General features: G+C 40.4%; 2 protein-coding genes across 2 annotated transcripts; one reads left to right on the plus strand and one right to left on the minus strand.

Moving 5' to 3' along the window:
• Nucleotides 1-9,863: 9,863 nt before the first annotated feature.
• ANAPC1 (anaphase promoting complex subunit 1) lies at nucleotides 9,864-121,050 on the minus strand. The gene is made up of 43 exons (XM_030921417.1): nucleotides 120,998-121,050; nucleotides 115,090-115,163; nucleotides 111,061-111,206; nucleotides 109,917-110,137; nucleotides 108,593-108,802; nucleotides 103,959-104,054; nucleotides 102,450-102,540; nucleotides 102,266-102,331; nucleotides 95,522-95,656; nucleotides 92,467-92,607; nucleotides 91,573-91,633; nucleotides 87,845-88,032; nucleotides 82,291-82,365; nucleotides 79,192-79,460; nucleotides 77,509-77,600; nucleotides 75,613-75,761; nucleotides 71,059-71,137; nucleotides 70,397-70,433; nucleotides 70,232-70,302; nucleotides 67,053-67,231; nucleotides 63,183-63,409; nucleotides 60,761-60,879; nucleotides 57,347-57,618; nucleotides 50,980-51,214; nucleotides 48,451-48,542; nucleotides 46,346-46,480; nucleotides 46,089-46,171; nucleotides 45,071-45,149; nucleotides 43,360-43,434; nucleotides 37,422-37,498; nucleotides 36,836-36,926; nucleotides 36,678-36,731; nucleotides 35,274-35,467; nucleotides 31,083-31,169; nucleotides 28,198-28,315; nucleotides 27,153-27,230; nucleotides 26,726-26,793; nucleotides 24,888-25,026; nucleotides 22,271-22,357; nucleotides 20,626-20,721; nucleotides 18,816-19,014; nucleotides 14,320-14,454; nucleotides 9,864-11,633 (listed from the first exon to the last, which is right to left on the minus strand). Exons 2-43 carry the CDS (start codon nucleotides 115,145-115,147, stop codon nucleotides 11,518-11,520), a joined length of 5,220 nt encoding a protein of 1,739 aa, XP_030777277.1. The 5' UTR covers nucleotides 115,148-115,163; nucleotides 120,998-121,050; the 3' UTR covers nucleotides 9,864-11,517.
• On the plus strand, nucleotides 112,055-112,710 carry LOC115894302 (40S ribosomal protein S26-like). Its single transcript, XM_030921418.1, has 2 exons — nucleotides 112,055-112,178; nucleotides 112,487-112,710. Exons 1-2 carry the CDS (start codon nucleotides 112,055-112,057, stop codon nucleotides 112,708-112,710), a joined length of 348 nt encoding a protein of 115 aa, XP_030777278.1.
• Nucleotides 121,051-128,213: the final 7,163 nt, after the last annotated feature.

A 128,213-nucleotide genomic window follows, 5' to 3' on the forward strand; every position in this document is an offset into this window, starting at 1 on the left:
ATTATCAACCTTACCTCACAGATTATAAAGATTAAGTTGAGGCAATTCTTAGTGCACAGATCAACATCTAGTGTTTAGTAAGCAATCAATAACGGTTAGTTACTATTATTGCAATTTTTAATTATTATTATGTTTCACAAGAAGCAGGTTAAGCAGAAAGACATGGCCTGGTTGGAATCATGTTGGGTTCCTTACATTTTTTGGTAGCCAGAGAAGACAGGATCTTTGTGCGGTGCACATCAGCTGTTCAGAGACTGCTCCAAGCCCACAAGACCCAGCAAAGAAGGGCTGGAAGAAAGGGCATGCGTGGAAGGCAAGGCAGGTGTGTGCAGTGGTTTGCCCTTAGCTCATGGTCCCCAAATGAATGAAGGACGATGGACCACCATGGCCCCAGCATCATCTCTCCTTCTTCCTTCAACTCTCCTTAGTCAGATTCCACAGGGGAAGCGTGTCAGGGTGAGCCAGGAGGTCACTTTCCTGCTCACTTTTGTAGTTATGGAAGACAGAAGACCAGATAATTCCACATTTGTCTCCATAGAGGAGTCCTCCAGGCAGAAAAAGCCATGGAAAGAGGCAGAGGACAGCAGCTTTTGTCTGGCAGAGAAAGGTAAGTAGGTAACTTGATTCCTACCCTTATGTGTAGATAAATGCAAAGGGGAAGATGGTCATTCCCCTTATCCCTTTACATGTCACGTTCAAAATTCTGAAGGTGAGTGAGAAAGGAGGAGCCCAGCATTGACCACGTGGGTCCCATCCATGATCACATGGGATCCTCTCTCTCTTCAGCTCCTCTGGCTGCCATTTCTGCCTCATCAGTGGCTGTCCCTGAGCAGAGAACCCAGGGAAAGAGGAGCCAGAAGATGAGGAATGTGGGGGATATCAAGGCAGGTGTGTGTCCTCCATCATCCCTCCACTTCCTTGCACCTTCCCTGCACGAAGGGTCAATTACTGGTGTGTGAGCACTTGTCCCCTTGTCCACACGAGGCAGGGGCTGGTCTTCAGGGTGAGCTGTACAGAAGGCCCAGGGGTGCCCGGGTGGGTCACGTCTGTGCTCAATGGAGTCTGTCGTTTCCACAGCTCCCCCTGATGGCAGCCCTCCCGCCTCCAGCTCAGCCTCCCCAGGAGCTGTCACCCAGCTGAAGTTCAGGCGGAGGAGGGACCACAATAGGAACATATGGACTGTCAACTATATTGAGGGAACAAAAGTCAGGATGAACAAGAGGAGAAGACCCAGCTACCGCCCTGAGGACCAAGAAGCCTTCTATCGACTGCTTGGTGTATTCTCCAAGATGGTGGAGCGCCCAGGGCCCTGGGAGCATTCGAAAACCTCCCGGGACTCCGAGAAGCCCAGGAGGCCGGTACACAGAGCCGCCCCTCTTCCAATGCGGTGTGATGGGGGTTTCCTTCCTCCAGGTTCTTGGAGGGAAGGAAAAGAGGCTCATGGCTGAAACACTAAGGGCTGCACCCCCTTCCCACAGAAACGCAGTCAGTGATTCCCCACCGGTCAAGATTTTAGAGATTAGTGAGGAAAGGACAGACGAGATCATGCTCTCTTTGTGCTCAAAGTGGGAGGAGACAAAAAACAAACAGCATATACAAAAATCAGTTGATCTCAGCCAGTGATAAAGGCAGAGAAGGAAATTTATTTCAAGGCCATGACGACTGGAGATGGAGCATGAGTGAGGCCAGAGACATTAATGAAATGGGAAACTCAGAGATGGTCTGTCCGAGAAGGTGGCATCAGGACCAGAGGCGGGATGAGTGTGGCGGAGTTGGGGACAACATGGATGTCATGCCATTCACTACAGCATCATCAGCCACATGTAGCTACTTGTGTTTAATTGTAGATGAGTTAAACACACTTTTAACACTCAGTTTATCAGTTTCGCTTGCCACATTTCAAGAGCTCAACAGCCACGTGGGGCTGGCGGCTGCCGCAGAGGACAGCCCAGGTAGAAAGGCTCTCCATCATCACAGACAGTGCTGCTGGGCAGGGCTCTTCCGAAGGCCAGGCTTACTGGAGAAGAGGCAGCGAGTGGATGACGGTGAGCCACCCACCCTCATGCTGTGCCAGGGTCATCATCCTGGGGTAGGGACAAACGGGACCTGGCATTCTCAGGTCTTCTCTAGGAAATGGCCCCTCCAGGGAGACCTCGAATCAAAGATGGGCCTCCTGCAGAGGAGCAGTGGCCAGGTCACATCTTCCAGAAGGCAGCAAAGTCCAGTGAGCCCAGGGGCCATGAAGTTCCCCACCACAGCCCCAGTGCTCAGTGGGACAGGGAGCTTGACGCAGCCACAGTATGATGCAGTGAGAGGTCGTGGGGTAACAGAGACCCAAGGCCACATCCAAGCTTTTCAGTTGAGGCAAATGTGTTACACTTTGAGACCCAAGTCACATCTCTGCAGTGAACGAATTTATCCCATCCCATTGTGATCCTATTGAGGGTTAAATAACAGTAGCAACATTCACGTCTACAGTTGAAACCGAACCTGTGTGTGTCAATGCAGGGAGTAGCAGTTGTTGCTGAGGCAAAGCCCAGCATTTCCTGGAGGAAAGGCAGCTGGGTCCCCTACCATGACAGAGGAACTCAGAGAAGGTTCAGGTTTTTCTCCTTTCCTCTGAAACATCCCACAGCCACACACTCAGTCCTCCTCGAAGGGCCTCTCCAAGGCCTCATGACTTCTTCCTTCCTTTGCAGAGGATCCCTTTATCCACAGCTTCTTGGAAGCTGACATTTTCCTCAAAGTGTCTGACAAGGTACCAACAGCACTGACGTGATAGGGACAAGGGGTCTGCAGAGTCACCGCCCCATGGGGCACAGGCAGAGAGAGGAGAATTTCCATTTGGGCAGGAGAAGCCCTGGAGAAATGCACCCTCAATGCCAGAAGGAAGAGCACGCTGCCCGTCCCTGCCCTGCCTGGAGTTACTGGGAACTCCTTCCTGCCTTCCCATTGCTCATCTCAATGTGGCACAGATAGGTGAGACCCACAGCAAGTCCCGCCCTGAGCTGTTTTGCACCCTGTCCTTCGGGTGGGGAAGGTCCCATGGCCCATGCCACACACTCTCCCGCTGCTCCTCCTGGCCTCCCTCACCAGCCTCTGTCTCCGGCAGTACCTGCTGTCCATGCTGGCGAAGTGCTTCGGTTGCGTCCGGCTGCCTGGGCACCTCTACAACCGGATCCACTTCTTCCCGGCCCTGTGAGCACCTCCTCAGGGACCTGCTCTGAAACCTTCCCAGATCCCCGAATTCCACGTTTTCCTCAGCCTGTCGGGGCAGCTCAGCCATGCCCATGTGCTTGGGTTGTGCTTCGTTGTTGTTCTTGGTCACAGAGCAGATGAGACCTTCAGAGGCCACGTGAAGGTGGTGGGGAAGGAAAGGCAATGAGTAAGGTCCTAAGATAATGGAAGCAGTGGGGAAAACACCACTTGCTGCCCAGAGACTGAGTTACCTGAAGACAAAAGCCGCTAGGAAATGACCTTGTCAATCCCAGGACCTTGTCTCGGGCTGGGCACAGCACAGGCCCCACAGGCTCGGTGTTGAGGACACCCTGGGGCCCCTATAGATCCGGGTCACCAGGCAGAGAAGGCTCCCCCAGACCCTCTCTCCTCTATGCACTCTGCCTGGGCTCATGGTTCTTCCTATGTGACCTCTCCCTCCTGTCCCACCTGAGGCTGGCAGCCATGACTCAAGGGACAGGTGAGCTTCCCGTCTTTTCCTGTAACAGCTACATCACCTCCCACATGGAAGAGGACAACTCCACGTCCAAGCGGAGCATCTTCTGGTTCCTGCTGGGCAAGGAGCACTGGCCAGACCTCTACAAGGAGTTCCTGCCGCTGAAGATGGAGTTCTTCCATGCAATGGGGCACCGAGCCTGGGTCACCCCAGAGGTGTGTGAGGTGTGTGGGGGATGCTGGCCAGCTGGGGAGGTGGAGGGATGAGAGCAGGGCCGGGTCCCCCATCCAGTGCTCACTCCTCTGCATCTCCCTTTCAGATCCAGGCCCAGAATCCACATCACTGGGTCTGGAGTTGGGTGTGCCAGCACGCCCCCTTGCTTCCCAGGGAACGACCAGCGGGGCATGGACGGGTCTGCAGATGGTCCAGGTGTGTGTGAGCCCTGGCCTGGGGCTGTGCAGAGTCGAGTCAGCTCCTTCCTCTGTACTCCTGAAGGCCCCTCCTGGGCTAGGGAGCATGTGGAGGCCCTCCTGCATCCTATTTTAGAGTTTCTTCATGCATATTAGCACAGAGAGGGCTTTGAGAACTCCTGCGGTAAGAAAGTGTTATATTCTCCAAATGAATTTGATTATAAAATCATGTGCTCTGCAATACCAGGTCTCAACCTGCAGGTCAGTTTTTTAGGGAAAACTCTTGTAAATGCTGTTCTTGGTAATAACCTCTGCAGGGTTTTGATCGGAGGTTAAAATTTTAAACATAAATACATGAAACACACTGAGATTCATCCTTTGTGGGAAAGGGACCATCACCACGGTGGTTCTGGGGAGGAAACAGAAAGATGAATGCTGGCACCCCCTGCTCTGTTGTGTGTGTGCTGCTCCCAGGGAAGCAAGCTACGCTGAGCCAGGCCCTTGAAGGATCTCACTTCTCATGGGCCGAAGGAGCAACCAGGGCTCTCTGGTCTCTGAAAAAATTGGATCACTAGAAACAAAATGGAAAAAAGCACACATACCGAACTGTGAGGATAGACATAAAAGATGAGGCATTTATAGAAATCAATCATCCACTGTCTAGCATCACACCCTTTAGAAGTGATTTCTTTTCTTTTTTTTTTTTTTTTTTTTTTTTTTTCTGAGACAGAGTCTCACTCTGTCACCCAGGCTGGAGTGCAGTGGCGTGATCCTGGCTCACTGCAACCTCCACCTCCTGGGTTCAAGTGATTCTCCTGCCTCAGCCTCCTGAGTAGCTGGGATTACAGGCATGCACCACAACATCCAGCTAATTTTTGTATTTTTAGTAGAGACGGGGTTTCGCCATGTTGGCCAGGCTAGTCTTAAACTCCTGACCTCAATGATCCACCCGCCTCAGCCTCCCATAGTGCTGGGATTACAGGTGTGAGCCACCCGTGCCCACCTGATTTCTTTGGTTTAAATTTAGTTTTTAATCTTTGGATTTACTTGAAGTGGAGGGGAGACCTCTAGTGAAATGCATAAGAAACACTTTGCCTGGGCACACGGTTATATTAGAATAATCCTGTGAACAGCCTGCCACACTGCAGGCTGTGATGGAACCTATTCTGACCCCAGGAGAAAAGAAAGGGGGAGAGAAGAAGGCAGTTAAAGTGTGCTCTGAGATAAACCAAGTTGGGTATAACGTTCAATTCATCCACATGCTTTTCATTTGAGATCTGAAAACTCCAAAGAAAAACAGCAGTTCTTGGCCCCCCATGGGTCTCATTGCTTATAAGAGCAGTGGGGAGAGACAGTTGACCTAAGCTCCCCTCTGACGGGCACTAGGGGATGCCATGCTCAGGAGTCTGCCTTCACTGTGCTCTGGTCTCCTTCTCTCTTTCCTGGTGGCTCCTGCCCTCCCCCACCTCCCCCCTCCCCCGACGAAGAAGCAGCAAACTTAAATCAACAAGCCAAAAAACAACCCCATTAAAAAGTGAGCGAAAGACAGGCACAGGCACTTCTCAAAAGAAGACATACAAGCAGTCAACAAACATACGAAAATATGCTCAATATCACTAATCACTAATCATCCGTGAAATACAAACCAAAACCACAATGAAAGACCATCTCACCCCAGTTAGATTGGCTATTGTTTAAAAAAAAAAAAAAGTCAAACAATGACACATGCTGGGAAGGCTGCAGAGAAAAGGGATCACTTACACACCGCTGGTGGGAAAGTCAATTAGGTCAGCCACTGTGGAAAGCAGTGTGGAGATTTCTCAGAGAACGTAAGAGTACTGCCATTTGACCCAGCAATCCCATTACTGAGTATATCTATCGAACGGAAAAGAAATTGTTCTATCAAAAAGACACATGCACTCATGTGTTCATCCCAGCACTATTCACAACAGCAAAGACATGGAATAAACCCAGGGGCCCACAACTGGTGGATTGTATAAAGAATCACCAGCTTGATAAGCAAAAGGGCAGGTTTTCATTTCCTCGGTCCAGGCTTTCTCTGAACACTTATGTAAGGCTGTACTGAAAGCATAGTGAGACCCACCGCTGCAGCTGTGAGATCGGTGCCACCCAGGTGAGTCTGTGCAGGGATTAGGAAATTGCAAAGAAATTTTGGCATTTTAGAGAGCAACTGAGGATTTGAGAATGGAAAAGTGAACAGCACTGGAAGCTTGGGGGAGGTAACCAGGGGGCTAGAAATTCTAGAAGCAAAGCCTAGTCCCTGGGTGGCAGTGGGTGGTTTTGGTGGGACTCAGGGATGGGGACGAGTTTACATCTGAGTCATTGCATCCCTCAAGGGATCATGTAGTTTGTTCAGAGATCCAAACAGGAAATGAAGGAGGCAGAGGACAGAGAAGCTCCTGTAAACTTCCAGAAACTCAGGAGTGGTGACACCTGCCACAGCTGGTATTAGCTTCCTGCAGCCAGGAGTGTGCCATCTGCCCTGTGTCTGCTGTAGCCAGTGCAGGAGAGTAAAGGCTTCACCTCCTCCTCTATCCTCCAGGCCCTGCACGGGCATCTGCCACTGGAAGACTCTCATCTGGCACTACATGTGAAAAACAGCTGGAAGCTGAGGAGAGACAAAAGGAGGCAGTGAAGACGCCAAGCTGACTGACATCCAGCCCACCCATGGGGCGCAGTGAGATGAGCCACAAATGAGTTAGTGCAACACAGCAGGGAGTGTGGAGGAAAGTGACACTGGAGACACCACCTATGCCCTGCTCTGTGGATGTACAGAAATCTGCACAGAACACGGAGTGAGAAAGGTTTTCAGCTGATGAAACTGCCTTAATTTCTGAACTGGTACAATAAGCAGCACTTACAATATTCTTACTTTTTATTTTTTGAGATGGAGTCTTGCTCTATCGCCTAGGCTGAAGTGCAAAGGCGCGATCTCAGCTCACTGCAACCTCCGCTTCCCTGGTTCAAGATTCTGCTGCCTTAGCCTCCCGAGTAGCTGAGATTACAGGCATGTGCTGCCATACCTGGCTAATTTTTTTTTTTTTTTTTAGTAGGGATGGGGTTTCGCCATGTTGGCCAGGCTGGTCTCAAACTCCTGACCTCAGGTGATCCACCCGCCTTGGCCTTCCAAAGTGCTGGGATTACAGGCGTGAGCCACCATGCCTGGCCTAAAATATTCTTGATACGCACAAAAGTGAACATAAGACAAATGAAAGAAATCCGAGTGACTTCCAACCTCCACCCTATGTTAAGCTCCCCTAAATGATGTAACCATGTGGATCACGAGCTAGTGCGCCTGAGTTCTTAAAGCACATGGCCTACAGCATCACAACGAAGAGTGCCTGAGTGTGACAGATCCCTTAACTACAGAGACAAGGCAAGCACTGAGAATTAAGACTTCCCAGTTATTTATAAATTGTATTGAATTTAGTATAAAATTTTTATTTTAGGCTGGGTGCAGTGGTTCATACCTATAATCCCAGCACTTTGGGAGGCTGAGGCAGGAGAATCACTTGAGGCCAGGAGTCTGAGACCAGACGGCACCATAGCAATACTTCATCTCTACAGAAATTTTAAAAATTTAGCTGGGTGTGGTGGTATGCACCTGCAGTCCCATTCACTCAGGAGGCTGAGGCTGGAGGATTGCTTGAACCCAGAAAGTTGAGCCTGCAGTGAGCTGGAATGAGTGATGGTCATGTCACTGACTCTAGCCTGGGCAACAGAAGGAGACTGTCTCAATCAATCAATAACTTATTTTAAGATTTCATATTATAATAATGTACCATACGAATTAGGAAGAAATATTTTTAGCTATGAGAAAAAAAATTTAAATCAAGGTGCTTGTTATGTGACCAAGAAAGCAACACACAGATTAATTCAGTTAATCAAATTCCAAGACACACAAAGCCTTTGTTTTTCCAAAGGTGTAAAGAAGAGTTAGTATGTCTGCTTTTCAAATGTGTTCATAAACTCTTCCTGGTGCCAAGTCCTTTTAACTTACATTTAATCATTGCTTCCTCCTAAGAGTCTGTTGGACTGGAAATGCAGGCAGTACTGGCCCAGGTTCAGGGTGGGGAATAGGAAGCATGGTTGAAAGCCAGCTTCATTAGGGTTGTGAAGGGTGCTTTGGGGCAGTCAACCTCCCTCCCTGAGCCACAGGGATCTCACTCGAGGAGGGGCAGGACCGGTGCCATCTAAGGGATGTCAGCACTGACATTTGATGCAAGTGTCTGATCAGTGGGTCTCCCTGCCTGAAACCTGAAGGTCCTGACTGCCCTGAACAGCCCCTCCTGCCCACTCCAGCTTCCCTTTCACCCAAAGACATAAGACAGAGGATGTTGGGCAGGCAAGTCCATCCTTATCCACAGGTAAGAGTTAAGGATACAGTTTTAGAGGGTTTTTATTTCAATTTATTTTTCTGCAGCTTGTGATGTAATGAGAAGCAACGAATGTTATTTCAGACAGGGGGGAACCCGGGCAGCCCTTGGAAGCAGGAAAAGGCCACCACTTGGGAAACTTTGTACACTGGCGTGGATATCTGTGGGGTGCTCATGGGCGCTGAGAGGCAGCCAGCCCAGGTACACTGTCCAGAGTGGCCACCTCTCCCACCTCACCTCTGCTTCCTCCCCCTGCTGGCTGGAGGTAGCATGTGCTAAGGATAGAGAGGGGATCAGATCCTGTGTCCTCCCCTACAGCTTAATTGGGATGATCATCACACAGTGAGACATTTCTCCCCAAATTTGGTCAGCATGAGGATGGGGGACCTCAGAAGAGAGGCCTTCAACCCCACATGGGGGAGGCAACAAAGTCTTCCTGGTTTGGACTTTCATATGATCTGGCTTCTACTCCAAATCCTGGCCCACACTCTGACCCATCTGCCCACAGGCACCCTGGCCTCCCACCGAGTGGGTGTGCACAGATCATCAGGCTGAGAGGTGAAAGACCCCCACCTTCTTGCTTCCTCTGGGATGTCAGGGGACCCCCTGAGCTGAGACATGCCCCTCACCATGAGCTGTGGAGTCAGCTAGTTACTAGACAGAGGGTGAGAAAATGGCCTTAGTCAAGGAAGACTGGGCAGCACATGGCAAGATTCTGTAGGGTTTCAACCTGGGTCTCCTGCTAGGTCCTTCAGAAGACCCACAAGGGAGGAGCACAGATGTCAGCATCTACTGGGGAAAGAACAAGCGCCCTGAGTGTATGTGTAAATTGTATGGTTTCTTTAATTTTGTCTATGGAAGCAGTGATACCTATTTCTATCTATCTAAGTAGAAAAGATGGACACAGGGAATTAGTAAGTTCGGAACCGTGCTGTAACTGGCATAACATCCTCACCAGCATCTGCCTCTCCTCCCAGTCCTGGGCACACGAAGTAGAGCAGTGTGACTACTTTTGGCCAACAGGCTTTAACAGGAAATGATTTGTGCTATTTCTGGGCCAAAACACTTAACAGCCAAATGTTTTTCTGCAGCTCTTCCCTTAGAGCCATGGCTCTAAGGAGGCTGCAGGTTCTGGATGGTGAGAGCCATACCCTCAGGATTTTTTGAGGGCCCAGAAATAGCTGAAATTGATTTATCTGATGATCCAGCAGGCCTACTCAAGGGCTGACTTCCCAGCTAATCAGACAGCCTAAAAATGCTGCTTCCAGACCATCTGCAGTCTTTCTGTCCTCTCTCTTTTAAAGCTGATATTTGCTTTTGTCGATAATGTTCTAAAAGCTGTTCTCCCTTAAGTATGAGTTAATATGTGTGCAAACAACTAGATGTCTCTCCGGTCATTCTTTATTCAGGGAAAAGCACACAATCGTAAACAATGGAGAATGAAGACAGTAACAATTGGTTTGATATTGAATTTTTAAAATCTTGATTCAAAAGGAATCTTCATAATCTACCACTTAAAATTTATTTTTAATTAGAATAAAACGATGTAAGTGTGAAGAGAAGCATATTTCAGCCTCTCAGTCAGCCCCTTCGTGCCTCCACTTCACATCCAGGAATAAGCGAGTCCTTGGGGCAGGCACGCAAATGGGAGGACACGGAGAGGCCAGAGAAAACCACTTGGTGTCCAGGTGCATGCCTTCCAAGTCTACTCCGCAGAGACAAATGCCACGTGGGTTTTTGCCAAAATCTCAATGGAAACATTTCTATTTGCTTTAATTTACTTTTAAAGTCAGACAACACAGTTCAGGATGTGGAAGAAATATGAAGTCAGTGGATGAAGATCTTGCTTCTACCAGCTTATGATCCCACTGGCCGTCCAGGAAGCACAGGACACACACCAGCATCTGAACAACAGAGAGCATTCTTCCTCCTGTGTTGGCAACTCGAAGCTAGAGGTGCCTTTATACGAACATTTTTCATCATCCACTAGTCCAGAAATCCCTCCCTTGTACAGACGTACATTCTGTAAATCTTGGGTAAATATGGATTGTTTTGCTTTTAAATACAATTTCTAAAGAGCCCTCTGTAGTAATTTCTTATTTTATCTATTTAGAGCAGGCTTCATGTATTAGTCTGCCTAGGCTGCCACAACAAAATACCACAGACTGGGTGGTTTCAACAGGGGAAATGTATTTCTCACAATTCTGGAGGCTGGAGGTCCACGATCAAGGTGCTAGTCAAGTCTGTTCCTGGTAAGGGCTCTTCTTGGCTTGCAGAATGGCCGACTTCTCACTGCATCTTCATGTGGCAGACAGAGAAAGAAAAATCTCTCTTCCTCTGCTTAGGAGACCACCAATTCTACTGAATTAAGACCCCACCCTTATGATGACCTCACTTAACCTTAGTAATCTCCTAAATGCCCCATTGCCAAATACAGCCACACAGAGATTAGGGCCTCAATATATAATTCTGAGAGGACACAATTCAGTCCATAGTACTTCATGTGGAGCAACTGAGGGCAAAAATCTCCTTCTCCTGTTTAAGGTGATCACATCATGAGAATGTCCGGCATTGTCACCAGAAGTACAAACTTATTTTAGATGGGACAACTGTGACATCTGAGGAAATGCTAACACGCTCTTTTGCCACAGAAAGTAAAACTTTATGATATAGCTTCTTTTAAAACTGCGTTTTTGAACATAGTCACTTCACTTGTACCACCACAGTTCAAAGACTTTAAAAATCAATATTCACTCCAGCACCCACTGCTCTATTCTCTAAGTCCAAAACTAAAGCAATCATCAAGAGTTTTGAAAACAAACCAAAAACTTTATTTACAAAAGTAAATTGTAACTTGCTTTTATGTATCATATAATGTTAATGATGGCAGCAACAGATTTAAAATACACTGAGGTTTGTGCAGCTCACTTCCCCCTAGTTATACCGTAAAACTTTATAAACATTGCTTTAGCTTTGATGTTTGGTCACGTTTTTGTGCAGAAGTCACGTCTCAGGGTAGGTTCACCACCAGACACGGTCACATCACCATTGGCTGTGGATTTCCAAGAAGCAAAGGAGCCAATCTCAGCAAAGCTCGCACTGGCATTTTTAGCTGCTTAAATTTGAAGAGCAGTTCAGCAAAGCTTGTGCTCCCTAAAACAGAAATGGGGTGGGAAGGTCACATCTCTAAATAAATTCAGCCATACCTCTCCTTTCAAGGAAGCTTCAGAAACACAGTCATGTTGAAAACAGGCATTTTTCCCTTCAAAAATGATTATCCAAAGACAATATTTAAAATCATGAAATTCCCTAATACACTGTAATGTAAGTTGAGTATCCCTTTTCCAAAATGCTTGGGAAGAGAGGTGTTTTGGATTCTGGATTTTTTTGGATTTTGGAATATCTGCATTACACCTACCAGCTGAGCATTCTTAATCTGAAAATCCCAAATCCAAAATGCTGGAATGAGCATTTCCTCTGAGCATCATGTTGGCGTTCAAAACGTTTTCGATTTCAAACACTTCAGATTTCAGATTAAGGATACTCAACCTGAATATGATTTGATAGAATTTACCCATTCTAGACTTCAGAAAGTGACCTATAAGTATATGTGAAACTACTAATATTGTTTAAGTGTGTATATATATATGTATATATATATGTTTAAGTGTGTATATCTATATATGTAATTCTTTAAATATAATGAGCAAAAGTGCCTGTCTACCTTCAATTACTATCTAAGTGGTATTTTACTGGTTCTAATGCAGTTGACCACTGAACAACTCTGTCCATCCTGGCCTGAAAAGAAAGTCTATGCTTTAAAATGTCTTCCTTTTACTTTTAGCAGTTTGACTATTATTATGACTAGGTATGGTTTTCTTTGTGTTCATCCTGCTTAGGGTTCACTGTGGGTTAATATTTAACACCATTTTTCAAAATTCTTAACTTCTGTCTCTTCAAATATTGCTTCTAACTCATTTTCTCTCTCCTCTTATTCTCTTATTCCAACTCCAAACATGTTTGATTTTTTTTTCCACGGTTTCCACACATCTCTTGTACTCTTCTCTGTATTTCCTACCCATTCTTCCCTCTGTGCTTCAGTCTGTTTACTTTCTACTCGTCTTCCAGCAGATAAGTGTCTTCCAGTTCACTTCAAATAATCCAATACTGAGATCTTCATTTCAGTTATTACATTTTTCAGTTCTAGACTTTCCATTTAACTCTTTTTTATTGATTCCAGGTTTCTGGTGAAACTCCCTATCCTTCCCTCTATTTTCCTGGAAATATTAGTCATAGTTATTTTAAGTCCCAGTATAACTCCAATATCTGAATCACACATAGGTCTGTTTCTATTATTATCTGTTTTTGTTTTCCTTATTATATCTTGTAATTTTTTATTCAACACTGAATCCTGTAGACCAAAAATTGCAGAGGCTCTGGGTATGTTTTCCTTCTCCTACGAAGGTTACGTTTTCTTCTGCTAGGTAGGGAGAAAGCATGCAGATCACCTCAGTTCTGCTCAAGGCTAATTGTAGGTCTAGTCTGCTTGGAGTGAAACTGAAGCAGACCAGGTCTAAAAATAGGCTAGAGCAGGCTTAGGGCCTGGCCAAGCTATTAATTCACCTGAGGAGCTGGGATGCTGATCAGAGCCACTTCACTCCAACAAGTCTTGAATTCCACCCTTTGTCTCCTCAGTCCTATGCTGCTGCGGATACTTTTGCTTACATTTTTGGCCTTGTGGCTTCTGCTAAATCTCTTGAAGTCTTATCCCATATATATGAAGGCTAAAATGTCGTAAGTAACTCAAGGGAAAGGTACATCCAGATTTTGAGTTATGATTCCTATTGTTTTCTCCTGCCTGAGATTTTGTTCCTCAAGTTCTAGGCTCTTGGGCAATCACAAACCCAACCTCTGGCTCCTCAGCCCTGCAGCACTGCTGCTTTTTGCTGGGACTCTACTTCTTGTGCTATGAACTGGCAAATGCCTTTGGGGGAGAAGCTAGAGTGAATAGAAAGCTCTCCCTGTTGTACTTCCCTTTTCTTACATTTTTTTTTTTTCAGCTTTTATACTTGTTTTGGAGGGCAAGTGAGTCCAATACAAGCAATTCCATCATGGCCATAACTAGAAGTCCCTAGATAGTAAACTTTTATCAGAGGCTTTCTTTTTTTTTTGAGACGGAGTCTCGCTCTGTCGCCCGGGCTGGAGTGCAGTGGCCGGATCTCAGCTCACTGCAAGCTCCGCCTCCCGGGTTTACGCCATTCTCCTGCCTCAGCCTCCCGAGTAGCTGGGACTACAGGCGCCCGCCACCTCACCCGGCTAGTTTTTTGTATTTTTTAGTAGAGACGGGGTTTCACCATGTTAGCCAGGATGGTCTCGATCTTCTGACCTCGTGATCCGCCCGTCTCAGCCTCCCAAAGCGCTGGGATTACAGGCTTGAGCCACCGCGACCGGCCTGGAGGCTTTCAAAACAGCAAAAAACTAGTAATGTAATTAAACTTCAAGTTTAAATAATTAAATGGAACAATCTCTGCCTTTCTCAAAAAAAAATTTTTTGTATATATTTTAGTATATACTAAAAAAAATTTTAGACCAGTGTTTGGGGCTCTGTGAAGAAGAATCCATCCTTTTCTGAATAAAAATGAAAGTTATTCATGTAAAAAGTTGATAATTTTTTTCTTTTTTGCTCCAAAACAGTTCCTAACAATGACACTGCAACATTAATGAAGAGGAAAGTCAAACTAGGGACAATAACTAATTAGAAACTCTTCCTACCAAGAAACTAGAACATAAAGGGGTAGGTAACAGAGGTACTGAAGAGAGGACTCAGATATGCGATTACCTTCTAGTCCTATAGGCGGCAGGTGCCGTGGAGCTGGCACAGAGTGGTAGACGAGGAAGCAGGCCAGCATGCTCAGCTGCGATTCCTCCAAGGGCTGCCCGCTGAGGTAGGCGTGCACACACATATCACCCCCAGCTGTGAGAGAAACAAATGGAATTGAACCAACTAATGACAGAACTGAGAGGCACAAGAAATATCTTCTTTCTATTACTTTTTCATCAAGAATTTATAAGCAGGTTCTACGGCTGGTACTAAGGCTATGGTGATAAGCTAGACTGAGTTCCTGTCATTGTAGAGTTTAGAGTGTTGTTGGGGAAGACAGATATTACACAAATAATGACACAAACAAATGCATAATTACGAACTGTGAGAGTGCTATAAAGGTGCAGTGGTCACTGTGGTTGTCTCCCCAAAATACCCCTTGTCACACCCCACCCTCCACCATGTATTAGAATATTTGATGGGACAGACTTCAGCTCCAGAATTAGATCCTTATTAGTCTTGGCCAGGGGTTCTCAAGCTTTCTTTCCCATGTATTACAGTCCCCTGGAGGGCTTGTTAAATCACAGATGAGTGGGTCCCACTCCCCCCACAGAGCACAGAGTTTCTGATTCAGTAGGTTTGTGGTGGGGCCAGAAAAACTCCATTTCTAACAAGTTCCCAGGCCATGCTGCTCCATGAACCACACTTTGAGAATCACTGGTCTTGGGTGATCAAGGCAATCCCATTCCCCTGATACAGTGTTAGTTCAGAGACAGGTAGACCCAGGCCATTTTTTCAATAAGAGACAGTCTCTGGCACAGGAATAGATTGAGGGTGTGCATGAGATGCAACTCGAGCCAGAAACCTGAAGAGGTACTTAATGACATGCTTGCTGGAGGCTCCAGAGAAAGAAATCTCCTCATTCTCATCACAAAGCTCCTAGAAGCAACTCTTATTCTTCCTCTGGGCATCATGCTGAGCTAGAGGTGAACATGTTATAGCCATCTGATTACCATCCAAAAAAAAAGCACAGAGGATAAAGTCATGGCACAGAATGTAGCTGATGGAACCTCAGAGAAATGGAGTTGAAGACAATGGAATAAGATGACCCTTTACATGCCCTACCTGTGGACTTCTAATAACATAAGCATATTTGTGTCCTTACCATTTAAAGACAGCTTAAGTCAGGTCTTCTGTTACTTGCAAATAAAGGCATTTGGATGCAGAAAAAAAGTTGAGAGCATGAGCGGGCAGGCAAAAGATGGCAGGAAAGCTGCCTGAGGTAGAGTGGTCTTGGAAGGCCTGGGAGGAAAGGTCACTAAAACTGAGGCTGCAAGGATAAATATGAGTTGGACAGGTGAAGAATGAGAGGAAAAGGTTCTAGGGAGGGAAAACAGCATATTCAATGGCCCCACAGTGAAAAGAAGCTCAGTGTTTTTGAGGAAGTGGAAGGGGCCAGGGTGGTGTGAGGAGCAAGTGGTGTAAAAGAGGCTTTGTTGAGGAAAACAGGTGCCTTGCAGGTCACACAGGTCCTGGTGCCACAAAGTAGGGATTTCTTTCATAGCTGAATCAGGAGCCTTTGAAAAGCTTTAAGCAGGAGTGTTAGATCAGTTTATTCCTTAAAAGATTGTTCTGTCAGTTAACTTGAGATGATTACAATGGAGATGAGAAAAAGCAAGGAGGCTATTTAGGCTATAACAGTGGTCCAGGCACAAAATAATCATTCTGTTCTAGGCAGAAGTAGTAAAATGTGGACAAATTCAAGAAATATCTATGATGAGGACTGAAGGCTTCAGCAATGGGTGAGTCATGGCAGAGGAGGGGAGAAGAGAAGGAGGGAAAGGAACAAGGATGACTTCCAAAAGGGTCAACAAAGGAATGACAGTGAAATGGTGACAAATACTGAGAAAGAATTTTAAAACAGGATTATTTTAAAAATCAGGAAAGTGTGCTGTGACGAAGTCACAGGAGGCCCATCTCAAGAAGCAAAATGTAGCTAAAAGCCTCACCGTTATAGAGATGGAGTGAGATGAAAACTGTAGACTCCACTGAACACAGTTGCGAGGATGTCAGTCTACTGGGAGGGGGAAACGTTTAGGTTTGGGGGAGGCAGCAGAGGGAGAAAAATCAAATGAGAACAGATGAGATTCTTCTTTGAGTAGCTCATCATGAAGGAGAGCATCATGGCTCAGCCTCTCTTCAATGACTTTCTCATGCCTACTAGCATTTTGTTTCACTGATTTTCTCTATTGTTTTTGTTTTTGATTTCATTGGTTTCTGCTTTTATTTGCTTGCTTTGGGTTTATTTTGCTTTCCTACTGCACTTGACAAGTCTTAAGGAAAAAAAAAAGGACAATACCAAAAATCGCATTGCATTCCACTGCTGGTGGGAAAGTAAAACGGCACAATTGGGAAAACTGAGTGTGGCAGTGGGTGAAGGTACAGATGATGCAAAAACAGGAGAATGCTGGCAACTACTAAAATTGGTGTTGAGGTTTATTACACTAGTCTACTTACTTTGTATATTCTTTAAATTTCCATAACAAAATATGAAAAAGTTAATAAAACTTTTTAAAGTTTTTAAACTTGAAACCCACTTTCTTTGCCCAAGACTGTAATTTGAGGAGATAAATGCTGTACAAAACATTTATATAGGCCAGGTGCCATGGCTCACGTCTGTAATCCCAGCACTTTGAGAGGCCAAGGCACATGGATCACAAGGTCAGGAGTTTGAGACCAGCCTGACCAACTTGGTGAAGCCCCATCTCTACTAAAAATACAAAAATTAGCCGGGTGTGGTGACAGGCGCCTGTAATACCAGCTACTCAGGAGGCTGAGGCAGGACACTCACTTGAACCCGGGAGGCGGAGCTTACAGTGAGCTGAGATCGCGCCACTGCACTCCACCCTGGCGACAGAGCGAGACTCCATATCAAAACAAAAAACTGACATTTATGTAATATCAATTGGCTGCACTTTCAGATTAGTGTAGTGATTTCATGGGTTATCTCAGATCTAATGAGTTATTAGTGAATGACCCTGAAAGTCCACATATGCATCTGTGATTTTTACTCACACACAAATATGAATGCAATTTCCAATTTTCACTTAATTTACTGTTCTCTACCCCATTGCCAACTGCTAGCGCTTGTAAGAGAGGAGACCATATATTTAAGAGGTTTTTTTAAAAAAATTCTAGTTTTTCACTAGAAAATAAACACATTTTTGATAAATCTGAGTGGCAAGTCAAATTCAATGGAGGCTCACAGCAATACTGGAAACCACCAAATGCACTAAAGAGCAACAAGACGATCAGGGCCCTGTTTTACAGACTGTTCTAGTCACTGCCAAAGTTCCATACATTATATGAAATGTGCAAATCAGGAAATCTGCAAAGATTTAAGGAAGTGTTTTTTATCAATAGCAAAGGTCTGCCATAGGTGATCAAATGTTAAACTGAATAAAAACGAAACACCAAAACCTATGAAATAACATGTTTTTCCCCAAAAATGAGGATAAAAATGACTACCAAAACAATTTTGAAGCTATATGATCTTTGAATCTGAACAGAAAATGACAAATAGAATGCAGCTGTTAAATATAAACATGGAGAGTCTGAAATTAGGCTTTCCAAGTATATCCCTCACAACCTGGTTTATAATTTAATTTTTTTCAGAAATTTATTTCCCAGTGTCACAGGTGGATAAACTGAATTATATTCAAACACTTAGTGTCTACTGATTACTAATAGCTTTCACTAATCAAAGCAAGAATTGTTTCTACTACTATCACTAAGATTAGTATTAACCCAAAGCAAGCAACTGTCAGATATTTACTGGGAGCATTTGGATGAACTAAAAAGAATGAAAAGATCAAGGAGTCTACTCCTGAAAATCAGTTTCAGGTGTATTTAACACATAAGATACATTTCCGTAAATCTAAAGGCCCCATCACTTGCCTCATGTAAGTCAGAATCACTTCTACACTGTTAACGAGTAACTACAATTTCCTTGCGATCACAAATCCTGCTGATAGAAAGCCACCACTGTGACATCACATAGCTGCGCCGTCCCAGGTTTTCAAAACTGAGTTGGTACAACAAGCTCACTCAGCAAGCACACGTCAAGTTCTACATGTACATGGGGTACCAGTACAAAAACGGGATGGCTGCTGGCCTCAGGTAGGCGACAGGCCACACACCTAGGAAATGGGAGACAGATGCACTGGAAAGGAAATGTGATCTGATGCTAGGGAAGAGAGAACAAGGTCCTGAGCACCAAGTGGTATTTAAAATGCTATAAATATTCTCTGCCTGGGTCAGATGTATTTTTCCAAAGAAGCTGAAGCAGATAATCAAAGCCTAATTCATCTAGCGGGAAACATTAAATCTACAGCCATTCTTGCTTATACTCAGATTTATCTTGCTTACCAACAAACAAAAAAGTGACAACAGAAAAGCCTGAACCGAATGTATCTCAAAAGCACAGGAGCGCCGTGCTACAATGCTACTATTACCTTGTAGCCACTGGTCCAGGGTGTTATCGATGGTGCACTTCACAACAGGGAGGAATTCCGAGTTCATAAAGAGACCCCGCTTAGGGTGGTTCTGCAGCCGCTCCTGATGGCTTCGGGAGCTGAAAAACTCTAACACTAACTTTATCTGCCAAAGTTCAGAAGTCTCAGACATTTCTCTTCTCCCAAGTCTTCTTATAGCCTTGAAGAGGAAAGAGGACAACAATCCATTTAATCAAAGAGTGCTCTGCCTCTTCATCAGAGTTGTGGACTGAGTATTCTTTAAATGTGGCTCCTAATTATAAAGGGTGGTGGTGGATCCATTCTGTGTTTTGAGGCGGTCTGCCCACAAAGGAGCCGTCACTGGGTACAGGTGCACGGCTCACCTCCTTCAATATGGCCCTACATGAGCAGCTTGCAGGGAAAAGTAACAAAGGTGAATGAGCTCATTCTTGGCTCAACAGCTCCGAATAACCAAGACCCAAGAGGTCACAGCCAGTCACCTCTGGAAAACGCAAGCCGGGTACAATGACATGGCAGGGATCCAAGGGGGCAGAGGGCAAAGGAACACTACTAATAATAGTGCCCTTGGGATCCATCTGCAAGTCACTACAGCTGCAACCAGAGGAGATATTCATGCATAAAGACCTGCCACCCATGACTGCGAAGGTGTGAGGGTTCAGAGAGTAAAAAGACACATTCTCAGCCAGCAACTTAAAAACACAACTTGTTATTTGGCTGCTGTACAGAGAGGTACTGTGAGAAGCAGTGCCAGCATGGATGCCATATATCCATATTTTCCAACCAAAAAAGGGTGGATTCCAGACAATAATAGCATTCTGGGCCTACTTAGTTATACTGGAACTCGGCTTTTAATTAACAATGTTACTTAACACTGTGTGTTTTCTGGTTTGGGGGAATTATCCTCTGACTAAATATGTTTCTCCATTCAGCTTTCTAGCAAATCATTTTACCATTAAAGGTAATTTCTCTTAGACACTGAGTCTCAGATGCTTAGCTGTGTCCTTATTATATTCACTTAAACAGCTGTTTAAAACTAGATTCTGGATCTCACCCCAGAAATTCTGATTCAATAGATGAGGCATGGAATTAGAGGATCTGTATTTTTAAGATACCAAGGCAAATTTTTGCCAAGTTAGAAAACTACTGGCTTGGCTTAACTGCAAATCTGGGTCTGAAAGATATGATAATAATGAAAAGGCATATGTATTACTAATTTGCCTAAAGTGAATAAATTGGTCTGATCCTTTAAGAACAGTATTAAGCATTACTTTCTGCATTACCCCTTTAGGCTCTTTTAAAACAGCAATAACAAGAGAAATTTAAAAATGAACTCCAACGCCCTAGATAACTACATATATACTCTGTAACCTCTTGCAAACTTCATCACATAGGTCTAATTTCATAGTACTGCCATCGCTAGGGCTCTGTTTGTTCACTAACTGCTCACATGCAGATTTCTACAAAGAAGCAGTGCAAGGAGGAAGGCAAAAATAAAATGGGAGAGAGGGAGGGAGTGCTCTCCTCCTCTCCCAGTCAGGTGAGATAAAAGGGAGGAAGGGGAACCCTTAGAGGAAGACAGCTTCCCAAGGGCCACTCCTGTCAACATAAAGCCCAAGCTTTTTGGATTTTTGAGAGCTTTCAAATTTTATATGGTATCCTGTCTAAAATTTCCAAAAGCAAATGGGAAACTAAAAGGAAGGACACTAGGAACCTTACCACACTATTCAGTGAGTTACTTGAACTACAGAACAAATTTCACCAGAATCGGTATAGGTTTTTGGATCCATACCTGATCCATTGCTATGTATGCAGGCAACATCTCTGGGGTCTCCTGGGTAACACATTCATAGAGTACTGAAGAAAAGAGATCCAGAATTTCCTGTTTCTGCAGAAAATCAGAAACTTTTTGTAGCACAAAGTATATTCCAAAATCAATTCAAAAACCAATTGTATAGTACTACTATGGCCCATTCTTAAGTTCTATAATGAATCACATAAAAGTAACACTACAATCTTTTTAAAAAGCCATAGCACATGTAACATTAAACAATTAAAAAAATTAAGTCCCAAGAGACAGTTAAGGGTAGTAAGTGCTACAGAAGAGAGGAATGGACCAAACTAGGATAAAATGAGTAGATAGGACATCACAGAGCTATGCCTTGGGTTAGGCTGGGAAGAGTAGGATCCAGAAAGGAAACAGAGTAACAAAGCTGCAAGAAAAAAACACTGACCAGAAAAAGTTTAGGGGAGGCAGCAGAGTCAAGTCCAGCTGGGGTTAAGGGCGGGCATGGGCTTTATTAGAGACCCGTGACCTTGAGTGCACAGCCCAGCTCTTACTAGCTGTGTGATCTTGGGCATGTAACATCTCTCAGTGGCAGTTTCCTCATCTGTAAGCCCAGAATGATAAAATACCTATCCTCAGGGTCATAATTAAATGACATTTAAGTATTAGCAGAGTATCCAATATATAGTAAAGATTCAATAAGTAAGAGAGGGGAAGGTTATTTCACTTAATCCTCAAAACAATACTGTAAGGTAGGTTCTATTATAATCACTTTTAGAAATGAAGAAACTACATTTTGGAGAGGTTGAGGAATTTTCTGAAGGCCACATATACTTGTAGACAATAGGCTACCAATCCTAGATATCTAATTCTATATCCAATCTTTCCTTCTCTGTATGGTGGATTAAACCAAAGATCTGGGCCAGGCACAGTGGCTCAAGCCTATAATCCCAGCACTTTGGGAGTCCAAGGTGGGAGGATCATTTGAGCCCAGGAGTTCAAGACCAACCTGGGCAATATAGTGAGACTCCATCTCTACAAAAACTTTTTAAAAAATGAGCCATGGTGGTGGCTACACGCCTGTAGTCCAGCTACTCAGGAGCCTGAGGTGGAAGGATGGCTTCAGTCCGGGAGGTCAAGGATGTAGTGAACCATGATCACGTCACTGCACTCCAGACTGGGCAACAGAAAAAACCGGCCCTATCTCAAAAAACAAAAAACAAAAAAATAAAGAAAAATCTGCTAAGCACCCTTGGAATCTTGAAGGCAACAGGTGTATAAACAAGAAAAAGAAGAGTTATAATATACAGATGAAACAGTTAATGCAATTACATAAAAATAAGAGAAAGGTGGTAAACACTGAAAACATAAAGCAGAATATGAATGGGCATCATTCTTGTAGGTGACAGAAACTATCATCTGTCAAAATTAATGTCTTACAAATGTTAAGTTGTTTCTTCTAAATGTTGCTAAATGTAATAGTTTTAGGCTATGCAAATCTATAAGTGCCAAGCAAAAGTCATCCCATGTGACTCACGTATGTCATCAATCTCAAAGATAGATATAGATAATACAGATGTTTTGGGTGACCCATGCATAGAAATAATAACGAATGCTGGTCCTGGGGTTCAGCAAACCATAGAATATATACCTGACCCATGTTCACAGTTGGCTTGCAGAAATAGTCAGCAAATGACAGAAGTGCTGGATCAGAAGTGAATGCTGAGATTGTTTCTGGCTAAAAAAAAACAAACAACCACAACAGTATAAGATTAAAAAAAGAGTATTTTCCTTACTGCTCAAACTGTAATACATGCAGTTCTAACAACTCTACCTCCCCTTTGTCACACAACATTCCCAAAAAAACCCAGATGGTGCAAACTTGCCTCATCAACCTGTTCTGCTAAAAAGTTACAATAAGCTTTTGCACAAGTTAACATGAGCTACTAATTATCAAAAGGCCAATAACAAACAGGTCTTCTTGTTTACACAACTCATCCACAAAAGGCTTTTCCCTCCTTCACTGACTAACTAAAAAGCCTACCAGAAACTAGAATTGTTACTGAAATGGTAAGGAAAAAAGAATATCACTCAAGCCAGCCACAAAAAGATAAACAGCGTATGAAACCATATATATGAGGTACTTAGTATAATCAAAATCAGAGATATAAAATAGAATGGTGGTTGCCAGGGACTAGGGGAAGTAGAATGAGGGGTTATTGTTACAAGTATAGATTTCAGGTCTGCAAGATGAACAGTTCTAGAGATGGATAGTGGTGATGGTTGCACAACAATGTGAATGCACTTAATATTACTGAACTGTAACTTGCAAAAGGTTAAGACAATAAATTGTGTGCATTTTACCACAATTTTTTTTTTTTTTTTTGAGATGGAGTCTCGCTCTGTCGCCCAGGCTGGAGTGCAGTGGCCGGATCTCAGCTCACTGCGAGCTCCGCCTCCCGGGTTTATGCCATTCTCCTGCCTCAGCCTCCCGAGTAGCTGGGACTACAGGCACCCGCCACCTCGCCCGGCTAGTGTTTTGTATTTTTTAGTAGAGACGGGGTTTCACCATGTTAGCCAGGATGATCTCGATCTCCTGACCTCGTGATCCGCCCGTCTCGGCCTCCCAAAGTGCTGGGATTACAGGCTTGAGCCACCACGCCCGGCGCCACAATTTTTTAAACTTGGGAAAAAACAGTATCATTCAAGGTTCAAGACTGAAAGTGAAATATGAAGGTATTACTGTTTTCCACTGAGGTTTATATTTTATTTCTGAACTTCCAGTAGGCAGGAAATTGAGATCGCTTTTAATTTTTATATATTTTCTTTTTTTTTTTTTTTTTTTTTTGAGACGGAGTCTTGCTCTGCCGCCAGGCTGGAGTGCAGTGGCCAGCTCTCAGCTCACTGCAAGCTCCGCCTCCCGGGTTCATGCCATTCTCCTGTCTCAGCCTCCCCAGTAGCTGGGACTACAGGCGCCCGCCTCGTCGCCCGGCTAGTTTTTTGTATTTTTTAGTAGAGACGGGGTTTCACTATATTAGCCAGGATGGTCTCGATCTCCTGACCTCGTGATCCGCCCGTCTCGGCCTCCCAAAGTGCTGGGATTACAGGCTTGAGCCACCGCGCCCGGCCTAATTTTTATATATTTTCTTCATTCGAACTCAAGTCTAAAGTTACCTATTTTCTTTACAAATTGGGTTAGAGTCTTTGGGATATGCTCTGATTTTTAGAAGAAGCAATACTACAAATTTAAGTTAAACTGTGTCCAAAAATATTTCATAAGCAACTTACTGAATACTGCCAAACAAAATTCACCAATGTCAACCCTGGGAACTATTTATACATTTCAATCCTGGGAACCATTATAAAGGCTCGGTCATAAGTAACTGACCTAAAATGAAATATGAGTTGAATTAAAATAAACTGCTGTCTCCGTACTTGGAAGAACAAAGGATGCTAACTCAGTCCTTTGGCTGCCACTCATCCAGTCCGCCTGCCCCACTTTTGCCATCTAATTATCCTTTAGGGTCCTCACTACTTCAGACTACTCTACTATATATCACCAACAGGGACATATTTGCTCATGGAATTACAGAAAACTGAAGTTAAATTCAGAAGTCTTAATGCCTGATTATGGGACAAATTTCTAGTGTTGGAAACTTACCTGAGTCAAGAATATTGAGCAAAATATGTGCTGACCCCGCCATGGGAATGAGATTGTTTCCTACCCTCATTTATCGTAACTATTTGCTTATTTCAAACACTACTGTACAGGCAGTCAAGTACTGTGCAAATAATAAAGCAAACTAACAAAAGAAGTCTGAATCTGTCATCAGTTTATCCTCACCAAGATGAAGGAAACAAATGGTGGTTTTTAAATGGAGCTAATAATTGCTAGCTTGCAAAACTCCTTTTCTATTTTTGCTATGAAATTAAGTAAATCTTCACCGATTTGAGGATTAATAATAAAATTACTAAAGTATTTGTTGTAGTGTCAGGATATAGTGCGACTGTCCTTGCTGCTGAATGTAAATCTTAACTTAGAGTATTTTACTTTATTATATATATTTATTATTTATTATATAGAGTATTTTGTATTTATATTTTATTATGCCCATCACATAAAAAGCAAACAGAGTCACGGGCAGGCAGTGTTTACAACTGCAACAATGAAAAAGGAAGCAGATCCACCTTTAAAGTTTATAGCAATGGGCAAGGAAGCCCGCAATTTAGAATTATTTCTTTCCGTTTTTACCAATTAATAATACTACCTTGAAAGCCCGGGCTTCAGAGTTCCTGTTAGCAACAGTCTGCGCCAACAAACTTTGCCATCCCATTGGATCTTCTTTGTAGGAGAGCTGACCTGCCCTGAGTTTAACATATAAAACCCCATCCTTGGAAAGGATGGACCTGAAAGAAAAATGAATGAATTTAATATAAGGTATTACTGGCAGTTCTTGGCTGGAAACATAGTGTCTTCTAATACCATGTTCATGGGAGATGAAGCCTTTACCATTTTCCACTAAGGCAAATGATTATTTACTGTGTCTAAGATTAAATCAGTCCCTATGAGAAAGCCTAGAATAAAGTTCATTCATGGAACTTGTTAAATGAGAAGTCACTTTGACTACTGGCTCAATTATGAGTTTCAATGGTAGCATTTTACCTGACATTTCTTTGTATTCCCTATATCCCCTAGCTCTATGTCTGGGGTACATGAGGTACTAAATATCTATTAATTGGTTTGCAGCAAAAAGAAAATAATGCTGCAAATCTAAGGACAGAACAATACAGAAAACAGCTAATATACAGATAGTCTGGAAAAATTCACATTGGGACCAAATTATAGAAACTTTTACATGCTTGTTAAACTTCTTTGAAATTTAAAGACTTAATTGACATGCTACTTTCAGTATAAAATTATCAACACTCTAAAATAATTGCATGTGATTATTTCCACCCAAAATAAACTGGGTGAGTAGTATATATTATCTACAGTAATCTTAAATTTAGGAGAACTTTCTAACAGAAGAATGGTAAAGAGATGCAACAAAAGATGTGGTCTGACAAACACTGATTGATATAATAAAGTTCCTTTTGTGGATGTACAAATCAGCTTTACTTTCTGACCTGGTTAGGCTCTGTGTCCCCACCCAAATCTCATGTCAAACTATAATCCCCACATGTCAGGGGAGGGACCTGGTTGGGGGTGATTGGATCATGGGGGCGGATTTCCCTCATGCTGTTCTCATGATAGTGAGTTTTCACGAGATCTGATGGTGTAAAAGTGTAGCACCTCTCTCACTCTCTCTTGCCGCCATACAAGACATGTCTTGCCTCTCCTTCACCTTCTGCCACGATTGTAAGTTTCCTGAGGCCTCCCCAGCCAGACGAAACTATGAGTCAATTTAACTACTTTTCTTTACAAATTACCCAATCTCAGGTAGTTCTTTATAGCAGTGTGAAAATGGACTAACACACTTTCTTAAACTAAATCTTATGTTAATATACCAAGAGACAAGTCCATTACTGTTACAAGGAAGTCAGTGCAAGTTTCTCAATAAATGAATATAAATATTTAGGGATGGAGTTTAAAATTACAATTTTCATTTTCTTTTTTTTTTTTTTTTTTTTTTTTTTTTCTGAGACGGAGTCTCGCTTTGTCGCCCAGGTTGCAGTGCAGTGGTGCAATATTGGCTCATTGCAAGCTCCGCCTCCCGAGTTCATGCCATTCTCCTGCCTCAGCCTCCCGAGTAGCTGGGACTACAGGTGCCAGTCACAACATCCAACTAATTTTTTGTATTGTTAGTAGAGATGGGGTTTCACCGTGTTAGCCAGCATGGTCTCGATCTCCTGACCTCATGATCCGCCCACCTCGGCTTCCCAAAGTGCTGGGATTACAGGCGTGAGCCACCACACCTGGCCAAAACTTTCATTTTCTAACACAAGTCCCATTTCAAAAATACAGGCTGTTTTACAGAAGACATACCCTACATATTGTCTTGAATGAGATTAAAGGGTGATGAGTCACATTCCAGATAATAATTTATAATTTATACCTTCCTATATACTTCTATTCACTTCCTAAAAGGTACATCGGAGTACTTACTTCAAGTGTTGTGTTCCTTTGCTTAAATCTATGAGCAGTTCCCAGTATCTTGGGCCTTTAACTTTAATCTGCCAAGATAAATGTAAACATAGTCAACCCAAAGCTGAAAAACATATTCATTTGACAAACTGGACCCTGTGTTTCTCAGAGGAAACAGTAACAGCCAGAAAGAGGCATCTAGAGGTTAACAAGCTCCATTTCCAGACAAAAAAATGAACGTAAATCATGTTCTGAGGCCACCTAAGCTATCAGTAAAGATCTCTAAGACAAGACTTGCTCTATTCTTTCTGACTTCTCCTTTTGCTCCAGCTTTCTTATCTGCTACAATACATGAAGAAAGCAGAGGCTTTTATTTAGCTGTCTTTAATGCTATGCTGTTCTACTGAATTGATCCCTTGGACCCATCTCCCAACCATGCCCAACTTACCTGCTTTAAAAGATGGAGTTCTGGAAGCAGGGTAGGAGCCATCAATTCTTCTTTCGTTTGTTCATACCACTGAGTGCCCTTTACAAATGTAAAAGTCCAGCTACAATTCACTAGGTAGTCAGTGGAAACAACAAAGAAGAAACATCTCCACGCTCTACCTCCCTCCAACCCTGCAGTTCATACAGAGACCTTAAAATGCCATAAAATCCTCTCTGGTACTCAAATCTTGAAGGACTGATATCGAAATTTCCCACAGAGTATGTGTCACTTCCCACCACTTCAAGCCTTGCTCCTCACAGGCCAGCAGGACCAAAGGCCATGCTCCAGTGCCACTGGGTTTCTGCATGTTGCCTTCTCCGTTCGGAAGGAGCTCCACTCAGTGGGCCAGGCCTAGCCCAAACACCATCCACTGTGACAGCCCCCTCAACCCCACAGCTAACAGCTAAGCGAGGGTGCTTTGCTGCTTCCCCTGCATTCCACACACATCTCCAATTATCACATTCTATTCTCATTGTATCCATGCCTGGCTCCCCAGGGGATAGAGGTTCCTTAAGGAAAATGACAATGTCATCTCATTTTGTACCCCAGAGCCTAGTACAGTTCTGATTCACAGAAGGTACTTAATAATTTGCTGAATGAAAGGAGGATATAAAACTTGTAATCTATTTGTGCATCTAAATGAAAGCTGTCATCAAATACACAATTTTGGGTTTTCAAGTATTCAGCTAACAAATCTAAGAATGGTTCTAACTCAGTAAGTTTTATAGAACACTACTGTCAGTCATGTAAAGTTAACAGGGATATTTTTAAACTATAAGCTCTAAGGACAAAAGAGTAGCTGATGATCCCTAAAAAGTGATACCCAGAGAATACAAACAAGCATGAATGGCCTGGCAGGATATACAATAACTTTGGAAGCTTCCATTTTTATGAAAGTTCAACTGACTACTTGTCACCTTTTACTGGACAACACATTTGAAATATTATGACCTGCAAAGATGGATAAGTGGTAATAAAATTACAAGTAAATGATAGGGAGAGATACCTTGTAGGTAACTTCTAAGAGGGCATAGCAGGGTGTGTTTGTGTCCACATCCACAGGCACAAGAAGCCTGGGCTCCGCGGCCAGCACATAGAGGTGCCGGAGAGCCTGGAGATGATACCTGGTCATAAAAAAGACAGAGGGTGGGTAACAAACGACTGTGACAATATGAGCTCTGCAATCTGCTGCTGCCTAGGAGCTAAGACAGGACAGAAGCTCAGGTAGTATCTTCAGATGAACAGAAATCTTAAAGGCAGATACGATTCTATTAAAAAGTAGTGGAGAAATTATCTTTTAAACATTTTATATAACTGATCTTTGACCCAATAATTCTTTACTTTAGTCTTCACAGTGAAGAGGTTTTACAGGGAGGTAAAAAGTGTCATAACATGAAAATATTTACTATCAAACTGACCACTTATAAAATCAATCACTCTCAAAAATCTCTTTCCATTCAACACAGGCATCTGTTTTTATCTTCTCAGAGATTTATTTCTAGTTCTTTTTTTTTTTTTTTTCTTTTTCTTTAAGGATTGATAGGGAAGAAGGGGAAAGACAGGATGTCAATTCATCTTAGACAGCAAAGTTCTTCTACATGTACAAACCTACACATATACATATACACACGTCCTTGAAATACAGTACATCAAACATCTATGTGGCTATGGCAATATTTTTCTTTGGGGTTCTCAAAAAGTTTTTTAAACTTTAAGATTTCTATTTTAGAATGTAAAAACAAAAAAGTTTTCATATTTCAAGATCTCATAAAAGAAGGATAGGCTGGGCACAGTGGCTCGTGCCTGTAATCCCAGCACTTTGGGAGGCCGAGGCAGGTGGATCACCTGACGTTAGGAGTTCAAGATGAGCCTGGCCAACATGATGAAACCCCGTCTCTACTAAAAATACAAAAGTTAGCCAGGCCTGATGGCACATGCCTGGAATCGCAGCTACTCGGGAGGTTGAGGGAAGAGAATCACTTAAACCCAGGAGAGGGAGGTTGCAGTGAGCTGAGATCGCGTCACTGCACTACAGCCTGGGCAACAGAGAAGACTCCCTCTCAGAAGAAAAAACAAAAAAATCGGCCAGGCGCAGTGGCTCATGCCTGTAATCCCAGCACTTTGGGGGCCAAGATGGGTGGATCATGAGGTCAGGAGATCGAGACCATCCTGGCTAACATGGTGAAACCCCATCTCTACTAAAAATACAAAACAATTAGCCAGGCGCTGTGGCGGGTGCCTGTAGTCCCAGCTACGCAGGAGGCTGAGGTAGGAGAATGGTGTGAACCCGGGAGGCAGAGCTTGCAGTGAGCCGAGATCACGCCACTGCGCTCCAGCCTGGGCAACAGAGCAAGACTCTAATAAAAAAAAAAAAAAAAGAAGAAGGATACAATGAGACTTCCATTTTAAAAAGCTTTATAGACAATAACTTCCCTCTTCTTACACAAATACATTTACTTCTATGTATCTATTAAAAGTAAAAATAAAGATCAGAAAAAACTGACACTAATAAATTACATAAAAATTCTTGTCACCAGCAGGGCATGGTGGCTCACGCCTATAATCCCAGCACTTTGGGAGGCCGAGGTGGGCAGATCACAAGGTCAGGAGATAGGGACCATCCTGGCTAACACAGTGAAACCCCATCTCTACTAAAAAATACAAAAAATTAGCCGGGCGTAGTGGCGGGCACCTGTAGTCCCAGCTACTTGGGAGGCTGAGGCAGGAGAATGGCGTGAACCCAGGAGGCAGAGCTTGCAGTGAGCTGAGATCGCACCACTGCACTCCAGCCTGGGTGACAGAGACTCCATCCCCGTCCCAAAAAAAAAAAAGATTATTGTCACCAAACGGCTTTGTTTACAATAGCTAAGCCAAATAGCTATGACCAGCAGCATGTGAGTGTGGCTCTCCACTGTACCCTAGCCAGTAACTGGCTTTTAACAACTCAAAAAATCTTTCCTAAATGACAGGCATGAGGCCACATGTCAGAGGTGTATTAACAACAATATTCTTGTGCTGCACCTACCATCAGAGTGTGGTTTTCAGATTAGGGTACTTTTGTAAAACAGCTATCTTTCTTCTGTCATTCATTATACATTATAGTGCAGTTTAAAATGATGACTTATGTTCTGTGATAAGTGCTCCTGACCCTTCTCCCATAAACAATAAAGGGCTCTTGACCTGTCTCTGGGGAGACAACAGGGGATGCCTTCAGTTGAGCACAGTGCTCAGGTGTCTTACAAGGGGCTATTTTCTTCCCTTCCCCCATATGCAAGAGATCTGCTATATCTCAAACTATATCTAGGGAAACGGAAGTGTTGGTGGTTCCTCGTACACTAAAATGCAGAGCTTTTAACTGCTTCTACATGGTTTGAAGTTCTACTGCTCACTGCCACTTCTAAATTGTCTCTGATTTTTTGTTGTATTTTGCTTTTCTTGTCCCTTCTATGTCATTTATACAAAATTTCTCACCATTTATGTGAAAGAGGGGAAAAATGGAACTCATACAGACATTGCCACTAAATCAGACAAACTTTTCTCTTGGAATTAAATAATTACAGCACAAAAAAAGTATCTTGAACTCCCCTTGGCAACTATCCTTTACCTGATGATTTTTTCCCTAAAGACAACTTTATGTAATCTCCTTCTGGATTTAGAGCAGTTCTACAGATCTGAGAATGGCGGAAGACTGGTCCGTCATCAGGTGTCCAAAGTTATCCTCTGGTCTAATACTTTGTGAGATAATTTTCTTAAAAGATTTAGCCATGAATAGAAGTTGAAGAACAGAACAAGGCTAATTTGGAAATAATTCCACGAAACCAAAATACAACCAAATGATCCCCTTAGAGAACTTAATAAGTATTACATTGATGACAGAATCACTAGACTCACCGGTTGTCAGTGCTGTGAGCTGGGAAGTGCGGGTAAAGGGCACAGAGAAGAGCGGCAATGGAAGAATTTGATGTGCTCAAAGAGTACCTGCAAAGTAAGTTTGGTGGGGACAGATGTTATTGATTACATTGCACATACTTTCAATGCATTCTTGAGAATCAGGAAACTGGGGTATAGTAAGGCATACTGATAAGATGCCCTCATAATACAAGAGTGTCAGTGGTGTGAATGTTCCACTTTTCATTTAGTCCTTAGGCCATTTCAAGATCATCACTATTTAAAGCCAAAGTAATACCCCATAAATGTTAAATTTCAACCCTTGAAGCAAGGTTTTAACATACAATAGCACAGTATTCAGTGAAGACCATGAATGCAGTCCTAGAAATTATAAATATTGAAGACTCGCCGGACACGGTAGCTCAAGCCTATAATCCCAGCACTTTGGGAGGCCGAGACGGGCGGATCACAAGGTCAGGAGATCGAGACCATCCTGGCTAACACGGTGAAACCCCATCTCTACTAAAAAATACAAAAAAAAAAAAAAAAAACTAGCCGGGCGACGAGGTGGGCACCTGTAGTCCCAGCTACTTGGGAGGCTGAGGCAGGAGAATGGCGTAAACCCGGGAGGCGGAGCTTGCAGTGAGCTGAGATCCGGCCACTGCACTCCAGCCTGGGCAGCAGAGCGAGACTCCGTCTCAAAAAAAAAAAAAAAAAAAAGACTCATGTACCAAGTATGCCACCTTCTTATCCAATTTTATTAATATATATGCCTATTTATACAATTATAAATCTCATTTTTAAAAATATAGGATGTTTTAGTTGATATGTAAACAGTTTTTTTTTTATTTCTGTAAAGCATGAGGATTCCTTTAGAATGACTGACTAAATGAAAAGGCAAAAGTTATCACTAAAAACTTACAATGACTGTATAAACAACTATTCCTCCAAATATAAATTCTTTTCTCACCAATATGATACACTTTTAAGATAAAGTTTTATAGACTTTTAAAATATTCTCTTAGTAAAGGGTCTATTAAAATTTTCCTTAAATTACTTTATTGTTGCTCAAATTTAGTATAGTAAACTGGCAAATTAATCTAAAGTACCAGAGTTTTTCTAAAAAAGTATTTTGAAATAAAGATGGTGTAGGACATCACATAAAACCACTTCTAACTATTAAATATAAATATTTTTATTACACACAAACATGTACACACATATACCCAAATCTCGTTCCCTGTCTTTTAAAAGAATTGGAGTATTAAATAAGAACTTATAATTCATTATATATGCTTATGTATTTAATGGATTAGAGAGAGGAGATTTCAAATTTTAAGCAAAGAAATACATCTATTTTGGCATGTACATGGAATAAGTCATTTTCTTTGTAACATTTTGGTAAACCAAAATTCAAAGATAAATATTAAGATATTAATGTTAGAAATTTTGGGTAGAAACATAATGGTGTAGCTATGCTAAGTTTAAATGTTGTTAGAGAACATACATGACCATTTAAAAACCAAAAATCACTAGAAAAGCAGTAGCAGAATGGTAGAAAAATCTATTTGATATGAAAGAAGAGCAACGAGAGTCATACAGTTGGGAACAATGAAAGACGTGGAGTAAGAGACATGGAGAGGTTCATTTTGAAAGGAAAAAAATGTCAAAAATCACAGAAAAAAATAAGTAAGAATTTTCATAGTAATATTTCTTTAACCATTATTAATTCTAAACAATTAAAGAAAGACAATTCCACAAAACATGTTGAGAGGAAATGCACACTTTTCTGATCATCTTTACTTTTTGTACTTCTGAAAAGGTGAGTTCCAATGGTGAGCTGAGTCTTAAAGAAGAGGGGGAAATCAGCCTACGTAGACATTGTGTCCATTGATCAAGGTCTCACACACACTAGAGCTAAATATATGCAGGGGTATACCATATTCACAGAATGGAAGACAATACTGTAACAGATTCTAATCTCAGACATACAGAATCTTAACACAGACACATAGAATCAAGGCAATTCTGATCAATATTTTATCAGGTTATATAGCATGGAACAGATGCCAATATTTATATGAAAATGCAAGGAGCCAAGAGAAAAACACACTTTTGAAGAAGAAAACTCAGGTTGAAGGATTTACTCAACTGGATACCAAGACTCATAAGACAGTATAGTACTGGTGCAAGTACAGAAAAACAGACCAGTAGACCCTAATAGCCCAGAAATAAACACAGGTGTATAGACACTTAACTTATATAATGGAGGTGGTACTGCAGAGCAGTGGAGAAGGATAAACTTTTCAATAGCAGTGGGGAAAAAAACATGGAGAAAAATCCGTACCAGCTAGATTTTAGATACAATGTGAGTGGAAAAGCTAAAAACTTCTAGAAGATAAAATAGGAGAGTATCTCCTTTTCTCTGGGCAAGAAAATATTTCATAAGCAGGACAAAAAAGTAAAAACTATAAAAGAAAAACATTAATAATTGTGTCATCAAAAGACTCCACTGAGAGAGTGAAAAGGCAAACAAGCCCTGGGGTGGCAAAGATAACTGCAACAAACAAAACTGACCAAGGGCTTAGGACATAGTTTAAAGAATCCATAGAAATCAATACAAAGCTAAACCAATGTGGAGCAGTCAACCTCATCAAAACAGAAAGTAGAATGGTGGCTGCCAGAGGCTGGTGGGAGGGGCAAACAGGGAGTTGTTCAATGGGTATAGAGTGTCAGTTTTGCAAAATGAAAAATTTCTGGAGATTAGTTGCACAACAATGTGAATATACTTAACACTACTTAATTGCATACTTAAGATCTGATAAATTTTATGTTATGTGTATTTTACCACAAATAAAAATTTTAAAATAGATAAATACAAAAACTGGGTAGCAAGAGACTTGGACATCATAAAAGAGGTTTTGCCATTGACTATTAAAAGTATAAAATGGTACTCAGGAACATTATTCAGAAATACAGAAATTAAAGCCACCATGAGATCCTGTTATATACTTACTAGTTGGCTAAAACTAAAAAAACTATAACAATAACAAGGGTTGACAAGGATATGGAACAACTGGAATATCACATCCTGCCCATGAGTATGTAAAATGGTACAAGTGCACTGCAGCACTGATGGTATTATTCACTGAAGGTGAATACACACGTATAACCTATGATCCAATTCCACACGGAGATCTATATACAACAAAATCAAAGACATGTACAACTTTCCCTAACAGCATTGTTTATAACAGCCTCAAACTAGAAGCAAGAAGCATATCCATCAATGGGGGAGATCAATAAAATGTGGTACAATCATACAATGAAATGTAATACAACTTGAATTACAATTACAACTTGTATTACAACTTGAAACTTGTTAATACAAGAAACTGAAACTTGAATAATCCATTGCTACATACAACATGAATCTTACAAACATAATGTTGAGTAAAAGTAAAGTGCAAAAGGATGCATCATGTATAATTCAATTTAAATGTCAAAAACAGGCAAAACCAATCTAAGGTGTTATAAGGCTAGACAGTGGCTATCTTTGGGGAAAGGAAGATAATAGTGATTGAGAGGGGCGCATGGCAGAAGCAGAGACGGGTGTCGTAAGTTGCAAGTGCTATACGGAATCTTGATCTACACGATAACAAAGAGATTCTTCTATGGTAGATAGCTCTTTGACCTGTGCACCTATGATGTGTAGACTTTTCTGTATATGTGTTTTTATTCACTACGGATCATCTAAAGCCAAGGCAGTCTTATAAAGGATATAACCAGGAATGACAGATGTTGGAAAAAGATCAAGAAATTTGAAAACTAAGAAAATGTCACAGGATCTGTATATGATTTTGTCTGTGACCTTTCTGTGAAAGTAGTTTAGTGGAGTGGTAAAATTTTTAACCAGTTGGGCACAAGCAGTGATGCACTGAAGCACTGAGCACAGAGTATTCTGAGAAATAACAGTGATGCTCAGTATGTCAGAGAGGAAGGTAAATCGACTGGAGTAGACCATAAGCTGACGGTTAAACTACAAAGAAGCTCATCAAGTGGAATAATGCTGCTAGATAAGCTAAGAGCTAGTCAGAATTTAAATTTTTCATGTATCTTCAAGATTAAAGCAAGTCACCCTTACAGATCTCACCAATGAGATCTTTTCACTGGAAAAAACACATATTCACTTACCTTCCTCCTCCCAAAAACAGAAGTCCAAGGGCCATGTGGTGGGCTAAGTGAAAACCATAGTTCATTTCACCACCTGTTTTCATGTGTAAAAAGCGACAAAGCTGTAAAACCTTTAGGTTTCCCGAGCCAGCCATGACCATGGCGAGAGACAGCAGCACCACGCTCAGACAAGTTTCCAGGTTGTAAGGACCTGTCTGTAAGGTGAAGAGATGACATCACTGTAACTGTTGTGTTACATTTCTTTATTATCAGAACTAACTTAGCCATCATTAGAAGACTACAAAAGTTTGGAACTAAAAAAAATCTGCAAATACAAATATTTTCCCCAATTATGTAAGTTCAATGGAGATAATTTCAAATACTGAATATCAAGAAGACAAAAATCACTTGGAATGTCACACCCAAAGGTAACTGGTGTTAACATTTTGGTTTTTTCTCTGAATTTTTCCTTTATCTACACATATTTTTTCCAAATGAAATGGAGATGTTACTCTACACAATATTTTTAACCTTTTAAATAACCTACTAGAAGCAAGCTTTACGCACAAAAAAAGTGGTTTTGTTTTTGTTTTTGTTTTTGAGATAGGGTCTCTCACTCTGCCACCCAGACTGAACTGCAGTGGTGCAGTCTCAGCTCACTGCAGCCTCAACTTCCTGGGGTCAAAGGATCCAGCTACCTCAGCCTCCCAAGTAGCTGGGACTACGTGTGTGTCACCACACCTGGCTAATTTTTTATTTTTTGTAGAGATGGGGTCTCCCTATGTTGTCCAGACTGATCTCAACCTCCTGGGCTCAAATGATCCTCCTGCTTCAGCGTCTCAAAGTTGCTAGGATTATAGGCGTGAGCCACTGCACCCAGCCACAAAAAATGCCGTATAACATAATTTTGGTAGCTCCACTGTACAAGAATGCATATATATGCCATAATCAAATTTAATTAACTACTTTTAGACGTTTTTGATGTTTCTAACTTTTCCATGTTACACATAGTGTTTCATAAATCTATGAAGTTTTTACCAGGAAATAAAATCTCTTAGTCTTGTCATTGGAGAAGCAATGCCTCAAAAGCAACTGAATCCTTACTAAGTACTAATATTTTTTAAAAAGGAAATTCCCGATATTTAATACTGAGACAGAATTACATGAGATATGACAATCCATGAATATTATGGCCTTTCTTATTCTCTTGTCACAAGAACTAGATACCTGTGCATCCTTCCAGTGTAATCATATTCTCACTAATATCCCAAAACAAAAATAAAAAGATGAGCTAATGGTTCTTGAAATCTCTCATTCTACATTCAAACAAACAGCAGCAATATCTGATGACACACAAGTAACTGGATTATCAGTAAATTTTTCAAGTTTAATTTTATTCCCAAGGAGAATGATAAAAAGACTTACAACAGAAGCGTTAGGTGCAGACAAATAAGTCATAAAATCTTTCGCAAATTTATGCTAGAAAAACAAAAGAAAAAATTCAAAGTTAAAAAGAAGATCTTAAGGCTTTGTTAAAACAAAACAAAACAAAAAAGAACACAGTAAACTAAAATACTTCTTACCAAACAGTTAAATGCTGATAAGTTTTCTGAGCCAGCAAATCGAAAACCCAGAGACAAACAGGCTCCTGCAATTATGTAGACATGTGCTTGCCTGAAAACAGGTGACAAGAAATTTAATAGTCATTATTTTACTTTAAAATTAACTTGAAATAAGTAACAATAAATATTCCAGTTCTCTAAGCTAGTTTACATCTTTCTGGGAATGATCAAGTGTGCCTCTACTCAGTCAGCAGATTTTTTTTTTTTTTTCAGAAGCATCGGGTCACCCTTACTCGTGAAGTTTGCCCCTTGCCTACAGTTTCATATGCAGCAAAAACAATTTTTAAAATTGCTGCCAATTTGCTTTAGTGGAAAGGATAAAAGAGAAATACATACAAGTTACATCTCCGATCTTATTTTTTGAGGGCAAGAGCTCTATACTTCAGAGAGCTTTAACCAACGTCATGAACATCTGATAAAAAATGGTTAGAAACGCCTGGGATTCAGAATTACTTAAATCAAGGACAATATGACTCCTACATAGTATATTTCAATTTATTTATCTGATAGATGCTAGGATAGATAATTTGCATTACACATCACTTACGACAAAGTTTCCAAATTCAAATCCTCTGAGCAAGGCAATTCGATTTCACTGAGAGAGATACTATTTTCTCTTATAATCTGTCAATATAGAAAGCAAGAATACTTAGATATCAATGTTCTCATTGCAAATATTTAACAATCTGAAGAACAACACACAGCTTATCATGGCTATATTTATATAAAGTAAGCTTTACCAAACCATTTCACTCAAAAGCCTGTATTTTAGCCACATTGAATGCAATCAAATTTCAAATCTAAGATGGGCTAAGTAAGAATAATAATTAAGGCCGGGTGCAGTGGCTCACACCTGTAATCCCAGCACTTTGGGAAGCCTAGGCAGGCGGATCACCAGGTCAGGAGTTCAAGACCAGCCTGACCAACATGATGAAACCCCATCTCAACTAAAAATACAAAAATTAGCCAGGTGTGGTGGTGCACGCCTATAATCCCAGCTACTTAGGAGGCTGAGGCAGGAGAATCGCTTGAACCAGGGAGGCGGAGGTTGCAGTGAGCAGAGATCGCACCACTGCACTCCAGCCTGGGCGACAGTGAGACTCCATCTCAAAAAAAAAAAAAAAAGAAGAAGAAGAATTAAATAGGGCTGAACAAATATAAACAGGAAGACGTAAGTATATTCTGAATCAATAACACTGTCATAATATTGCATACCAGTCAACTGAAATACAAAGATGATGGCTTTAGAATTGGGGCAGGGGTGAGGGGAAGAAGTGGGAAAAGAGAAATAGGAAAGAACTCTAATCAGATGTATTCTTCTTTACGGGAAGTTTCCAGCATTAATCCAACATACCTACCACAGGTGAGGTTATTCACTAGGCTAATTATCCAAGCTAAGCTAAACTGTCAATGTGTTTATCAGCTATGTTACAACTATTGTTTAGAAAAGACATCCTTTTCCTTTTAGTATAGGTAATTAACAATTTATCAAAAAAATATATACAACCAAGAACAGATTTGATCCTTTTCTCCTAAAAGAAAAAAAGCCAAAAAAGATAAAGCCATATATTTGCTAAATATATGAATGTATTTAAGATTTATTCGTTTAATCTTTTGAGATTTCTTAGATTTCTTAACATTTCAAGATGTTTTCTTCAATACAACAATAAATATTGGCTGAACGCAGTGGCTCACACCTGTAATCCCAGCACTTTGGGAGGCCAAGGTAGGCAGATCACTTGAAGTCTAGAGTTCGAGACCTGCCTGGCCAACGTGGTGAAACTGAAAAAACAAAAAAATTAGCTGGGCCTGTAATCCCAGCTACTCAGGAGGCTGAGGCACGAGAATCGCTTGAGCCCAGTAAGTGGAGGTTACAGGGAGCCAAGATCGCACCACTGCACTCCAGCCTGGGCAACAGAGTGAGACCCTGTCTCAGTCTAAAAAAATAAATAAATAAAATAAAGTAAAAAAACATTCAGAAGGCATTTACAATACAGTCTTCTTAGGTACTGAATATCACCAAATCAAAGACTTAAAATATCTTTCTTCTTTTTTTTTTTTGCCTTGCGACAGGGTCTCCCTCTGTCACTGTACTTCCTCTGGAGTACAGTGGTGCAATCACGGCTCACTGCAGTCCTACCTCCCAGACCCAAGCAATCCTCCCATCTCAGCTTCCCAAGTAGCTAGGACTACAGGTGCACACCACCATGCTTGGCTAATTTTCGTATTTTTTTGTAGAGATGGCATCTCACTATATTGCCCAGGCTGGTCTTGAACTCCCGGGCATAAGCAATCCACCTTCCTTGGCCTCCCCAAGTGCTAGGATTATAGGTGTGAGTCACCACACCCTGTGTGTAAAGTTTTTTATGAAAGAAAAATTGCTATGAAGATGCTAGCTGTTGTTTTACATATGCCCTAAGTTCAAACAGACAAGCGGTTTACGAAGTGACCTTTCATTTAAAAAAAAAAAAAAAAATCCTCCTTTTAACGCTAGGTGGCTCTCTACAAGGAACCCTGCTCCAGAATCAATGTAGCTCCAGATGAGAACCCAGAGAAAAGTGGAGGCTGATAGGAAATATCAATGAGGAGAACTGTGAAATTGTTCTCTCTCCCATTTGTAGTATCCCTGTTGTAATAAAGATCAAATATAACATTACAAAGTCTGAAGTAAAAAAAGAGATTACTCTATACTAAAAGTCCAAAAACCATATTTTCATAAAAATGAAAAACGACCACTGTTTTTTGTGGGTTTTTTTCTTTTTTTTTTTTAAGCAGAGACAGGGTTTCGCCACATTGGCCAGGCTGGTCTCGAACTCCTGGCCTCAAGTGACGTGCCCGCATTGGCTTCCCAAAGTGCTGGGATTACAGGCATAAGCTACCACACCAGGCCACAAAAAAGATGACTCTATGAATTTATACTTTCCACTTTGGAATTACAGTTACTTGTATATGTGTTTAATCTCAGTAAGCTAAACCTAGTACATTTAATAAAGTAAAGTTTTTTGAGAACACTCTACATGTCTGGTGTATCTTTAATGTATTACAGAACTTAGCATGTGCCTTGCATTTACAGAGGATTAATGAGTATGTGCTGAATGAAGGAGTGAAAGAAAAAGCATTTCATCCTACAATATACATTTTAAAGAGCACTTTCCAACAAACTAAAAGCTGACATCTCAATAGGCTAGCAGTTAAAATTATGGTAACAAATGAGCGAGTCACTTAAAACAATTCTTCCTCACCTCTTTCATGCCAGTGATTAACAAAGCTGGAAGAACTAAACAAATAAAAACAAACCTAGGAGTTCTACTTCCTCAAATAATAGATGAATAAACTCCTATCGGATCAACTCATACAACAAGTATAAACCCTAGACAAAATTCAAAATCCAAACTATCTATGGCAGGAGTCAGTAAACTATTTCTAAAAGGGTCAAATAGTAAATATCAGCAACTACTGATCTATGCATTTGTAATAAAAAACAGCTACAGACAATAAGTAAACAAATGGGCATGGCCATATTCCAATAAAATTTTCTTTCTAAAAATCCGGTGGGCTTAATTCACCAACTCCTGACCTCAAGGCACTGGAGTGAGAACAAAAGCAAGCAGATTCTAGAGGGGAGAGCTGATTCATGGAAGAGAGTAACACCACTAGGTACATTTTCCTTTCCATGGTTTCCGCTCTGAAAGCAGGTCTGTCTGGGCCAAGAAAGATGACAAAAGCTACAATTAAAAGCTCACAACCTTCTTGGCCTTAACAACCATGATACAGGAAAATACCACACCCATTGGGAGGTGAAGACAGAATACTACAAAGGAGAGAGCCACAGAGACAGGGCAAATGTCTGCCTGATCCACGAACCATGTGTGCACAGGGCAGACTTCAACATCCCACAGGATAAAGATGCGCACCGAGATTAGAGCTAGCAACCGAGAGTGTGACAATCTGATTCCAAGTAAATTAATTGGTTGCTTTAAAACAAAATGTATGTATCTGGGTTTACTGTGCCTGAACTACAAACAACATGGTTTAAGCGAACACACATTCTCCTGAGAATCTGGAACTTCAGTACATGCAAGGCAGAGGGTACCTTACCTACATGTCAGCTCCCAATTAAAAACTTGGGCACTGAGTCTCTGATGAGCTTCCCTGGTAGACAATCTCAACCTGTACCTCATATCATAACCAAAATTACTTTGAAAGGAATTATGTAAGTATACATAAAAACTAAAACTTTGGAGGCTTTTAGAGAGAAGTAGAAGAGATTATCTTCAAGATGGGGTTAGACAAATGGTTTTTTTCATAGGAATAGAGAATAACCATAAAAGAAAAAACTGACAAATCAGACATTATTTAACGTTGTAAAATCTTCTGCTCATCAAAACTATTACTAAGAAAATGAATATGCAAGCCACAGACTGGGAGGGATATTTGCAAAAGAAATCTGACCAAGAACAGGTTTCCAGAATGCATAAAAAACTCCAGCAACACAATAATAAAAATACAAATTTTTTTAAAAAAATAAGCAAAGGACATGCACAGACACTTCACAAAACGACAGATGGAGGACCAATAAGCCAATGAAAAAGTTATCAACATCAATAGCCAGCAGACAAATGCAAATTTAAACAACGAGATATCATTACATATTCATCAGCAGCGCTAAAATTTAAGAAACTAACACCACTAAATATCGGTGAGATGTGCAACAGCCAACACTCTCAAACACTGCTGGTCAATGTGTCAAATGGTACAGCTGCTTTGGGAAAAGATTTATTAGTTCTAACAAAACTAAATATACCATCTACCCTATGCCTCAGTCATTCCAACCCTACCTAACAGGACCGCAAATGGAATATACAGGTTGAGGATCCCTAATCCGAAAATCCAAAATCCAAAATGCTCAAAATCCGAACCTTTTTGAACATTAACATGATGCCCAAAGGAAATGCTCATTGGAGTATTTCGGACGTCAGAGTTTCAGATTAGGGATGCTCAACCAGTAAGTATAATTTCAAGTACTCCAAAATTCAACGCCTCTGGTCCCAACCATTTCAGATAAGAAATACTCAATCTGTATCACCTAATGACAAAAAGGAGAATGAATTATTAATATACTCAAAATCTTGAAAACGCTGAAAGAAGTCTTATATAAAAGGGTATATGCTGTAAGTGACTTCATTAATATAAAGTTCTACATCAGGAAATTAATACATTTTGGGGGAAAAACAAAATTCATATTGGTTACCCTGGGGGCAGGGGTGAATGCACAAAGCGCGAAGGGGCACAAGGGACAGAGGCTGGTTTCCACAGGCCTATGTGTTAGTCAAATCTTATCCAATAGGATACTTAAAATTGGTGCATTTCACGATATATAAATTTTATCTTAAAAGGAAAAATTACAGTTAATATGTATGGTACAACTTCAGGATGGAGTATATTACTGTTTGGAACTAATATTGACATTCATCAAAAAATGTTGGATTAGGCAGAGGAATAGAGAAGTGGATAAGTGATTAAACATGTTTATACCATAAAATATTATTGTAGGAGTCTACTGGTGATGTGGATGTTCATATAAACTTCTTTCAACCTTTGAGATTTTTCTTCTGAAAATACTGAAAGAAACAATCTACATAAAGAAACTGAGACCATTAGGCATGGACAGTTGACTAGGGGCAGTGGTTAGTTACAATATTCAATTTTGAGTTTTTACCCAAAAAATCCGTTTATTTTTAACTAGTATACTTGGCTTATCGAATAAACATGATATAAAGTAATTAAAAGTTATTATATTAGGAGATCTAAAATTGCCATGAAGTAAAATAGCATCTTAGAAATGTGTATTTAGGCCGGGCACGGTGGCTCATGCCTGTAATCTCAGCACTTTGGGAGACCAAGAAGGGCGGATCACAAGGTCAGGATATCAAGACCATCCTGGCTAACACGGTGAAACCCTGTCTCTACTATAAATACAAAAAATTAGCTGGGCGTGGTGGCAGGCACCTGTAGTCCCAGCTACTTGGGAGGCTGAGGCAGGAGAATGGCGGGAACCTGGGAGGCGGAGCTTGCAGTGAGCCGAGATTGCACCACTGCACTCTAGCCTGGGCAACGGAGCGAGACTCCATCTCAAAAAAAAAAAAAGAGAAATGTGTATTTAATTATGATAAAAATATCAACAACACTTTTTTAGAGTATTTTGGCAAACGTTTAGTTTTTTTCTTTCATTTTTTAACTCCCACACGACACTGATACTCATATTTAATTTTTAAAAACCACAATTTCTAGGGACCTGAGGCTAAAAGAGAAGACTGCAGTCTGTGCAGCACAGAATCTTAAAATGAAAGTTCTTAGTTCTTTAAGAAGTATCCTGATGATCAATATTGCCTTCATGAGAAAAAATATTTTACAGAATTTTGAAAAATCCCATAAGATCATAATTTTATGCTACTAAAGACATAATATTTATTATATGTACTTACTTGAGGAACATTGCTGTCAACCCACTTGGAATTTGGTAAAATATCATCCCACAAAATCAGGCATCGAGCAAGTGTCTTAAAAATGCAACAGAGATAAAATTAATTAGAGCAGGTAAAGTTCACAGACTTTATAACAATGATAATAATAAACAGAACAATTTAAGAATCAGTTCCCGACTGATGAGAATTTTGAAAAATAAGTATATGCAAATACAGGAAAAATAAGTATATGCAAATGCTTAGGGCACTAAGCATTAGTGCCCTAATGCTTACAGGCACTAATAAACCTATTGTAAGTCGAAAATACCTTAAGCTGAAAATACATTTAGGCCAGGCTCAGTGGCTCATGCCTGTAATCCCAGCACTTTGGGAGACCATGGCAGGCAGATCACTGAAGGTCAGGAGTTCGAGACCACCCTGGCCAACATGGTGAAACCCCATCTCTACTAAAAATACAAAAATTAGCCGGGCATGGTGGCAAATGCCTGTAGTCCCAGTTACTCAGGAGACTGAGGCACAAGAATAGCTTGAACCCAGGAGGCGAAGGTTGCAGTGAGCCAAGATGGTGTCACTGCACTCCAGCCTGGGCAACAGAGCGAGACTCCATCTTATTAAAAAAAAGGGGGGGAAAAAAGGAAAAAGAAAACACATTTAATACACCTTGCCTACCAAACATCACAGCTCGGCCTAGCCTATCTTAAACATGCTCCGAACACTCACATTAGCCTATAATTGAGTGAAATTCTCTGTCAGCATAGTAAACTGTGGCGGATGGGTCGTTTACCCTCACGACTGCATGGTTGACTGGGAGCTGCAGCTTGCTGCCATTACCCAACTCCAGGAGAGCATCATACCGCCAGGAGTACGAGAAAAAATTAAAATTCAAAATTGGAAATACAGTTTCTACTGAATGAGTACCACTTTCACACTATGGTTAAGTTAAAAATCCTAAGCTGGGAACCATCTGTAGTATCAACCTAAACTACTCATTAAAATAAAGATTTAAATTTTAACAAAGAAAAACTAAAATTGAGTTGAACATCATCAAAGTTTAGAGGGCTTGGGGGGTACTTTTTAAAACGTACTCTGGAAAAGAAAAAAATCACAAAGGAAAGAATCATAGCTCTATCTACATCATAATTTAAAAGCTTCCATATGCTAAGTTTAAACATCAGAAAAAAAAGAATGAGAGGGAAAATTTTAGACAATTAAGTCAAATTGTTATTTTCTTTAGATTCAACCTTAACAGTATTATTACATCCCTGATAGTAATCCAAAAATGTAAAATGAAGCAGTAAAAAAGTCCTAATCATTTGTTGCTTTTTAGGAAGTTTTGAATGATAATGTGAGAAACTGAAACGTCACTCCAAGTATTATATATCAATGTGGTTACCTTTCTTGGGATTCCCAAAGTCCTATTTGCAAAATTTCAAATGAACACTGCCAATTAGACATGCATGACAAATTAAAAATAAAACGTTCTCTTGTAAAGACATTTGTGTTTGCTATTATTCACTCATTCATTCATTCATGGAGACCAGCCTGTTGCCCAGGCTGGTCTCAAACTCCTGGGCTCAAGCAATCCTCCTGTCTCAACCTTCTGAAGTGCTGGGATTACAGGCATAAGCCACCATGCCCAGCTTACAAGCTAAGTTTAAGAACCATAAACAGACTTCTCATGTTAACACAAATGAAAAATGACAAAGCATACCCGAAGCAAGAGAAATTCCGGCTTCACGAAGTCCAACAAATACATGGTGTCAGGGGCTCGCAGCCAATCCGCAATAGATCTGGTGGTGGAGGAAAACAGTAAGGGACACTGCTCAAGCAGAGAGCAAGACAATCAAGAATCTCAAGATCTGTTTCAAAACATTTCTTCCCACTCCACTACTGCTCTACATATTTTTCACAATACTTTACACCTTCTAACATAATAGTTACTATAGATGTACATGTATGTCTGACTATAACATAAGCTCCATGAGGGCAGATACTTTTAGTTTTGCTCAATGAAATATCCCCTGTGCCAAGGAAGCATTGCCCTACACATTCATCCAAACAGTAAATGATAAATACCTATTTTTAAACACTTTGTTAATTCTGCACACATTTACTTTTTCTAAAGGGAGAAATGTAGAACACGGAAAAGTTCCTTGAATCTTAGAACTTTTTTTTAATTAATAGACTTAATACATGGCATAATGTCCTGTACTCAACTTACTCTTCTATGCAAAGTGTAAGCATAAATGCCACAGGTCTACTTTCAAGCGTCAGCACTAATATAGCAAGTTGGGAAGGTAGATGGTTTGGTAATTACAAAAGCTCTTGAAGTAGGCAAAAACCATTGTTTTACATGGTAACCAAGATCAGACTAAAGGTAAGTACTTCTGACTTAACCAGTCCTCACAGCAATATGCTAAATTGATGAAAACAAACAGGGGCATTGTTTGGGTGTTACTGACATCAACTACAAAACAGAAATGAACAGAAATTGAAAACTATATTGTCAAATACCATTAAAATAGCCAAATATATTATTTCTAGGTAAAATCTTTATAACTTCAAATACTGCAAGTTTTCCTCCAAAAACTTACAGTATTTGAAAGAAGGAAAATCAGCTTAACCCAGTACAGGAGAAATAAACACATGAGATAACTGAATTTTACAACCAAGGTGAGAGAGGCTATCACACTATCACGGCGGAAGGAAGGGTGGGTGGGTAGAAATACCTGTTATTGGTTTTCAAGTAGATCATAGCCAAAGCTAGAGTAGCGCCTGGACAAGTCACATCCACATTTATGGTATCTCCCTCCTATTGAAAGAAGAGTTTATGCATGTAAAAGAGTTCTGAATTATTATAAAATCCCTCTGAATACTAGCTATGCTTAAAATTAATATATTTACCAGTGTTAGTATGAACACTAGTATTTCCCAATTAACTTCCTAGCTTCCAGACTTTTGATCTCTTACTGTGATGCGTACTTACTTTGATTTGATAACTTGGCGATTTATGTTTCTCCCTATGCATTCCTGTTTGAAAGCGCCTATGTCCTCCAACCATGTACTGATAGAGCTGCTCAGGCACATTGAGATCAGACATACCTATCAAATTGCTGCCATGCTGGAAAAGACGGTAACAGACAAGTCAAAAGAAATCTTATGAAGGAAGATCCACAACATACACCCATAACAAATATAAAAATGAACTAACTTACCTCAAAGCAGGTTATTTCAGGTTTTGGGTTTTTTTATTTCCAATTTAAAGCAAACATTAATCATGAGTTAATAAATCATGAGTTATTAATGTTTAATAATTCTCACACAAGTTTTAATACATGTTCAACTTTAAGTACTGTCTTAGAATACCTAAGAGCTTTAGAGTTAGTTACATTTAACAATAAAGAAAAATATTAGTTATATAATTGAAACCTGAACGGTAAATACCTGAATACTTTCATTATTGTACTTAAGAATTTTTCCAACAACAATAACTATGATAATGATAGTAATTTATTGAATGTATGCTCTGTGTCAGGCACTATTCTGTGTGTTTAACATGAATGAACAGCCATATCAAATAGCTACTATTAAAACCCCATTTTATAAATAAGGAAAGTGTGGCGTAGAGGGATTAAGCCCAAGGTTATACAGCTATTATAGTAAGTTGCAGGGCTACATGTAAAACATGGCCACCAACAATCCATGAAGCTGATCAAGCAATAGACAATAATGTAGTTAAATGACTTGACTCACTAGTTAGGACCAGAATTCAAGTTGCAACTCCTGTGTGATTACTTTTTTTTTTTGAGAAAGTCTCGCTGTGTCACCCAGGCTGGAGTGCAGTGGCATGATCATGACTCACTGCAAGCTCCGCCTCCTGGATTCCCGTCATTCTCCTGCCTCAGCCTCCTGAGTAGCTGGAACTACAGGCACCCGCCACCATGCCCGGCTAATTTTTTTGTATTTTTAGTAGAGACAGGGTTTCACCGTGTTAGCCAGGATGGTCTCAAACTCCTGACCTCGTGATCCACCCGCCTCGGCTTCCCAAAGTGCTGGGATTACAGGCGTGAGCCACCGCACCCAGCCGATTCTTTTCCATTATACTACCAGCCTCTTTAGCTCACATGCCAATGTGAATTCAAGGCCCCAACAGATGGTCAACTACAAGGTGGATTTTCAGAACACACATGAGAAAAAATTCCTTCCACTGTAACCTTTTTTTTTGTCTTTTGAGATGGAGTCTTGCTCTTGTTGCCCAGGCTGGAGCGCAATGGTGCGATCTCGGCTCACCGCAACCTCCGCCTCCTGGCTTCAAGTGATTCTCCTGCCTCAGCCTCCCGAGTAGCTGGGGTTACATGCATGTGCCACCACACCTGGCTAATTTTGTATTTTTAGTAGAGATGGGGTTTCCCCATGTTGGTCAGGTTGGTCTCAAACTTCCGATCTCAGGTGACCCGACTGCCTCGGCCTTATAACTTTCTTTATATCATTTAGCTTGACCATAACAATGTATTGGTGGTTTTTTAAGGGGAACCACATTTCAAGTGAAACAATCATTTAAGGAAATGTTTCTGGTAATTCTGTACACATCTCTTGGATGCAGTTAGAGACGGGGCAATCTGATATTGCATTCTGTCACAAGGCAGATGTTACTGGGACAACATTCTGGGATACACAGTGAACATCACTACGGCAAAAGGGAGTTAGGGTTTGTTTCACGCAGCTACTACAGACTCTTAAGGCTCCCGATCATAGACGTTTTCACTGTTTTCTGTTTTCAATCATAGTGGGCTGTCACTTATTCATTGTATGTCTTGAACACTTGAAAAAGAAAAAAAAACAACTTCATTCCCTTTAGTTTGTTCATGAACACTGTAAGCTGGAGGAAAATAAATCTTAAAGTCCCACTCTTGACCACAGTTTCTCTCCATTTGCAAATCTGGTACTTTGAAAAATATCCAAAAAGACAAGAGAGCTGGGCAGCAGATTAAGTCATAGCAAGGGCCAGTATTCAGGTTTAGGTGTCAAGGTTATTTGTTTCAACGTGTAGATGTCCTAACTGAAGCATGGGAAGGCACAGACTATGCTTACCCCCAAGCAGACCATGCCCAGGGCCAAGCCAGCAGCTAAGGAGTATGACTCTCTGTCAGTGCAGTATTCCATTTCAGGACCAGGAGGCCGTCCTGTAAAAAGAAAAGCGACACAGTTCAAACTAGCCTCTCAAAATCTCAACTCATAAAAATCCTAGACTTAACTTTCTAGCAAGTTGCACTGGCGATACGAATGGAATAGAACTCCATTCAGAAAGTTATGACACTATAATAAATGGTGTCCACAAATGTAGGTTTACCTACCTAAAAAAAGAAAAGGGCCCAAAATAGTTCTTTCTAATTTCCCAGTTTAAGTCTTTATAAGCAATGATATTCAAATACTGTGAAACTTTGAGTCTTACTAAAAAAAATTACCAAGTAGTAGAAAACATTTTTTTTTTTTTTGAGACGGAGTCTCGCTGTTGCCCAGGCTGGAGTGCAGTGGCTGGATCTCAGCTCACTGCAAGCTCCGCCTCCCAGGTTTACGCCATTCTCCTGCCTCAGCCTCCCGAGTAGGTGGGACTACAGGCGCCCGCCACCTCCCCTGGCTAGTTTTTTTTGTATTTTTTTAGTAGACGGGGTTTCACCGTGTTAGCCAGGATGGTCTCGATCTCCTGACCTCGTGATCCGCCCGTCTTGGCCTCCCAAAGCGTTGGGATTACAGACTTGAGCCACTGCGCCTGGCCAGTAGAAAACATTTTTAAAGGGAAAAGTATTCAAAAAAAAGTTTTATTTTTTAAAAAAACATCTCGGCCAGGTGTGCTGGCTCATGCCTGTAATCCCAGCACTTAGGGAGGCCAAGACAGGCAGATTACTTGAGGTCAGGAGTTTGAGACAAGCCTGGTCAACATGGAGAAATCCCATCTTTACTAAAACTACAAAAGTAGCCAGGCATACTGGCAGACACATGTAATCCCAGCTACTTGGTAGGCTGAGGCAGGAGAATTGCTTGAACCCAGGAGGCAGAGGCTGCAGTGAGCCGAGATCACGCCACTGCACTCCAGCCTGGGCAACAGAGCAAGACTCTGTCTGAAAATAAATAAATAAATAAATAAATAAATAAATAAATAAATAAATAAATATTAAAGAAAAAAAATCACACAAAGGTAATCAGTGTAATGTTTATACACAACAACAAAGGATTACTAAAACAATCTAAAAAGTTCTAAAAGTTAATAAAAAAAGCATTTTACAGACCGTCAACTCAATGAGTATTATACAAAATTTGTTTTAAAAATCACTTATAACAATGATCTATACAAACAGAATTTTTAATGTACATTCTAACAGTAATCCTATAAAAAGGCACATACATAGGAATTAAAGATGAAATCTACATACATACACAATAAAGTATGAAAGAAGTATGCCACAGCTGTGAGACTGTGCAGTAACATCATCAGACATCATCATGATGTAGCCAAAGAATGGTAAACTACTTTCCAGACGAACATGCTTTAAAAACCAGTGTTGAATATTTTCTGCATAAGTGTTTTTCAGATCTCTAACTTATGCTACTATGTATTTTGATAGCAGAAACATTTCAACTTTGAGAATAATTTCATCTATCATTACAGTAGACTAAATTATGTGTCCCGGTCTTCACTGGTTCTCTCTTAGGTTTCTGTCAACACCACGAGAGAAACACCCTCCAGCCTGGGTCCCAGAATAAGGCAGGTGAGGCAGAACAGCAGCGGAGCAGCCGGCTACACAGCTATAGCCTAAAGCAGAGCTGCCTGGGCCAATGTTATGCCTGTATGTATGAAGCATCACTGTGGCAACAGCTATCTGATACCATTATACTAAATAATACATCTTTAACAATATATTCAGAAATGTATGCATGTAACAATATATTCAGAAATGTAGAAAAGATCTTGAATAGGACATGTAAGTATGTAACTAAATTGTTGAGCATATTAATAATGCCAATAACTTCCATTAGGCAGAAAAAGACAACGCATAATACAGATTTCCAAAAAGTCTGGACCCAGTAAGAAACAGAGACACTGTTCACTAAAGTGAGTGTGTGGACCTTACCATTTCCAGGTTCATCACCAACATACCCACCAGCATGTAAAGGAGGAAAGCAATTACTTGACTTCTATTGGAAGTGCTGTATCCAACACAGTGAACACTGTGATGTGTATAGTTTACTGTCTCTCAGGGACAAAAACAATCTACTCTTTCAGTTTTAAGTGCAGGCCACTGCTAGACATTGCTGGTAAAGACATAGCATGATAAACAGCATACTCACATGTGATTAAAACCACAGGTACCTCATTAAATGTGACCACGGGAATTCAGTAATAAGCTAGCAAATAAATATGGAGGTTAATAACCTGCAGTTACATCGGCCTTGGATAACATTATTTAGAGATTTTTTTTAAATTAGTACTAGATCATTCTTTGCTCACAAAAGCTACTATTGTCTTTTCTTACTTTTTGTAATTTCACTATCATTTTTACTTGGATTTATGTGGAGTGGAAAATGCATGCCTATGAAGATTCAGCACTATTAATCCCATACCTATCTCAGCCAACAGGACCTCTGCAGTATGTCTGTGAGCTGTCCCTTGATATACAAGGCCAATGCCAACCACTGCAGCCACTTGGACATTGTGAGGAACATCCAGCTCTGTGGACGTTGGGGGTAAGAGAGCAGGAATGTGAATGCTAAGAAGCCGAGTAACAGACATATCCATGGTGCCTAGTTTTGCAGCAGAAACACCAAGCAGCAGTCCAATGCTTGTCATTTCATGGCCCTAAGATAGAAACAAAATAAATATGTAGTTTAAAATAAAATACTGCCTGCCACTTTCAAGAAGTACTTTTATGTTGACAGGCACGATGAGAGGCACTGAGAATATAGTGGTAAACTAAACAAACATGATCCTTGCTCTCATGGACCTAATGTCTTAATAGGAAAAAAAGTGTTAAATTAAAAAATATAAACAAATATATTATTAAAAAGTAGTACAATAAGAAAGTACAAAGTATTACGAAAGAGTATTTTAAAAGAGCTTAATTTAGATTGGGAGGGACTAGAGGATTATTAGGGATGAAATCTCTAAAGATTATACAAAGAAATTTATATTAGGACCTGAAGGATGAAAACAAATTAGCCAGGAACAGTAGCAGGAAAGGGGACACTCAAGTTTAGAAGGTGAGGAAGACTGTTTCAGGTGATAAAACAGCATGTAAATGGTTCTGAGGTGATTCAGAAATAAACCCTCCCATTGACATTAACTGACCACAAGGGTGCCAAGACAATACAACAGGTAAAGGGCAGTCTTCAAAATACAGTGCTGGGACAAGTGGAAAGACACATGCAAAAGAATGAGGCTGGACTCAACACAAGTGTTGGCAAAAATATGGAGAGACTTGAACTCTCATGTATAGTTAACGGGGTTGTAAAATGGTGCAGTCATTATGCAAAACAGTTTATAGTTCCTCAAAAAGTTAAACAGAGTTACCATATAACCCAGCAATTCCACTCCTAAGTACATACCCAAGAGTAATGAAAACATACATCCGCACAACAACATGTATACAAATGTTCATAGCAGTATTATTCGTAATAGCTAAAAAGTACAAATAACCCAAATATCCATCAACTTATGAATAAAATGTACATTCATGAAATAAAACATTTATTCAACAATAAAGAGGAATGAATTGCTGATAGATGGTACAACACAGATGAACCCTGAAATTATCAGGCTAACTGAAAGAAGCCCATCCTAAAAGACCACATTTTGTATGACTCCATTTATACGAAAGGTCCAGAAAAGGCAAACCCATAGAGATGGAAAGATAAATGGTTGGCAGGAGCTGAAGTGAAGGTGGGGGTGGGGTGGAGGAATGGGGAGTGGGTACAAGAGGAATGCTAGTGGGTACAAGGTTCCTTTATGGGTGAATAAAATGTTCTAAAATTAACAGCAGTGATGGATGCACAACTCTGTGAATATACTAAAAACCACTGTACTATACACTTTAAATGGTGAATTGTATGGTAGGTGAATTTTATATATTTATATAAATAAAGATTCCTTAAAAAAAATAAGGCTGTGAAGTGAAGGAGTTTAGTCTGCCAGGAAGCTAAAATAGCCCATCTGTATGGTTAGAGCGTGGGGGAGCAAGAAGAAGAGTGGGGCTAGGTGCAGAGGCTTACGCCTATAATCCCAGCACTTTGGAAGCCCGAGGCAGGCAGATCACCTGAGGTCAGGAGTTCAAGACAAGCCTGGCCAACATGGTGAAACCCTGATTCCATCAAAAATACAAAAATTACCCAGGTGTGGTACTGCGCACCTGTAACCCCAGCTACTTAGGAGACTGAGGAAAGAGAATCACTTGAACGTCGGAGGCGGAGGTTGCAGTGAGACGAGATCACACCACTGCACTCTAGCCTAGGTGACAGAGCAAGACTCCCTCTCAAAAAAAAAAAAAAAAAAAGAACAGTGGTACCAACTAGGGCTGCAGAAGTGAATAGGATCACACCAGCTCCTAGAATGTATATTAAGAGCAATGGTTGATCCCTCCTTCCCCTCTGATGTTAGGAATGTTGGCCTTGTTTTAAACCAGTTTCCCTTCACAGAAGTTCAGCCATTGTATGGGATCAGAATAAGGTCCTGGGGCAACTAAAGGTATCTGGCCAAGGGTACCTTGGTGTTATCTGAAGGACCCTAGACTGGCCCCCAGTCCCCGACAGCCTGTTCCGGTGTCGGACAAAGACTTCCAATCTTTCCTATCATGTTTTCCCTACTGCTTTTCTGAGAAATGTTACTTAGTTATGTGTCTCTTTGATAAATTGCTTCTTTTCATGGCAGGATGCTGGGTTATGCCTGATGAAGCTAAATAAACTGCCAGCCAAATGAAAATTATAGACAAATAATATACAGGAACCCCCTGGATCCATCTTAGTCTCAAGCTTATATAGAATTCAGACAGAGAAATCAAAGGCAGTCAACAAGGAGGGTCAAGGCTGAGTGCAAGTAAACGGGACGGTTCCTGATGGCTTGATCCTCCCCTGGTCATGAATGGCGGTTGCGTGCACATCCACGACCAAGGCAAGCCTGAGAGAGGCCTTGGACTCCAGGACCGCAGAGGGAAAGACTAAGGATGCGTTTTTCTCCCCTCTCTCTTTCTAAATGGGTAGCCTGCACTCCTCTCTAGTGCATCTTGAGACACTGGGATTCCTTTGATCCTGACTCTGAAGAAAAAATGCCTGGCATTTATCAGTACCAAGGCTTGGCCCAGCTAGAAGCTGGAAGATGGGGAGACCTAGTCAGTTGGGGAAAATATTAATTATAATACTATCCAATAGCTAGATCTCTTCTACCGCAGAGAAGGAAAATGGTCAAAAATTCCATATGTATAGGCCTTTTTTGCCCTGCGGGATAACCCCAAGCTCTGTCAACAATGTAGAACAGACCCTGCACTTACAGCAGTGATATCCAGCAAGGCAGACTTAATCCAGACAGAGGGGAAAAAACAGTCTGCCTCCTTAGAAAAGGAGGCAGAGGCCCCTGCACCAGCCCAGGTCCCAGCTCCTCTTGGATCATCTTGTCCCCCTTATCCAGACCCCCTTTTGACCCTCATCCTGTTAGAAGAGTTCTATCTGGATACGCTCCAGCATCACTTCTTCCTTTACAGGAAATGCCTAGTGAATATGGTCCTATGAAAGTACAAGTCCCCTTTTCTTCACAAGATTTGAGGCAGATAAAAGGAAATCTAGGAAAATTTTGTCGACCTTGATAGGTATATTGAAGACTTTCAGAACCTTACTCAAGTGTTTGAGCTTTCATGGAAGGGTATCATGTTACTTCTCAACCAGACTTAGAGCTTCAGAGAAGCAGGCAGCTTTACAGGTTGCTGAGACAACTGGAGATAAAATGTTTGCATCTTATTACGGCACCTACCAAAAAGGGGAAGAAATTAGGGAGCCCTTTCTGACAGTCAAGCAGGCTGCACCCACCAATGATCCTCAATGGGACTCAGACACTGCTCGAGGAAAGTGGCAGAGAAAACATTTTCAGGCATGCATAGTGGAAGGTCTGAGAACTAGAGCCAAGTCTCTCAATTACATTAAGTTATCCACCATAAACCAAGGGTCTGAAGAGAACCCTTCTGTTTTCCTGGAAAAACTGAGACACGCTTTAATTAAACACACATCTCTCTCCTGACTCTATAAAAGGCCAGTTAATTTTGAAAGACAAGTTTATAACCCAAGCAGCCCCAGATATTAGAAGAATGCTGCAAAAATTAGCTATTCGACCAGATAGTACCCTAGAGAATCTCCTGAAAGTCACCACCTTGGTCTTTTATAACCAGGACCATGAGGAAGCCCAAGAAAAAGGAAGAAAAGGAACGAAAAAAAGGCAGAGGCACTAATAGCTGCCATATAGGCATATAAACCTCTGGATTCCCAGGGAGCTTCTCCTTCTATGACCAGCCGTTATCAGTGTGGGGGTACTAAAAGAGAGACTGCCCTCAATATCAAAAGCAGCCCCCACGGCCCTGTCCAATCTGTAAGGGAGACCACTGGAGGATGAACTGCCTCCAGAGACGTCCATTTCCAGGTTCAGAGCCGGCTTCTCAAATGGTCCAACAGGACTGCTGGGTCCCAGGGCTCTCCTCCCCAGCTCTGACAGCTCAGGCTGTATTATCATCCACGAGTCCCGGGTGATTCTGGAGGTCAAAGGGACTCAGAGGATGGACTTCCTCCTCAATACCACAGCAGCCATTCCTGTCCTCCTCTCCAAACCGGGCTTCTCCTCCTCCCTTAGCACGACTGTGAGGGGCGTCTCAGGAAAGCCTCTGACCAGATATTTTTCTCAACCCCTTAGCTGTACCTAGGGAGACCCTTTGTTTACCTATGGCTTTTTAATCATACCTGAAAGCCCAACTCCTCTGAGGTAGGGATATTTTAGCTCACAAGGGAACCACCATCCTTATGGCTCCAGGACAGACTCTTTGCCTCCCTCTGGTGGAGACTGATATTAATCCAGAGGTTTGGGCAATTCAGGGAAAAACTGGCTGAGCTACAAAGTCTTACCGGTCCAAATCCATCTCAGAGATCCCATCTCCTTCCCTAATCAAAGACAATATCCCCTAAAAACAGGAGCTAGGAAAGGGTTAGAAGCCATAATTAATAACCTAAGGATGAAGGGCCTTGTTAAACCCTGCAACAGTCCTTGTAATACCCCAATATCGGGAGTACAGAAAACCAACAGGTAATGGAGACTGGTCCAGGATCTCCACCTCCTTAATGAGTAACTGGTGTAACGAACCAATTTACCCAGTGGTTCCCAATCCCTATACTTTGTTAACTTAGATACCACAGGAAACTAAATGGTTTGCATTCTTGGAATTAAAAGATGCTTTTTTCTGCATACCGTTATACCCCAACTCCCAAAACTTGTTTGCATTCAGGGATCCCTCCAACCAGACTACCCAGCTAACCTGGGTGGTGTTACCACAGGGATTCCAAGACAGCCCCCACCTGTTTGGGCAGGCATTGTCAAAAGATCTCTCTGAGTTCTTTCAAACTCAAGTTAAAGTCTTAATATGTAGATGACACTCTCCTCTGTGCCCCAACTGAGGAAATTTCTCAGAAAGGCAGTAAGGCTCTTCTTAAATTTCTAACTGACGGAGGACATAAAGTTTCAAAGTCCAAGGCTCAACTCCATCAAACTTCAGTGAAGAACCTAGGCCTGGTCTTGTCAGAAGGGACCAGGGCACTGGGCAAGAAGAGAATTGGACCCACTTTCTCCTTCCCCTCTCCCCAAGACCCTCAGCTAACTAAGGGGATTATCGGGCATTACTGGATTCTGCAGCCTATGGATGAAAAATCTAATTAAAGGCATTGCGATGCCTAATTATAACATATCTAATGATCTAGGTAGACATGCCCATGACAACCCTATTTTGCAGAATCCTGGAATAGAACACTCCATTTTCAGAGGTTTTCTTTCTGTCCTTTCTAGGTTTCCCTAATATACGGGCATGGATTTTCCCCCTTTTAGTTCCTCTTTGCGTTCTCATTGCAATACTCAGATTTGGTTAATGTGTACTTAACCTCCTTGTAAAATGTGTTTTTTCTCGCCTAGAGGCCATCAAACTCCAAATGGCCATGCATATGGAACCTCAGTTGATGGCTCCCTTTTACCAGGGACCCTTAGATAGGCCTCTAAGAGAGACCTGACTGCTGCTTCCCAAAACAACATCCTCTGTCAGCATGAAGCAGTTAGGACAGTCATCACGCCTATCCTAACGGCAGTTAGATGTACTTCTTCAGACTGGGGATTGATAGTGATAGGAGGCAGGTAAGTTCTCAAGTGAAACTCAACCTTTAAGCCAAGGACAGTCGAAAGCCAGAAAATCAAGTTACAAGTTCTGGATAAATCCATGGACTAGAGAGCTCTCATTCCTGTTTGGCACACTCTCTCCTGATTGGTCCTTATCCTTCACCTATTTTACATATACCTGTCCTTCCCCAGTTGGTCCTCTACACTATCGTGCCTATTTCTAAATGGTGCTTTCTCAAGCATACCCACAGACCAATCAGCATGCACGCTCATTTCACACCCATAAGAACCCCTAGATTCAGCCTTGTGGCCGGCAACCCACCTTTGGGTCCCCTCTCGCTGTTGAGAGCTTTTCTGTCACTCATTAAATTCTACTCCGCCTTACTCAAAACAAAACAAAAAAGCAACGGGAGATCATTAATTAAATGGCTTTGACCAAGGAAGTGACATGCTCTGATTTACGCTTTAGAAAGATTATTCCATGTACTGAGAGACAAATGGACTTAGAAGTACAAGAATGAAGAAAGAAGAGCAAACAGAGCAATTAGGAGCTACTACTAGCCAGGCACTGGGAGCACAGGCTCTCACCTTGGTCAAGTAGTCATGGATATTGAGAGTCGCCAGCTTGGTAAGGTGTCCATTCAGCCCCAGAGCCATGAGAAAGCCAGCATACTCATTGGCTAACTCAGCATGCTTGGGCTTATTGTAAACAATCCAAGCTGAGTCGATCTGGGAGGCAGGAGCTATCTTCAGACCAGCAGCCACGCCATTATGAAAGCTGGCCCAGCTTGTCATGTTGGGAGGTACATCGATGTTTCCACTATTAAGGTCGACTGTTGTGTTCCGAGGAGGGGCACGCCCTATCCAGCCAAACAAAATTTAACATTGAGAGAACAAAAATTCACAAAACCAAGACTAGATCTTTGAGACCAAGATTACTTACATTTTCTACATTCAAAACCATCAATGCGTGGAATGTTAGGTCTCTATGACCACTTACAACTTTTGTACATGTGAGTAAAACTTAATGCAAACTGGAAAAACCTTCACTGTCTAAACAGTTCATGGTCCTTTTTAAAGTTAAAATGTATGAGGCTATATAATGAGATAACTGATACCAATTTAACATTATACAGAGATGATTGGGATAATCACTGCTTTGAAATCTTTCTTTCAAACGGTAGAGAGCTTAGAAACCAAAATGAAGACTAACATCACTGCTAAACTACACAAGTTATAAATCCCAACATCTGATGACATTGGTGTTAATTTCGAATGTTCTATCCTATATTTTTCCATGGACATTAAGGAAAAATGACATCTTAAGAAGAGACAAAAGCCAGGCCTGGTGGTACGCGCCTGTAGTCCCAGCTACTTGGGAGGCTGAGGCACAAGAATCACTTGAACCTTGGAGGTGGAGGTTGCAGTGAGCCAAGATCATGCCACTGCACTCCCACCTGGGCAGCAGACAGAGACTGCATCTCAAAAAAAAAAAAAAAACAAGAACCTAAATAAATCTGCTACAGCTCTTACCTATATATGCCCCCCCTCTTTTTTTCCTCTCTCTCTCTATATATATACATACATTTTAAAAGAGTTCTAAGATGTTATGTAAAATAAATTCAAAGTAGATATAGTGTCTTATTTGTAGCATGTATACATATACACACAAAGCACAAAGTAAGACTTATTTGTCTTTACTAAATGCTTTTTGTACCTAAAAGCTAACTCAACTGCTAGTGTTAGACAGCACCACAATGAGTGATAAGTTCGTAAGTTACACTTGTACTTTCTCAAAAAAGGCAGACGCCTGTAATCCCAGCACTTTGGGAGGCCGAGACGGGCGGATCACGAGGTCAGGAGATCGAGACCATCCTGGCTAACACGGTGAAACCCCGTCTCTACTAAAAAATACAAAAAAACTAGCCAGGCGAGGTGGCGGGCACCTGTGGTCCCAGCTACTTGGGAGGCTGGGGCAGGAGAATGGCGTAAACCTGGGAGGCGGAGCTTGCAGTGAGCTGAGATCCAGCCACTGCACTCCAGCCCGGGTGACAAAGCGAGACTCCGTCTCAAAAAAAAAAAAAAAAAAAAAAAAAAAGGCAGACATATCAATATGGAAAAACTGAATAACCTTTCTAAAACTTTCATTCATCATATGCATAAAACATAACACTCACACACGAGAGAAAATAAAATGCAAAGGGTGAGGTAAATTTCCTTCAGTGAGAATAACAACATACAAAAGTACAACAGGTCACATCAGTGTGGGTTAAGCAACTATTTAAGAAAATATTTTTTCCTAAATTAACAGGATAACCTTTTTTTTGGCCTACCAGAATGACTAAAAGAATAAAACATTGGATTAATGTCATAAGCACATTTTAAATCATGGAAATTCCATTAAATGTATTCAGAAAAAAAGATGCATGTATATATATTTTTAGAACCCACCCAAGTATCACTTGAGTACTAAATCACCCAGATTGAATACATTTTAACATCTGCCAATTCTGCATGAGATTTTCTTTTTAACCCACATTTATTATATGAAATCTTTCATATAAACAGTTGGAAAGACTACTAAAATGAACATCTATATACCATGTCTTCCATCAAGAATCAATAACTGTTAAGATTTTGCCACAGGTGCTTTACCTCTGAGACAATTTAAATATTAAAAGCAACTCTGCTCACTATGTCCCTTAATGAGATTAGGGCTCAGAATAAGCACGATATGGAGATGGGAATGTGTTCTTCACTTAGTCAATCTCATTTCCTGCATGCTGCTCAAAGCACAAGCTTTTCACAAATCTGAGTGGAACTCTGGATTTTTTAAAGTATGCAATTTAAAATACTGTACGATTATGTTCGCATATATTATATACTATTATACATTATATTATACTTTATATACTACTATATATATTATACACTACTACATACATTATACATACATTTTGTACAGGTTTCACAAAACCATATATACTATAATAGAGTTTCAATGATAATTTCAACTATGCAATTGTCACCTTCAGAACACATTCAAATCAGCATTAGGTGGATACGCACTATAAAACTCACTGTAATCAAGACTATAACTACAGTTATATATGGCAGAAATAAAAACTCATGCCAACCAGAAAAGCAACTTGACATGTTCCTTAAAACCATTCATCTTGGTGTCCTAAGAGTTCTACTTCTAAGCATTGCATCTAAGTACATAGGACAAATACACCCCAACAATGTTTACAATATCAAAAAACTGTAATTTCCAACAATACCAGGCTGCTTCTATAAACTATGGTATATCCACTGAATGAAATACTCAGAAGCAAATAAAAATGAATGTATCAATTAAAAACACCTGTATACAATACATACACATAATTATAAACATATATTTATTTGCTAAATATAAAAGGATGTTCACTGTAAATTTTAAGAAAAATAACTAAAATAGATTTAAATTTTCTGATAATTAAACAGATATAAAATTATAAATATGTGGAAATAAACTTGGGAAACATATATACTAAAATGTTAAAAGGAGTGACGCAGAAGAGTGGGAAGAGTGGGAATACCGTAAGTAACCATTTTTTTCTCTTTTTGCTTAGTACATTCCTTGATTTATACAATGATCATCTGTTCAAACTATGATATGACATTTTAAAACTAAATATTTTTATATATTATACTTAAGATTATTCAAAATTTAATACTCATGATTATCAATATCTTTCTGAACTTCTCCAAGGGACTTGTTGTATCTTGAAATCACCTCATTAAAAAGCAAAAATGAGTAATGAGCTATAATCTGCTTCTCTCAAGGGTTAGTTTGACGTGGTATTTGAACTTTGATAACCACTAGAGCAGCTATTAGCAATATTTAAAATCACTGGGGATAGAAGCAGCATTTCTTTCATCTTAACTAATTTAAAGAACTACACTTAACGCATGTACTTAATCATTTTCCTTTCTCATTGAGTCCAGAATTTAACATACCAGTCAGATTCAATTTAGGAATAGGCAATGGCTCTGTGGGAACAGGATGGTACGAAAACAAGGTAAACATTCCTCGTCCTACAGGAAGAGCCATAGTTCGCTGACACAATTGGAGCAATCTGTAATTAAAGTAAAAACCAACATGTGAAAATTTTTAAAGCAAAGCACAATTGAAATATCATCTGCAAATATTTCAAAAGGTATTCTATGTAAGATGAAGTTGTCTCAAAGTAAATTCATACAAAGATGTGAGTGAACTACCCAAACATGATTATTTTCATTTTAATATTCTTGTTCCTATCACACCCTTAGGGAGAGACACATTTCCTTTGTTTTGTTTCATATTTACATTGAATGAAAACCACCTGGCCTATAAACCAAGCCAACTGTCTCTAGGCATTCAAAAAAAAGAAAATTAAAATTCCACTCTGATGGATGCTAACCTTCTCAAAGGAAAATACAGTACTTTTGGGGTTTTTATCACTGTGTTAATTTCAGTCTAGCTGTCCTCAGTACATGTGGAATCCTCCTCCCATCCCTCTTGCCAATACAGCCTCAGAAGTGCCATTTCTGTGGCCTGTACACAAGAAAAGAAACAAGGTCCCTATATTAGAGGTGAATGGATTTCATGGTGTCTCCACAGGAAATACAGATTGGTTTCACTTACATGATGACTAGATTTATAGGACTAATACCATTATATATCAGGTATGTTCAAGGTTAAAATGGTTTCTGTGGGCTCTACTGTGAAATTAATATACTACTCTTCAACTTGTTCCTATGTTAAAATAGCTTAACATTCCATATAGCCACTTAAAAAAAACTAACAGAAATTTTGGAAGTAGGGCATTTATAACTAAGAAATGCTTATACAAGTTATGTCTGAAGACACAGAAACATCCCTTCAGAGGCTGACAAGTGACGAACATTTTCTCTGCAGACAAAGCTATTCATAAACATACTCCCTCCTTAACCGGAGACACATAACTGCTTTTCTAGCTATCTGGAAAGAAAAATTTTTCTGTCTTAAAGATTCTTTGGGAACACAACCGCCACATTAATTTGGGATCAGGAAAATTCAAAGCCAAGAGGCTACTGCAGCCCATAGAATTTTTTTTAGAGGAAATCGTATACATAATTCACTTCAACTTTGCAGAAGTAACACAATTATAATAAGAACAATATTATATCCCCTGAATATAAGATGCCACTGATAAGATGTATCATTATTTCATGAGATACTAAGAAAGAAAAAGCACTGCCAACTAAACTATGACACCTATTCACTGAAAAACACATCTGATTTCAGAGACATTAAAAAGTGAAAAAATTTGCATCTTAGAATCAATGCACTCTACTACTAATAATGGCTGACCGCACTGAGCTTTACTATGTACTGGGCAGTATTCTAAGTGCTATGTAAAAATAATTCACTTGATACATAGTACCATCCCATGAGGAATGTCTATTTTTACAGATGAGGCAAGGGAGGCAACAACAGGTAAAGTAATTTAACCAAAGTCACCCAGCACAGCATGGCCACGCCTGGCTCTAGAGGTCATGCTCATAAATCCTAGCTCTAAACTCAACTTCTGTCACTCCATCTCCTTATTCACAGGCGACTAATAACTGGGGACATGTGGGGAAGAAACAGTTGATAGGGAAATCACAACTAATTCACATCTTCAGCAGCCTGTGGCTGAATGTGGGTGACCCTTCCCCTCAAAGCAGTACCATAAAAAAAGTAAGGAGAACTAGAAAACAGTGGTAGATGAATGATAGACGATAGACACAAGCAGATAAAAGAACAGGAGAGAATTTTAAAACAGAAGTGTCCCAAGAGAATAGCTCTGGAATGTCACAGGCATGTGATGTCGTTTGCCACTGAGTCTTAAAATGTATCAAGGGATGTATCCTGTGCAGGGGAGTGGCAGAAGAAAGGCTTATCTAGTTTGCCTTATTTATTTATTTGGAGTATTAACTATCATATAAAAAAAAAAAAAACACTGATGTAAGTTTAAACTACACTAAAAACCCCACTAACTTCAAAATCTATTCCTGATCAAGACACAGAAAAACAAGTACAGTGTTTTGTTTGTTTGTAAATTCTTAAGGGAATTACCAGGCAAAATAGTTTTACATTCACCTTTTCTAAAGAGTAAACTGGTATATGTATTTCAAGAGAAGGAAGATCTGAAATACAACCATTATGTCGTCAAAAGCCAAAGATATTTTGCTAACACACGTGGTTTGTTGAAGTTGGATGAAAGCTTAAAACAGAGGGCACATTTTAACTTGAAAGTATCTTTTAAATCTCTTTAGGGTTTTAAACGCTAAAAATTTGAAGGAAAGACAAATATAAACAAGACCCAAATGTAACAATAAAACATGACAAGAGATAGTGCCCAGGGTTTTCTTTCACCTGTTTTCCTTTTCCTCAATGAACTCATGGTCGCTGAGCTCTGGGTACTGCACTACGTTGACGCGGACAGGATGCGTACTCTGAAGGAGCCTTCGCACATCCTGTACCCTTAAATCTTCACTCCAAATTAATGACATGACCTCGTGATTCATGTCATTCATGCCGTCATCTTCCTCCTCAGTTTCTGTTCCTGAAGGAACATCTGATGAGAGCACCTGAGTAACAGACTTTATTGTAATAATAATTTAAAAAGCAGTCTACATGCACTTACTGAACATGAAAATACATAGGCTGATGTGCCATGACTACGCTAAGCACAGAGAAAATACGTTTTCCAAAGCAGGGATGGGTTGGGACCACAATGTATACCAGGACTCTAATCTACAAATCTTTTTAAAAAGTACTATATTGCTGGCTCATGCCTGTAATCCCAGCACTTTGGGAGGCCGAGGCGGGTGGATCACCTGAGGTCAGGAGTTCCAGAGCAGCCTGGCCAACACAGTGAAACCCGGTCTCTACTGAAAATACAAAAATTACCTTGCCAGATGCAGTGGCGCGCGCCTGTAGTCCTAGCTACTGGGGAAGCTTAGGTTGAAGAATCACTTGAACACGGGAGGCAGAGGTTGCAGTGATCACGCCACTGTACTCCGGCCTGGGTGACAGAGTGAGCCTCTGTCTCAAACACACAAACAAAAATCAAAACAAACAAACAAAAGTACTGTATTCCCTACTTGGAAATATTTGTTACGTGAAATGAGGGGGAAAATTTAAATTTAGGACAACAGTCAAGAGGCTGGACACAAGCAGATAAATATTCTGAATAAACTATAAAAAAACTACATCCTGATCATTTTAAAAAATAAACAAATTATTGCAAGTAGAGTATGAATACTAGTCACTGCTAATAATGCCAATTTAAATATTGTCTGTTCATTAATAGAAGGAGAAGGAAAAAAGCCTGAAAGGATATACACAAAGGGTTGGGGGAAGTCACACAATAAAATACTTTCTTACTTTACACTTTAAATAGATAGGATCATGGCTGGATTTCATTATTTTTTCTTTTTCTTTTTTTTTTTTTTTGAGACAGGGTCTTACTCTGTCACTCAGGCCAGAAGTGCAGTGGTGGGATCATGGTTCCCTGCAACCTCCACCTCTTGGGCTCAAGAGATCTTTCCACCTTAGCCTCCCAAGTAGCTGGAACTACGTATGTGTACCACCCACCCAGATTAATTTTTTTTGTTTTTTGTAGAGACAGAGTCTTGCCCTGTTGACCAGGCTGGTCTTGAACTCCTGACCTCAAGGAGATCCACCCATCTCAGCCTCCCAAACAGCTAGGACTATAGGCACATACCACCACACCTGGCTAAATTTTTTTTAAAAATTGAGTAAGTAGAGATGAGGTCTCACTATGTTGCCTAGGCTGGTCTTAAACTCCTGGGCTCACGCAGTCCTCCACCTTGGCCACCCCAAAGTGCTGAGATCACAGGCACAAGCCACCACACCCAGCCAGTTTTCACTATTTTTTTAAAATGTATTTCCAATAAAAATTTCTTAGAAGGAAAAGTACTGAACTGCAGCAAAACAAGTAAGAGGGTAAATTCCTTGACTGTCATTATGTTCTCATAAGCCCAGCATGTGCTTTAATATGGGGCTTCCCAGTCCAAATAATTAAACCTAACTGCAACATAGATGTGAACTGCATGGAATCATATCATATTCCCTCAAAAACAGTATTATACTCTTCTAACAAAAGATTAACTCCGAGTTGAAATGTTAAAGTTTTACAACATTTAATGTGAAAACAACAAGGTTAGCCTGAAAAAATAAAAAAAGTAGATATGACCAAATAATTACTTTTAGTTCCTAAAAGTTCATTTTGGTTTCTATAAAATATCTCATTTAAAAAAACCTATATTCTAATGGGTGAGTTAGCTATAAAATATAGTCTCAAATAGTGACAAAATAAATTCAGATGGGATTAGTTATAAAATGTAGCCTCAAATAACTGAACAAACTGTATTTAGACAGAATTACTTAAAATGACATTCAAATACAGATTAATGTTTTCATGCTAATGGTGCTGAACTGCTGTCTCTCACAGGAAAGCCATATTATAAGCAAAAAGATTTGTTTTCTGTTTAAAACAGGATATAAATACTAATTCAACAAAGAGCTGTGATTGAGACGCAGATTGAGAGAGAGATGTGCTGGGATGACCCTGCTGGAGAATCAGATGCCCATGGAAACTGACTCCAGCATGGGTACTCATTAGGCAACTGTGAGGTTAGGAATAAGTTTTGATATAGGCTCTGAAGAAGCAGTAATAAGACCTAAGGTGACTCATAGTTACAATGTACTGATTATTATGTATTGATTCAAAAGCTACTAAGAGGTAAGGCCAAATTCCCACACTGTCTTCTCACGGACATGAACATAAAAGAGTCACCAGGAGTGGAATTATTATTCCTGAATCCTCCTTGATGAGATTCTACTGTTTATTTTTTAAAGTTACCTAGAATTCTAGAACAAGTTTTAAAAGTTTCATTTTCGGCCGGGCGCAGTGGCTAAAGCCTGTAATCCCAGCACTTTGGGAGGCCGAGACGGGCGGATCACGAGGTCAGGAGATCGAGACCATCCTGGCTAACACGGTGAAACCCCATCTCTACTAAAAAAATACAAAAAAACTAACCGGGCAAGGTAGCGGGCGTCTGTAGTCCCAGCTACTTGGGAGGCTGGAGACTTTAGGCAGGAGAATGGCGTGAACCCGGGAGGCAGAGCTTGCAGTGAGCTGAGATCCGGCCACTGCACTCCAGCCTGGGCGACAGAGCAAGACTCCGTCTCAAAAAAAAAAAAAGTTTCATTTTCAGCTTTTAAGAGAAGATGATTTAAAAAGATAATTGAAGAGTAATGAAATAATTTTACTTTCTACTTGCAGGATTCCTAGAACGCATTTAAAAAAAAAAACAAACTTGAAGATTGATGAAAGACAGTATTTTAGGAGGGACAGCTTAAGACATCTTTTTAAACAACTCTAGTAAAAAAACACATGTTTTCCCTGGGGCTACAGTTTTATGTGATTAAACAAGTATGTTTACACCTATTTAAAAGGTTAAATTCAAAAAATTCAAGACATCAAAAAATATGCAGTAGAAAATATTTATATATAATTACTCATCCAAATTCAGGATATATGTGCTCTCCCTTTTCCTATGTAATAATTACAAAGTGGTTAGTTACTAATGTGGTACAAGTAGGGAAATAGCCACGGTAGTCTCCACGACTACACTCAGGACTTGTCCTGACTCAAGGCAAAGAAAGATCCAGGCACCAGATAGAACATTCACAAAATCTCCTGCTCCTATGCTCAACTTACAATTAATAAGACGCACACAATTACAAACCCCACCTGGCATATAATATAAAAGACAAGCTGATACATATACTTAGAAAAAGCCTGGCCGGGCGCGGTGGCTCAAGCCTGTAATCCCAGCACTTTGGGAGGCCGAGACGGGCGGATCACAAGGTCAGGAGATCGAGACCACCCTGGTTAACATGGTGAAACCCCGTCTCTACTAAAAAATACAAAAAAAAAACTAGCCGGGCGAGGTGGCGGGCGCCTGTAGTCCCAGCTACTAGGGAGGCTGAGGCAGGAGAATGGCATAAACCCGGGAGGCAGAGCTTGCAGTGAGCTGAGATCCGGCCACTGCACTCCAGCCTGGGCGACAGAGCGAGACTCCATCTCAAAAAAAAAAAAAAAAAAAAAAAAAAAAAAAGAAAAAGCCTTAAAGGAAAATGAAAAACATTTCTACTTTATGATTTTATTTAAGGCCAAAATTGGAACTCTGAACTTTCTATGTTGATACTCACAGACTTTCCTTTGGGTAAGTTTCCTTCGCAGGCCTGCTTGGAAAGATCCTGACGTCCAATCAAGAGACAGACAGCTTCTGGCCAGTCTGAGGCAGGCTGCTCACGACAGTGATAAATTGCATCTCTGATGGGAAGAGCAATTCCAAAGGGAAGAGTTTCCAAATCTCTTAAAGTGAATCCTTTATAGTTAAAGGAAAGGAGAAAAATTTTAATTTAGATTTGCCACTGTCCCAATTATCCTGACTGAAGTTGGCAACAATATCTATCCTGACAAATAAATTCATTTTACTCATCTTACTACCAGACTAATGTCTTGACATCAGGGATTAGTATAAGCAGCCTCTTTGAAAGAACTTGTAAAAACCTGAAGAAAAAAAGACAATCTAATAGAAAAATATAAAGGACAAAAAGACATTTCCTAGAAGGGGAAACATAAATGGGCAAAATGCATATGAAAAGATGCTCTACCTAACTAGTGATCAGGAAAATGCAAATTAAAGCCACTGAGAAATATAAATATCAAAGCCAATCAACACCAAGTGTTGGCAACTATGTAGAGGAACAATAATTCCTTTTTCTCTCTTTTTTTTTTTTTTTTGAGACACAGTCTCGCTCTGTCACCCAGGCTGGAAGTGCAGTGGTGCAATCTCGGGCTCACTGCAAGCTCCGCCTCCCAGGTTCACGCCATTCTCCTGCCTCAGCCTCCTGAGTAGCTGGGACTACAGGTGCCCGCCACCACGCCCGGCTAATTTTTTTGTATTTTTTTAGTAGAGACGGGGTTTCACCATGTTAGCCAGGATGTTCTCAAGCTCCTGACCGCGTGATCCACCTGCCTCAGCCTCCCAAAGTACTGGGATTACAGGTGTGAGCCACCGCAGCAGGCCCAAACAACAATAATTCTTATAAATGGTCAATGGTAGTGTAAACTGGTACAACCACTTTGGAAAACAGTTGGGATGTATAGGTAGGTCCACCCATTTGATCTATCAACAGCCATATAGAAATTTATACCAGCGTACACTAAGACACAGGTATAAAAATATTCATTAGTGGCCGGGCGCAGTGGCTCAAGCCTGTAATCCCAGCACTTTGGGAGGCTGAGAAGGGCGGATCACGAGGTCAGGAGTTCGAGATCATCCTGGCTAACATGGTGAAACCCCGTCTCTACTGAAAAATACAAAAAGCTAGCCGGGCAAGGTGGCTGGCGCCTGTAGTCCCAGCTACTCGGGAGGCTGAGGCAGGAGAATGGCGTAAACCCGGGAGGCGGAGCTTGTAGTGAGCTGAGATCCAGCCACTGCACTCCAGCCTGGGTGACAGAGCGAGACCCTGTCTCAAAAAAAAAAAAAAAAAAAAAAAATTCATTAGCAATACTGTTTTGTTACAGAAAAAAAAAGACATGGAGAAAGGGGCAAGTCCCATTGTCTATCATCAATAGAATGGGTAATTAAATTGTGATATGTTCAAAGTAATCTATATATCAGAGAAAATGAATGACCCACTGCTACTGCTACATGAGTCGACATAGATGACACTTTAAAAAATAAAGTTGAGTGAAGAAAAAGGAACATATATTTCCATCTATGTATGTTCAAAACTACATAAAATCTAGCAATTTATAAAGATGTAAAATTATAAAGAAAAACAAGAGTAAGGTAACACAAAATGTAGGTAGGGCAGTGGTTCTCTATAATATCGGGGTATGTGACAGGAGGGGACCATCCAAGAACAGATATGTAAGGACCTTCTACTATGTGGGTAATGTCCTATTTCTAGAGGTGGCTGACCAGTACATCAATACTCACTTTTGTACCATTCTCTAAAACAAACACATATGTTTGACATATTATTATTATTATTTTTTTTTTTTTTGAGACGGAGACTCGCTCTGTGGCCCGGGCTGGAGTGCAGTGGCCGGATCTCAGCTCACTGCAAGCTCCGCCTCCCGGGTTCACGCCATTCTCCTGCCTCAGCCTCCCGAGTAGCTGGGACTACAGGCACCCGCCACCTTGCCCGGCTAGTTTTTTGTATTTTTTAGTAGAGACGGGGTTTCACCGTGTTAGCCAGGATGGTCTCGATCTCCTGACCTCATGATCCGCCCGTCTCGGCCTCCCAAAGTGCTGGGATTACAGGCTTGAGCCACCGCGCCCGGCGACATATTATTTTTTAAGTACACCATATTTCATATTTAAAATTTTTTTATCCTCAGGTTAATTAAATCATGTTTTTCTTATAATGATTTTCTAAATTTTATAATAGTATGCATTATTTATAAGTTAAAAAGTCGATTAACTATTGAGGCAAAAAATGTTCCTTATATGAGAATAACACTTATTAAATATTATGCAATATACAAATGGATAGAACTCATCCAGTATTTTTCAGCATAGGTATCCTGTATGTATAGTATGCAACAGTTATTATCATTTTTAAGTCATTTTTAAGGTGAAATGACAAAAAAAAAAAAACCTGTCAGAAACATCATTTAGAACATACTTTAGATAAGACTTCAAAAACATCTTTTAATATTCATTAAATCTTTACTTTTTAACATACATCCCATACAGCATCTTCATTTTTAAAGTCGTGTCTTTGTGGCAGTAATTTTTAATTGTGTTTTTCAGTTCTTTGTAAAAAAAAATTTCTTTGGTATTTTACTTAATTTAAAACCGAGGAGCATAGGTTTGGGGAATAGGGAATATAGAACTCTTTTCCTCCCTCTTCCTCTTCCCAGTTCAGTGTTCATCTTGGTGCCTGAAATCCTTTCAAAAGTGCACTTATCCTTCAAAAGTATACCCTGAAATGTATATATTATTGCTTTTAGACTTTGCCAAAACCACCCATTTCTGATATCTGAGTATCACAATGATTTCAGGTGTGTATGTAGGGTGATTAGAGTTCTCCATTCTCAGAGACCAGCTTACATAGCCACAGCCTCAAATGGTCCAATGTAATGGCAAATAAAGATACCTTATGCACCAAGATAAAAAGCAGGTATCCCAAATATTATTATATGGAACTTCTGAGATTGTCGAGAAAAAAAGAATATGGCTTGAAGAACCGTAATCTCAATCTTGTGAGGCCTTTTCACAAAGCCAGAGCGCCTCTCTCCTCACGCCTTCCAGTTCTAGCTAGTCTGGAGGAAGCAGAGCCTAGCTAGGAAGTAACAAAGAAACTCTTACCTACATCAGTCATCCAAACAACCAATCTTTCAGCTAGACTAGAAACGGACGTAGAATGCCTGAAACTAAACCTATAACAGAATAAAACATAAAATTATTAAGCAGAACAGTAAATAATATTGTTTTAAGTGTTTGACATAAAAGCACAGTCTAAATAAAAGTCACCTGTTTTCCTCTTGTTCTACTTGCAACTTCTGGGGGGCTAAAAGGCAACAAAAAAAAAAAAATGAAACTTAAATTTTGATAAGTCATCCTGGTAAAGAAAACATGTAACATTCAGAAGACATTTGAAAGTAAGAATCCATTAGCAAACAACATCTAAAAAAATAATAAAATAAGCAATACTGTGGCAGGTTGAAAACTACAGGCAAGGCCTTCAGAATACTCAGGGGACTGGTTAGGACACGCTATGTGTACCCAAAACCGTCCATGCTCAAGTCCTGCAATTGGCCCTGCAGAACCTGCATATGGGTTTCACATCAGAGAACACTGCATTTTCTGTCTGCATTCGGCTGAAAAGAATTTCATTGTAAGTGGACCCACACAGTTCAAACTTATGTTGTTCAAGAGACAATGGTGTAATAATTTCCTTGAGGCTAAAATAGGCCGTTTTACCCACACTGAAAAATACAAGATTCGTTAGATTTTTAAGTAATCCTGATATCTGAAAATCAGTTGTGGACAACAGACCACAACAGACCAGAACAGTAATAAAAAGGTAAGACATGGCTGCTAAAGCAAACAAGAAAAATTAAATTCTTTTTTCAATTCTGATATTGACATTTACAAAAATTTGTTTTCAAAGGCCTAACATTACACCAACTTACCTATAGTTATTCTGGTTAAATACTGTGAGGATTCATCAGAAACTGAGCTCTCATCACCAAGTATGTACAGTGCAATACTCTGCAAAAGAAGAAAATTAACACTATTTTTCTCTTTTCAGTGACAGCATCTCACTTTGTCACCCAGGCTGGAGTGCAGTGACACAATCAGAGCTCACTGCAGCCTCAAACTCCTTGACTCAAGCAATCCTCCTGCCTTAGCCTCCAGAGTAGCTAGGACTACAGGCATGCACCACTATGCCCAGCTAATTCTTTTATTTATTATTTTTATTTTTTGTAAAGACGGAGTCTCACTGTGTTGCCCAGGCTGGGCTCAAGCTCATGACCTCGAGCAATCCTTCTGCCTCAGCCTCCCATATATACATATATAAGTGACTCAATAGAAAAGAGCCACCATAAGCTAGAAGGTTACTACAAATATCTCATTAGCTAAACATCACATAAAAAACAATTTATCACTTGAGGTCACGAGTTCAAGACCAGCCTGGGCAACATGGCAAAACCCCATCTCTACTAAAAATACAAAAATTAGCCAGGTGTGATGGTATGCACCTGTGGTACCAGCTACTCAGGAGGCTGAGGTGGAAGGACTGCTTGAGCCCAGGGAGGCTGAGGCTGCAGTGAGCCATGATTGCGTCACTGCACTCCAGCCTGGGTGACAGAGTAAGATCTTGTCTAGGAAAAAAAAAAAAAAAAAAAAAGTCCAATAAAACATATAGTGATGAAAACAAAAACCTATCAACAACGGCTTCTGTTGATATTTTCAGAAGATTTTTATAAATAAAAATAAATTCAGCCGGGCACGGTGGCTCACGCCTGTAATCCCAGCACTTTGGGAGGCTGAGGCAGGCGCATCACGAGGTAAGGAGATCGAGCCCATCCAGGCTAACACGGTGAAACCCCATCTCTACTAAAAATACAAAAAATTAGCCGGGCACCTGTAATCCCAGCTACTCGGGAGGCTGAGGCAGGAGAATGGCATGAACCTGGGGGGCGGGGCTTGCAGTGAGCAGAGATCGTGCCACTGCATTCCAGCCTGGGCAACAGTGCAAGAAAATTCGAAAAAAAAAAAAAAAAAAAAAAAGAACAGAAGTTAAAAAAATAAAAATAAAAAAGTTCATATTTTTATAAATAAAGTTATTTTCATAAATAAAAATAAATTCATATTTTTATAAATAGATCTCTGAGCTGACAAGTTATAAAGGAATACCAAGAGGATAAAACTAAGATGAAAGGCCAGAGATAAATTGAGTACTCATGCCAGTTTTACAGAAAAGACATTCAGAGAAAAACCTACAGAATGGGAGAAAATATTTCAAATCATGTATCTGATACATTAATATCTACAGCATAAAAATGCCTAAACTCAAAAATAAAAATCCAATTTTCAAATACACAAAAGATTTGCATAGATATTTCTTCAAAGAAGATACATAAATGGCCAATAAACACATGAAAATATGTTCAACATCACTAATCATTAAGGATGCAAATCAAAACAAGATATCACTTCATAAATACTAGGATGGCTATAATTTTTAAAAAACGAATAGAAAATAATAATATGTGTTGGCAAGACTGTGGAGAAATTGGAACCCTTCCTCTTGCATTGCTGGTAAGGATGTAAAATGGTACAGCCACTACGAAAATGAGTTTAGCAGTTCCTCAAAAAGTTAAACATCAAACTACCTACCATATGACCCAGCAATTCCACCACCAGGTATATATTAAAAAGAATTGAAAGCAGAGACTTGAACAGATATTTGCACACCCATGGTTCACAACAGCACTATTCATAATAGCCAAAAAGTGGAAACAACCCAAGTGTCCATCATCAGATAAAATGATACATTGTGGTATATCCACACAATGGAGTAGTATATAGAATACTGCCTTTAAAACAATGTAATTCTGATAGATGCTACAATATGGATGAACATTGAAAACATGCTAACTGAAATAAGCCAGACGCAGAGAGACAAACACTGTACTTACAAGAGACAAATTCATAAGAAACAGAACAGAATTACTAGGGCCTGGGAGGAAGGGGAATGGGGAGTCACTGTCTAATAGGTACAGAATTTATGTTGCGGATGATGAAAGTCTTGGGTATGGACAGTGGTGATGGCTACATAACAATGTGAATGTATTCAATGCCACTGGATTGTACACTCAAAAATAATTTCAGGCCAGGCACAGTGGCTCATGCCTGTAACCCCTGCACTTTGGGAGGCCAAGGTGGGCAGATCACCTGAGGTCAGGAGTTCAAGACCAGCCTGGCCAACATGGTGAACCCCCATCTCCACTAAAAATACAAAAACTAGCCAGACTTGGTGACTCACGCCTGTAATCCCAGCTACTTGGGAGGCTGAGGCAGGAGAATCGCTTGAACCTGAGCGGCGGAGGTTGCAGTGAGCCAAGATTGTGCCACTACACTCCAGTGTGGGCAACAGAGTGACTCCGTCTCAAAAAATAGTAGTAACAATTTCAACAACAAATATTATGTTATATATATTTTGCTATCATTAAAAAAAAAATCTGTGTTTTTTAAACAGAACCACCATTCTGTATGTCTGTTTTGGAGCCATCGGGAGACTCTGAAGCGCTTCTCACCATGAAGCAGAGCAAAACGTAAAGAAAAAGAAGGGCAGGGGGCAAAGACATTTACAGTCTGCCAACATTTGAGAGAAGGGACAAAAGCATGTGGTTCTCCTGCAAGGCTGGGAAGATTCCACCTAGAAAGGCCCACAAGGGGCCTATGAGCAGGCTGCTCCAGGATGGGGGGACTGAGGAACAGGTATGCCAAGAAACTTTCCTTATCTGCTGTTACAGCCCTTTGGTTCTATATGAAGGTTTGATCTTGGACATGTATTAACCAGTAACAACAAACTAATTTCTAAAAATAAATAAATAATGAGATTTACAGCTCAAAGTAAACAAAAAATAATTAAAATAAATAAAGATGTGTTTCTTGGAAAAAAATTTCAGCAGGATTTTTTTTGTAGCTATAGACAAGCTGATTATAAAAGCAGTATGGGTCAGACGCGGTGGCTCACACCTGTAATCCCAGCACTTTGGGAGGCTGAGCCAGGCAGATCACTTGAGGTTGAAAGTTCGAGACCAGCCTGGCCAATATGGTGAAACCCTGTCTCTACTAAAAACACAAAAAATTAGCCGGGCGTGGTGGCGGGATCCTGTAATCCCAGCTATTTGGCAGGCTGAGGCAGGAGAATCGCTGGAACCCGGAAGGTGGAGGTTGCAGTGAGCTGAGATCACGACACTGCACTCTAGCCTGGGCAACAGAGCGAGACTCTGTCTCAAAAATAAAAATAAAAATAAAATCAGTATGAAAAGGCAAGAAGAGTAATGAAGGGAGGAGTAACGCTAATCAATTTTAAGACTTACTACAAAGCTACAGTAATTACAGCATAGACAGCCACAAAGATCAATGAACCAGAATAGAAAGTCCAGAAATAGACACACAAGAATGTGGCCAAATTGACTTCTGACAAAAGTGCAAATGCAATAGAGAAAGGATAGTCTTTTCAAAAAATAGTGCTGAAAGAACTGGATATCCAAATGAAATAATAAAAACCTTGACTTAAAACCTGACATGTTATAAAAAATTAACAAAATGGATTAGAGATCTAAATGTAAAACATATAAAGAAACCCAGGAGAAAATCTTCAAAACCTGAAGTTAAACAAAGAATTATTAGACATGACACTAAAAGCAACATCCATTAAAGAAAAATACAGATAAACTAGCTTCATCAAAATTAAACACTTTTGCTCTTCGACGTATTAAGAGAATAAGGAGATAAGACAAGGTAGAAACTAAAAGAAAATATCTGCAAACCACATATCTGACAAGATGTCATACCTAGAACCCTCAAAATATCATTAGCCATTAGGAAAAATGCAAATTAAAGCCACAATGAGGTATAACTACACATCTCTCAGAAAGAAAAAAACAAAAAATAGTGACAATACCAAACACCAACAAGAATGCAGGTAAATGACCTCTTAAATATTGCTGGTAAAAATGTAAAATGGAAGAGCCACTCTGGAAAACAACTGACAGTTTCTTCAAAAACAAAACATAAACTTAACTATATGACCCTTCAATCCTACTCCTAGGTACCTGTCCTAAAGAAAGCAAAACTTATGTTCACATAAAACCCTGAACATGAATACTGACAGCATCTACATTTACAATTACTAAAAACTGAAATCAACCCAATTATCTTGAATGGAAAACCAACATGGCACATTCATGCAATAAACTACTAATTGGTCATAGAATGCAATGAACTGTTGATACAGGAAACAACTTGGATGAATCTCAAAATCATGAGAGAAATTTCTGAGGGTGATGTAAATGTTCTATATCCTAATTGCAGTAATCACATGAATCTATACACATACCGAAATTCACAGAACTATACACAGGAAGAAAAACTTAATATTAGGTGTACTTTTTAAAACTAAATTTTAAAAGGAAAAGAAGATAGGTAGTAACACTCCTCATACATACCAAGACTACGAGTTTGCTTCTTTCACAGATTCCAGGGAGGTAAGGATAAGGTGGCATTCCTTCACCCTTCAGACAAGAACTCACCCACTGATAAATACTTGGTGGTTCAGAAGTAAAAAATGATGGATGATGCATAAATCCTGTTTGACCTTTAAAATTAGATAAATATTCAAAAAGACACAAAAATACATTAAGACAACATTATTTTATTTTAAACAGAAGATGATCAAGTTAACCTGTCATTCTGAAACAACTAGAATAATATTTTTCCAGCTGGGTGCGGTGGCTCACGCCTGTAATCCCAGTACCTTGGGAGGCCAAGGCAGGTGGATCACGAGGTCAGGAGTTAGAGAACAGCCTGGCCAAAATGGTGAAACCCCGTCTCTACTAAAAACACAAAAAAAAATTAGCTGGGCCCAGTGGTGCACACCTATAGTCCCAGCTACTTGGGAGGCTGAGGCAGAAGAATCGCTTGAACCCGGGAGGTGGAGGTTGCAGTGAGCCGAGATCATGCCTGGGAGACAGAGAGAGACTCTGTCTCAAAAAAAAAGGAATAATATTTTTCCATATTCTCCAAACTGCTTCATGTTTTCTGCCACAGTAAAAAAGTGACTATGTTATTAAACACAGAATTTAAATGACTTATATTTTATCTCATCCTGGATGGAAATTTAGCAAACTCTTGTTCCCAAGGCATATAAAGAATCTAACTAAAGGCTGGGCGCAGTGGCTAACACCTGTAATCCCAGCCCCTTCAGAGGCTGAGACAGGTGGATCACTTGAGGTCAGGAGTTCAAGGCCAGCCTGGCCAACATGGTGAAACCCCATCACTACTAAAAATACAAAAATTAGCCAGGCGTGGTGGCATACACCTGTAATCCCAGGTACTTGGGAGGCTGAGGCAGGAGACTTGCTTGAGCCTGGAAGGCAGAGGATGCGGTGAGCCAAGATCGTACCACTGTATTCCCATCTGGGCGACAGAGTGCGACTCTGTCTCCAAAAAAAAAAAGGAATCTAACCAAATTTTTGTTTTTTCACCCTAAAGGTGAAAAAAAACAAAAGAATCATCCAGGATTCAACTCTGTTCCAAAAACTGGGCCCCAACGTTCAGTACCTTTAGCTCAGAGTCTAGGATAGTACAGTGGTGATGGAAATGTTCTGTGTCTGTATCTGCACTGTCCAATATGTTAGCACTAGCCCCATGTGGCTACTGAGTTCTCAAAATGCAGCTAGTGCACTCAGGAAATACATGCTTTATTTAATTTAAGTAACATATGGTTAGTGGTATTAACCGGACAGTACAAGTCTAAGTTAAAAGCATCCTTGGAGGCCAGACACAGTGGCTCACACCTGTAATCCCAGCACTTTGGGAGGCTGAGGCGGGCAGATCACGAGGTCAGAAGATTGAGACCATCCTGGCTAACACGGTGAAACCCCGTCTCTACTAAAAATACAAAAAAATGAGCCAGGGGTGGTGGCGGGTGCCTGTAGTTCCAGCTACTCAGGAGGCTGAGGCAGGAGAATGGTGTGAACCCGGAAGACAGAGCTTGCAGTGAGCCGAGATCGCACCACTGCACTCCAGCCTGGGCGCCAGAGCGAGACTCTGTCTCAAAAAAAAAAAAGAAAAGGAAAGCATCCTTGGCACTGGAAGCTCTTTCTAAGCTTTTGCAAGTCAGAACCTTAGGGATGGGTAAAATCTTCCCCATACACTGAGGATATTATGGCTTACTATGTGTCAGAAAACAAGCACTACAAACTAAAATCTGCCTGGTGGAAAGACATTGCCCCTGACTTAGAAGCTAATGGTAAGAAATACATCCTCTGCTATTCATTGAGAAATATACAAGGAAATGTCACTGCACTGTATAGAAAATCTTTAAAAGCACAACTACTTACCTGGATCAATTGTGCACACTTGTCCAGTAGTTCTGACAAGTGTTGGGTAGTCTCTATAGTAATGATCTACATAAGGTCCCAATTTTAAGTCCCTAAAACAGTAAGAGCATGTAAAAAAGAAGGTATTACAGCACTTTCTCCCAATAGAGTTGGAAGGATTCATTACTTGAATCTTTCAATTTAAAAACTTACTTATGAGAAAGAAGATAACCAAATCTAGAGCCTCTTTATTGTATTTTTGGACTTTAAAATGCCCAGTGTGACAAATGCAACCCAATCTCTTCTTGTTAGTTAAATTTTGTGGAAGTAAAACTACAGTAAAAGCACCGTGATCTAGCTCTTCCTTTGCTATTTACTAGCTGTGTGACCTTCTGTAAGTCATGTTTATAAAACTCAGTATTTTCTTCTAGAAAATGGGGCAATACCAACTAACTTACTCTGAAATTTTAAAGACTAAATAAGACAAAATATGTTAAAAAAAACTGATAAAATATAAAACAACATACACATTACTTATTTCAGAGAGCCATGATTATGGTTTGGAAATTCATTACAAAAGAATTTTCATGACAGTAATGACATCCTAAGAGATACTTACCATTGGTTAAAATTGCCATGTCTCGGCCGGGCACGGTGGCTCAAGCCTGTAATCCCAGCACTTTGGGAGGCTGAGACGGGCGGATCACGAGGTCAGGAGATCGAGACCATCCTGGCTAACACCGTGAAACCCCGTCTCTACTAAAAAATTCAAAAAACTAACCAGGCGAGGTGGCGGGCGCCTGTAGTCCCAGCTACTCCGGAGGCTGAGGCAGGAGAATGGTGTGAACCCGGGAGGCGGAGCTTGCAGTGAGCTGAGATCCGGCCACTGCACTCCAGCCCGGGTGACAGAGCGAGACTTCGTCTCAAAAAAAAAAAAAAAAAAAAAAAATTGCCATGTCTCAGGAATGAATTTCAAGATCTCAAAAAAGACAACAGAAATTAGAAAACGTACTATGTCTTAACTCAGAGGTTGACATTTCAATTCAAATTCAACTTCTTTATCACCAAAGGTCACAAAGGTCAAACAACACATAAATATGACCCTAGAATTCTGAGCCACACACAAGGTGCTTCAAAGCTGTTGAAAGGTGTTGAAACATATTATTCTGTGGATCTACTATGAGTGCCTCAAAGACAGGGACAACCTCAGATTGCAGCAAGGACAGCATAACAAAATGAGTCTGCAACTATCAAACACTCATATCCCTGGAAACAAATTTAGGCAAATTTCCTCATCACTAAAATAGGAAACTTATCTTGTTTGAGACTTTATACGTAAATTATGATTTTGTCAACTATAAAGCACAATTTGAATGTGGATATTAATACAAAACAGCAGATGTTATTCTAGAACTCCCACCACAGTATAGCCAGTCATTCTGTCAAAACGAAAATCTGAGCAAGTCATCTCCATTTTCTCGTGACCTTCCACTAATCTCAGGACAGAGACTAAAAATCCCTACATGGCTCACAGGCCCTTATAAAACCAATATTTTCAAACAACTCTGTGGTTTACAGGAGATGCCCTAGTTTTCTGAGAAGGTAGATTTCAGAAACTTATTTACAAGGTCCCTATATGATATCATGGAAAAGACAAGTCATCTAAGGACTTCCTGGCAGTTTCTAACCTACAAACAAACTTACCTTGCCAACTGAACAAGAAGGTCAACAAGTGAACAAATTCCTTCTCCCATTAGAGTGTTCAACTTAAGCTCCTCATACACAAGGTGAAGAACGAAAAAAATTGCAGGTATGTGAGTAAAGAGAAGTGTAGAAGAATCCAGACTGAGATTCTGTGAAAAATCCTCATCCTTCATCTGTGAAGCTTCTGAAGGACTCAAACACAAAGATCTATTCAAAAGATGAGACTCGACATTCTGGTGGTAGTCAGAATTTAGTAAATATTCCCAGTCCTGAGAAGAAAAAAAAGAATATTAATTTTTTAAAATAATAGCTCCTTATAGTATCATTAGAAAAGAAAATTAATTCACTTAAAACAATTCAAGTTTCATTTTCACATTAAGCTGATCTAAGAGTATATTTAAAAAAAAAAAAAAAAAAGACAATGCTAAGAATGAAGTAACTATAAAATAGCAAGCAACTTCCAGATGCCAATTATAAATGTTAAGGCAAGCTACCTTTAAAAATCATTAAAAAAACATCTTGTCATGCCCTTTTAGGAAAGACATTGGGAGAAGAATTATACTATTTAGGTAGAGATTGCGAGAGAAAATTTAAGATTACCTCAGGCTAGGTTTTATAGGAAAAGTAGATGGCAGGTTAGTGGGCCACTACACTGAACTGTGTTTTGGTAAGAGGGAAGGTCCACCTGCATTCAGCTGGTGTATTCATCTTTCCACATGTATAAGATGCCGGGGCTAGTAATATAATCTAATAATCAACTGATTTTTATATGCAGACTGATTAGACTACATTTTCCAAATATTCAGTCTATTTTGGTTCTACTTGTGATTTACTACATTTGGTTCAGAGAATGTGGTTATGCTATTTCCAGATCTTGGAATTTACTGGTGTTTTTATAAGGCTTAATACAGTGTGTTATTCTAACTTAAAAATTCTTGGACTAGATATAGAAAGAACTAACCATAAAAGAAAAAACTAATAAATTGGATAACTAAAATAAAAAATTCCACTCATCAAAGACACTGTTAAAGCCACATTCTAAGGGAAAATATGGTCAAGAACTCATGTCTAGAACATGCAAGAACTTCAACAGCTTACATATTTTTTAAAATCTAATTTAAAAGTAAGTAAAGATTTGAACAGAAACTTCACAAAAAGATACATAAGTAGCTAATGAGCACATGAAAGAGTGTTTAACATCCTCCTACCTCAGCCTCCGAGTAGCTAGGACTACAGGTATATGCCATCATGCCTGCCTAGTTTTTAAACTTTTTTGGTAGAGAACTGGTCTTACTATAATCTGTTGCCCAGGCTGGTCTCAAACTCCTGGGCTGAAGCAGTCCTCCTGCCCCTATCCCTCAAAGTGCTGCAATTACAGACATGAATTTTAATTTAAAAGAAATTAAATTAAAAGAAATTAAAATTACAAATGTGAATTTTAATTTAAAAGAAATTAAAATTACAGATGTGAATTTTAATTTAAAAGAAATTAAATTAAAATGTAAAAGAAATTAAATTAAAACTCACACCTCTAATTGCAGCACTTTGGGAGACAGAGGCAGGAGGACTGCTGAAGCCCAGGAGTTTGAGACCAGCCTGGGGAACGTATTATGGTAAGACCTTGTCTCTACCAAAAAAATTTAAAAATTAGCCAGGCATGATGGTGCATACCAGTAGTCCTAGCTACCCGGAGGCTGAGGTAGGAGGATGGCTTGAGCCTAGGAGTTCGAGATTACAGTCAGCTACAATAGCATCACTGCAGTCCAGCCAACAAAGTGAGACCCTGTCGAAAGAAAGAAAGAAAAGAAAGAGAGAGAGAGAGAGAGAGAGAAGGAGGGGGGGGAGGGGGGGAGGGAGGAGGGAGGGGGGGGAAGGAAGGAAGGAAGGAAGGAAGGAAGGAAGGAAGGAAGGAAGGAAGGAAGGAAGGAAGGAAGGAAGGAAGGAAGGAAATATATATATAAATATACACATACACACATATATATGTCCATGGGCCGGGCATGGTGGCTCACACCTATAATCTCAGCACTTTGGGAGACCAAGGTGGGCGGATTACTTGAGGCCAGGAGTTTGAGACCAGACTGGCCAACATGGCAAAACCCCATCTCTACTAAAAATACAAAAATCAGCCAGGCATCGTGGCACACACCTGTAATTCTAGCTACTAGGGAGGCTGAGACATGAGAATTGCCTGAACTCAGGAGTCAGAGGTTACACTGAGCCGACATCGCGCCACTGCACTCCAGCCTGGGTGACAAAGCGAGACTCTGTCTCAAAAAAAACCAAACTAGGAAATTTTATGGACTTATAACAATATTCTGTGTCTTTATAGGAGTGTGGGTTACCTGAGTGTGCATATATTAAAACTGATCAAACCGTAAACTCAAGATGTATTTCACTTTTGTAAATTATACTATAATTTAAAAAAATATATTTGGGCCACTTAAGAATATACCATGGAGGCCGGGTGCGGTGGCTCATGCCTGTAATCCCAGCACTTTGGGAAGGCGAGGCAGGCAGATCACTTGAGGTCAGGAGTTCAAGACCAGCCTGGCCAACATGGTGAAATCCTGTCTCTACCAAAACTACAAAAATTAGCCGGGCATGGAAGCGGACACCTGTAATCCCAGCTGTTCAGGAGGCTGAGGTAGGAGAACTGCTTGAACCTGGGAGGTGGAGGTTGCAGTGAGCTCAGATCACGCCACTGCACTCCAGCCTGGGCGACATGAGCAATACTGTCTCAAAAAAAAAAAAAAGAATATACCATGGAACCTGATATGATTGAGAACCTTAATTTAAAAATTTACACTGCATAAAAAAGGTAAATGCTGTCATTTCAGGTGATCGGTTGATAATAAAATGTCTACAAACCCAAACTGAAATCATATAGTAATACATATATTAATTTTTAGATAACCATTAAAGGCCACAGAAAATGTAACAGATCCTACTCTTCAAAATAATTGTTATTCAGTATTAAAATAAATAAAGTGAAAGGTCTTGGAAAAATTGAGGAATTAATAGGAATACCACAGAAGTGGGAGACTAGTATGAATATCCACAAATTAATTTATATTAGCAAGAAATAATAATGCTTACATCATCAGATCCAGTCTCGGAAGGCCTTGCTTTTTTGGGCGCAATGACAGGGGAAAGTGATCCTTCAAAGTCAAACTGAAAAGCAACCCCAAAAGAAAAGATAAAAATCATAAACTCATTCCTGTCAACTGATCAACTTAAAGGATTCAGAAATCAGTTCTGCCAATTATGGAAACTGAGAAAAGCCATCAAACCTCATTTTTTAACTGGAAAGTCATTATTTAAATACCTTTCTTCTAGATTACTGTGAAGATGAAATGAAATCATATTAATATGTGCAAACATCTAGAATGGTGCCTGGGCTCCTAAGTACTGATTTTAGTAGTTTCCTTCCCTCTCCTACTTCTGTAACGACACAGATCACATCACATCTTTGGTAGAAAAAGAAACTTTAGGCATATCCACAACATATATATACATAAGTCTCAAAGGATCAACCCAATATCAGTCAAATGTTAGAACTAAGCAAACATTTACTTACAGTCCATCTACAGTAAACTATCTAACAATTCTATGGTAGAGACAAGCAGCTACTCTGGAAAATCTTTGTTCTCCTCTTTCTCCTGAACCCACAGCCACACTACACACATACCCCTGCCTCCTCTGAAGTTAGGTGTGACCCTTTGACAGAGTTAATTATAAGTGGAAGTCACTGTCACCACTTCCAGGACCAGTCCAGTCCTATACCTGCTCCTCCAGGCTCTTTGTCCCTTCCACCTGACTGGAACGCAGTCAACCAATGGCAATCTTTGAACCGAAGACAAAAGATCCTCCATCAGCCTGGGTTCCTGAATAACTGTGTGGCCTGTTTATCTGCTAAGCCCTGTCATGTAAGCAAGGCAGACATTTTGTTTGAGCCATTGTATCTTTTGAGGCCTTTCTATTACAATAGTGAGCCTGTCTTCTAACTAATACAACTACATAAAAGCAGTTTTCTATAAATTGCTCTTCTTCATTTCCTTTGGCATAATCTTTGCTGCCCCAGCTACTTCACATGGGTAATGACTATCAACTAATAAACTGTAACTCTATAAATGGCAATGGCTATTTTCCTATGCTAAAAAACTTACATATTTATCAACTCACTCACCTAAACGGAGTTGATTTCTATATAAAAACTAAACATAGGCAGCAATAAAGTGATTTTTAAAACTGAATGTTATTGAGAGAGGTTTGCTTGTGAAGCATTCAAATAAAAAAAGCCCAACTCATACATATTATAAAAAACCTGCTAATAACAGTGAAATCAAAGCAACAAATAAAATAGTAGCAATCTTACCTAAAACTTCAACCAAAATATAACACATACAAAGTCCCACAGTCAAAAAGAATGTCCCTGCTATAATTATCAGATTCATAAGGCCTGGAGTTATGAGAAAGTAGAAACTGCCTGATAAAGATGGCTCTTTGTACCATACATGGATCTGTTTAATCTTCATTCTTTCAATGTGTCTCAGGTTAGCCAACCCTGTTATATGCTCCTATGGACCCTTACCCTTCATCTATCGTAACACATGTATCAAATATTATTTGTTTCCCCCAAGACAGTCATTCCACAGGAACAGTCTGTTTTGTTTAGGGTATATGTGAGAAACCTGGCATCATGCCTGGCCCACAGCAGGGATTCAATATTTAGCTAATGAAAAAAAGAGCAGCCCAAAAGCTACAAAAAGTTAACCCCAAATGCAACTGTTCCTACTATGTACAGTCCAGTGCGCTCATTTAACACATCAGCAAATTAAAGAAAGCACAAAGAAATGCCAAAAATTGTGTAACTAGTCATTGGCAGAAATTCCGTACTCCACAAAAACAAAAAGAATAAATCTGAACAGAGCAAAATGAAAACCATTTGCCAGTGAGGACCATTTCATCCTAAGCTTTGACTATGAGGACAAAAGATAGCAAGGGTTTAACTATGCAGTCCTATAAATAAATGGCAAAGCAACTTGGCCTCAAGAATTGATTTCCTTATTCCTTCCTTTATAATTATCATGCAATAAGTAAGTCAAAGAGCCATGTCCTTCTTTGCAAAGGAAAAAATAGGTAGGTGCTCAGTCCTCCCCAAAACATGGAAGCGCAAGGGGGCATAGGTTCTCTGCCAGAGACTAGGACACAACAATCTGTATTCATCAACAAGTTCCAAGGACAATGATACACAAAACTACAGAAAGCTGACGTGCTTTTACATAATGTAGAAATCTACAGTTTCTGTAAGGCTTAATCTTTTCACATGTAATAAAGAACAGAAAAATTGAGGATAATGTCACGTTGATACAATTGTTTAAAATAAGAAAAGAAGGCCAGGCGCCATGGTTCACACCTGTAATCCTAGCACTTTGGGAGGCCAAGGTGGGAGGATCACTTGAGCTCAGGAGCTTGAAACCACCGTAGCCAACACGGCGAAACCCCGTCTCTACTAAAAATACAGAAATTAGCCAGGCGTGGAGGTGCATGCCTGTAATCCCAGCTACTCGGGAGGCTGAGGCACAAGAATCGCTTCAACTTAGGAGGCAGAGGTTGTAGTGAACCAAGATAGCGCCACTGCATTCCAGCCTGGGCGACAGAGCGAAACCCTATCTTAAAAAGGGAGAAAAAAAGAAAAGAAAATTGTCCCTATTTTCCCGTAAGATTTTTCTCAAGGAAATTGCAGAGGGCAATTCCTTCATGTGCTGAAATAGACACAAACTCTTAAAAACAGTATCTCACTCAGATGGAAAATGGCATTCACTCAACAAATGTTCACTCAGTATTCTTCTATGCCAGACAATACCACAGGTCCTGGAGAAAGAAAGTAGTAAACAAAACTAAGCAAAAATCTTTGCCTTCCTAGAATTTACATTCCAGCTGGGGGAGGAGGGACACAAAACAAAATAAGTAAAATATATACTATATTATATTTAAGTGAGAAGAAAAAAAAAAACAGGTAAATGGCACTAAAGGTACGGAGGCAGGTGTAATGCTACATAGAGAGACAGGAGGCAGCACTGAGGTGATATCTCAATAAAGACCTAAGCACGTCTTATCGGAGAGGGGGGTAAAGCATTCTCCACAGAGGTAACAGCAAGTGCAAACACTCAGAGGCAGAAACATGCTGGCAGTGCTCAGGGAACAGAGCTGAGGCCAGTGTGGCTGGGATGATGTGTGCAAAGCATTAAAAAATGAGACCAGGAAGGTAAGCAAGGGCTAGGTCACGTGGCATCTTGTAAGCCTATGGCCTTTACTCTGAGTGCCATGGGAAGTCACTGGGGGATCCTACGCAGATGCGTGACTAACGTAACCTGACTTCATCAAACAGGATTACTTTGGCCACTGGACTGAGAAGAGACTGGAACATAGACAAAGGACATGAAATACAAATCAGGCCGGGCGCGGTGGCTCAAGCCTGTAATCCCAGCACTTTGGGAGGCCGAGATGGGCGGATCACGAGGTCAGGAGATCGAGACCATCCTGGCTAACATGGTGAAACCCCGTCTCTACTAAAAATACAAAAATCTAGCCGGGCGAGATGGCGGGCGCCTGTAGTCCCAGCTGCTCCGGAGGCTGAGGCGGAGCTTGCAGTGAGCTGAGATCTGGCCACTGCACTCCAGCCCCGTCTCAAAAAAAAAAAAAAAAAAAAAGAAATACAAATCAAAAAATAAGAACTATAAATAACTGATGAAATTTTGAAAAAAATTCCCATTCACTTATACAGAAATAAGATAAAATTTCTCAATAAGCTAGCAAAGGTTCACCACACCACAAATAAACACTTTGGGGAAATGGCACTTGTAAATGATGCTGGTAAGAATGTCACCTGGGAACCCCTTTCCAAACATTACTTGACCCAACAGTCTCTCTTTTAAGATTCAGTTCTTGGGAAGTAACTAGAGATGTAGTTAAAGATTCGTGAAAAAGAAGGCCAGGCGCGGTGACTCACGTCTGTAATCCCAGCACTTTGGGAGGCTGAGGTGGGCGGATCACGAGGTCAGGAGATCGAGACCATCCTGGTTAACAAGGTGAAATCCCATCTCTACTAAAATTACAAAAAATTAGCTGAGCCGGGCGCGGTGGCTCAAGCCTGTAATCCCAGCACTTTGGGAGGCTGAGACGGGTGGATCACGAGGTCAGGAGATCAAGACCATCCTGGCTAACATGGTGAAACCCCGTCTCTACTAAAAATACAAAAAACTAGCTGGGCGACCTGGCGGGCGCCTGTAGTCCCAGCTACTCGGGAGGCTGAGGCAGGAGAATGGCGTGAACCCGGGAGGCGGAGCTTGCAGTGAGCTGAGATCCGGCCACTGCACTCCAGCCCAGGCGACAGAGCAAGACTCCGTCTCAAAAAAAAAAAAAAAAAAAAAAATTAGCTGGGCGTGGCGGCAGGCGCCTGTAGTCCCAGCTACTTGGGAGGCTGAGGCAGGAGAATGGTGTGAACCTGGGAGGCGGAGCTTGCAGTGAGATTGTGCCACTGCACTCTCCAGCCTGGGCGACTGAGCGAGACTCCATCTCAAAAAAAAAAAAAAAAAAAAAAAAAGATTCATGAAAAAGGATGTTTATAAATTACTCACAATAAGGAAAACAAAAGATTCACAAGGTACAATTATTAGCTATGGGTTAATTATGACAAAAAACTATACTATGATGAAATGATGGAGGTTTTTTAGAAAAATTTTTTAATGATACGCGAAATTTTCATTGATATTTTTATACAGAAGGTAACTTCAAAAATGTTTAGAGTGGTTATCTCTGAGTAGTATAATTATTTTCTTAATTCCTCCATTTTCCACATTTGCCTTTCATAATTGAGACAAAAGCAAGTTTTAAAAATGGATTTGCTGTACAAGGCTAAAACGTATAGAATGGAACAGCTGAGTTACCTGGAAAAAGGGTAATTACAATCTAGAGTGATTTTTTTCAGAGTGACCCAGGCAAGGTTGTCCTGCGAGGGATCTCCAGAGCTAGAAAGAGATCACTAATACTGAAGACACCACTCTGCTGATTTTGTAAATAATCTAATAAGGGCCTGTAAGGATGTTTCTGGGGAAAGAGGGTGAGAGATAAGGCTTTATACCATTAACAGAGTCGATACTCAGGCTAAAGTACTTTAAATCCCCCTCAAATCAAACCTTCCTCCTCACATCCCAAGCAACATGTATGTAAAAAGACAATCTTGTCTTCAGAAAACAACGTTAAACAAGGAGTCAGAAGATGCAGTCTAGTCATAGTTTTTAAAAAAATCACAGATCTGTGATTTCTTTGTGATCCAGTTTCTTCATCAATAAAACCAAGACTATCACTAATCCTAGTACAACTTGCAGTCATTTTACAAAGGTGAAATAAGAAATAGTCATATATGCTTTAACGTTCTAAAGCTCAGTAATTATAATTACTAGTAAAATGTTAATATTAAATATTAAATGAGATTTGATTTACAATATATAGATATAAGAAATCTTAATATTATTCTATTATTTTGAATATGGTATGCCTATTATGTACTCTGAATGTTACATTACCAATTATGCAACCATTACATTAACAGAATTAACGCATAAAGAAAACAGTTGTATTTACTTACATTTCTAGTCCATGCTAAGCGGTCTGTGTTATAACCCATCATGTTCATAAGACAAGTCACAAATAAGTTCCACTCTGAGTGATAACTGGGTCCTCCTGGAGCACTGTGGACATTGTACCATTTGACAAGCATCTGAACTGCTATTTCTTTTGGCAGGATACACTTAATTGCTTGCAAACACGTTTGTACTATTAAAAGCAAAGATTAATTTTAGTATTCTTACTCTGCATGCATTTCTTTTCCCTTTCAATAATCAAGTTTTTAAATTTCTACTATATAAAGGCCAATTATTATGAAAAGAAAACTGTCACTAAAGAGCCAATGAGATGCAAACATTACCTAACCAATCATCTGAAACTAAAACCAACTACTGAATTCAACAGGGCTTGAAAGAGGTCTGAAGACAGCTTTTCTTTTTTTTTTTTCTTTTTTTTTGAGATGGAGTCTTGTCTGTTGCCAGGCTGGAGTGCTGTGGTGCGGTCTCGGCTCACTGTAACCTCTGCTTCCTGGGCTCAAGCAATTCTCCTGCCTCAGCCACCAAGTAGCTGGGATTACAGGTGTCTGCCACTGAGCTAGGCTAATTTTTTGTATTTTTAGTAGAGACGGGGTTTCACCATGTTGGTCAGCCTGGTCTCGAATTCCTGACCTCGTGATCGCCTGCCTTGGCCTCCCAAAGCACTGGGATTACAGGTGTGAGCCACTGTGCCCAGCCAAGGACAGCTTTTCGATTATTAATTTTGAATCAGAAATAAAGTGACCAAATAGCCCAGTTTGCCAGAGACAGTACTGATTTACATCCATTGCCCCAGCAATTACTAACTGCTCCCCCTTTCACTCTAAAGATGTTCTAGCTCAGGTGACAAATTAAAGGTCACTATGGGCCAGGCACGGTGACTCATGCCTGTAATCCAAGCACTTTGCGAGGTCGAGGCGGGTGGATCACCTGAGGTCAGGAGTTCGAGACCAACCTGACCAACACGGTGAAACCCTGTTTCTACTAAAAATAACAAAAATCAGTTGGGCATTGCAGCGGGCACCTGAAATCCTAGCTTTTTGGGAGGCTGAGGCAGGAGAATCGCTTGAACCCGAGAGGCAGAGGTTGCAGTGAACCGAGATCACGCCATTGCACTTCAGCCTGGGTGACTAGAGTGAAACTGTCTCAAAAAAAAAAAGTCACTATGAAAAACATACAACTTCTATGTTTACACATTTACATAAATACTGCTTAAATACTTCAGTAAATATATAATATTCAATATACGCATCCACAAATAGCAATGCTTAGCTAGCATTACATGATGTTCTAAATGAGTAAACATGCCTATGAACCAAAGCTTTATAACTTTCATTTCTGACATTGTTCAGTTTCTAAAATGTTTCACATGCTCTCTGCCTTAAAAGGGTTAAGAGTTAATACCACATAATTTACACCATTCTGTTTTTGGTAAAGGGAAACGGGGTCTTTCTCTGTCCCCAGGCTGGAGTGCAGTGGTGCAATCATAGCTCACTGTAACCTCCAACTCCTGGGCTCAAGTGGTCCACCAGGTCAAGCCTCCCAAGTAGCAAGGACTACAGAAACATGCCAGCACGCCTGGCTAATTTTATTTTTCTTTTTGTAGAGACAGAGTCTATGTTGTTCAGGCTGGTCTCAAAACGCCTGAACTCAAGCAATCCTCTCACCTCAGCCTTCCAAAGGGGAAGGATTACAAGCACGAGCCCACCACACCTGGTATAATGGCTTGATACCATTCTCAATGGCTCCACATCAATTATAGCACTACACTGGCATACAACGAGTCCCTCAGAGTGGCCAGGGCTACCACTGTGAAGAGACCCAAATCGACTTTTAGTAGGAAATCATCCCAAACTGCAATGTTTTTGTACTCACATATCCTCTCTTCCAGGATTCTTTTTTCCCTTTCCACTGTCATGCCACTGGGCCCATCCTCAGCAACACATCCTCTGTCCCATCAGTTTGCAATGTGCACACTCACACAGCACAGATTGGAAGCAAATAATATTAAAATACCAAATAACCAAGTATGTCATAGCTGAATCCAAATTAAGTGCAAATCCAATGCTGCATGAGTGTGTGAGAACCCTTTGTAGGTAAAATACATAAATGTATGTACATAAGCTATGGGGCTTCTGTTTGGCTATAAAGGGGTAAAATTTTTGTTTTTATTTATTTAATTTCCTCCATTACTATCTATTTTTATATATTTTGCTTAGGCTTATAATGCCTCTAGGTACCTGGCCTTGTGATTACGAAATACCTTTTAGAAGGCAAGGAATCTCTATATCAACTTGAAATACCATTTACCCACCCAGTGAAAATTCCTAAAATGAAAAAGTCATTCTAGTCTACAATCTGCCAATGTCCTGCTTTGACAGTTAGATTTTGAAAGCAAGAGATGTCATGAAGTTCCTTATATCACATAGGCATTCTTTTCTTAACCTATGTTTGTTGGCAAATCCCTTGAATTCTAATATTTTGTTTAGTATTCTATGTTCACAAATACTCTCCTCTAGCATTTTGAAACTGCATTTCAGGAATAATTCAAGCAGAATCCAATATTTATTAAGATAATTCTGATTGTATTTTGACAATAATACTAAGTTTTATTCAATTAAGGCAATTATGCTAATTTCACAACTTATCTGAAAATTGAGATATTTAAGATTAAAAACATCATTAATATATTACAGAAAAAAAAAAACAAAACATTAAATATGCCAAGAAATATCCTAGTTGCTTAGGCTTTGTTTCCCAGATGTTCTTGCAAGAGACATGTCCGTGTGTGTGTGTGTGTGTGTGTGTGTGTACATATATATATATATATATATATTTTTTTTTTTTTTTTTTTTTTTTTTTTTTGAGACGGAGTCTTGCTCTGCCGCCCAGGCTGGAGTGTAGTGGCCGGATCTCAGCTCACTGCAAGCTCCGCCTCCCGGGTTTCCGCCATTCTCCTGCCTCAGCCTCCCGAGTAGCTGGGACTACAGGCGCCCGCCAGGTCGCCCGGCTAGTTTTTTGTATTTTTAGTAGAGACGGGGTTTCACCATGTTAGCCAGGATGGTCTCGATCTCCTGACCTCGTGATCCGCCCGTCTCGGCCTCCCAAAGTGCTGGGATTACAGGCTTGAGCCACCGCGCCTGGCATTTTTTTTTTTTTTTTGAGACAGAGTCTCACTCTATCACCCAGGCTGGAGTGCAAGGGCACGATCTCGGCTCACTGCAACCACCGCATTCCGGGTTCAAAGTATTCTCCTGCCTCAGACTCTCGAGTAGCTGAGATTACAGAAGTGCGCCACCACACCCAGCTAATTTTTGTACTTTTAATAGGGACAGGGTTTCACCATGTTGGCCAGGCTAGTCTCGAACTACCGACCTCAAGCAATTCGCCCGCCTCAGTCTCACAAAGTGTTGGGATTACAGGTGTGAGTCACCATGCTCCGCTGGCATGTCCATATGTTATTACACTGCATTATATTCCTCAACAGAAGAATCTCCGAGGAACAGAACCAGCAGACATCCTTCACCTGTACTCCAGCCTTAGAGCACACACAGAGTAGACTTCACAAAGCACCCCCTGACTCTTTAAAGCTCCTCTACAAACCTAAGAACTTGATCCAGAGGCTTCAAAAATGGCAAAATAATGTTTAAAACCCCAATTATTAACGTAAATCACAATTACTTCATGTCTTAGAAATGAAACTTCTCAATCGTACCTAACTCAGAGGTGGCAATTTCAGGAATAGTGATCCTAACCATGGAGCTGTTACTCAGTTCCTAGATGGAAACAAATGAGAAAGTAAATAAAATCTGTGCATTCTAAGTCTTTGAATGTCGTAAAAATAGCTGGTACAAGACTTTGCCTACCAAAGCAATAAAATAAATGAAAAACCATTTTCAAACAGAAATGAACACTTCCAAATTTCAGAAACTTTAAATGTAATTATTTGCAAAATGCTTTCCAAAATGCTTGTTTTAATAAAAAGTGTCTAATCTTTATACAGTGAGTCACCATCATCAAAAGGACATTTACTTTTTTTTTTTTTTTTTTTTTTTGAGACGGAGTCTCGCTCTGTCGCCCAGGCTGGAGTGCAGTGGCTGGATCTCCACTCACTGCAAGCTCTGCCTCCCGGGTTCACGCCATTCTCCTGCCTCAGCCTCCTGAGTAGCTGGGACTACAGGCGCCCGCCACCTCGCCTGGCTAGTTTTTTGTATTTTTTAGTAGAGACGGGGTTTCACCAGGTTAGCCAGGATGGTCTCGATCTCCTGACCTCGTGATCCGCCCGTCTCAGCCTCCCAAAGTGCTGGGATTACAGGCTTGAGCCACCGTGCCCGGCCAAGGACATTTACTTTTAATGAAAAGACAAAAAATCATATCAATATAAAATTCAACTGACTCAAGCTTTCATTTTCACTGTTTTTAAAAATACAGAAACTGTAGAAAACAAGCAGAATTACTGTATAAAGAAATATAGTGCCAAAAAATGACACAATAGATTTTTTTAAATCATGAGAAATGTTTGTTGTCATTTTTCAGACAAAATTTTCTATTCTGTCAAATTCAAAATGCCAGCCCACCTCTTGGAAAGCTACCAACTGTTTATACTTACTAGGGTGACTCTGTTATGGACAGGATCTCTGATTGAATGAATGTAAGTTCCAAGTTGTTGGAAAGTACAATCCTCATTATACAGAGAATCATGAAGTTTTGAAGAATCCCTCAGTTCTGGAACTGGCGACAACAGAACAACCTGTAAAAAGTCATAAACATAACACAAATGAATTGTTTTCTGAGAAATTAAGGACAAGGAAACTTAACTATTTCTTTTTTGCATATGTTCTAACAAACAATAAGATGTAATGATTTTAAAACATTCTGCTCCAAGTCAAGCATGCTGGTGCGCACCTGTAGAGTTCCAGCTACTGCGAAGACTGAGGCAGAAGAATCACTTGAGCCTAGGAATTTGAGGCTGTGGTGAGTCTGTGAATAGCCACTGCCCTCCAGCCTGGGTGACATAGCAAGACCCTGGCTCTTTAAAAAATTTTGTTCCAGATACAATGAAGTACCAGCAAACCAAGGTCCTCACAGAAAACAACTAGAAAAGGTAGGTAAAAGGAAAACATCTAATTGATGGCTGTGGGAAAACTGTGGAAGCAACCTGGACTTGAGGGACCAAGATCTAGGAGAGAAGGGAAGGGGGCCAACATTCTCACCTAAAGAAAGCAACTGCAGGGAAGGGGGCCAACGTTCTTGGGGAAACTTGCTTTTCCTGCTCTGGCCATCTGCAAATTTTGGTGGTAAGAGGAATATATGGAAAGGCTGACAATATGCAAGGAAAGTCATAGCTAAGAGGGAGAGAAGCCAGCAGCCCCGTTAGCAACCCTACAGGGCTAAAGACTAAACTGTGGGCCAGGCACGGTGGCTCATGCCTATAATCCCAGCACTTTGGGAGGCTAAGGCGGGTGGATCACTTGAGGTCAAGAGTTCAAGACCAGCCTGGCCAACATGGTGAAACCCCATCTCTACTAAAAATACAAAATTTAGCAGGCATGGTGGCAGGTGCCTGTAGTCCCAGCTATCTGGGAGGCTGAGGCAGGAGAATTGCTCGAACCCAGGAGGTGGAGGTTGCAGTGCAGTGAGATTGCACCACTGTACTCCAGCCTGGGCGACAGAGCAAGACTCCATCTCAAAAAAAAAAAACTAAACTAAACTAAACTGTGATTTGAGGCAGCTGAGGCACTAAGAGCCCACGGAAGAAAGGACAATAATGAAAAAGCAAACAAATGAGACCAGTATTTCGTGGCATTTCCCTTATAGGCAATTATTTACTCAAAAATACAGGAACAGCATGTATTTGCTTTACTGCAGATATGCAAACAAAAAATTTAAATGATCTTAGTTACTATCTACATGCAGATCCTTCCAATCTTAAATCTCCAGTCATGACCACTGATCCTTTTTTGATTCCTTTAATTCAATTTATATATCTCTAAGTGAATATCTTGTCAACACTGACAATCAAGACTAAGATGTATTTATTCTATTCCAGATTCTACTCTAAAAGTCACCAGGAAAAATTCAGCTCTACTGGTCCTGGCTCTAAGTCTACTAGCAAAATCTTCCAGAGAAGTGGAAAAGCTATCAGCCAATGTGTTAGACTATTATTTCCATGACCTTACACCTATCAAAAAGGCACTAATTGTTACCAGGCTTATAGAATTCTAAAGAAGTTGGAAACCATTTTCCATTGTAAGAGAAATTCTTCTGAATCACACAAAACACTCTTTGACACTTCTCCAGTTCCCCTTTGAATGTTCTGCAAATGTGCTGGTGTGAAGGAAAAAACTCAATGTTGCACGTTTAAAAATTTAATGAAGACATAGACATTATCGAATACAATTGATAACGATAACCTTCCCTTTGAACTGTCCCTAAACATCCACACTCACATGTTCTTTAAATACAGACCACTTTTCGCCAGGCTTCCTAACTTGGTAAACCCAGGTACCTTCCCAGGTCATTCAGAGAATTCGGAGCCTCATGTCACATCAGCTTTCCCCAGCCCAGGAGCACAAAACCAATCAGCTGTCAAACTCATTTCTACGTCTCAAGGCCTCTCATGTTATTCCCTCCTTTCCACACATACTCAGACCCTCTTCATACTTCTTACACTGACACAGACAACCTCACTTGGAGGCTAACTGGTGGTCTCCTTATCTTTAATCCCAAAATACACCTACCTACAACAAGGATCCAAAACCTCGTAACTCCTTTCTCAAAATCCTGTAAGGCCCTGGCAACTGCATTCAGAATAAAACCACCTTTTCATCCTTTCTTCCTTTAAGAGCACATTAGTAAGAGTATAAATCCTAGCTTTACCACTTATTAGGTTTATTTCATTTGTAACCTCTCATTTGTTAAAAAAAAAAAAAAGATTCATAGTAGTATCTTCTCAATAAAGTTGTTCTAAGGAAATAATTAATACTAATAAAGCACTGAGAACAATGCCTAGCACATAGAAAATGCTCAAAAAAGATTATTGTTATCCAAACTCTATCCTGCGACACCCTACTTGTACTTTTATAAGTATTTATTCTACAGATTTATTGAGTCCTTAACTAATGATTAGGAGATAAAGATACAAATATCCATTAAAAAACGTTCCGCATTATCTGGCCTTCCTGCCTGTGCCTGTGTGATTCCTCCTTGCCTTGAATGTTCCTTTCTACCTACAGATATCCTACTCATCCCCAAGGTCCAAACCAAGACTGACAGCCTCAGAGATGAGGCTTTCATTTTGCCATGTCCTCCCATTGGATGTTATCTTCCCATCAGTCAATCAACGATGGTACTCTCTTTTCCTCATTCGTAAGTCATGAGTTTTTCTTAAATTCTAATTTCTTATGCAGACAGTACATCAACTCCACACAATTGTGAGATCCCTGGATGGAAAAGAACGTATCATTTCCATCTCTCCAGCACCTTCAAAAAGTATCACACACATCACGAGGGAGGTCAATGTATGTTAACTGAATCACTTCTGTTTGAAAACATTTATTCTCCAAGTACTAACTAAAATTAAGTTAACCATGGAAAGAACTAATATTTGACCAAACTTCTTTTAAAAATGTTAACTTTCTGACAACACCTAGTCCATTTCTTACCTCATCCAATGATCCAAGGAGTTTACTAAGAGGCTTTGGAGTACTAACGCCATCAAGTGGAGTACTGGGCCGAGGCATTGTGTTGGACATCGTTAGAGAAGGAGCTGGCAGTCCAGGAATAAAAACCTTTCCCACCTTTAAGCAATAAAAACATGTGGGAAAAAAATATTGCTTTTAATGCATCATATCCTTAAATAAAATGTTAACAAATGTAAACATAATTTCTTTTGATATTTCTAAGTTTATGTTCACCAAACACAACAAAGAAACAATTCAAATGTCAATAATCTATCCAACTCCACCATCCAATTGCAAATATTTTGGTATAATTTTGGGTTTTGTTTTTGTTTTTTTGAGACAAGATCTCACTCTTTCACCCTGGCTGGAGTACAGTGGCATGATCTCAGCTCACTGCAGCCTCAACCTACCAGGGTCAAGTGATCCTCCCACTTCAGCCTCCAGAGTAGCTGTAACTACAGGCACATGTCACTACACTTGGTTAATTTTGTATTTTTTGGTAGAGACAGGGTTTCACCATGTTATGCAGGCTGGTCTTGAACTTCTGGGCTGAAGCGATCTGCCCACCTAGGTCTCCCACAACTTGGTATAACTTCTCTTGGTTGGATTCCTTCTCTTCATTACTGAAGACTTTTTTTTGCAGGCAAGGAGGGGAATGTTAATATAGTCAACACATTCTATAAAAATCTGTACACTATGCACTCTTCTACCTTTTGGTCATAAAGACAGTAAGAACTCTAAGCTTTCAGAGACTATAAGCAACAATCTTAGAAGTCTCAAACCTTGAGAGAAAGAGCACCAATTATCCCCCAGGGGCTTAAAAAATAAGGTCAGGTAATGCTCAAGAAATTAAATCCAACCTAATTCAAATTGCTCTCCAGCACACAATCTGTCTTCAGTAATAAACTCTCAATTATTTCTTCCTCAAAAATACTCTATATAAATTAGAATAAATTCTTTGATCTTAAAAAAAATGAGTCGGCAGGGCACGGTGTTCATGCCTGTAATCCCAGCATTTCAGGAGGCCGAGGTAGGTGGATCGCCCGAGGTCAGGAGTCCAAGACCAGCCTGGCCAACATGGTGAAATCCCATCTCTACTAAAAATACAAAAATTAGCTGGGCGTGGTGGCATACACCTGTAGTCCCAGCTACTTGGGAGGCTAAGGCACGAGAACTGCTTGAACCCAGGAGGCAGAGGTTGCAGTGAGACAAGACTGTGCCATTGCACTCCAGCCTGGGCAACAAGAGCGAAACTCCGTCTCAAAAAAAAAAAAAAAAAGAATGAGTTGACAATTCATGCTAACCACTCCTTATTTTGGCTATCTGTAGGGTACTTAGGAAACACAGAAATTCACATCTCTACAGGCTGAAAACGTGATAAGACTAAAAAGGAGATGCCCAGAACTAAAATGAGATCTTAACACTATACATATTCATGTTAATACACTACTCAAAAGCTAACAAAATAATAGGAGTTGCACCAATAAAATCCTTAGGCTTAAAAAACAAAAATAACAGTGAGAACTAGTTATGCACAATTTTTTAAAAGCTATCTCAAACCCCTAATTTATGAAAAGATGGGATAAGCACATACCATGCTATTTCCCCCATTAATCACCAAAAAGAAAAAAAAAACTGAATAAAATTTATAATGTAACTAACAGAAGATTCTGAAGAAGTAAAGAAAAGAAGATCAACTGGCTAGTAACCTGAGACCCAGGAATGACCTAATGATGAATTCCCTAGGTTTTTGGTTTTTTTGACTCCTTACATAACCAGGCCTCAGGCTTTCAAAGTGTCTGCAACACAGACATTCCAATGTTCACAGACAAAACAGGCCCTAAGAAACTCTTACTCTTTCCAGCCAAAGAGTTGGGAAAAGAGTGTCCAATCAGGACAGAAACTTTTCACTATACCTGCCCTACTCTTTGCAAACACCAAGAAAAAAGTCATGGCCCTCCCTTCCTCCTCACCAGGAGGCACAGTGAAAATTTTGAATGTCCCTCATCTATTTGAGGAAGTCCCCTTCTATTTCTAGTTTGCTGAGAATTTTTTTTATCACAGATATTTGATTTCATCAAATGATTTCTCTGCATCTATGTAGATCCTTGGTCAGCAAACCATGTTCCATGACCAAATCTGGCTTGTCTCCTGTTTTTGTACAGTCTGTGAGCTAAGAATAGGTTTTACGTACTTAAATGGTTAAGGAAAAAAAAACAAAAGACAAATATGTAACAGAGACTGTGTGTGGCCCATAGAGGCTAAGATACTTGTCTGAACTCCTACATAAAAAGTTTGCCAGGCTGGGTGCGGTGGCCCATGTCTGTAATATCCCAGCACTTTGGGAGGCTGAGGTGGGAGGATTGCATGAGTCACAAGGTCATGGGTGCAGTAAGCTGTGATCTGACCACTGCACTCCAGCATGAGTGACAGAGCGAGACACTGTATCAAAAAAAAAGAAAAGAAATTGCCAAGGATGGAGAGGACATGAACAACATTATCAACCAAAGGGAATGAACAGACATTTATAAAATATTCAAGGGTGCCTTCTTGGTGATTTGGCCCTTTAACTAAAGTCTCTCTTTGTTCCTGGTCATTTTTTTTCCCCCACTTTATAGCGACTCCAGCTATCTTTTGATTATTGTTTGCATAATATCTTTTTTCCATCCTTTAACTTACCTATGTCATTACATTTGAAGAAAGCTTCTTATAACCAACATATATAGTTGGGCTGTATTTTCTAATCCCTTCTGCTAGTCTCTGTTATTTGTGTTAGGACCATTGTATTTAATTAGTGGCCTAGTGGGATTTAAATCTGCCATTTAATATTTGTTTTCTGTATATTCCCACTTTCTTTGCTCATCCAGAAGAAGTAACTCTTCAAGTTTGATCATAAGATTCTGGCAATTCTGTTCAAGTTTGGCAATTCTGTTCAGGTTTGGCAATTCTGTTCAGGTTTAATCATAAGATTTTGTCAGTTCAGTCACATCTTAAGGCTCTACTTCTAATTATCTTGCTATTTCCACCACATCTGCAGTGACTTCCTCCACTGAAGTTTTGAGCCCCTCAAAGTTATCCATGAGGGTGGGAATCAACTTCTTCCAAATTCCTGTTTCTGTTGATATTTTGTCCTCCTCCCATGAATCATGAAGATTCTTAACGGCATCTAGAAAGGTGAATCCTTGGGCCGGGCGCGGTGGCTCAAGCCTGTAATCCCAGCACTTTGGGAGGCCGAGACGGGCGGATCACGAGGTCAGGAGATCGAGACCATCCTGGCTAACACCGTGAAACCCCGTCTCTACTAAAAAATACAAAAAACTAGCCGGGCGAGGTGGCGGGCGCCTGTAGTCCCAGCTACTCGGGAGGCTGAGGCAGGAGAATGGCGTAAACCTGGGAGGCGGAGCTTGCAGTGAGCTGAGATCCGGCCACTGCACTCCAGCCTGGGTGACAGAGCAAGACTCCGTCTCAAAAAAAAAAAAAAAAAAAAGAAAGGTGAATCCTTTCCAGAAGGTTTTTTTTTTTTTGAGACGGAGTCTCCCTCTGTTGCCCAGGCTGGAGTGCCGTGGCGCGATCTTGGCTCACCGCAAGCTCCGCCTCCCGGGTTCACGCCATTCTCCTACCTCAGCATCCCAAGTAGCTGGGACTATATATAGGCTTCCACCACTACCCCTGGCTAATTTTTTGTATTTTTAGTAGAGACAGGGTTTCACTGTTAGCCAGGATGGTCTCAATCTCCTGACCTTGTGATCTGCCTCTGTCAGCCTCCCAAAGTGCTGGGATTACAGGCGTGAGCCACTGAACCCGGCTCAGAAGGTTTTCAATGGACTTTGCCAGATCCCTTAAAGGAATCACTATCTATGGCAGTTCTAGTTAAATAATGTATTTCATAGTAAGACTTGAAAGTCAAAATTACTCCTTCACAGGCTGCAGAACAGATGTGTCAGCAGGCATGAAAACAACATTCATCTCCTGTACATCTCCCTCAGAGATCTCAGATGACCAGGTGCACTATCAATGAGCGGTAATATTTTGAAAGGAATCTTTTTTCTGAACAATAGTCTCAACAGTGGGCTTAACATATTCAGTAAACCATGCTATAAACAGGCGTGCTGCCATCCAGTCTTTGTTGCTCCATTTATAGAGCCCAGGCAGACCAGACTTGGCCTAATTCTTAAGGGCCCTAAGATTTTTGGAATGGTACATGAGCACTGGCTTCATCTTAAAGTCACCAGCTGCATTAGCCCCTAACAAGAGGGTAAGGCTGTCCTTTGAAGCCAGGAACTAACTTCTCTCAGGTTATTCAAGTCCTAGATGGCATCTTCTTCCAAAAGAAAGCTGTTGCATCCACACTGAAAATCTGTTTAGTGTAGCCACCTGCGTCAATTATCTTAGCAGCTTCTACATCAGCACATGCTGCTTCACCTTGCACTTTTGTGTTATGGGGAGGGCTTTTTTCCTTAAACCTCAAGAATCAATCTCTGTTAGCTTACAACTTTTCATCTGCATCTTCTTCACCTTTCTCGGCCGTCACAGAATTGAAGAGAGTTACGGTCTTGCTGTGGATTCAACTTCTGCATAAGGGAATGTTATGGCTTGTTTGATCTTCTGTCCAGACACTGAAACTTTCTTCATATCGGTGAAAAGGCTGCTTTGCTTTATCAGTTGCCATGTTCATTGAAATAGCACTTTTAATTTCCTTCAAGAGCTTTTCCTTTGCATGAACAGGTTGGCTCTCGCGCACAAGTGGTCTGGCTCTCAACCTATCTCGGTTTTCAACATGCCTTCCTCACTAAGCTTAATCATTTCTAGTTTTTGATTTAAAGTGAGAAACTTGTGATTTTTCCCTTCATTTGAAAACTTAGAGGCCATTACAGGGTTACTAATTAGTCTAATTCCTTTCTTTTTTTTTTGAGACAGAGTTTGGCTCTGTCGCCCAGGCTGGAGTGCAGTGGCACGATCTCAGCTCACTGCAACCTCCGCCTCCCAGGTTCAGGTCATTCTCTTGCCTTAGCCTCCCAAGTAGCTGGGACTACAGGCACCTGTCACCACGCCCGGCTAATTTTTTGTATTTTTTAATAGAGACGGTGTTTCACCGTGTTAGCCAGCATGGTCTCAATCTCCTGACCTCGTGATCTACCCGCCTCAGCCTCCCAAAGTGCTGGGATTACAGGCGTGAGCCACCGCGCCCGGCCAATTAGTCTAACTGCAATATTGTTTTGTCTCAGGATATAGGGAGACAGAAGGAGAGGGACAGAGACAGGAAAGGGGTCAAATGATCAGGCAGACCACACAAAACATTTATCAATTAAGTTCCTCATCTTATATGGGTACAGTTCATGGTGCCCCAAAACAATTCCAATAGTAACATCAAAGACCACTGATCACAGATCATCATAACAGATAAACTAATAACAAAAAGGTTTGAAATAATACAAGAATTATCAAAATATGAAACAGAGACACAAAATGAGCACATGCTGCTGGAAAACTGGGACCAACAGACTTGCTCAACACAAAGTTGCCACAAACCTTCAATCTGTAAAAACAATATGCAGTATCTGTGAAGTACAATAAAACAAAGCACAAAACGAGGTACAATGGAACACTATTAAATATATACATAACACTGAATGAGTAAACAACACTACGCATCAACACAGACAAATCTAAAACAAATATAATGTTGAGCAAAATAAGTACATCAGAGAAGAATACACAGTATCTTTTCTATATAAAAATTCAAGGCTGGGCGCAGTGGCTCAAGCCTGTAATCCCAGCACTTTGGGAGGCCGAGACGGGCGGATCACAAGGTCAGGAGATCAAGACCATCCTGGCTAACACGGTGAAACCCCGTCTCTACTAAAAAAATACAAAAAACTAACCGGGCGACGTGGCGGGCACCTGTAGCCCCAGCTACTGGGGAGGCTGAGGCAGAAGAATGGCGTAAACCCAGGAGGCGGAGCTTGCAGTGAGCTGAGATCCGGCCACTGCACTCCAGCCTGGGCGGCAGAGCGACACTCGTTCTCAAAAAAAAAAAAAAAAAATTCAAAACTAAGGAAAACTAAATAATGCATCTTTTAGTGATACATACATAACTGTAAAAACTAGTAATATGAACAACTGATTTATCACAAAATCAGGATTCTTCTATCTCGAGGTCAGGGGAAGATGGCATGCAATCAGAAAAGAACATAATAAAAATAAGGATACTGGCAATATTCTATTTCTCAGCCAGTATACTGGGTATCTGAATATTCACTTCATTACTATTCAAATTGTATGTGTGTATTTAAATTTCATAATTTAAATTTGTAAAATGTACATTCTCTGTGTATATTTCACAAATGTTAAAAAAATACAGCTAACATATACCACATTTAATATAATGAAACTTTACCAGAACTTTAGTACTTACCAAAGGTACCCATGCTTCAATTTCAAAACTAGTTTAACTTTAAAAAAAAAATCTACCTATACTCATTGAAGGTTTCCCATCTGTGACAGGTTTACAGTGCCAATGCATTTAATAGCAGTGAGCCATAACCCTCCAAATTAGGACCCACCTGAATGGGAAGCTTCACTGAGAATTATTAACAAAAATCTTCTGCCAAATTGTGCAGGCAGGAACATAACAAATTTAAAATATCAATCTAAAGTAACATTAAAAATATTCATAGAGGCAGTCTGAAGTCCTACTAAATGCCTGGAGTGCTATTTTTTGCTTACCCGAACCACTCCTGTGTATAGCACCAGGTTTCCACTGCCTTCCAAGACCAGCATGGTGTCTATTTTCTAAAAAAGAAAAAGACAAAAAATTAATTTCCCAATCTGAGCAAATTAACAGATTTTTTTGACTGAAAAATCTGATGAGACATAATAATTTTCAACTTCTCAAATGTGCCTACATTACCTCCACTGGTGCTGCATCCTTTGCTGGTATGTTGGTCACTGAACCAAAGATGAGCTGGGTTTTATCATTACTCTCTTGAAACTTTACACAGCTAAATAATAAAATAAAAAAGAAACTTGATATATTCAACAACCTGTATGGGTATTAAAAGTATTATGCTGAACAGAAAAAGACAATCTCAAAAGTTTACATAACTGTATGAGCCCATTTATGCAACATTCACAAATGTCACATTATCAACATAGAGAATTAGTGGTTGCCAGGATCGGTGGGTAATGGTGTATGTGACTATAAGGAGTTAACATAAGAGAGATAAAGATGTTTTGTATCTTGACGGTGGTGGTATTTACACACATCTACACATGTGAAAAAACTGCATAGAACCATATATACACATAAATGAGCACATGTCAAATTGATGAAATTTGAAATAAAGTGTGTAGATCATCTATTTCCTGGTTATGATAATGTATTATATAGTTATATAAGAGGTTACCTATGAGGGAAAAAGAATGCAAGGTACACAGGACTTGTTTACTATTTTGTAACTTGCTGTGATCTATCGTATTTCAAAATATGAAGGTAAATAAATGGCAAAAGATCTGAATAGATATTTTACCTAAGAAGATAAATGAATGGCTAATAACTTCATGAGATGACCAACATCAGAATGCATTAGAGAAAAGCAAATTAAAGCCACTTCACAACCACTAGAAAATAGCTACAATCAAAGAGTGTGATGATATCCAATCCTGTCAAGGATGGAGAGACATTAACCTTCGTATTCTGCTGGTGGGAATATAAAATGATACAAGCTATTTGGAAAACAGATTGGTGATTTCTTAAAAAGTTAAACATGAATTTACCATTCAACCCAACGACCCAATCCTAAGTATTTACTCAAGAAAAATAAAATCACATATGTCCACATATTTGCTCAAGATTTTTGCTCAACTGTTCATACTGTCATAATTCTCAGTAGTCAAGAGGTGGAAATAAACCAAAAGTCCATCAACTGATGAACAGATAAACAAAACATGGTAGATCTATACAATAGACTATTACATAGCAATAGGTATGAAATAATGGTACGTTACTAAATGGTGGATCCTAAAAACATCACGCTAAGTGAAAGCTAAACACAAAAAGCTACAGACACTGTGTGTACATACATTATATATATATAAATGTCCAGAAAAAACTAATCTATAAAGGCAGAAGCCTAGCATGGTTGCCTGACGCTGGAAATGCGAACAAGACTGACTGCAAACAAGCACAAGGAAATCTTTGTATGGTGATATAAATCTTGTAAAATTGGGGTTGTGGTGATGGTTGTGTAACACTGTAATTTACTAAAAATCATTTATTTGTACAGTTAAAACATGTTAATTTTATGACATGTAAATTATTTCTAAATAAAACTACTTAGCCAAAAAAAGGAAAGAAAATAAAAAGAAAAAGCAGTGCTGAGTTATTTACACAGAAACAATGGGAAACACACACGCTTACCGTAACTGGAGCTGGGACTCCACTAAAAAGCACAGGAACTTTTGTCCACATAGGTCAGATGTAATAAACACTTTTGAGGCTTGTGAATTTTTCTCTCTATAGATACATTAATAAAGTAACTGTCAGCACCGGTCCAAGAATCTACCACAGTAACTACTAAAAGTCTTTGGGGCCGGGTGTGGTGGCTCACGCCTGTAACCCCAGCACTTTGGAAGGCCAAGGCGGGGGGATCATGAGGTCAGGAGATCCAGACTATACTGGCTAACACGGTGAAACCCTGTCTCTACTAAAAATACAAAATAAATTAGCAAGGCATGGTGGCGGGCGCCTGTGGTCCCAGCTACTCTGTAGGCTGAGGAAGGAGAATGGGAGAATGGTGTGAACCCACGAGGCAGGGCTTGCAGTGAGCCGAGATCACGCCACTGCACTCAAGCCTGGGCGACAGAGCAAGACTCCATCTCAAAAAAAAAAAAAAAAAAAAAAAAAAAGTCTTCGAAAATATTCTGCAAGAAATCTAAAAACTACTTAGGTCAAGCAATAATTTTGAAGACACAAACATTTCTAAGAATTAAACTTCATGATCTTTTTAGTTCTTTGATTATGTTCTAAGATCGTTACATACTATGTAAGCTAGCTACCTGTAAAGTAATGCAAACTAAGCTACTTCTTGTAAAGTAATGCATGCAAACTTGCATTCCTATCCCTCAAAGGGTCAGATCTTTCATAATGCTATTTCTCCTATCTACCCCTCTCTCCTCATTCACATCTCTTTTTGAAATCGTATCTCTAATTCCCAAACCTTTCCTTCTAAAGTGCTACAGAAGGCCAGGTATAGTGGCTCACACCTGTAATCCCAGCACTTTGGGAGGCCAAGGTGGGTGGATCACCTGAGGTCAGGAGTTTGAGACCAGTCTGACCAACATGGAGAAACCCCATCTCTACTAAAAATACAAAATTAGCCAGGCATGGTGGCACATGCCTGTAATCCCAGCTACTCGGGAGGCTGAGGCAGGAGAATTACTTGAACCTGGGAGGGTTGTGTTGAGCCGAGATTGTGCCATTGCGCTCCACCCTGGGCAACAAGAGTGAAACTCCGTCTCAAAAAATAAATAAATAAAGTGCTACAGAAGACCCATAAATCTAAAAAATAAGAATCTATAATATATCCAACTTACAAATAAGTTTGAAGAAAAACGAGTTTTAATTGTAGGATACTTTTATTTTATATATGAGAAACAAACCAGAGACTACTTCAGCATTGTATCCACATCTTTACTTTCTTCAGACTACCTATCCCCCATTCTACTCTCTCTTAAGAGTATACATTTGCCTTATATTTCAGATAAAACGAGGCTCTAAGCTTTGAGCTCAACCTCCTGCCTTACATATCTGATCAACCTTCACTTCTTTATCCCAAGGCTAATCTCACCACTTGTGCACCTTTCTGGTTACTTGTTCCATCAATCATTTCCTCTCATGTGCATTTTCAGTGCTTTCCCTTGAGTATAGTCCATATAGCCTACTATTTCACATTAAAAGTCTTAAAATATAAAATGGACTCAACATTAGAGTATATAAAAGACTTTGTCAATTTGACTGGATATAAAACTTGTATTGTGGTTAAGTAAGAAAATATTGGGGGTCAGGGTCACAGTGGCTCACACCTGTAATCCCATTACTTTGGGAGGCAGAGGCAAGCAGATTGCTTGAGCCCAGGAGTTTGAGACCAGCCTGGGCATCACGGCAAAATCTTCTCTACAAAAATTACAAAAAATTAGTTTGGCATGGTGGTGTGTGCCTATAGTCCCAGCTACCTGGGAGGCTGAGGTGGGGGAATCACCTGAGCCCAGAAGGCCAAGGCTGCAGTGAACTATGATTGAGTCACTGCACTCCAGCCTGAGCGACAGAGTGAGACCTTGTCTCAAAAAAAGAGAAAAAAGGCCAGGTGCGGTGGCTCAAGCCTGTAATCCCAGCACTTAGGGAGGCCGAGACGGGCGGATCACAAGGTCAGGAGATCGAGACCATCCTGGCTAACACGGTGAAACCCTGTCTCTACTAAAAAATACAAAAAAAAAAACTAGCCGGGCGAGGTGGCGGGCGCCTGTAGTCCCAGCTACTCGGGAGGCTGAGGCAGGAGAATGGCGGGAACCCGGGAGGCGGAGCTTGCAGTGAGCTGAAATCCGGCCACTGCACTCCAGCCTGGGCGACAGAGCGAGACTCCGTCTCAAAAAAAAAAAAAAAAAAAAGAGAAAAAGAAAATACTGGGGCAAGATGTCATGAAAACTAATTCTATTATAGTTCAGCAAAAACAAAACTCTCCTTGACCGAGACGCCCTCTAATTTTGTATCTTCAATCCCACTCAAAGGCAAACTCCTTACAATAGTCTGTATGCCTATGTTCATTTTCTCAGTCCCCATTTACTTTTTCTACCCCACTTTCCCCCGCCATCCTCCCAGCTTAAAATGCTCTGGCCAAGGTCACCAAGGAACCCACTGCCACCCAGGCACCTCCTCTCTGGGCTCAACTCTCAGGGCCACACTTCACCAGTACCTGGCAGTTCTGGCATCTCTGTATTCTTGAAATGCTCTCTCTTTTATGTGTTCTGTATTTCCTGCTCCTTCTCCCATCTGACCTCTTCTGCTTTGTCTCTCTGTGCCAGTTTTGTCTCTTTCCATTCCCCAAATCTTAAGTTTCCAGGACTTCAGTTCCTAGCCCTCTTCTAATTCTACACCACTGGATTTTAACTATTTGGAGGCCACAAATCCCTTTGAGAATCTAAGGAATGTTAAAACCCTCTCCTTGGGAAAAGGTCTATATACTACACGTACACACAATTATTGAATACAATAATTTTTCAATTCTAGTCCAATTCTCTTACCTCAATCACCACTTATAAGCTGACAATTCCACATTTATTGTTCTGCTCTTTCTCAAACTTCCAACACACTTATAAAGTGCCTTCTTACCGCTGTCATCAAATAGACCAGAGGCCTAAAGGACAATCAGTAATCTCTCAAGCCTCCTTTTTTTCCTTTTTCTCCCCAGACAGTCTCACTCTGTCGCCCGAGCTGGAGTGCAGTGGTATGATCTTGGCTCACTGCAACCTCCAACTCCCAGGTTCAAATGATTCTCTCACCTCAGACTCCAGAGTAGCTGGGACTACAGATGCACGTCATCACACCTAATTTTTGTATTTGTAGTAGACATGTGGTTTCACCACGTTGGCCAGCTTGGTCTTGAACTCCTGAGCTCAAGTGATCCATCCGCCTCAGCCTCCCAAAGTGAGTGATTACAGGTGTGGGCCACCGCGCCTAGGAAGCCTCCTCTTCATTAGCCTTTTCCCTCCCTCTGCACAAACCAGAGTGGGAGTACTTATAATTCCCTAAACACACCACACATTCACCAGAACTTTTGTTCTGATCTCAGCTGCCATCTGTGGCCTTTCCCAACTTACCTGCCTAGAAATACCTATTCATCTTTCAAAGCCCTTCCAGCAAAAGTAGTCCCTCTGGTGTCACCATCCTTCACCCTCTTTTGAGGACAGGGACAGTGAGTTATTAGATTGTTAACTAGCATATACACTGGCATATAAATTAACACATAAATTATTAAAGAGAATATAAAAGAAGAAAGGTCACCTAGAACAGAGATCTAAGCTATGTTTCCCAAAAAGTAAAGCTGGCACTCAACTAATATGAACATAAAACTTAGGAAACATGCTAAAAAACCCACATTTCCTCATTGATAGAAATTGTTTCTCCCTAGAACAAAAAACACCTGACATCTAATAGATTATTACTATAGAGCCTAATAGATTATTACTATAAAGGAAGAAATAACAGATGACAAGATAATATTTTTATGATGACTATTTTTTTTTTGAGATAGCGTCTCACTCTGTCACCCAGGCACGATCTCAGCTCACTGCAACCTCCACCTCCTTGGTTCAAGCAATTCTGTCTCAGCCAGCTGAGTAGCTGGGATTACGAGTGTGCACCAATACATACTCTATTTTTAGTAGAGACAGGGTTTCACAATGTTGGCCAGGCTGGCCTCGAACTCCTAGGCTCAAGTGATCCACCTGCTTCAGCCTCCCAAAGTGCTAGGATTACAGGCATGAGCCACTGCGTCCAGCCTATGATCACTTTAATATCATTAATATCCTCTATTGAAACTGAGGTGGCCTTAATACATATCTCTATATATTTTTACATATATTAATAACTGATCATGGCCGGGCACGGTGGCTCACGCCTGTAATCCCAGCACTTTGTGGGAGGCCAAGGTGGGCGGATCATGAGGTCAGGAGATCGAGACCATCCTGGCTAACACGGTGAAACTCCGTCTCTACTAAAAATACAAAAAAAAAATTAGCCGGGTATGGTGGTGGCACCTGTAGTCCCAGCTACTCCAGAGGCTTAAGCGGGAGAATGGCGTGAACCTGAGAGGCGGAGCTTGCAGTGAGCCTAGATTGCCCCACTGGACTCCAGCCTGGGCGACAGAGCAAGACTCCGTCTCAAAAAAAAAAAAAAACAACTGATCATACTAAAAGGAAACTTTAAATAAAATGCCATATATTTCCTAAGACTTTTAGCAACATTTTTCTTTGAAAACAATAATATATACAACGAACCTTATATTAGTCATCGTTTCTGTCCACAAATGGTCAATACACAGTTCAGGAACAATTGGCTCAGTTTCTGGTGCAAGAAAGGAGCCATTAGAATTACTGTTTGGAGAATGAGAAATACTGTGTCTCTTTGGAGACTGATTATGGCTTGAAATGTTGAACCTTTGCACCCCTGAAAAAGAGTGCACTCCTAAGGCAGGAGAATGAGCACGACTGCAAAATAAACAGAGGAGAGAGGACATCACAGTTAGCAGGGCAGGCTTATATGACACACACTCCAATGACACTTCCCAAAATGCCACAGACAGAAGAGCATTCATGGCATAATCCAGGTCAGAAATTAAAATTGTTCAAAAAGGAGTAGCTATTGAAATGGTTTATGTCAAGGTGCTTTACTATATTCCAAAGATTTAGAATTCTTATTAGAAGAACTCATCTTTTAAAACTTAAAACTTAGACCATCTTCTTTTTCAGAAAATGAACTGATTATTCAAAAAGCTCTAAACTGTGTCCCTGTATAGTCAGACATATATATATCAACAAAACAATGTCCCTGTAGCACGAGATATAGATAGCTGGTGATTTAAATATATATCTATATAGAGAGATAGATACATTTAGGTACCAAATAACAAAGAAAAAAATAAAAGGAAAAACTAACATAAATTAAGGCAAAAGTAAAATAGTGCCACAATATTTTGGGAATTCATATTCATCAAACTGTTGCCCACACAGTGGTAGAAATGAGGCAGCTAATCTTAGGGCGAGCAGAGGCAGCTTCAAAACATGACTCAGGAAAGAATGTGGCAGCTTCAAATACGACTCAGGAAAGACACATTCGAAAGAATGTGGCATGGTCAACTCAGCTATCTTAGTAAAAGTGGCTAAGGGCTGGGTGCGGTGGCTCACGCCTGTAATCTCAGCACTTTGGGAGGCCGAGGTGGGTGGATCACAAACTCAAGAGATCGAGACCATCCTGGCTAACACACTGAAATCCCGTCTCCACTAAAAATACAAAAAACAAATAGGCCGGGCATGGTGGCCGGCGCCTGCAGTCCCAGCTGGAGGCTGAGGCAGAATGGCGTGAAGCCGGCAGGCGGGGCTTGCAGTGAGCCAAGATCGCGCCACTGCACTCCAGCCTGGGTGACAGAGCGAGACTCCATCTCGAAAGAAAAAAATAAAAGTGGCTCAATTGGGATAATGGCTATTTCCCCTAAAAAATATCTCCCCTAAATATATTTCCCCTAAAAAAAGCTGTCAACAGAAATTCTAAATCCTTCAAAACAAAAGAGAAAGCTTAAAAAGAAAAACCAGGAAACCCTTCTACCTTAGAGCTGCCATGTTGGAAATAGAAGGTGAACGAGAATGCAGACTGGGTGATGAGGTTGAGCGACTCTGACTGTGAATGGAGGAGTAATTCTGGAAAGGTGAAGTCACAGGGGAATCTCCTTTGGAGAGGCTTCTGAGATGTGCTGTGAGGGAGCTGCTAGTGCCCACATTCTGTGGGGTTCCCCCCTGTTCAGAGAACTTTAAAACAACATTCTCTTCCTTAAGTCAAAATAAAGAGAAAGAGGAAAAAAAGACAATAATTAGAATAAAATAGCAATTTCCTTGTAAGAATGCAAGCTGAAGTCAGTTACTAAAGACACAGTATTTCTTCTTTCCTAAGAAGCTCAATCTGTTTCTCAAATGAGGCCAGGTGCGGTGGCTTACATCTATAATCCCAGCACTTTGGGAGGGTGAGGCAAGAGGATAGCTTGAGCTAAGGAGTTCAAGACCAGCCTGGGCAACATAGCAAGATGCTATTTCTACAAAAAATTAAAAATTAGCTGGGAGTGGTGGTACACACTTGTAGTCCTAGCTACTCAGAAGGCTGAGGCAGGAGGATCACTTGAGCCCAGGAGTTCAAGGCTGCCGTGAACTATAATTGTGCCATTATACTTCAGTCTGGGTGACAGAGTGAGGCCCCATCTCTAAAGATGATGATGTGATGATGATGATGATGATAATAATAATAAAACAACTATTCACAAGTGATTTTTCCAAAAAAAAAAAAAAGTGAGGGTATGAAGTATTAACTATTCTTTCATATATATATATATATATATATATATATATTTTTTTTTTTTTTTTTTTTTTTTTTTTTTTTGAGATGGAGTCTCATTCTCTCACCCAGGTTGGAGTGCAGTGGCACGATCTTGGCTCACTGCAATCTCCACCTCCCAGGTTCAAGTGATTCTCCTGCCTCATCCTCCCGAGTAGATGGGATTACAGGAGCCACCACACCTGGTTAATTTTTTATATTTTTGGTAGAGATGGGGTTTCACTATGTTGGCCACGGTGGTCTTGAACTCCTGACCTCAAGTGATCCGCCCACCTTGGCCTCCCAAAGTGCTGGCACTACAGGTGTGAGCCAATACACCCGGCCTACCCCCTCCTATTAAGGAGAAGTAACTTGCCTTTCTCCTTACCTCTGATTTGACTCTCCGGAGAGTCCACACAGAATGCACATTTTGAACAGCATCGTAAGTCATTACAATAGAGGGGTCAGTATTGAGGAAAACAATTTTCATTGCATGATCTACAACATATTGCACCCGTGATGAACCAAAAATACCTTAAAAAAAAAAAAAGAAAAATCAGATATAGAACAATGGGCTTTACAAGACTGATACTGATGAACGGAGCTCTTAAAATTGTTAAAGAACAACCAAGCCAAAGAGAGCACAAAATCTATTAATATCCTAAATAATTAACTCTGAATTTTTAATAAATTTACTTTAGGCATCAACTTCCTTAAAACACATTAAAGATGAGAGCATTACAAGTTTCAGCTTCACATACATGCTGTTAAATGTTAAGACTTGTGCTGACTCTCACCATTAAACTAATCAGCCACAGGTAAAAGGTCGATGACTTCTTCAACAACTTACTTATTTATAAATTGCATTCAACTATTCTGCCAAGTTTGACTTCCTTATTGGTTCTGTTCTTCTGTATAAAAGCTGTACTCTATAATTACTATTCAGACAGTGCTGAACAGTAGTACACTGTTGTTTCTGCTTTACTAGTTACACATGCAAAACAAGGTTTTTCCCAGTGAGTTCAGCTTTTAATCTAAAGTACCATGGACCGGTCTCCATATCCTCATTTAACAGGAAATGTTTCCCACTCAGTTAAAATATTGAAAAATTTAAAAATATGATTTTATAATCATAAGAAATACTTTATAAATAAAAATCATGCCACCATATCAAAATATCTACTATTAATACATCAGAGAATTTTTGGTTTTCTTCATACATATATACATACTTTATACATTTTTACAAAATTATAATCACACTGTGTTAAAGTTTGGTATCCTACTTGACATTACAAATAAGCAACTTCTAGTTAACTAAATGTTATTCAAAAATATGATCAATAATGGCTGCACTCCTCTCTCCAGTCCATGCCTCCAAGATGACAAAGAAAAGAAGGAACAATAATTGTGCCAAAAAGGGGCACAGCCACGTGCAGTCTATTCGTTGCACAAACTGTACCCAACGCATGCCTAAGGACAAGGCCATTAAGAAATTCATCATTCGAGGCTGGGCACGGTGGCTCATGCCTGCAATCCCAGCACTTTGGGAGGCCGAGGCAGGCAGATCACGAGGTCAGGAGATCAAGACCACCCTGGCTAACACAATGAAACCCCGTCTCCACTAAAAATAAAGTAGCGGGGTGTGGTGGCAGGTGCTACACAGGAGGCTACGAAGGAGGCTGAGGCAGGAGAATGGCGTGAACCCGGTAGGTGGAGCTTGCAGTGAGCCAAGATTGCGCCACTGCACTCCAGCCTGGGCAACAGAGCGACACTCTGTCTCAAAAAAAAAAAAAAAAAGAAATTCATAATTTGAAACGTAGTGGAGGCTGCAGTAGTCAAGGACATTTCTGAAGCAAGTGTCTTCAATACCTATGTGCTTCCCAAGCTGTATGTGAAGCTAAATTACTGTGTGAGATGTCCAATTCACAGAAAAGTAGTCAAGAATCCATCTCGTAAAGCCCACAAGGACCAAACACGCCCACCCCGATTTAGATCTTCCGGTGCTGCCCCAAAACCCCCACCAAAGCCCATGTAAGGAGCTGAGTCCTTAAAGATTGAAGACAAGGCCAGGCGCTGCAGCTCATGCCTATAATCCTAGCACTTTCGGGGGCCGAGGTGGTTGGATTGCCTGAGCTCAGGAGTTCGAGACCAGCGTGGGCAACATGGTGAAACCCTGTCTCTACTAAAACACAAAAAATTAGCCAGGCGTGATGGCATGTGCCTAATCTCAGCTACTAGGGAGGCTGAGACAGGAGAATCACTTGAACCTGGGAGGCGGAGGCTACAGTGAGCTGAGATCGCGCCATTGCACTCCAGCCTGGGCGACAGAGCAAGACTCCATCTCAAAAAAAAAAAAAAAAAAGGAAAAAAAAAAGACTGAAAACAGACTATTCTCCAGAGAAAAAAGTAAAATGGAAATTGTACTTAAAAAAAAAAAAAAAAAAGGCTGCATGCCATTTAATCCCAGGCCCTAGTATGTTTATTCAGGTTGTCTGCAATTAGTAATACTATAAAATTTGAACTTTTTCTGTAGAAGATCAAAGACTAAATAGTTTAGTTTGCTATCCACGTATTGACTCTATCACATAATCTTTGTTATTTTCTACAACCCTTTAAAAGGTAAAAAGCATTCTTACGTTGGGTGTGGTGGCTCACGATGTAATCCCAGCACACTGGGAGGCCGAGGTGGGTGGATCACCTGAGGTCAGGAGTTCAAGACCAGCCTGACCAACATGGTGAAACTACATCTCTACTAAAAATACAAAATTAGCTGAGTGTGGTGGCACATGCCTGTAATCCCAGCTATTTGGGAGGCTGAGGCAAGAGAATCGCTTGAACCCAGGAGGCGGAGGTTGCAGTGAGCCAAGATCGTGCCATTGTATTCTGGCCTCGGCGACAAGAGCAAAACTCCATCTCAAAAAAACCATTCTTAGTTCACAAGCTTTACAAAAACATGCTGCAGGCCAGATTTAGCCCATGGCCTGCAGTTTGCCCAGATGTAATATAGAAGATAAAAAGCAGCTGGTTGGTCACAGTGGCTCACGCCTGTAATCCCAGCACTTTGGGAAGCCGAGGCAGGTGGATCACCTGAAGTCAGGAGTTCGAGACCAGTCTGGCTAACATGATGAAACCCCGTCTCTACCAAAAATATAAAAAATTAGCCTGGTGTGGTGGCATGTGCCTGTAATCCCACCTACTCGGGAGGATGAGGCAGGATAATCACTTGAACCCGGGAGGCAGGGGTTACAATGAGCTGAGATCGCGCCACTGTACTCCAGCCTGGGTGACAGAGCAAGATTCCGTCTCGGGGGAGACAAAAAAAAAAAAAAAAGATAAAAAGCCCCAGTGAAATTTCAGAGTATGTACTTAGAATAAAGTCCTAAAATAAAAATGTCAAAGAATATAATTTTTTTTCAGCCTTCAAGTCCTCATTGTCCTACGTTTGGCCAAACTTAAAAATTTAGAGATAAGCATGTAGAAATATTTGTAGGAGGCTGAGGCAGGCGGTTCACTTGAGGCCAGGAGTTCAAGACCAGACTGGCCAACATGGCAAAATCATGTCTCTACTAAAAATACAAAAATTAGCCAGCATGGTGGCACATGACTACAGACAGCTACTTGGATGAGGCACGAGAATCACTTGAACCCGGGAGGCAGAGGTTGCAGTGAGCCAAAATTGCACCACTGCACTCCAGGCTGGCAACAGAGCGAGACTCCATCTCAAAAAAAAAAAAAAAAAATTACACAGCATACATGTAAGGCTCTATTTTTTTTTCCTCAGAAAAAAACTTGAGCCAGGCGCAGTCGCTCACACCTGTAATCCTAACACTTTGGGATGCCGAGACGGGTGGATCGTTTGAGCCTAGGTGGTTGAGACCCGCCTGGGCAACATGGGGAGACCTCATCTCTACCAAACAATACAAAAGAATTAGGTGAGATGAAGCGCACCTGCAGTCCCAGCTACTTGGGAAGCTGACATGGGAGGATCTCTTGAACCTGGGAGGCAGAGGTTGCAAGTGAGCCAAGATCGCACCATTGCACTCCAGCCTGGGCCACAGAGCAAGACCCCTCTCAAAAAAAAAAAACAAAAAAAACAAAACAACAACAACAAAAAACTTTACTTCATCCAAGTATCATTTATTTACTTATTAATTATTAAAGAACAAAGTGATCTACAGGTAGGTTAATAAATATATCAGTATTCCTCATTGATTTACATGCCTTATTTTTACTCAAAATAACTGTTGAGCAGTTAATACCATGATACTCAAGAAATTCAAAATAGAAGTTACTTTTGTAAAATGTTTACATTGTATTATTTTTATAAGTCAGTTTTCATATAAGCGCCTTTATAATCTCCCTCACCAAAGTCAAAAAAAAGAGCTTATCTAAAAGAATATAAAAATACACTTACTTCCAGATTTACAAACAAGTGGAGTTATTTCATCTAGTGGGTGCAGCATGCTGAACATAGTGGGTAAAGGTTCTCTAGCAATAAACAAATAATCAATTAATTACCAATACAATATGAATATGTCTGTGCACAAATTTTGCACTTCTCTTGCAAAGAAGTGTCTTCTCCAGATTACACAAGCAACTAGAAATCTACTATCTCAAAAGGCAATCTTCTAAACTTTGTACATACTATTTTTCACATTCTCTTCTATTTCACTCCTAGAAATCTCTCCCCTTAGAATAATTCTATCAATGCACAAACAGAGGGAAATCAATATAGCCCAGGGAATTTCTGCAAACAGCAGTCATCACAGTACAGAACAAATGGAGTAATGTGCATAAAGCCGTTTTTTTTTTATTCCTCTTTTACTGGCAGTGTTTCTTTGGCAGCCAAGAAAGAAATTTATTCTCCCATACCTGCTGATAAAGGAGTGCATTTTTTAAAAAAGGAAGAAAAAAACTACTTCAAGTAAATTAGAAGTCTGCTTTTTTTTTTTTTTTTTTGAGACAGAGTCTCACTCTGTTGCCCAGGCTAGAGTGCAGGGGCATAATATCGGCTCACTGCAACCTTCACCTCCCAGGTTCAAGCGATTCTCTTGTCTCAGCCTCCCAAGTAGCTGGGATTACAGGCACATACCACCACGCCCAGCTAGCTTTTGGATTTTTAGTAGAGATGGGGTTTCACCATGTTGGCCAGGCTGGTCTTGAACTCCTGACCTCAGGTGATCCACCTGCCTCGGCCTCCCAAAGTGCTAGGATTACAGGTGTGAGCCACCGCACCTGGCCAAAAGCCTACAGTTTTTAAGGAATGATATTTTTTAGAGTGAAGAGAGGCTTTCTTTCAAAGCAGAAAGAGATTAAAATCTATAAGCAATTTATTTAAGACTTAGCAAGTGGCCGGGCGCGGTGGCTCAAGCCTGTAATCCCAGCACTTTGGGAGGCCGAAACGGGCGGATCACGAGGTCAGGAGATCGAGACCATCCTGGCTAACACGGTGAAACCCCGTCTCTACTAAAAAAATTCAAAAATCTAGCCGGGCGAGGTGGCGGGCGCCTGTAGTCCCAGCTACTCCGGAGGCTGAGGCAGGAGAATGGCGTAAACCCGGGAGGCGGAGCTTGCAGTGAGCTGAGATCCAGCCACTGCACTCCAGCCCCGGCGATAGAGCGAGACTCAGTCTCAAAAAAAAAAAAAAAAAAAAAAAGACTTAGCAAGTGTCTACCTCTTGCACCACAACATGACAGGTGCTGTATGTTGCTGCCCTTCGGTGTGCTCACAATTCATAGGACAAGATAAACACACTGCTAATAAACATCTACCATTCATTGCATACTTAATACCTACTAGACCCTGTGTCAAAGCCTATATACATTTAGCTAGTTTAACTTTGTATAAGTCCTAAGAAGTAAATGATAATATTCCTGTAATACATAAGAAACTATAGCGAAGAAAGCACTAATGATCTGCTCAAAGCAGCACAATGAGAAAATGGCAGAGCTAAGAATTGAATCTTGTTATTTACTTTTTTTTTTTTTGAGATGGAGTTTCGCTCATCGCCCAGCTGGAGTGCAGTGGTGCAATCTTGGCTCACTGCAACCTCCGTCTCCCAGGTTCAAGCAATTCTCCTGCCTCAGCCTCCCAAGTAACTGGGATTACAGGTGCCTGCCACCATGCCTGGCTAATTTTTTTATATTTTTAGTAGAGACAGGATTTCACCATGTTGGGCAGGCTGGTCTCAAACTCCTGAACTCAGGTGATCCACCCGCCTCAGCCTCCCAAAGTGGTGGGATTACAGGTGTGTGCCATCGCACCTGGCCAAATCTTTTTTTAAGCCATTTATTTGCATGTTCAATTTTACCACTTGGATTTGAAAAAAGGCTAATTAGGCCGGGCGCGGTGGCTCAAGCCTGTAATCCCAGCACTTTGGGAGGCCGAGACGGGCGGATCACGAGGTCAGGAGATCGAGACCATCCTGGCTAACCCGGTGAAACCCCGTCTCTACTAAAAAATACAAAAAACTAGCCGGGCGAGGTGGCGGGCGCCTGTAGTCAGCTACTCCGGAGGCTGAGGCAGGAGAATGGCGTAAACCCGGAAGGCGGAGCTTGCAGTGAGCTGAGATCCGGCCACTGCACTCCAGCCTGGGCGACAGAGCGAGACTCCGTCTCAAAAAAAAAAAAGAAAAAGAAAAAAGGCTAATTAAGTGCCAAGTGCGTAGAGCTCATGAGTGTACATACAGGTTGAGTATCCCTTATCTAAATACTTGGGACCAGAAGTGTTTTGGATTATTTGCCTTACATTAACAGTTGAGCAACCCTAATTATTTTGGGGGTACAAGTGGCTTTTGGTGACATAGAATTATATAGTGGTGGATTCTGATATTTTAGTGCACCCGTCACCTGAGTAGTGTATGTTGTACGCAATATGTAGTTTTTTTATCCGACACCTTCTTCCACCCTCCTCCTTCTGAGTCTCCAAAGTCCATTATAACACTCTGCATACAGCCTTTGCATACTCCTTGCTTAGCTCTCACTTCTAAGTGAGAACGTGCAGTTATCTGGTTTTCCATTCCTGGGTTACTTCACTTAGAATCATGGCCTCCAATTCCACCCAACTTGCTGCAAAAGACATTAGTTCATTTCCTCATTATGGCTGATTAGTATTACATGGTGTATATATACATTTTCTTTTTCTTTTTTTTTTTTTTTTTTTTTGCGACGGAGTCTTGCTCTGTCGCCCAGGCTGGAGTGCAGTGGCCGGATCTCAGCTCACTGCAAGCTCCGCCTCCCCGGTTCACGCCATTCTCCTGCCTCAGCCTCCCGAGTAGCTGGGACTACAGGCGCCCGCCACCTCGCCCGGCTAGTTTTTTGTATTTTTTAGTAGAGATGGGGTTTCACCGTGTTAGCCAGGATGGTCTCGATCTCCTGACCTCGTGATCCACCCGTCTCAGCCTCCCAAAGTGCTGGGATTACAGGCTTGAGCCACCGCGCCCGGCCTCGCATATACATTTTCTTTATTCACTCATTGGTCGATGGGCACTTAGGCTGGTTCCCTATCTTTGCAATTGTGAACTGTGTTGCAATAAACATACATGTGCATGTGTCTTTTTCATATAATGCCTTTTCTTTCCCTTTGGGTAGATACCCAGTAACGGGACTGCTAGATTGAATGGTAGATCTACTTTTAGTTCTTTAAGGACTCTCCATACTGTTTTCCACAGATGTCATATTGATTACATTCCCACCAGCCGTGTATAAGCATTCCCCTTCCACCACATCCATGCCAACATCTATTGTTTTCTGACTCTTTAATGATGGCCATTCCTGAAAGAGTAAGGTGATATCTCACTGTGGTTTTAATCTGCATTTCTCTAATGATTACTGATGCTAAGCAGTTTCATGTTTGCTGGCCATTTGTATATCTTCTTTTGAGAACTGTCTACTCACGTCCTTTACCCACTTTTTGAGTTTTTTCTTGCTGATCTGAGTTCCTTATATATTCTGGATACTAATGCTTTGTTGGATGCAGAGTTTGCAAATATTTTCTCCCACTGTGTGAGTTATCTGTCTATTCTGACATTTCTTTTGCTGTGCAGAAGCTTTTTATTATTTTAATCAGGTCCCATTTATTTGTTTTCGTTGCATTTGCTTCTGGTGTTTTAGTCATAAATTCCTTGCCTAGGCCAATGTCCAAAGAGTTTTTCCAAGGTTATCTTCTAGAATTTTTATGGTTTCAGGGCTTTTAAAGTCTTTAATCCCTCTTGAACTGACTTTTGTATAAGGTGAGAGAGAAAAAATTCAGTTTCATTCTTCTAAAAAAGGTGTCAGTTTTCCTAGCATCATTTACTAAACAGGATGATGTCCTTCCCCCAATTTATGTTTTTGTATGCTTGTTTGTCAAAGATCAGTTGATTACAAGTATTTGGCTTTATTTCTGGGTTCTCCACTCTGTTCCATTGGTCTATGTGCCTACTTTTATACCAGTACCATGCTGTTTTGGAAATTATAGACTTATAGTATATGTGATGGCTACATATTTGTTCTTTTTGCTTAGGATTGTTTTGGCTATTTGGGCTCTTTTGGTTCCATATGAATTTTAGAATTGTGTTTTCTAATTCTATGAAAAATGATCTTATTTTGATGGGAATTACGGTGAAATCTATAGATTACTTTTGGCAATATGGTCATTTCCACAATATTATTCTTCAAATCCATGATCATGGGATGTATTACCATTTGTTTGTGTCATCTATGATTTCTTTCAGCAGTGTGTTGTAGTTCTCCTTATAGAGATCATTCACCTCCTTGGTTAAGTATATTTACAGGTTTTTTGTTTTTGGTTTTTTTGCAGTTCTTGTAAAAGGGACTAAATTTTTGGCCAGGCGCAGTGGCTCATGCCTATAATCCCAGCACTTTGGGAGGCCAAGGCAGGCGGATCACCTGAGGTTGGGAGTTCAAGACCAGCATGACTAACATGGAGAAACCCCGTCTCTACTAAAAATACAAAAAATTAGCCAGACATGGTGGTTCATGCCTGTAATCCCAGTTACTCAGGAGGCTGAAGCAGGAGAATCGCTTGAACCTGGGAGGCGGAGGTTGTGGTGAGCCGAGATCACGCCATTGTACTCCAGACTTGGCAACAACAGCAAACTCCGTCTCAAAAAAAAAAAAAAAAAAGGGAGACTTGCGTTATTGATTTGATTTTCAGCTTTGTCACTGTTAGTGTATAGCAGTGCTACTGATTTGTGTACATTGATTTGTAATCTGAGACTTTACTGAATTTATTTATCAAATCTAGGAGTCTTTGGAGGAGTCTATAGGGTTTTCTAGGTATATAATCGTATCACCAGCAAATAGTGATAGTATGACTTTCTCTTTTCAAATCTAGATGTCCTTTATTTCTTTCTCTTGCCTGATTGCTCTGGCCAGAACTTCCAGTACTATGCTGAGCAGACGTGGTGAAAGTAGGCATCTTTCTCTTCTTCCAGTTCTCAGGGGGAATGCTTTCAACTTTTCCCCATTCAGTATGATGTTGGCTGTGGGTTTGTTGTATATGACTTTTATTAATTTGTAGTAAGTCCCTTCTATGCCTAGTTTGTTTGCTTTTTTTTTTTTTTTTTTTTTTTTTTTTGAGACGGGGAGTCTCGCTCTGTTGCCCAGGCTGGAGTGCAGTGGCCGGATCTCAGCTCACTGCAAGCTCTGCCTCCCGGGTTCACGCCATTCTCCTGCCTCAGCCTCCCGAGTAGCTGGGACTACAGGCGCCCACTACCCTCGCCCGGCTAGTTTTTTTGTATTTTTTTTTTTAGTAGAAATGGGGTTTCACCGTGTTAGCCAGGATGGTCTCGATCTCCTGACCTCGTGATCCACCCGTCTCGGCCTCCCAAAGTGCTGGGATTACAGGCTTGAGCCACCGCGCCCGGCCGCCTAGTTTGTTTTTATCATCAAGGGATGCTGAACTTTATCCAATGCTTTTTTCTGCATCTATTGAGATGATCATATGCTTTTTAATTCTGTTTATGTGATGTGTCACATTTATTGACTTGTGTATCCCTACATCCCTGAGACGAAACCCACTTGCTCATGATGTATTATCTTTTGATGAGAGCAACCCTAATTTGAGAATCCAAAACCTGAAATGCTCCAATAAGCACTTCCTTTGAGTGTCATGCTGGAGCTCAACAAGTTGCAGATTTTGGAGAATTTCAGATTTTGGATCAGGGATACTAACTTGTACTGAGATGAGAGAAAATGGCATATATCTACACTGTTAGCATGAAAATTATTATCATCTCAAACTTCTAGATAAACCTCAGAACCAACACACACACACACAAATCCCAAGCAGTAATATTCTGAAGTGAATAAAATGAATACCTGGGTGAACCTGGAGGTACTTCATGTGAAGAAGTGCTTCGCTCAAACAACAATCCATAGTTAGTGGGCCAAACATTGGCAACCTTTCAGGTAAAAGGGTGAGAAAAGACAGAAGTAAGAGAACCTACACCTTTATAAAATGTTTTAAAGAAATACTACAGAATGTTTATTTTCCAATTTAGTAATAGCTTTACAAAGTAACATAATCATTAAATACAGCATTTTCTTAAAAAGTAATTCAAATAAGCAACCCTCAGATAAAATCAAATCTAATAAAAAGGAGTTTCTCAATGTGAAATTCCTGCCACTGGCCAGTATCAGTAACAAAATGACAATGTGTTAACAATAGCACTAGGCATTAAAAGACGACAAGTGGCCGGGCGCGGTGACTCAAGCCTGTAATCCCAGCACTTTGGGAGGCCGAGACGGGCGGATCATGAGGTCAGGAAATCAAGACCATCCTGCCTAACACAGTGAAACCCCGTCTCTACTAAAAAATACAAAAAAACTAGCCGGCGAGGTGGGCGGCGGCCTGTAGTCCCAGCTACTTGGGAGGCTGACGCAGGAGAAATGGCGTAAACCCGGGAGGCGGAGCATGCAGTGAGCTGAGATCCAGCCACCGCACTCCAGCCCAGGGGACAGAGCGAGACTCCGTCTCAAAAAAAAAAAAAAAAGACAACAAGTAACAAAAAAAGACTAATATTATTCATATGCCTTATTTAATATAACCAAAAGTTCTTACATATCATTTAAACTGACAAACACATACCACAGAAGACTTCCTAATTCACTTCATTAAATAACTTATTTTTTTGTGAAGTACAGAAAAATGGTAAGCCACTAAAGCTGCCAAAATTTAGTTGTTCTGAGTAAAAATAACATTTTTGACTACTACGAAACATGAAACATAAGACATGCCTCTAAAACCAAATAATTCAAAAATGTTCTCCACAAACCACCCCCCCAAATCTGAAAACTGTTTACCTGAAATGGGTAAGGAAGCTATGTAATCCTTTCCTTCTATGCTATGCATGTTAAATACATGAGCTTTGCAATATACATATGCATTTTTCTACTTCATTGCTACCTGAAAAGAAAAGGGTACAACAAGACTTATGTTTTTTTCCCCCAAGGAGTTCAATCCTTCAGCACAAACTATTTAATGCACAATATAAAGATGCTTATGGTAAACCACTATTACTAGTGGCTACTTCATTTGAATGAAAAATACAATGAGATAAACATTTGGAATCATCATAAGAAAAATAAAATTTCAAAAAGAAACTTACTGTAGGCCTTTTCAGACGTATCCTGTGATATAATGAAGTCACACCACAATGCCTAAAATCAAAAACAAAATGCTTACCTAAGAAAATTATATCTAAATAATCATCTATTAACTAATGGCATCTGAATAATAATAATAGCATCTACGCAGTAACTTTGCCTCCTCAGCTCAAGATGTACAATCATGGGAACAAAAGAAGAAAAAATAAATTACAGTAATAAATGATAAATATAATAAGGAAAGACAAAATATGTTTACAATTAAATTTTATGAAAAGATCCATAAGAATTAAAATTTCAAATTAAAAAATAAATTTTACAAAAAGAGAAGAATCAAAAAACCTGCCAGAGAGAAACCTTGCAGCAAAAATTCAAAAAACCTGCCAGAGAGAAACCTTGCAGCAAAAATTCAAAAAACCTGCCAGAGAGAAACCTTGCAGCAAAAATTCAAATAGTGGCTCAAACCATACTAAACCCTATATCCTATACAAAACTAAAGATTATTCAAACTTTATAATCTCTAGATTAAACAATTGCTTATTCTTAGACTCTCTCTAGACCGACTTTTGAAAAAGTATTTAGAAAAACTAACTCCTCCCTTTCTTAAAAGCCCATCTTACAAAATACAAACTAGGAAAAGCTATTAAACTTTAACTGACATACTTGACAATCACTTATTAAATTATTTAATAGCATTTTGTTTTTTTTTTAACTGTGGTCAAATATACACAATATGAAAATTAACATTTTAACAATTTTTAAGTAGACAATTCAGTGGCATTAACAACATTAAATTGACGAGTTTAGTACAATTTGTGAGCCTGTACAATACTGCACATTTCCAGAACTTTTTCCTCATCTCAAACAGAAACTCCAGGCCCACTGAACAATAACTCCCCATTTCCCAACGCCCTGAGCTCTGGTAACCTCTATTCTACCTTCCCTATGAAAGGACCTGTGCTAGGTATCTCAAGTAAGAGAAACTGTACAACATTTGTCCTTTCGTATCTGTTTTATTTCACTTAACATAATGTTTTCAAGGTTCATCCATGTTATGGCATGTATCTGAATCTTATCCCTTTTTAAAGCTAAACAATATTCCACTGTTAGCAAAAACCACATTTATTTATCCATTCATCTGTCAATGGACATGGGTTGTTTCTACCTTTAGGCTATCATAAATAATGCTGCTGTAAACACTGGTGTACAAGTATCTGTGAGTCCCTGTTCTCAATTGAATTGTGCATGTATCTAGAAGTGGAACTGCTGGATCATAATGGTAATTCTATGTATAACTTCTTTTTAAGAGATGGGGTCTCACTCTGTCACCCAAACTGCAGTGCAAGGCATGATTCTAGCTCACAGCAGCCTAGAACTCCCGGGTTCACGTGACCCTCCTGCCTCAGTCTCCTGAACAGCTGGGAGTACAGGCATGCACCACTATGCCTGGCTATATGTATAACTTTTTGAGAAATCGCCAAATTTTTCCACAGCAGCTTTGTTACATTCCCAACAGCAATGCAAAGGAGTTCCAACTTCTGGACATCCTCACCAATATTTGTTATGTTTCTTTAATAATAGCCAACCTAGTAAAGTGGTATCTCACTGTGGCTGTAATTTGCATTTGCCTAATGGTTAGTGAAGTTGAGCATTTTCATGTGCTTATTGACCATGTGTGCACCTTCTTTAGAAAAATGTCCATTTAAGTCCTTCTGCCCAATTTTTTAATTGGGTAGTTTGTTTATTGTTGAGTTGTGGGAGATTTTAATGGTTAAGAAATGAAAATTCATGAAGAAAACCATGCATGAGAGCTGTGCTCCAACCTGAAATGTCCAAAATCTACAATGCACCTATTACAGACTCAACTTTCATGAAATCCCATCCTCTTAGCCTCTAAAAGTAAATATTTTAACATCTCTTTTATCCCTGATATCTAAGAGATCAGTAACCCTTTCCACATCTCCCTCTGCTTTATCACCTCTTCTTTGCCAAGGCACCAATCTTTTACCTGAACAATCACAAAATAATGCCCGACAACAACACTCTCCCAGTCAATCCTCTATCTATATTGCTAACAAAGCAATCTCTTCTCAAAACTCAAAATTGATCACTTCATTTTAAAATCCTTAGCAGGCTCCCTTCAGCATATAGTTTAAAATCCAAATTCCTTGCTTTATATACAAGGCCCTTTGGTCTGTATACTGCCAGCATCCACTTGCATCTCTCCACACCCACACTTTGTGTACAGCCATTCTGAAGTTTAAAAAGTCATCTTTTTCCATAATTCTTTTTGCTGTGATTTCTTCTGCCTAGAATGCCCTTCTGCCACCATTTTATAATACAAATAGCATCTTCTTTGAAAAACCCCCTTTGGCGCGCAGTCCTCTGGGCTCTCATCACTCTGTGGATATGCAGTTATTTATAGAGCATTCAGGATACAGCATTTCAGTTGATCTGTCTGTTCTCCTTTCTAGGCTATGAGTCCTTCAATGGCAGAAACCACATTCACCTTTGTAGCCCCAGCATAATCTGAAACAGAGTGAGACTAAATACTTGCAGAAGGCCAGGCACAGTGGCTCACGCCTGTAATTCCAGCACTTTAGGAGGCCAAGGCAGGAGGGTCGCTAGAGCCCAGGGGTTCAAGACCAGCCTGGACAACATAGTGAGACCACCATCTCTAAAAAGTAAAAAGAATAAATGAAAAATAAAAAGAACAACCAAAAAAAAATACTTGCAGGATAAGTAAAACAATGAATAGATAAAATCTGAGTCACATATACCTGGTATTATTTCACAACAAAATAGAAAATTATCTTTCTCCATATTAGCAAAAAGATTAAATAACAATATTTCCATAAAAAGACTGAAATTTCAAATCTTACAATTACACTTACAAGTGATCTTAAGATAAAGGAGATAATACATCTAACTGTACTTCCATAGAATCTAGTAAATAGGCAACTGTCTTTGGAGAAATTAAGATGAAAATATAGAAGCAAAGAACTACTTGGATATCATCAAAGGCACTTTTCACATCTACACTAACTATATGAATTATATGGGAAAAAAATTACCATCAAAAGATCACTGGCGGCCGGGCGCGGAGGCTCAAGCCTGCAATCCCAGCACTTTGGGAGGCCGAGGCGGGCGGATCACGAGGTCAGGAGATCGAGACCATCCTGGCTAACACGGTGAAACCCCGTCTCTACTAAAAATACAAAAACTAGCCGGGCGACGAGGCGGCGCCTGTAGTCCCAGCTACTCGGGAGGCTGAGACAGGAGAATGGCGTGAACCCGGGAGGCGGAGCTTGCAGTGAGCTGAGATCCGGCCACTGCACTCCAGCCTGGGTGGCAGAGCAAGACTCCGTCTAAAAAAAAAAAAAAAAAAAAAAAAAAAGGTCACTGGCTTCAACACTGCAGGACACAAATGCTTTTACATACGCCCTCAAATGCTGGAATAATGATTCAGTTCATCCTTTCCAATAAATAGTTAGAATACAGTGCTTATCAGGAATAGTATAATGGCAGGTGGGAGAGTGGAAGGAAGCAGTGTCCAGATACAAAGATTCAGCATTTACAAAAATGAAACTTAACATTAGCAAGCCTCCAAAACCTCTTGTCAATCCTAATTCAACTACTATAAATGCATTAGTTTTTCCTCCAACTTTTTGATAAAAATTTCAGTAAGAAAAGTTGAAATAATGCAGCAAACGTATTTCACCTAAATCCAATAGTCTGAAAATTTTGCCATATTTGTTTATGTGTGTGCATTGTGTACATATGGGATTTTTGGAACGGGAATGCTGACTGTCTAAAAACAAATTGCACAAACATCATGACATTCACCCCTAAATACACCATGCCTTTTCTAAAAATAAAGATGTTCTCCTAAAAACCATAAAACCATCAGCCCTAAGAAAAAAAAACTCCTCTAATCAGCTACTGGCCAGTAATTTTCAACCTTCCCAAATTTTCCCCAAAAATATATTTTTTAGCTAGTTTTCTAAAACCAGGACTCAATCAAAGTTCATTAACAGGTTCAAAAAATACATTTTGATTTGGTGTATGCTTTTAGTCTTTCAATGTAGAACAGTCCCCACCTTTTCTCTTTCTCCATGATTTTTAAAAGAAACCAAAATGTAGACTATAAACTTTTTATAGTGGAAAATTTCAAAAATACAAAGTAAACAGAATAGGATAATGAATCCCCATCAGCCAGTTTTAAAATTATCAAGTTGGCAGGGCATGGTGGCTCACGCCTATATCCCGGCACTTTGGGAGGCCAAGGTGGGTACATCACGAGGTCAGGAGATTGAGACCATCATGGCTAACACAGTGAAACCCCAGTTCTACTAAAAATACAAAAACAAAATTAGCCAGGCATGGTGGTGGGCACCTGTAGCCCAGCTACTAGGGAGGGTGAGGCAGGAGAATGGCGTGAACCCTGGAGGCGGAGCTTGCAGTGAGCCGAGATAGCGCCACTGCACTCCAGCCGGGCAACAGAGCAAGACTCCATCTCAAAAAATAATAAATAAATAATAATCAAGCTTTGCCATTCCTATCGCATCTATTTCCTTATCTCATGATATTTTAAAATATCTCTATAGTGCCTATATTTCCTTAAACAGGAAGTTAGGTCTAAATATTCATATTTTGGGGAAGAAAACTTAGTAGATGACATCATGTACTTCATTCCGCATTACAGCTAGAAGCACATAATATCCCTTCATGTCACTATTAATTATGCTAAACTCAATCACTTGATTGAGGTGGAGACTGACAAATAACTCCAAAGTAGAGGTACACTTGTTTCTTCATATTTACCAAGTAATCCACAGGGTGGTATGCTGGTGTCATGGTAATATTCTTTCGACCAACAGTGTAGTATCTATTTACAATCCTTGTTTGAATCAATTATTGCACTGGAGGTTACAAAATGGTGATTTTCTAATTCTACAATTCCTTTTACATTATTAGCTAGCATTCTTCTGTAAGTGTTTTCCTTCATCAAATGGAGAAGAACTGCATGTCTTCCTGAAAAAATATGGCATACGCTTAATTCTTTCCCTTTCATTATCAACTTTCAGAACAGTTAGTTATAATAGCCAACTGCAATGGCTGCAAAGCAGATTTTTTCCTTTCTCTCTATCATTATGAACCCTACTTTTATTTATTAAATCTTTGCAATCAATTATAGCAATCATGTGTTAAAATATTTCTGTACCCTTAATGTTTTATAAGTTTTGCTGGCAATAACAAATTGAATTACTTAAGGACAGAGTGTTTAAAGATTATCATTAAAGTGACAAAGGAGAATGTAAAAAAGTAATGATACATAAAATTAAATTTTTATTTTCCTGCCATTATCTTCACATTACTTATGTCATGTTACAATTGTACATCCAGCTGTTGAGATCATTATGCTGGTTTTATCATTTCTGTTAAATTTTAAAACAAAAATTTTTTTAAATTGCATTAAATAGTGAATCAAATGCTAAAATTCAAATCAACTCACCTGCTGAACAGGACTGTCAACTGTAAACGCTTTTAAACTGCCAATGCCTGGCTTTTACTTCCTTTGCTCCATATCACCATATTTCCGGCAACATAGAGTTCCTCATCATAGTCCACGTCTTCTCCAATTTCACTCACTCCTTTCCTTAACTGCCAGCTTTCCTTAAAAATTAACACATGTAAAACATATTCAAGCACTCTGTTTTCAAAAATCTGGAACAAAATTTATTTGCCCATGGAATAAGCACAACCAGAAGGTTTCATATACTGATTAACAGAGGATGTGGATATAGGCATTACATTACAGAATTTCATGAAGAATTTACTCAATAATTCTCTATATTGAATGTTTTATATTATTCCTCTGCATTACTCTGCCAAAAACAAAAACGAACAAAAGCACACCTTCTCTACC

This window comes from Rhinopithecus roxellana, chromosome 17 (genome assembly GCF_007565055.1).
Source record: "Rhinopithecus roxellana isolate Shanxi Qingling chromosome 17, ASM756505v1, whole genome shotgun sequence".
Lineage (NCBI taxonomy): Eukaryota > Metazoa > Chordata > Mammalia > Primates > Cercopithecidae > Rhinopithecus > Rhinopithecus roxellana.

Coding starts and splice junctions, on each gene's coding strand:
- LOC115894302 (XM_030921418.1), top strand. CDS start 112,055: ATGACAAAGAAAAGAAGGAACAATAATTGTGCCAAAAAGGGGCACAGC. Junction 112,179..112,486: donor CATTAAGAAATTCATCATTC/GAGGCTGGGCAC, acceptor AATTCATAATTT/GAAACGTAGTGGAGGCTGCA.
- ANAPC1 (XM_030921417.1), bottom strand. CDS start 115,147: ATGTTCAGCATGCTGCACCCACTAGATGAAATAACTCCACTTGTTTGT. Junction 102,541..103,958: donor GAGTCCCAGCTCCAGTTACG/GTAAGCGTGTGT, acceptor TTTATTATTTAG/CTGTGTAAAGTTTCAAGAGA. Junction 36,927..37,421: donor TTGAATTTGGAAACTTTGTC/GTAAGTGATGTG, acceptor ACCTGTTTTCAG/GCAAGCACATGTCTACATAA.